This window comes from Paramormyrops kingsleyae, chromosome 17, assembly GCF_048594095.1.
Source record: "Paramormyrops kingsleyae isolate MSU_618 chromosome 17, PKINGS_0.4, whole genome shotgun sequence".
Taxonomy (NCBI): domain Eukaryota; kingdom Metazoa; phylum Chordata; class Actinopteri; order Osteoglossiformes; family Mormyridae; genus Paramormyrops; species Paramormyrops kingsleyae.
The window spans coordinates 15,967,410-16,105,555 of record NC_132813.1 but is presented as its reverse complement, the minus strand read 5'-3'; the positions used below and the strand labels follow the sequence as shown (position 1 = coordinate 16,105,555).

General features: G+C 49.8%; 10 protein-coding genes across 28 annotated transcripts in view; 8 read left to right on the top strand and 2 right to left on the bottom strand.

Moving 5' to 3' along the window:
• Window positions 1-151, top strand: part of nxn (nucleoredoxin) — a 41,840-nt gene extending 41,689 nt beyond the window's left edge. For all 5 annotated transcript variants that reach the window (XM_072701304.1, XM_072701306.1, XM_072701308.1 and 2 more), the window contains exon 8: window positions 1-151. This exon is cut by the window's left edge and continues 1,730 nt beyond it. The gene's annotated coding sequence lies outside the window, so the exon portion shown is untranslated.
• Window positions 152-1,139: 988 nt separating this feature from the next.
• Window positions 1,140-4,822, top strand: glod4 (glyoxalase domain containing 4). Of its 3 annotated transcripts, XM_023818020.2 has the most exons (10): window positions 1,140-1,398; window positions 1,794-1,903; window positions 2,010-2,059; window positions 2,321-2,441; window positions 2,806-2,950; window positions 3,235-3,371; window positions 3,448-3,534; window positions 3,772-3,885; window positions 3,983-4,069; window positions 4,556-4,822. In XM_023818020.2, exons 2-10 carry the CDS (start codon window positions 1,835-1,837, stop codon window positions 4,619-4,621), a joined length of 876 nt encoding a protein of 291 aa, XP_023673788.1. In that variant the 5' UTR covers window positions 1,140-1,398; window positions 1,794-1,834; the 3' UTR covers window positions 4,622-4,822. The 3 variants fall into 3 exon arrangements, with proteins under 3 accessions (XP_023673788.1, XP_023673789.1, XP_023673787.1); XM_023818021.2 differs by lacking the exon at window positions 1,794-1,903; XM_023818019.2 differs by lacking the exon at window positions 1,794-1,903 and having other exon boundaries at window positions 1,140-1,531.
• A 1,204-nt stretch (window positions 4,823-6,026) lies between these two features.
• LOC111847161 (bridge-like lipid transfer protein family member 2) lies at window positions 6,027-23,932 on the top strand. 2 transcript variants are annotated; one of them, XM_072701204.1, is made up of 39 exons: window positions 6,027-6,317; window positions 6,737-6,968; window positions 7,634-7,760; window positions 8,012-8,061; window positions 8,242-8,383; window positions 8,579-8,691; window positions 8,833-8,893; window positions 9,470-9,650; window positions 9,740-9,896; window positions 9,988-10,112; window positions 10,417-10,484; window positions 10,569-10,705; window positions 10,796-10,914; window positions 11,855-12,051; window positions 12,430-12,709; window positions 12,838-13,043; window positions 13,125-14,181; window positions 14,834-15,025; window positions 15,145-15,347; window positions 15,573-15,691; window positions 15,765-15,994; window positions 16,094-16,284; window positions 16,948-17,047; window positions 17,148-17,347; window positions 17,549-17,846; window positions 17,939-18,096; window positions 18,203-18,409; window positions 18,575-18,674; window positions 18,821-19,003; window positions 19,166-19,287; window positions 19,368-19,517; window positions 19,621-19,727; window positions 19,822-20,002; window positions 20,118-20,204; window positions 20,712-20,955; window positions 21,152-21,279; window positions 21,561-21,662; window positions 21,781-21,915; window positions 22,403-23,932. In XM_072701204.1, exons 2-39 carry the CDS (start codon window positions 6,901-6,903, stop codon window positions 22,586-22,588), a joined length of 6,711 nt encoding a protein of 2,236 aa, XP_072557305.1. In that variant the 5' UTR covers window positions 6,027-6,317; window positions 6,737-6,900; the 3' UTR covers window positions 22,589-23,932. The 2 variants fall into 2 exon arrangements, with proteins under 2 accessions (XP_072557305.1, XP_072557304.1); XM_072701203.1 differs by having other exon boundaries at window positions 9,467-9,650.
• A 5,242-nt stretch (window positions 23,933-29,174) lies between these two features.
• Window positions 29,175-37,206, top strand: aldoca (aldolase C, fructose-bisphosphate, a). Its single transcript, XM_023818172.2, has 9 exons — window positions 29,175-29,263; window positions 33,816-33,949; window positions 34,083-34,294; window positions 34,568-34,622; window positions 34,774-34,934; window positions 35,072-35,155; window positions 35,354-35,528; window positions 36,027-36,226; window positions 36,313-37,206. Exons 2-9 carry the CDS (start codon window positions 33,838-33,840, stop codon window positions 36,406-36,408), a joined length of 1,095 nt encoding a protein of 364 aa, XP_023673940.1. The 5' UTR covers window positions 29,175-29,263; window positions 33,816-33,837; the 3' UTR covers window positions 36,409-37,206.
• A 3,357-nt stretch (window positions 37,207-40,563) lies between these two features.
• On the top strand, window positions 40,564-42,797 carry srsf1a (serine and arginine rich splicing factor 1a). The gene is made up of 4 exons (XM_023818163.2): window positions 40,564-40,961; window positions 41,429-41,607; window positions 41,773-41,945; window positions 42,151-42,797. Exons 1-4 carry the CDS (start codon window positions 40,771-40,773, stop codon window positions 42,343-42,345), a joined length of 738 nt encoding a protein of 245 aa, XP_023673931.1. The 5' UTR covers window positions 40,564-40,770; the 3' UTR covers window positions 42,346-42,797.
• A 2,460-nt stretch (window positions 42,798-45,257) lies between these two features.
• dynll2a (dynein, light chain, LC8-type 2a) lies at window positions 45,258-50,846 on the top strand. Of its 3 annotated transcripts, none has more exons than XM_072701390.1 (3): window positions 45,258-45,479; window positions 47,459-47,598; window positions 48,056-50,846. In XM_072701390.1, exons 2-3 carry the CDS (start codon window positions 47,467-47,469, stop codon window positions 48,191-48,193), a joined length of 270 nt encoding a protein of 89 aa, XP_072557491.1. In that variant the 5' UTR covers window positions 45,258-45,479; window positions 47,459-47,466; the 3' UTR covers window positions 48,194-50,846. The 3 variants fall into 3 exon arrangements, with proteins under 3 accessions (XP_072557491.1, XP_072557492.1, XP_072557490.1); XM_072701391.1 differs by having other exon boundaries at window positions 45,259-45,393; XM_072701389.1 differs by having other exon boundaries at window positions 45,265-45,450.
• A 3,365-nt stretch (window positions 50,847-54,211) lies between these two features.
• On the top strand, window positions 54,212-81,241 carry hnf1ba (HNF1 homeobox Ba). Of its 4 annotated transcripts, XM_072701193.1 has the most exons (11): window positions 54,212-60,794; window positions 60,957-63,391; window positions 71,092-71,291; window positions 72,051-72,324; window positions 72,420-72,652; window positions 76,465-76,625; window positions 76,784-76,910; window positions 77,026-77,208; window positions 77,310-77,428; window positions 77,887-77,931; window positions 79,582-81,241. In XM_072701193.1, the coding sequence occupies exons 2-11, from the start codon at window positions 63,315-63,317 to the stop codon at window positions 79,600-79,602; spliced, it is 1,440 nt and encodes a 479-aa protein (XP_072557294.1). In that variant the 5' UTR covers window positions 54,212-60,794; window positions 60,957-63,314; the 3' UTR covers window positions 79,603-81,241. The 4 variants fall into 4 exon arrangements, with proteins under 4 accessions (XP_072557294.1, XP_072557293.1, XP_023673936.1 ...); XM_072701192.1 differs by having other exon boundaries at window positions 54,212-63,391; XM_023818166.2 differs by lacking the exons at window positions 54,212-60,794; window positions 60,957-63,391 and adding an exon at window positions 66,899-68,091.
• An 8,306-nt stretch (window positions 81,242-89,547) lies between these two features.
• Window positions 89,548-110,699, top strand: synrg (synergin, gamma). Of its 7 annotated transcripts, XM_072700990.1 has the most exons (24): window positions 89,548-89,634; window positions 92,972-93,012; window positions 93,965-94,086; window positions 94,181-94,308; window positions 94,404-94,509; window positions 94,667-94,778; window positions 95,200-95,406; window positions 95,646-95,894; window positions 96,842-96,919; window positions 97,015-97,211; window positions 97,349-97,678; window positions 97,823-97,956; window positions 98,139-98,254; window positions 98,369-98,431; window positions 98,897-99,853; window positions 104,644-105,177; window positions 106,164-106,327; window positions 106,419-106,472; window positions 106,580-106,676; window positions 107,031-107,179; window positions 107,319-107,429; window positions 107,550-107,588; window positions 108,395-108,427; window positions 109,377-110,699. In XM_072700990.1, exons 1-24 carry the CDS (start codon window positions 89,600-89,602, stop codon window positions 109,506-109,508), a joined length of 4,188 nt encoding a protein of 1,395 aa, XP_072557091.1. In that variant the 5' UTR covers window positions 89,548-89,599; the 3' UTR covers window positions 109,509-110,699. The 7 variants fall into 7 exon arrangements, with proteins under 7 accessions (XP_072557091.1, XP_072557095.1, XP_072557093.1 ...); XM_072700994.1 differs by lacking the exon at window positions 95,646-95,894; XM_072700992.1 differs by lacking the exon at window positions 107,550-107,588.
• Window positions 110,700-113,697: 2,998 nt separating this feature from the next.
• Window positions 113,698-122,172, bottom strand: dusp14 (dual specificity phosphatase 14). The gene is made up of 2 exons (XM_023818128.2): window positions 121,717-122,172; window positions 113,698-116,228 (listed from the first exon to the last, which is right to left on the bottom strand). The coding sequence occupies exon 2, from the start codon at window positions 116,092-116,094 to the stop codon at window positions 115,447-115,449; it is 648 nt and encodes a 215-aa protein (XP_023673896.2). The 5' UTR covers window positions 116,095-116,228; window positions 121,717-122,172; the 3' UTR covers window positions 113,698-115,446.
• A 4,789-nt stretch (window positions 122,173-126,961) lies between these two features.
• On the bottom strand, window positions 126,962-135,452 carry tada2a (transcriptional adaptor 2A). The gene is made up of 15 exons (XM_023818177.2): window positions 135,304-135,452; window positions 133,869-133,975; window positions 133,703-133,762; window positions 133,438-133,529; window positions 133,003-133,160; window positions 132,596-132,684; window positions 132,398-132,470; window positions 132,250-132,313; window positions 131,593-131,636; window positions 130,865-130,975; window positions 129,826-129,897; window positions 129,571-129,703; window positions 129,400-129,443; window positions 129,056-129,135; window positions 126,962-128,900 (listed from the first exon to the last, which is right to left on the bottom strand). Exons 1-15 carry the CDS (start codon window positions 135,326-135,328, stop codon window positions 128,715-128,717), a joined length of 1,338 nt encoding a protein of 445 aa, XP_023673945.1. The 5' UTR covers window positions 135,329-135,452; the 3' UTR covers window positions 126,962-128,714.
• Window positions 135,453-138,146: the final 2,694 nt, after the last annotated feature.

The following is a 138,146-nucleotide window of genomic DNA, read 5'->3' as shown; positions in this document are numbered from 1 at the left end:
CATATGCCGCCCTTTGGCGCATATTTGGGGGAAATACTTGTAATATCCTTTAGAATATTTAAATGGTTTTGATTTCATGCAAAACATTTAAGTTAATTTCATTGTTATGCATTGTTAACGGTATAAATTCAATAAATTTCCATTGGCCTGACAGTTGTTTACAGAACTTGTGTCGATATATCAGAAATATTTCATCTAATGCTTCAGGCACCCCCATTTGAGTAAATCGAGATTTTTCTTCCAATAAGGCTTCAGAATTATATTTGTGTGCAAACGGAAAATTAAATTTATGTGTAAATGTACGGAAGGGGTTCAAAACAGCCGAACAGCGTGACTGTGTTCTTTGGTTCTTTACATACACCCTGCAGTGTTTCCTGAATCAAATAGGAAGTGATATTAGCATGAATTCAAAGCACATCAAAGAGCTTATTTTTTAAAAAGGCAAAAATATTCAGTGTTTATCTTATGTTAGATAAAGAGCCACAGCATTCCAGAAGGGGTTACACACACTAGAATGCTGCGCGTCTAGGTCGGCTGGGCTGTCTGCTCCGTGACAGCTGTGATATTTCAGCGAGATGGGCAGCATCCAAGAGCAGCTCGCGTGTCTCCTAAATAACACGGGAGCAGTGATGTTAGGCACCAAGCCCGTGGTGCAGCTGGGAACTAAGAACGTTGGGAATCATGCTCGTAAACTGAGTCTCTATGTGCGGCGCTCGCAGCTGTAAACCACAGACGGTGTGATAGGACATGTGGTTATGTGTTTTATCTCAGCCAATTTTATGTTCACAATTAATGGGTGTATTTGTCATGGTGTCTTTTCTGACTCTTTGAGGGGAAAAACACAATATAATATATGAAACGGCCATGTAGTATTAATATATGCTACGAAATTTGTTGCAATATTTAATTTAACATTAAACTACTAAGTGTAGAATTCGTAACTTTGTCACAAATTTCTTTGCAGACGTGAATATTTAAAAACATATTTGGTTTGGAGTAATGGTTTTGGAATAGCAGGGGAATAGGTAATATTTAGGTGATTTATATTTTGGAATGAATCTGCAAGAATTTGTAGCATTATCCACAAAACAGCATACGCACCACAAAGCGGTTGTCACGCCAAGCGGACCCCTACGTCATCAACGAGGGACGATCGAATCAGATTGGGGAAATCAGCCATTAGTAATGGAACTGCCGCCGTAAAATCCATTCCTTTCATGAAATTCCTCCGGGTTATTTGGAGAACGAATATATGATAACGAGAGTGCGGAACATTGGATGGTCAAAAATTACTGAAGCGATATTAAACTGTTTTGAGTTAAAAGGTTTGGATTCAAACCAACGGATCGCCGAGTAATCGATCGCTAGTGCGACGCTATCCCAGGACCAGCTGTTAAGGTACAGACCAACGTCCTGGAAACTGGGATCAGTAGATGTAGTCATGTCGTTGAGGAGAGCCTTACATTTCGTGTTTAAAGTGGGCGATAGGAACAAGACAGCCACATTTTACCGCGATGTCCTTGGCATGAAAGTAAGATATGTTTTTGTTTGTCAGACGTGCATGACCAAATTAAGACCAGTCCTGATCAATAAACGACGTGATAGTCAGTGTCACCAACGTTGGTCAGCTGGCTGGCGTGAGATTTTCAATTCGAGATAAGTCTGCACACGCATTACATGCATGTAACAGTTCTATTACCTTGTAAACAGTCTGTAGGGTTTGCAAACTAACCCAACGCTTTGGATGCAGCTACTTTTAGTTTTATAGTGGAATAATTTAGATTTGCGGTAAGATTTCTAGCAAGAGAGTCTGGAAGCGTGTGTGTCAAGCCCGATGCGTGACAGTTGGCAACAGTGCACTTCGCACCCCACGCTCCAGGTGCTTTTTGAATTAATGCAGCAGGTCAGTGATTCTGTCAATGATGAACTAGTGTGGGTTTGCCAGGTATATGCTGAAATAACTGGAAAGCTGCATAGTCACGGATCCATGGTTTTTAATTTTGTTTCAGGTACTTCGACATGAGGAGTTTGAAGAAGGCTGTAAAGCAACTTGTAATGGGTGAGAATGTAACCATTGTATATGAAATCAAGCAAAAAATCCCACCTTAAGTGAAACCTGAAAGGCATGTCACAGTTTGCCTTTTGGTGAAAAGAGCACTGTGTATATTTATCTGTTTATTCATTTGATTGACCTGCACACATTCAATAACGAACTTGATTAATTATTCATGCAGATAGATAAATTAAAAGCAGAAACTAAATCAGGTGACAATGTTTTTACTTAGTACACAACATATTATTTTATATATCTTTTTGTAAGTCCGTATGATGGGAAGTGGAGTAAGACTATGGTGGGCTTTGGTCCAGAGGATAACCATTTTGTGTCAGAGCTGACGTACAACTACGGTGTCGGAGAGTACCACCTGGGTAATGATTTCCTGGTAAGCCACCCCACAGCCCAAGCTGTGCAGTTCTGCTCTGTGTATTGATGTGCTGCAGTTATGATGGAAGCTGTATCCATCCTGGCGGGACAGTCTGAGCTCAATGATATAGCAGATATCCTGTATTTTATGTGAACAACTTACAGCGAGGGCTTCGTAAGAAACAGAAATACAATAGAAATGCATTAAATATATTTCTGTGTTTGTTTAATCTTCAAAAATCACCATCTTATAGCCCATTGTCTATTTTGCTCTTTGATGGCATTTTGTTTGTTTGTTTTTCAATCTCCCTAAAAGATCATTTATGTTGAGCATCAACACAGATGTGGACCTTAGAAATGGACCTCGTTCTCTGTTTGTACAGGGCATCACTCTGCAGTCCAGCCAGGCCGTCAGCAATGCCCGCCGGCTCGGGTGGCCCCTCTTGGAGGCAGGGCAGGGGGTCTACCTGGCCGAGGCCCCAGGGGGGTACTCTTTTTACTTGGTGGATGAGGAGCAGCCCCAGACAGGTGTGTCACTGGTCCTGTGTCACAGCCTGAAAATCATTCTGGAAGGGCATTCATTGGGCAGTGGACTCATCACCAGAAATGCCTAGTGGCATACCATGGGTGTAGTCACAGAAAAACTAAATAACCTACATAATAATAATGAGAATAATAATAATATGGTACTATATATAAGCACCATAATCCTAATTACTTCAGAAACCATCACAACACTGTAAGAGACGCCGGATTTGTTACCATGTAGCTTGGACCTGATAGTGCTGTTTTGTATCTGCTCTTGGCCTTAGACCCCATCCAGAAGGTCTCCCTGGCCGTGTCTGACCTGCAGCGTTCCACACACTACTGGTCCGTCCTCCTGGGGATGCAGATACTGGAGAGAGATGCTGAGAGGAAATCGGTCCTACTGGGATTCGGAGATGGGCAGGTTTGGGAGGCCCGTCCGGGGTGTGATATGTCCTCATAGCTCCTAGCTGGTGTTTAGGTATTGTTTGTGTTTGCAGTGCAAGCTGGAGCTCCGTGACATTGGCGGCCCAGTGGACCACGGCACAGCCTTCGGGAGGATCGCTTTCTCCTGCCCTCGCACACAGGTGACAAGGCTTTGGTGACAGCAGAAGTGTGTTTACATTACTTTGTATTTAACCATCTTGTAAGATACCTAAACTCTTTTTAAACTGGGCAGCTTAGCTAATGTTTCTAAACTTCAATTTTTCTATGGTTTGACATAATTTTACCCGTATTATTTTCTCTTCTTGGGATATAGTTGGATTACTTAGTTGCCTAGCAGCAGACCTGATACTCCCAATTCCCAATATCCCCCCCCCCAGTTACCTGACATTGAGGCAATAATGAAGAAGGAGAACCAGACGATCATCACGCCCCTCGTCAGCCTGGACACGCCAGGGAAGGCCACCGTGGAAGTGGTCATACTCGCTGACCCGGTGAGTGTTGGTCCCAGGAAGTGACCCCTAACGAGGCCCGTCTGTTAAGCTGTTCCTCGATACACGTGCACCGCTGTGCTCTTTCTCCACCTTTAAGGACGGCCACGAGATCTGCTTTGTGGCCGACGAGGCATTCAGGCAGCTCTCTGCAGTGGACCCCGATGGAAATGCCCTACTGGATGCAGTGAGTCTGTAGACAGAGAGCAGGGTTTGCTGTAACTGACTGGTATTATGATGTGTAATGCATGTCCCAGTTTCTATATAATTTAGGGGTATGACACAAGAGTTTTGAATCAGAAATCCAGCACAAGCCTCTATGATGTGGTTGTATTTATTTACCACCCCCCCCTCCCCAAAAAAAAAGATTGAGTGTCACAAATCAATTTGCCCAATGCATCGCTGTTACTGCATATTACTGTAATGTTTTTTCATGCTAAGATCTGGCACTTCAGTATATTAAATGATTGAAATCATATCCCCTCAGAGCTGTATTGTATTTGAACTGAAGTGTATTGAATCTTTACACAGTTCATAGTTTTCAATTCTTTTTTAGTATCATATGGCAGACTATGCGTCAAGATGTGTTTTTTATTCTGTGAGAGAGAGACACTGAGAGTGTGCTTGTATGTATGCGTTTATGCATTGCTGTGCCGATCTCCCAATGTTACAGGCGATCGCAGCGGACAAAAGTGACGAATGGTTTGCCAGACGCAATAAACCGAAGGCTTCTGCCTGAGAGGATAGGGGAACGGCAGCATCGGGGCTTCGCTGGAACGTGTGCAGTTTCATTTGACATTACAGCAACATTTCAGACCATTCTGCATTCAACACAAACAGTCTTATCTGGACAGCTAGCTGAATGTGACTTAAACTGTTTGCCTTTTGTTATGTAAAACACAGCATGATTAAACAAAGCAATAATCTGCCTTTTCAGTAACTACGGATTTTGGTGTTTTCTTTTTAAACTGGCACACAAATTCCTACATCTATATCGCAGAACAACAAAAGTATTGTAGTGTTCCATTTATTATAGTTATCGATAAATCCTTAAACCTGCCTGCTTCCCTGTGGATTACTGATTTTGGTGTGGTGATGTAGATTTCAGGTTCGCAGACACTGGAACTGGACAATACAGTGGACTGTTATACATAACTGCAGAGTAAGCTTGGTCCAGTATCTGAAATTAAATAGGAGAGTATCTGAAAAATGCAGACTTTGACCTATGGTTATACAAACACTCACATGGGAGGGACGTGTAAGAAAATCATGAGTGTTATCGATGGGTGAGGTGGTGACTCTCATGTGACCTGCTAGCTTGTACAAATTGGGGAAATTGTTTGTTCTTTCCTCTCTCCTTCCTCTTTCACATTGAAACAGTTCTGTTGGTGACTGCAGCTAGTTGGGTGTATGTTAGCAGTGTTGTTTGCTATTGGGGTGTATACACGGCGACGAAATTTGGAATTACAGAATACCCCACCCTAGAAATATTTAGTACTAAAGTGTTCAACGTCATTAGTTGTTGTACCATCAAGATTTTTATTAACAAAAAACACTGCTGTATACTACTCTCAGTACTGAGTACTTTCAGTGGTACATGTGCTGTTAGATATTCCCGATCTGTAACATACGTTAATTTACCAAAAGGTGGAAGTATGTAGGTCAATAAGAATATTCAAACATTTCATTCATCATGGTTCCATGTAAAGTATTAAATGGTGCCCTAACAGGTGGCAACGCTGCGATTCTCCATTCGGCAATTTTCCCCACTAAATCGGAGTGAATTATGCTTATTAAAATCATTTTAGTCATTCTGATGTTGTTTATGTAACATTTCTACACAATCCGTATTTAATTTACCACACGATATAACACTCCCTTCTCTGTTTTTTGGTCTGATTGTGTCCATTTAATACTACAAATTCCATCGAGCATCACACATACAACTGGAAATACAATTTATACTTTAAACCGAGTGACTTAAGCAGTTATCATCTCAATCCCTGGATATATCTCAATATTACTTTCATGCGGATCTCCGAAAGCGACTAAGTGTTAAAAGCATATCTGAACCGCGTCAAAATAACGCTCACGTATAAGACGAGAGTTTCGCGGAGTTAAACTCTGGGATAAGTGTCGGTCGGCCTCCTAAATGGTCTGCCAGCTGCGTGGGCCGGAGCAGTTTGCTAAACTCCCAGTGTTTCGGGACGGGGCCCCGGGGACATACGAGTTAGGAGACCCGCTGGACGGGAGCCCCGAGAAAAACAACAACAGAAAACAAAAAGTGTAGGAGTGAAACATCGGTACGGTTAGAATACCTCGGGGGACATTTTTACACTCCCTCTTGCAGGTCGCTTGCTAGCCGGGTAAAGTAGTTTTATGCTGCAGACTGTACATCCTGCACGGAAAGACTGTCAGAACCGGGCGCATCGCAGGCAAGTAGTTTACCCATAAACCGGATCGCTGATTTTATATTGCAGTGCCAGCTCGCTGTGTATTCTGTATCGCTGCTAGCACTTTTTGGAGGGATGCTGGTGATATTATTATTAGTAGTAGTCATAAACGTAACAATCGGAGCAAATCGATTCTCACCGAGTAACAAACTCCGGCTCCTCGGGGAATGGGGTGGCCTGTTTCGGTCAGGGTTTGCAGCCGGCTTGGTGGCTAGTCGGTGTCGGCTCAGGGTTTATTTAGCCAACTAGCGGGGCGCTGGGGTCGAACCCGTCGGTAAACCTGACATGCAGACGGCGTTTTGGGGATAAGGACGGCTGTTGATAGTCACCAAGCTGCATAGACTGCCGCTGCTTGACTGTAACGTAACTGTGTGAACAGTGCGCTTCCTTTTTTCTTTTAGAGGTGTCCCTTTGCCACCTACAGAGCCTGCAGGGTTTGGTGTCGGGAGCGGCCGCGGCTGCATGACGGGGCGCCCGGCCGCCTGCCCGGCTGCCTCGCGCTGATCCGGAGTGACACCGCCGCGCGAGCGCGCCCGTGTGAAGCGGCTCCAATCTGGATCGGAAAATGTCTCCGCTTTTCATCGCCCTGCTGGCGCTATGTCTCCTTGCAGTTTTGGCTTCCTTGCTTTTCAGGTAGGACCCTTGGTTTAATCATCACACAAAATGCAATCTTCATATAATTACATGGTTCTCGGTCATTTCAGAGCTGGAAAAAACATATAAAGCTTGTTATCGAACCATAAATACCCGAGGTTTCTTTTATAGACTACGTACTCAAGTATTCGGGTGTTGGTTCAGTGCTAACAGTACACACACCCAGTACTGTAAATAGTGCTGAGTTGTCCACAGCATTGCTTGGAGTTTACACTAGTGGGCTAAGTGAAGTGTTGTGGAATGTCTCCCGTTTCTGTGATTTTAATCTACTCCAGATTCATTTTCTTCTTGGGTTGCTTTGTGCACACACACACTCACTCGCATGTGTACATGTGTGGTAAGAGCACAGGAACACTGACTGAAGGGATTTAGGGTACGTGGTGAGTTTATCCAAAATATTTTTTGGTTACGTAATGACTGATCTAAATTTTCCTCTGTTCTTTGCCAATATAGTGTGTATATGTGTGAACCTGTGGACTAGTTTGAGAAAACCATTGTTGTTATTTCTTGAGTGCCATTTGCAGAGGGGCAGCCTATTTTCCTTCCTTTAAACAGCAACCCCCATGTCATTTGGCAGGTCTCCCTTGCAGTCACATGGTTTGTCTTGACATCCAGACATGTCTGTGCCCACGCCCTCCATACAGGTGGTTTGTCCGTCGCCTGGCTGTGCGCTTCTTCAGCGACAAGCTGAATGCCAGCCTGAAGATCGGCTCTGTGGGCCTGTTCTCTGTCAGGGGCATCAGTGTCCAGTTCCAGCCTCAGCACACCCTGGTATGTTGCCGTGTCCTCCCAGCCTCCCTGCGTGGGTTTACCTCCCTCTCTCCATCTCGGTGCTCGATAGCCCTGAGGTGTGTAAATACTCAGCAAGATGGACATATTAAATTATCATTAAATGAGACTGTATGGCTCAAAGCCCATTTTAATTGTTAAATTTTGTAGTTAGGGTAATTGCAGTGCTGACCACCTTATTTATTAATGAAATTGGCCTTTTTAAAAACAAATGCATTGCTATTTTTATGCAGGAAATTGACAGCATATGGATTTCAAGCAAAGTGTTGAACCCAGCCCTGCCGTGAGTACTGTGTTTGTTACAGCGAACAAATCTCCTAACATAGTCCCCCCCCCCCCCCACCGCTGAATAACAGTGTCTGCTGGCTGAATGAAGCATATTAGCAATGTAAATATACACCGATTCCATCCTTAATGGACTGCCTGTTCAGTGGCTGAGTGTTGCACTTTCCATCTCTTCTAGGCGGTACCTGGCTTTATGCGTGGGTGAGACTCGGGTGCGAGTGGACCTCCAGGACCCCCTGAGGCGCCAAGGCCCTAAGGATGCTGGCGAAGATGTGGCCCAGCTGCGGGCCAGCTCTGCTGCCCTCCGTTACCTGTCTCAGGTATGGCCCAGGGGCTCTGGGGGATGCTGCTTCAGTCCGATGGGCCGCTAAGCTGAGCCGCTTCCAGGCAGGGCATTCTGGGAGTGCAGACGTCCCTGCTGCACTTTAACCGTTAAAGTGACCACTGTCTTGCTCTGTGTGATTTCCCCTCTCTCTGTGCTGAACACCCTCCTCATGTCCTGTCCCCCTCCCCAGCTTGTCTCCTTCCACGTTGAGTCCATCAACATCATGGTGTTGAACCTGGCGCTGCCCGAGTCCCTCTGGCACATGACAGCCACAGGCATCACCCTGGACTGCCACAGTAAGGGGTGAGCTCTGACCCTGGGCCCCGCCCACCGTGACCTCTGACCCTGGGCCCACTGTGTGTTCGGATATCTGCAGCAATGTTTTTGTGGTAGCAAGGCCGGTGGGCACACGACTCACTGAAAGCTGGCCTTTTGCCCCCCCAGGTTGGGCTGGGACTTTTCTGTGGGACAGCTGAGCAGCAAGGTGCTGAAGAGCAGTCATCTGGTGAGACCCCCCCCCCCCCCGCCCTGATTCCTATTGGCAATAGCTTATTTGTGGCGAGGCTGACATCAAGTGAGAATAACTTAACAATGTGATACCAACAGGAAGCCTCTGTCTCACTGATCTGCCTCTGACGGGTGTCAGTTGCTGATTGGCTGTCGCCCTCAACACATTGTGACTTCACAGTTCCTTCCCCTTTCCCAGAGTCTGTTGTTGCCATGACAACCACTTTGCCGTGATGTGAGAATGTATGCAACATTTTAATTCTGCAGTCATTTCCTTTCATTAGTTGCCCTTTCGTGAATCAGAAGCGAGGATATGAATTGAAATACTTATAAAATTTGAAATGTTAATGCTTCTGACGAATGTGTGACTGACCCAGTTTGATAAGCAGTGTTGTTCTGGCGCCCTCTGGCCTTTGATGATTGAGGCTTCCTACCCAAGCTGCCGATGATTTCATTTCCTTTTGTGAAAAGCTGCTTAACTATCCTAATTATTTTTGTTGAAAATAGCCGCCCTCTGTAAGCAGGTAACCAAGGCGTGGCTGACCCTAGCCTGTCCCCCTGTCCCTGTCAGCAGGACACATGTCTGGCGGAGGTGTCCCTCAGCCTGGACCTTTCAGGGGACGTGGTAGGGCCGGGTCTGCGTCCGGGCCGGCTGGAGCTGAGGGTCCGCACGCTATTGGCGGAGCTACACGAGGGTGCGTTCCTCAGTCCGCCGCTGCTCCCCCTGCAGGCGGAGGCTGTCACTGACGGAGCAGGTGAGACAGTGGAGACGGATCGGCGGCCTTCACGAGGTGCTACGGCAGGGGTCTTTCCGGCTGTGTCCGCTTAAGGCTGATCATTCCAGTTGGCGTTCCCGGCATTCCTGACGTGCCCTTGGAGTGCGAACAGCCGTCCTTCGTGCAGACGGCAGACGTGGAGCGCATCCACCAGCTGATCCCAGCGAGGGCGAGTGTGGAGCTGGAGAACACCAACATCACTGTGTCCATGCACAGCCAGAAGAGGTCAGTGGCTCGAGATCTTCCCGCTGGGGGGCTGGGGGGGTGGAGTCGCCGGTGATCGCACACGTCCTCACACACTCTCCCGGTCCCATAGGCACCTGAACTGGACACTGAAGGCTCTGAAGCTGAAATACGGCCGTGAAGATGAGCAGCTTCCCTTGAAGAGCTTCAGGCCCGAGCTGAGCTTCCCTCAGAGTAGCCTGGAGCTCCTGCTGGAGGGTGGGGGGGCCGAGCGGCACCGCCTTTATAATCATAACGATAAACCATCGCAGCCGTCGTGTGTGGCACAGTAATACCTCGCCTTTACCATGCTGCACAGCCATGGCAATTCTGTTTATTAATGCATGTTAAAATCATTAAGAAATATAAAAATTATAAAATTTTATATTAGCAATTTATTGGCATTACAAATATGTTTTGCAACACAGTTGTGTCCATGCCCAGTAGAGTGATTGAAAGCCTGATGTAGCTTTGGTCCTGTCTCTCTGTCTGTCTGTCTGTATCTGTCTGTCTGTGCTTGCAGATGGGCTGCTCCTCTCTCAGAGCCGTCAGCGAATCGCCTGCCTCAACTCACTCAGGACTGTTCTCCAAGTAAGTTCTCATACTATTGGCAGCACATTTTGGCATTTGTCTTTATTTCGCAGCTGATTGGCTGACTTATGCCCAACCCCCCAGGTAACATCTGTTGACGTCTCTGGCTCTCTCACCGTGAACACGTGCATCATACACTACCGCCACCAGGAGTTCTCCCATTGGCTAGACCTGTTTCCATGGAAGCGGCTCTTCCGCAGAAAAGCATTACACAGGAAGAGGTGAGGTCACACTCAATTGGGGAGCAAGGGGGAGCTGTTTTTTGGCCTGACAGTGCTGTTAGGAGTAAAATCCCCCCATTGTCCCCCTAGGCTGTACCCTCACCTAGACGCCCCCATGACGATCAGCTCCTCCATGTCCAACGTCAACGTGTCTGTGCAGCTGGGAGATACGCCCACCTTCGCCGTGGGCTTCCTGTCCGCCAGCTCGGGTGGGCAGTGTTCGCCTCGTGGCCAGCGAGCACTCTTTGCCAGTATAAGAGAAATAAGTGACAGTAAGATGGAGATGAGGGAAGATCACCCTGGCCAGGGATGGGGATGTCATGTCAGGCCTGCCCTGCGGACAGAGCCAGGGATGGGGATGTCATGTCAGGCCTGCCCTGCGGACAGAGCCAGGGATGGGGATGTCATGTCAGGCCTGCCCTGCGGACAGAGCCAGGGATGGGGATGTCATGTCAGGCCTGCCCTGCGGACAGAGCCAGGGATGGGGATGTCATGTCAGGCCTGCCCTGCGGACAGAGCCAGGGATGGGGGTGTCATGTCAGGCCTGCCCTGCGGACAGAGCCAGGGATGGGGGTGTCATGTCAGGCCTGCCCTGCGGACAGAGCCAGGGATGGGGATGTCATGTCAGGCCTGCCCTGCGGACAGAGCCAGGGATGGGGATGTCATGTCAGGCCTGCCCTGCGGACAGAGCCAGGGATGGGGGTGTCATGTCAGGCCTGCCCTGCGGACAGAGCCAGGGATGGGGGTGTCATGTCAGGCCTGCCCTGCGGACAGAGCCAGGGATGGGGGTGTCATGTCAGGCCTGCCCTGCGGACAGAGCCAGGGATGGGGGTGTCATGTCAGGCCTGCCCTGCGGACAGAGCCAGGGATGGGAAGGTCATGTCAGGCCTGCCCTGCGGAAAGAGCCAGGGATGGGGGTGTCATGTCAGGCCTGCCCTGCGGAAAGAGCCAGGGATGGGGGTGTCATGTCAGGCCTGCCCTGCGGAAAGAGCCAGGGATGGGAAGGTCATGTCAGGCCTGCCCTGCGGACAGAGCCAGGGATGGGGAGCAAAGAGCTGTTACTGATTTGTGTGTATGTGTGTGTGTGTGTGTGTGTGTGTGTGTGTGTGTGTTTGTGTCTGTGTGTCTGTCTGTGCCTGTACCTCACAGAGCTGAAGCACCTCATGGATGTCCCAGCCCCCGCCCCGGAGCCCCAGCCCCCGCAGGTCCTCCACCAGCACGTCTCCCTGTCGCTGGACCACTTCTGGTGGCGTGTGGGCCAGGGCTCGCATATCCAACAGGCCCCGCACCCCCCTGACAAGCACGTCTGGGGGGAGGCCCTCATCCTGGATTCCCTCACTCTCCAGGTAGCCGCTGGCGGATCTGGGACAGCCACGGTAGCCATGGTGACCATCTAAGAAGAAGAAGAAGCTTTGTTTGTCATTGCATAAAATACATGGTATCAAACACAACGAAATTTAGAGTTGCCACTCTTGGTCAGTGCTTCAAAACTAATATAACTAGAGGGCACCAAGCCACAGCTATCACGCGGGCCGCCATCTTGCCGCTACCTCGCTTTGTCACTATGCGCGTCAGTCAGTATAGCAGAGCAGAGTTGGCTCATACATCCTGTTTCAGAGTGGGGGGGGGGGGGGGGGGACCTTCCAGCTCGTTAATGGCCGTGAGAACAGTATTTCATGAATGGAAGCATTCTGGAACAATGTGTTGCCATCTGTGCGACGCAGGGCAGCTGTAACCGGCCCCAGGTGACGGTTGTTGGCGAAGGTCCCCATGGCGCCGTGTCCGTGGAGTCGTCCCTACGGGGCCTGCAGGTCGAGGTGTCAGAGACCTGTGTGCAGTGCCTGTCCCGGGTGTCGTCCCTGCTGCCGCGGTGGGCCGTCAGGGCTCCCAAGGGGCCGGCCAATGGGGTGAGCCCCCCCGCCGCCCCAGGCCACCCGCCGCTGCTCCTCAAGGTGAATCTCAGCTTGGAGGACACCAACATCTTCACACTGTCCAATGTGGCGGGTGAGTTCATGCCTTTTCTGTCCCTGGTTGGCTCGCTACACTTCGGGAGATTAACGGAATTGCCGTTACTAAGTGGTTCTGCTTAGCCTGTCTCCTGCCAATCCCCTGGGCCTCGCCCGCCCTCCCAGGTGCCATCTGCCTGCGGGTCGACATGGTAACGGCCCTGGGCACTACAGAGACGTCGCAGCTCTCGGTGCAGGGCATGTCCCTCTCGGTGGTGAAGTCGCTGACGGATACCATGGAGCCGTGTAGCCCCGCGGCGCAGATGCTTAGCCCCATTCTCAGCCTCGCCGCCCTGGTGGCTTCTTTCAGCACCAGCACCAGGGCTCTCAAGGTCGGTCCGGGTCTTTCTGCTCCTGTCTGGCGGTTGGCGTCCAAATCAGGATCGTACTCTCACCCCATGTCCCGTTCGCAGATCCAGTGCGAGGAGGAGGTGACCGCTCACTGGACGCCGGGCGACCACATGTTCCTCTACCATCATGTGACAGAGTGCAGAGGATGTTGGGAAACCCTGTCTCTCACCCTGGGGTGGCGGGAGGAGCTGGAGGCGGAGGGATCACCGGAGGCGGACGGGGGGAAGGAGCTGAGTGTGTACCTGGAGGTTGGCCGTGCGCAGCTCTCCGCCTACGTTACCAGCCAGAACTTCATCGTGGTGCGCACAGCAGCGCTCTCTCTGGCGCGGCACGGTGGCTCCACCCACCTGCGCTCCCCGCATCTCGTCTTCAACTTCGATGGCAACGACATCGTGACGCTGACGGACGCGGAGCTCCGGGCCCTGCCCGAGCTGGAGGAGGCCACTCTCCTGCGTCCCAGCTTCCCCTTCCTCGCTACCGGCCGTAACCGGGCTTGGGTGCTCTCCGTTGCCAGCCTAGCCCTCGAGTTCCCCTACCAGTACAACTTCTCTGCCACCTTCGATGAGGCCATCGGCGTGCAAAAGTGGCTGCGGTCCCTACATCGGGCTACCAGCACCGAGCTGGTCCCGCCCGAAGATCGGCCCCTCCCCCCAGACCTGGTGTTCCGCGTGGCCCAGTTCTGCTTCGTCTTCCTGGATGACGTCTTCGAGATCAAGCTGCGTGACAACTACGAGCTGATGAAGGATGAGGGCAAGGAGAGCGCCAAGCGGCTGCAGCTGCTGGACCGGCGAGTGGCGGAGCTGCGCAAACAGCACGGCGAACTGCTGCCTGCACGCAAGATCGAGGAGCTGTACGCCTCGCTGGAGCGCAAGCACATCGAGATCTACATCCAGCGCTCGCGCCGCCTCTACGCCAACACGCCCATGCGCAAGGCACTGCTCACTTGGACCGCGTCCGATGTGGAGGTCGTGGTGCTGGCCGACCGCACGCTGCACGGGCCTGAGCGCGTCCGCGAGCAGCTGCGTGACATCGACGCCGCCAGTCCCTTCCCACGGGACGGCCTGCCGCTGGTGGTGCAGTGGGGGCGCGCCATCAGGTTCAAGCTCGCCACCTTCCTGGGTGAGATGATCAGATAGTTTTGGGGGGGGATGTTCATTATAGGATTTAACGGATGCACCAATTAAGCCAATTAGCATGTGTTGTCTCAGAGGCCAGTTGTTCTCAAACTGATTGTTCAAAGGTCCACATCAGATTAAAGTCAGAGGTCTGGAACAGTTTTCAAAACCAAAACAGCATTTCATGAAATCTAATATAACAATAACCTTTGACATCAATATATAACTAAAATGAGAACTTTTTAATGCTCACTGATCGTTTAGATTCTCTGTCATTGGGGAGGAGGGATTATGGTGAGGAATTTGGTGGTTCTACACTGTATTTTTATTCTTCGGACCGCATTAAGCCTTTTTTACGTTAGCTATATTGATTCATAAGGTGCATTACCGACTAGATCCGGATTAACTTGAGGTTCAGTCTGCATCCGGGCCACTCCGCTATCTCTGGTAATTTGGGGAAATTATGCACATTTCTTATCCCGTCTATATAAACTAGTCAAAACAACTTGCTAACCACAGACCGAACCTTCCTAAGTGATGCTACTCCCATCCAAATGGGGCTTTATTAATTTCACCTGTGTTTATATGCCTGAATTTGCGGCTCAGAAGCACCAATTGTGGTGTCCATGATGTGTTTCTGATCTTCTGATACGCAGTGCGAATCCGAGACTATCCCCGCTACCTGTTTGAGATCCGGGACTGGAAGCTGGCGGGGCGCCTCATTGGCACCGAGCAAGACGGTCAGGCACGGGCCCGGCGCCGTCAGGTGGTCCATCTGGGGGCGCCCTGGGGTGACATCACTGTCCATCGGAACATACCCCCCCTGAAATTCTACTATGACTTCCACTGTGAGTCCTCTTTTCACAAGGGCTTTCATCACTGAGGTGAAGCACTATTAAGGAGACACTTCTTGTTTTGGTGTGAAAAGTCACATTAATTTTTGGTTCATTGTCCTGTTCTCCTCCAGCTGATATTGCCCGATACACCATCGTATGGGGGCCGTGCTGGGACCCGGCCTGGACTCTGATTGGCCAGGTGGTGGACCTGCTGACCAAACCTACAGCCGACCCCTCCCCACCCCTGGCCTGGTGGGATAAGAGCCGACTGCTTCTTCACGGCTGCTGGGTCATGGACATCGAGCAGGCGAACCTACACCAGCTTGCTACCGAGGTACAAACCACACTGTACTCGCATCAGCTCAATTAGTATGTACCACTTACATCTGAACTCTGTCTCTGTACTTAGATCAGCTCTGGACCAGGTTCTTAATGGTGTAGCAGAAGATGCCGTATTTTAACTCCCGTTTTGGTGACCCTTTCCCAGTACAGCTGTTCTGCTGTTTTGGTTTGTTTTCCTACATGTGAGTGACACTGGTTGGTCTCATTCCCCCCTCAGGATCCGTACAACACCACAGAAAACATGCACTGGGAGTGGAACAAGTTGACTTTTGAGTGGAACCCAGGACAGTTCGTGTTCAAGGGGGACATGGACGTCAACGTCAGGACAGCCTCCAAGTGAGTGCTGCAGTGGCCGGCCCCCCGGCATGGGCCGTCCCCCAACCCTGAGTCACACTCCCGCCGTCCCCAGGTACGACGACATCTGCTTCCTGAACCTCCCCAACCTACACATGACGCTGGACCTCCAGTGGCTGTGCCATGGCAACCCGCATGACCATCACGCCGTGATGCTCTGCTCGGCCGAGAGCGTGGCTGATGTCACCTCGGGCCAGTCGCACGACTCGTACCGCGCCTTCCGTTCCGAGAACCTCAACCTCGCCATCACCATGGATCTCAACCGGCTGCAGGAGGCCGACAAGGGTGCAGCCTTCGTCTGTCATATCTGTGCGCAAGTGAGCCATCCCAGCTGCCTGGGTCCGTCCCCTTGGCAACACTGTGTCTCATCTCCTTCCCACACAGAACCTTGCCTGCCCAGGATCCTGTTGTACAGCAGCACCCTGCGTTGGATGCAAAACTTCTGGGCCACCTGGACCAGCGTGTCGCGGCCCATCTGCCGGGGGAAGCTCTTCCACAGCCTACGGCCTGTACGCAAGAAGCTGGGCCAGCACTACAAGCAGATGTCCTACACCGCGTCCTTCCCGCAGCTTCAGGTGCAGGCTCCTTTAAGAGGCACTACTGAGCATGCTCATTCCAGTGACATGTTGCCCTTCCCCCCAGGCAGGTGCCCTACTGAGCATGCTCATTCCAGTGACATGTTGCCCTTCCCCCCCAGGCAGGTGCCCTACTGAGCATGCTCATTCCAGTGACATGTTGCCCTTCCCCCCAGGCAGGTGCCCTACTGAGCATGCTCATTCCAGTGACATGTTGCCCTTCCCCCCAGGCAGGTGCCCTACTGAGCATGCTCATTCCAGTGACATGTTGCCCTTCCCCCCAGGCAGGTGCCCTACTGAGCATGCTCATTCCAGTGACATGTTGCCCTTCCCCCCAGGCAGGTGCCCTACTGAGCATGCTCATTCCAGTGACATGTTGCCCTTCCCCCCAGGCAGGTGCCCTACTGAGCATGCTCATTCCAGTGACATGTTGCCCTTCCCCCCAGGCAGGTGCCCTACTGAGCATGCTCATTCCAGTGACATGTTGCCCTTCCCCCCAGGCAGGTGCCCTACTGAGCATGCTCATTCCAGTGACATGTTGCCCTTCCCCCAGGCAGGTGCCCTACTGAGCATGCTCATTCCAGTGACATGTTGCCCTTCCCCCAGGCAGGTGCCTTACTGAGCATGCTCATTCCAGTGACATGTTGCCCTTCTCCCGTGCAGGTGCTGTACTGGGCCTCCTTCGCCCAGCAGCGTGGCATCCAGGTAGAGTGCAGCCGCGGCCACGTTTTTACCCGAGGAGCCCAGAGACTTATCCCACAGGGTGAGAGCCTTGCACACCCACCTTGGGGGCCGGGATCGTGGGTGTCACTCTCCATCGGCGCCGTCTGAGGTCCATCTCCCTCTGTGTCCTGTCCCGTCAGCCGGCACCGTGATGCGGCGCCTCATCTCGGAGTGGAACGTGACCCAGATGGTGAGCGAGCTGTCCATGGTCACCGTCCACCTCATGGCCTCCACCTGGGACGAGACGGCTGACCACCAGATGGACGCCCAGGTGAAGAAGACTCACCTGCTCAGCCTGTCGTCGCTGAGCTACCAGCGGCAGAGCCACCACATGGATGAGGTGGGTCCGAGAGCTCGCTCCAAAAGTAGCTTTAGACTAGAGAACGTAAGGAATAATTTTTCCTTTTTACTGATTTTGTTACCACCTGGAGCACAAATGTCGCGTAAGGGATCATTAAGCTGCTAGAAAACATCTGTGCTCTGGAGCGTGGCTCGTCGTCATGGCGGCCAGTTGACTCGGCGGTGGTAACTGCCCTGGCAGGATGTGAGCGCCAAGGGGGAGGAGAACGCCTCCTACACCCATAGGCTGTGCCTGGTGGACCTGCGGGCGTCCTGGACCACGACCAACCGCAATATCGCCTTTGGCCTTTACGAGGGGTACAAGAAGGCGGCGGTGCTGAAGCGTAACCTGTCCACAGAGGCGCTGAAGGGGCTGCGTATCGACACTCAGGCCCCTGCCAAGAAGGTCAAGCGCTCTGCGTCCACCTACGCCCCCAACAGCACGCCTTCTGCCCCTGTCGCCCCTGCTGCCAGCCGCCCGGAGAAGAGCCAGAGCGAGGGTAAGCCCGCCCGCCCGCCACGCAGCCGCTGGCCCTCGCCTCTGCCGTCCACATGAACGAAACCGTGTGGTGCCCCCCCCACCCCTTTCCAGGCACATCTATGCTGCAGAAGTTGATCGAGGAGACGGACAAGTTCGTGGTCTTCTCAGAGGAGGAGTCCGGCATGAGCGACCAGCTGTGTGGCACCGCGGCTTGCCAGACGGATGACGTCTACAACCGCAACTGGTTCATCGAGCTGGTCAACTGCCAGGTGCGTGTGCCATGGACCGCGCCCTCGGCGTGGTGTTAATGCTGCGTGTGAGGTTCCTGATTGCCGTTCTGAGACCCGTGTGTGTGTGCCCCCCCACCCCCGGCAGATGATGCTGCGGGGCACGGAGACGGCCGGTTGTGTGCTGGTGTCTGCTGCCAAAGCCCAGCTGCTGCAGTGCGAGCACCACCCGGCCTGGTACAGCGACACCCTCAAGCAGAAGACCAGCTGGACGTGCCTGCTGGACAGCATGCAGTACTTTGCCACCATGGAGCCCAACCCCACCGAGCAGGAGGACTGGCAGCTCTGGCTCGAGGTGGGCGGAGCTACAGGGGACGGGGCATACTACTGATATGCTCATCGTCTAACATGAAGTCTTGGCTCGATCCTAATCCATTGGTTCATTCGAGAAGTGATGTCACTGGGGTGGGTGGAAATTAGAGGGTCGTTGACTGACAGGCTCTTGTGCTTGCCGCCATAGGTCAAGAATATCGAGGAGCACAGACAGCGTCACCTGGACTCGGTCCAGGAGCTGATGGAGAGCGGGCAGGCTGTAGGTGGCATGGTGAGCACCACCACAGGTACTGTCCTCGTCCCCCCCCAACCACACACACACAGGCTTCAGGGGCCTGAGCCTACAGATGTAATGGAGAAAGGATAATCTTCACAAAGTTTCTTCTGAGGTGCTGCCTTCTCATGTTGCCGTTTGCCCCCCCACCCCCCGCAGACTGGAACCAGCCCTCCCAGGTGCAGGAGACGCGGCAGGTCCAGCGCATCATCTCGCGCTGCAATTGCCGCATGTATTACATCGGCTACAGCCATGACATCGACCCTGAGCTGGCTACGCAGATCAAACCGCCAGAGACACGGGACAGCCATGAGAAGGAGGACCTCCTGAAAAAGCAGGCTGGTGAGGCTTCATGAACCACTTGCTGTATTTTCTGACCCCACTATATGGTGCTTAAAACATACCCCAAAGCACACCAAGAGTGCCATCTAGTGGGGTCAAAAAATACGACACATGGTTCATGAAGCTTCATCTCGTCATCACCACCCATCACCCTGTGCATAGGTGCCGTGGACACTTTCACCCTGATTCACCATGACCTCGAGATCTCCACCAACCCGGCCCAATACGCTATGATCCTGGACATCGTCAACAATCTCCTGCTTCACGTGGAGCCCAAGCGCAAGGTGAGGCTTGTGGGATCACCTGCGTCAGCCTCGTGTCCAGCCTTTTCTGAGGCTCACCCCTCAACCCCCCTGTCCCCCAGGAACACAGCGAGAAGAAGCAGAGGGTCCGCTTCCAGCTAGAGATCTCCAGCAACCCTGAGGAACAGAGGAGCAGCATCCTGCATCTACAGGAGGCCGTCAGGCAGCACATGGCACAGATCCGCCGATTGGAGAAGCAGATCTACTCCAATGTAAGGCTAGCCACGCCCCTTCCCATCACAAGGCACCGCCCAATTAAAGGCACCCCTGACGTTGGCAGTCTTCCAATACCGCCTGTCCCGTGTGTGTCCTCAGTGTCAGCAGGACGAGATGTCAGATGTCAACCTGAAACTGCAGAACCAGCTGAACCAGGAGAAGATGGACATGCAGATGAAGAGTGAGGAACTCAACATCCTCATCCGGTGAGGCGTGGCGATCGGGGCCCCCTGGTGGCCGTGTGGTGTCTAGCCTTGGGGTAGGGATGGGCTTATGTTAATGGTGGCTCCGTATCCCCAGCTGCTTTAAGGACTTCCAGCTGCAGCGGGCCAACAAGCTGGAGCTGAGGAAGCCCCCTGAGGACGTGAGCGTGGTGCGACGCACCGAGATCTATTTCGCCCAGGCGCGCTGGTGCCTCACCGAGGAGGACGGCCAGCTGGGCATCGCCGAGCTCGAGCTGCAGAGGTTCATGTACAGCAAGGTGTGAGGCTCGAACCCCCCTCCCCCCCGAGGCCTGTCCAGCTGGGGGCGCAGCGCAGCCCACAGACACCCAACACAGGCATCATCTAACCACCCCACCCACCTTTGTGCTGCAGCTCAACAAGTCAGATGACACGGCAGAGCATCTGCTGGAGCTGGGCTGGTTCACCATGAACAACCTGCTCCCCAATGCGGCCTACAAGGTACCCGGAACTGCACATACTTCCCAGAATTCCAAGCAACTCATGTCCAGAAAAACAGGCCTATTCTGCCTGGTTTGCTCATTCTCGCGGTTTCCAGTTCCTTAGGACACAAACGTCCCCTAGTCCCGGGGTGGCATGCCCTGGCCCCTCCCTCTGCAGGCTTTGTCTCCTTGACCTCCCTTCACCATCCCATTTAATTAAATTCAATGTTTAATTAATAACCCTGTGATGTGTGTGTCGTCAACCTGTTAGCGGTGTTCAGACTTCAGCTGCTGGGAATACTGCCATCCCAGACTGGAACCCCTGGGCCAGTCACTCTGAGCGCTGGTGTTTAATCTGCCACTCTGTTCTGTGCCCCCTGGGGGTGTATGTATGACGTCAGGGGCTAACCGGCAAGCCCAACACGAGACACAACGCTTGCAATAAAATCAGCTGGAGTTTTAGTTTGGATTAAGCCTGCATTGTGCTTTTTGACCTGAAGGGCGGCGCTGTCCATCTCTGCCCCAGGTAGTGCTGCGGCCCCAGAGCCCCTGTCAGTCAGGCCGGCAGCTCGCCCTGCGCATCTTCAGTAAGGTCCGCCCGCCCGTTGGTGGGATCTCCGTCAAGGAGCACTTTGAGGTGAACGTCGTGCCGCTCACCATCCAGCTCATGTACCACTTCTTCAAGAGGATGATGGGATTTTTCTTCCCTGGGAGGGAAGAGGAGGAGGAAGTGGGTGACGAAGAGGACAAGTTCAGGCTGGTGACCACAGGTACTGCCATGAAGTGTTCGCCTCCTGTTTCCAGATGCTGTATGCAGTGTTTTGCTATCTGCACTGACCCCCCCCACACGTTTCTTCATGCTGGATGTGTTTCCAGATTTATCCACAAAGGGGCGCTGCTGCGGGCTGTGCCTGTGGCATGATGGTGCTGAGGTGCTGTGTCACTCAGCTTCTCTGTCTGCTGCAGGTTTCCCTGTAGGTAAACCCCGGCAGCTGGCTGAGGACTCCATGGGGGCCCTGGGCCCCGGGAAGGGGGTCAGCCAGGGGCTCAACCGGACAGCCGGCGTCAGGAGATCCTTCCGCAAGCCCCCTGAGGTACCTGGGGAGCATCCGCTGCTCTGGATTTCAGTTTTACCCACCTCTTAGCTTGTAAGTGCTCTTTCAAAGGGCAGAGAGACGAGAGTTTGTGGAGTGTTTTAAGGGACAGACAGTGTCTGATAGTCATTCAGTCACATCAGGAGCACCGTTTTTACAGTGTATCAGGTTCACGATTTTTAATAATGCTCTAATTAAAATGTAAGCCCCCCCCCCCCCACCTCGTAAGAATAAGATGATGTGTTATGAAAATCCCTCTTGGTGGCGTCTGCCTGTCCCAGCATCCCGTGGACGACATAGATAAGATGAAAGAGAGAGCAGCCATGAACAACTCCTTCATCTACATCAAGATTCCCCAGGTGCCCCTGTGCGTCAGCTATAAGGTGGGTGTGAGACGTGCCTGCTAGTGGGGCAAGGTGGTCACATGACGCCAGGGCCTTCGGCTTACTGGACGGAAAGATGTCGCCGTGACGAGTCGCACATTTCCGGGTGTCTTTGCAGGGTGAGAAGAGCAGCGTGGACTGGAAGGACCTGAACCTGGTTCTGCCATGTTTGGAGTATCACAACAATACCTGGACTTGGCTGGACTTTGCCATGGCGGTGAAGAGGGACAGCCGGAAAGCTCTGCTAGCACAGGTATGGGCCGGGCAGAAGCGTGTGCTGGGGGCGGGGCCAAACACCAAACATGATGTGGGGGGCGGGGCCAAACACCAAACAGGGTATGTGGGGGGCGGGGCTAAACACCAAACAGGGTATGTGGGGGGCGGGGCTAAACACCAAACAGGGTATGTGGGGGGCGGGGCTAAACACCAAACAGGATGTGGGGGCGGGACCAAACACCAAACATGGTGTGGGGGCGGGACCAAACACCAAACAGGGTATGTGGCCTTCTCTCCTTATGTGGGGGTGGAGCCAAACACCAGCATGTGGCCTTTGGTCCTTACAGGATCAGAAACAAAATGTGTGTAGATTCAGCCTTTAGTCTATCAGTCCCTGCTGCTTAGAGATTAGACGGGTTCCCGCTCTGAACTGCATCCCATGTGGGTTCTCACACTGAACAGTCAGATCTGTTACCTTGATCTTGCGCCCCCCCACGCTAACCTGACCCTGTCCCCCTCATCAGGTAATCAAGGAGAAGCTGCGGCTGAAGCCGGCCTCGGGCTCAGAGCCGCGGGGGAAAGTGGCGGATGGCAGGGGCGACAGTGGGGTGCAGCAGCAGGAGGAGGACGAAAAGGCGCGTCTGCTGATCGGCCTCAGCACCGCCGACAAGAGCACCACCAAAAAGAGCATCTTCAGCCGTCGCAAGTGACCCCTGCCCCCAGGAGGCGGGAGCCTGGGGGGGTCATATGGATGGGTCTCTGCTTTTCTTTTTTCCTCAGGTTTGGAAGCTGAGGAAGTTACAGGCTCGACACCCCCGAACACCCCCGCTGACGTTTCCTGTAAGCCTGCCTGAGCCACTTTGCAGACACTGGACATTGCAAATCTGTCACTAGCCACTAGGGGGCGCTGTCTACTCCAGCCCTCCAGCAGCATCTACCCTTCAGACAGGGATAAACGGCAATGAAAGCGGGCTTTGTTCTCCCTGGGTCAGTGGGGTGTCTCAACCACGTGGGCCCCCGGTTTGTTTGGGTCCGAGGGGCAGGCATGACCAGCCAGAGCCCCAAGGGAATACATTTCCTAGAAGACCCAATGTTCCAGTTTGTCCGGGAAGACTCTTCAGCTTCCGTCTGTCAAGAACCAATGACTTTTTTTTTTTAAATCATATTTGATGGTAACTAAAGTCTGGAGGGTCGCTGTGTGATTCTTAGGCTGGATCCTTGTATGTGATCCAGTTTGTGTTTTAGATTCATTCCAGCGTCGGTGTGTTTGGTATCCTGCCGGATCAGGAGTCTCAGCCAGGTGATAATAGGACCCCCAGCCCCCGAACACTCCTCCGCACACATGGAAAGCGTGTTCACTGGAAACGGGGTGTCAGTCCAATCCTGTAACCCTTGACACTGTAGACCCACAGGCTAATGGTGCAGCCTTTTCATATATGGGGTCTCCTTCTTCGTGGATGTGGGTTAAGAGTATTCAGTTCTGCAGTGTGACTTCCCACCCCAGACCCACTTTCTGTTTTTGTTTGTAAATATTACAGACTCTCACTAAAGTGACCAATTGCGTTGCCCCACCACTACATTACCTGTGCAATATTCAGCAGGAAATGTCCCCGGAAAGTCCGGCAGCCTTGTGTTAAGGCATTTCGCTTTTATTTATAGCGCTATGGTCTGGAAAGTAGTGGTGAGCATAAGAGAATCTAATGTCTAAATGATGTTTTGTAATTTTAACACTAAGGCACTTTTTAAGCAAAGTATTTTCGTGATATTTTTGTAACCGCGGCTACTCCTTCCTTATGTCCATCCTTAGCTGCTGCTCAGTGTTGCTTTGTGTTCTTTCGTTTCTCACCTTTTGTCCAGAACAAGGTGTCGGTTGTTTCTGTGGATACTGTACAAAACACTGTAGATCCAAAGCTCTCCTTTTAAGTGAACAGTCCACCTCCATCCCTTTCCTACACATTGGACTACAGGTGTTTGTCATTATAATTGGCCGATAAAAGCCAGCCAGCATGTACCTGCAAACCTAACTGCCAATAAATAGTCCGATCACCACTGAAGGTGTTTCTGTGTCACATTATATTGCTCTTTGTATTCAGCCGCCCCTGTGGCCCCAGTCACCTTTTTAGTGTGTCCTAGATAAAACAGTAGCTTGTGGTGAGCAATGAGTGGGTAATAATTTCCAATTTATTACATAAGCAGACAGTTGATTTGAATTCACAGCAGTGGAGCAGAGCTTCTCGTGTTTGTGATGTTGCAGATAATGTATTTTGTTTTTAATACTTTTTTTTTTTTAAATTACATTATTTAACTGATTATCGTACACCTTTATCCAAAACCCTGTACCTTTTATTTGGTAGATGTTGGTTGTGTCTGTCTGTGACACTCCGGTTCAGTGTGAACGCAAAGTAAAACTCTGATCACATGACCACTTCCTCTGGCCCTCTGATTTACAGCCATACAGTGCAGCATGGGTCAGCTACTTTAAACCATTTTCCGAGTCACAGAACCCCCCGCCCCCCCCACAGGACCCTGCAGACTCACTGGCCACCTGTAGGGACATCTACCCTCTTAAAGTACCTTCCTACACACCAGTGGTCCAGCCCTGGAGTGCAGAGGGCCGATCCTGGGCACAGCGGGGCATCTGGAAATGGGTGGACAGGGCCGGAGTGTAAGTTGTAAGATATGAACCCCCCGCCAAACCTGCTCCACTCCTGAGTGCACCTCTAACAAGTCAATAATTGACTACTGCATCGTCACAGAAAGGGACATTGTCCAACAGCTGGAAGGGGCCTGTCATGTTCAGCACCTAGACAAGGCATTGTTAAAATTTAAACATGAACCATTTCACTGTAGATTTAGCTACAAAATATATCCCCAATTCATGAAATTTACTTATCACTGAAGTATCCTGCATTTGTGACACTGAAGTACTGACAGTGAACACTAGAGGGCCCATGAAGGCCAGGAATTGGAATATCAAGGCAGAAAGTTCCAGAACACTGTCATGCATTTGTATGTGCTGACTCACTTTATTGTGTACCAACATATAAACAATGGAATTTTCTTGGGAATTGCAGCTTTTGTTCTAGCACAGTCCCTTGCCAGACACCTCTGGCTGATTTTCAGTTGTCCCATCTGCCTTGAGTGTGGGTCAGCTTTTAGGAACCACTACACAATCCACAGGGAGCCATTCAGGTCCTTGGTGGAGTCTCCTTACAACCATAGCTGATGGATGGTCTCTTGGGATTCTGCTCTTCTCCTTGGCTTTATGAGGATGTGAGGCCGTGGGTTTATTCATTTGATTGCCTTGTTTCGCTGTACGCATTCACCACCCCTCAGGGTCCTGCTTGCCCCACAGCCAGGGAACTGCAGCATGCCCTGAAAGGTTTAATGTCCTCCATAAGTGCTTCAGCCCAGCACTGTCTCGCCCCCGCCCAGCTCTGACATGTTTGACCTATGTCCCACAACCCAGAGCCTGAATGCAGTATTATTTGGGGGGGGGGGGGGGGCGCTTATTTTTCTTCCTGTATTTTCTCTTATTTCATGACCGGTCCCCCTTGCCGTCTCCCCTCAGGTCCCGCTCTGGTGTGTGGCCCCTGCTTGTCCTGATGGGCCTACTCCTGGATCTGAGCAGCTAGCAGAGACTGGAGGGCTTTGCTCTGGACTCTCTCGGGCCCCTCAGCCACCCACTGATCCATTCCCCACCCTGACCGACCCTGCACCTGATTACAAGGTACACTGCTCTGCCACACCAGCCACTGCTAGTGATATTATGACAGCAGGGGACTGGAGGTCTGCATGGTGTTTCGAAAAAGATCCGTGACAGCAGCCTGCAGGTTCAGCTAGTGAACTTAAACTGGTATTCCGTTTCTAAAGAAGGAAAAGAAAAGTGAAGATCAATCTGTAAATGAACCCGATATGGACGGTGCACCTATACAAATCAGGAGCTTACAAAATAGCTACCGGTTCTGAAACTTCAGCTTTGCTCAGATAAACCCAACAGGTTACGTTCTTCTTTTGTTTTCTGTTGTCCGTCTTGCGTGACTGAGTGACAAAATGTATGTGAGAACATTTCAAAATCGCTTCAGGAACAACTGCCAGAAAGAAAACAGTATCGCTGAGTGTATTTGCTCTTTGTGCGTTTCCTCACTGAATGCCTTTTTGCTACACGCACTTTCAGATGATAAGCATATTCTCACCGGCTGGAAGAACGCAGGGGTGAAGTTCGTGCCTTTCTGCCAGTTTCTGTCATAAAAGAAAAAACGGGGTCGAGTGACGTTCTGTGGGAGGGGCTAAAATATTTTCAGACCATGCAGCCCTATAAATGAAAAACATTGTCAAACGAAATCTGTGTTATCCTACATTAATAACCAGCGATCAGTCTCTGTGCGAAATCATATTGTTTCATATTATATTAATTCATATTATATAGGCAGATGCAGCCTATCATTATTATCCACCGTCTTTTCATTATTTTTTCCATAATCTTTTGGTGTAATATCGGCCCAGTTTTTCTGTTTAGTAAATTTCAGTACACATTCAATCAAATGCAGACAATGTGAGCAGTTACGTGTTTATTCTAAATCGTATTCAATATAATCCGTTATGCTCGATTTTATTGAGCCATGTCTACAAAGCGAGGGTATTCAGCACTGGCCCTCAGCATGGCCTAGTTTTCGCTCGATATAATATAATTACTTAATTATTTAAATACTATCTTAATTGCTTAATTTGAGTGATTATTTTGATAGTACCTCACCTCACCTGTTTTTTCGGACGCTAATGAAAACGTTCCCAAAAATACCCCGAAGGGTCCGGCCTTTGAAGAACTCCAGTATATAAATGGATAATCTTTTGGAAATTGGGGATATTTCCCTCGTAATAATAGCCTACAACTCTTAGTAATAGAGGAACAGTATATGGGTAATTGTGTCACCCAGCTACGAATAAATCAGTTGTTGTTGCCTAAAATTACTAACAATATCAATACATATAATACTACAAATAATCACACTTTCTCAAGTAAGTTGAAGGAAACATCTACGGTAATCTCCCCATTTGTCCGTTAAAGACCGACTTCCAAATACAAAACACTACACTGCGCGGTGACTAAGCTATAAAAGCAAAAGCAATGACAGAATTTGACAAATTTCGAAGCACTTGGTCGCGCCTTAATGATGCACGTACATATGCCTTAATGGTTTTAACCCACTCCTATTATCCTAAATCACATTTACTCAAAATCGGAACTTTGTGCGACCTACTTATTTTAATACCGATAGTCCCTAAGGGGAGCAACCTTAATAGATCTGAAAATGGAGACCACATAAAGCATCTTCGTTATTAAATGTTTTTAATTAGGTAACGGGGGAAAGTGCTCCCAAATGTAAGTAGCTAAATATAATTGCACCCCCTTGGTAGTTCTAAGACCCAAATCCATGAAAACATCTAGTTTTAGTTTTTCCTAAATGGTAACCCACCGTATATGTTTTTTTAAATTTAGTGACTTGACACTTAATTCCCCTTTTATATTCGCCAGATCCCCCGAGAATCGGCACGCGCCACGCGCCAGGCAGCAGAAAATGGAACCTGTCCCTCTGTAGCACGCGGCTGATTAGCTCTAGCTTCGGGAGCGGCACTAATCAGCATACCTCTGTTTTTTAAATGTGTACGTTACCAATTAAAGTAAATTACTTTTCTTATAACATGAATAATCATCTGAGACATTTAAGTGTTTTTTAGCTGGGCGAGAACAAAAAAAAACTGTTCAGTCTTCACTCTTCCGTACAGCCTCCTGACACAGATGGCGTAATTGCACCGGGAATACTACAAGTTTAATTACCTGTTACCTCTACATAGTTGTTTCGTTTGACCAGACCAGCAACGCAACACAAAGCACCGGAGTTCATCAGTTATCCACGAATGACAGATTCCGTTTATGCCAGAATGACAGTATGCATTTCTATATATATATTAAATATATATACATACACCCAAAGGTCTTGGTACAAACAATAAGCATAATAATAAGTTTGGCGAAGAAATTAATTCTGAGCACAGAGAAAATATGCTGTTTTTAATATAGGCCTATTTTTATTCCGCTAATTTGGCTAGTTCTGTTCAGCTGTAGTGGTTTTCATTCTGCATGCGTTGTCGCTGACTTTGAAACTTAAATTCTCTACACACTGTGCTAGTTTCTTTGTAATGACATTCTGTCCTTGGAAAATGGATCATTTAGTTGCTTCCACGTTTTTTCCTCCCACCCTTTTCTCTCAACCAGGAGGTCTTGTTACTGAATCGTTTAATGCCCCATCTTTGTGACTGGTCGCGCGCCGAGTAGAGGGTTCTTTCAATTGCTCTGAGACGTGAGACTCCACTGGGTACGGAATGGGATATCAGTAACTTTTACACTGGGGAATTTGCCTGGGGCGTCTTTCAGATAATTTCAAAAATAGTAACACAGCTTCAAGCGGAATATACGAATGAAAGACTAGGTTTAGGTGTAACTGTTAAACGAGTTGAGATTTGTTTTATTTTAGGTTATAAAATAAATTAGAATTTAGCTATTCAAATGTTCTAATTTAATTCTTAATTAAGATGAAATCTGAACAGGCGAAAGTATGAAAGTGCCAATTTTAAATGGATTGGCTAAATATTTTCAGCGAAAGGACTTGCTAGCCTATATATATTTCCTGGTATCTATACAACCCCTCGTTGTACAAGAAATCCAATCCAATTAACGTACGATTCAAAGACAACAGCATTTGCCTTCTAGGGATTTGATTTTTTACTTAAACCAGTCAGTGCTTTCTAATGTAATTTGGCGACAGTGGCACTTTGGTGAAATTAACTCCGACGGGTAACGCGGCAGGAGATATCCCGCTACATTTTATTACACGGCTACTCCACACACGCTGAAATATTGCCGTAAACTTTCGGTTTGTGAGCATTTTATTGTGTCACCATGATTTAATAAGCTGTGCTAAAATATTGGATTACATCCATCCATCCATCCATCCATCCACTTCCACTACTTATTCATTATATAGGGTCGGGTGTATTGGTCTATTATACGTAATTTTATTACTATAGGTGTGTGAAATCTCAGTTGTCAAGACGGCGCGAGTTCACTACTTGCTATGATACACTAAAATGCAAACTTTTGATTTTGCTGTACTTTATGAAAGTGTGACACCTCCAAGAATCGACGAGCTGAAGAGCTACATTCTCATGAATATTAATGAGCAACCTAATGAGGCCGTGACGCGGGGCCCCACCCCGGAGGAGATGGCTTTTTCACGGAGTTGTCACGTCGTTCTGCTCCATTCAGGGAGCTTTAAGAAAGAAGAGAATCATCTACTATAGCAGCACACCGGACTACTTTCCAGGTAGGCAGTTCTGCCTCATTGCCGCTGTATTTGCTGGGTTCTCAGGTATTTAGTGACCGTGTCGTCTTTTCAGCTCCAGGGGAAAACAAATCTGACTTAGGCTAGATGAGTTGTCTAATTAATTCTGCTAGTCGCTAGCGGTATATCTTAGTTGATGAAATATATCGCTAATCTTACATAAATATGTAAGTTGTGGCCAATTGTGTCTACAACGTGCTCCATGTTTTGAGACCGTTGTTATCGAACTTTGTTAGGCTGTCAGTATAATAAATTATTTGGATCGTATCAGAACATTTTAACTAGCATTAAACAATGATTCAATTAATATAGCTTAACCCCAATATGCAAGAAGTTTGGTATTAGTTTAAATAAATCATGAAGTTAAGCTCGCCTTGCGAACGGGAAGTTTAATAGGTATGACAGTTTATATTTAGTGGAATAACTCTCTTCAGTCAGAAGTTAAGTCTGTCGGTATATTTAACCAGTCATTCGTCTGGCTGATAGTGTTGCCCTTTTTGACTGTTTTGGCTATAGATCATAGCTCCCTTCATTACTCACATTCGAGGGGGTTCCCATGTAGCGGTACCCGGCGGTACCCGGTAGAGTGGAAGATGGCCAGTTACCAAGTAATTGGAAATTAAATTTATGGAGAGGTTATGGATTAAATACTTTCCAGACGCATTTAACTGAATGCTGCTGCTGCTGTACATTTAGAAAATGTAACATGCTTTATGTTTGTTAGTGAATTTATTTGTGTAATGTTATTAATTAATTTACTGATAGATGTTATAAGGAATTGAGAATAATATTAAGGAAGCCTATACGTGGCAATGCTATCGCTGAAGAATGATGCTTGACTTTCCAGGGAAATGCGCATCTTAAATATGGGTTATTATTAGCGTCGGTGGCTCTTGCGCTGGTTGCGCGTGACGTGGATACGGTACCCAGGCAAGAATCGCACGTGCTCGGCATCACGTGCCACGCTGATTTTTAATAGTTTTTAATCATGACTCAATGGGCGGGTGTGTATTCCCCTATCAACAGTATTTTTGAACATCAATTTTATACAATTTCTAAATAAGTCGGTGTCGAAGTGATGCCCCGCAAAGTGGAAAATATTATAGTCTATATAAACGTGGCATTGCGCAATAGAGTTGAAGAAAACTTTGGGTGTCTCATTCTGTATTCATTGTCAGAGTAAAGCAAAGTTACATAGATTCTATCTATTCATCTGAATGACCCTAAAATGAATTTCACTCAGACCCTCTTGAAGTAGCACAACCCAGACCGGTCAAGAAAGATAAGTTTCTTTGCGTTTTAACTTATGTTGTTCCTATAGTTCAGATAAGAAGAAGGCTTAATTAAGTTACAATTTTTAACTAAAACTGTAAAAGTAAAATGAAAATCTTCGATACGGTGGTAATTTGGCTTGTGTTACCCGTTGAGCTGCGGATTCATCGCAGTGCCTCATCTATCCTGCACAGCCTGCAGTGTTCGCGCGGACGGATGCGCCGTGTAGCGCCACTTGCTGCATGTTCAAAAGAGAATTTTGGTAATTTCTGCTTACCTGTTAATCGTTATTGGACATTATAACTGCTCACAGCCAGCAGACCGCGACTTCTGCGCTAGAGTTGTGACGTTCGCGAACGAACCGATTCTTTTGAACGGCTCATAAACATGAACGATGGGAGCCGAGTCGCGGCTGGAGGGGAGCCGTTCTTTCTGTCGTTCTTTTTTTCCTATGCGTGTTTCACACAGATGCACACAAATTAGCTCCTCCGCGAGACAGAACAGTTATAGGGGGAGGGGCGCACCCAGCGCAGGGGTGCTACTGCCTAACAGCATGATGATAGTTGTGCACGCATCCTTCACTTCCACATTGTGTGGAAGTGTTTGTAGTAAAAGATGTTTTGCACAGAAATTCATTGCAGCCGGCTTTGTTTTTGATGTTTATTTGTGAGTAGGTATTGTATGAATAACATAAGTCAACGTAGCTTTACACATACACACACTTTGTACTAAAGGTAAATCCAAAATAGTGATGTCACTGTCTAAGCAGAGGGATGTTGTGCAACCATATGGAATATAGTACACACATGACAAATGAGGTAATAATCAATATTTCAGAATAATTCAAACTCAGATATTGGTGTGTGATATCTGAGTTTTAATTATTTGACTACAAATCTCACCTCATCATTCCTCCCAGTGATTATTTCCAGGATAAACTGAGATGCCCCCAAGCTGGCTTCTTAAAACTGACTAAATATTTAAAAAGAGCCAAAAGAGCCGTTCTTTCTTTTGAACGGCTCTTTGAAAGGAACGGATCGCCAAGATCCGGATCCCCTCAAAGAGCCATAAATCCCATCACTATTCTGCGCCCTAAATAGCGCGCCTGCACTTTGCCTGGCATTACGGTCCGCTGGCACGGCAGCCCCGCCGGCGAGCTCCGTGCCAGTTAGCAGCGGGACGTGTGGCATTCTCCGATGGCGTAGAGACGTCACTCTAGGAATGCTTAACCGCCCCCCCCTCCAGACAAAGTGAAACTGACATACTAGGTCGACATCCTGCCAGATGATGTCACCTAATTGGCTGACTGGCACTAGGTGCAGGACCCAGAATGGTGCCGTTAGTCCATACCATACAGGAGCTTCTTAAAAGTGACTGTTTTGTTCATTCAAAAACGGGAGTCTCCGGGACCTTACACTGGCATATATGTACAGTAATAATATATGTCTTAATTTATTATTGGAACCCCTGTAAATGATACACATCGAGAATGCCTGAGAGAAACAGGGGGAATATCTGCAGGGCGCCCTGCCTTCTGACTGTGCTGGCGTTTTAGCTTGGTGTACACGTTGGTTTCCATGTCGGTGACCAGACTGGGCCTGTACCCGGAGGACACAGCGGACAGACTCTTTAAACTTGCTTTGTTTGTCCAGCAGGGGGAGCAGTTTCGATGACAATGGAGCAGGCAGAAGGCGCACTTAAAGTGTTCCAAAATACACACAATATAGTTTGTGTTGTCCCGGTGCTTTTCTTCCCACCAAACTTAACTGCAATACAGTGGATTTTGCCCAAGAACCAGGGCAATGTGTGTGTACTGTGACTCTATTAATTGGCAACTTGGGCAAACAATGACCGCTCCACCTTAAGAGCCAGCCTTTCCTGTGCGGAATACTGGGGATGCATTGTCCCATGTGCAGGGGCAGTGACGCACGTGTCCATTCAGATCTTCGGCTGTTCTGCCCGCCAGTCTGGACGGCTGTTTTTCAATGGAAAATTCCAGCCTGGCCTCAGGCAGTGATGCGGGAAAAGCCAGGCTCCATTCAGCCTGCACGTGTGTGTGGGAAACAGCTGCCCGAGTTCACGCTATCAGCCAGACACTAATCACTGGGTATTCAAACATGAAGGGTCTTTTGTATCCCCCTGCAGTTTTCTGTTTGCTTGTCATGTGATTCCATGTTTGTAAACGTCAAATCAAGCCTGGAAACCTGAATGTGAGATGAATACGGTCAGAGACACTGGACTTTTCTGAAATTTAGTGCAGTGTTAAATCCCTGATAATGCATAGGTCGGCAGTTTTCCCCGAATGCCCCATCATCATATTGGTTAGTGCCCCTGTCCATCATGTTCTGCCCTGAGTGATTGGCCCTGCCCCTACAACCTCTGAGGCCCTGAGTCCCCTGTTTCCGGGCCAACCACCACCTATCCTGAAGCAAAGGGCTCTTTATTGAGCCCTTGCAGTGTGGGAAAGCAGGACGTGAGAGCTGCATGGAATGAGCTGCTGAGGAGAGAATTAGCATGCGGGACTAACGCAAAATCAGGAGTGTGGAGCGAGGTGGAACCAGAGCCAAAGACGTGCAATGAAGTTACTCTGGCACACTGGGACGCGTCATCACCCGTCGTCCGTCGTTGCACGTGTGTGCATGCATGTGTGCAGCGTGTGTGCATGCATGTGTGCAGCGTGTGTGCATGCATATGAACTCACATCCCTTGCTTTGCAGTAGTTATACTCGCTCCAGCAAGAGCCTGGGAGGTGTTTGGCAAGGTCAGCACATTTATCCACTTCCCCTTTAATCCCACCTGACAGTGTTCAGACAGGGGTGCTTACATAAGATCCTTTATTCCTGATCCTTGTGGAAATGGGGGTCATCAGTCGTGTCCCAATCGCTGTCTTAGCCATTACTCAACACTGTTTTTGCAGCTCTTTGCTCAAGAATGACACATATGTGCACACCAAGTTAGGCATTCAAAAAAATTACATTTATTTATTCAACAGACGCTTTCGTCCAAAGTAGCATAGAAGTGAGGAAAACTACCAGGCTGGAGAGTCAAACTCACAACCTTCTGGACAGCAGCACCTACTGAGCTAAACACTGCACTGCATAGAGCTCTGAGGCATGGAGGGGTGCTTACAGAGCCCTCATCTCACCCCCTCAGTGGAACACCTTTTGTGGAAGTCCTAGAAATGGGTAGTCTTCCTAATCAGTGCACTCCCCACCTATCTCGCCAGCAGGCCTTGTCACTTACTGTACATGTTCTGTCACAGGTCCCATCAGACAGCTGACAAGATGCCACACCAGTACCCCACACTCTCCATCGAGCAAAAGAAGGAGCTGCAGGACATCGCCCACCGCATCGTGTCGCCTGGCAAGGGCATCCTGGCTGCTGATGAGTCTGTGGGTCAGTAGCGAGCACTGGGGACACAGAGCTTACTGGCTACAGCTTAAGATCTAAGCAGCATCTTAGCTGTAAGGAATAGCCCAGGCGGAGCAGCTCCTCAGTTCTGGGTGCTCGTGCACACGTTCTCTTACAGGCAGCATGGCAAAGCGGCTCACTCAGATTGGTGTGGAGAACACGGAGGAGAACCGGCGGCAGTACCGGCAGGTCCTGTTCAGCGCCGACTCGCGGATCAATAGCTGCATCGGTGGCGTGATCTTTTTCCATGAAACGCTGTACCAACACGCCGATGATGGGACGCCCTTCGTCCAGATGATCAAGGACAAAGGCATCCTGGTGGGGATCAAGGTATGTCCAGGCTTCTCCAGCCTCTGCAAGGGCTGTAGCTGTGGCTTAGGCTGAGATGGGATCATGTGACCATAGGGTCACAGGATTGAGTCCCAGAAAGAGAATCCTGCACTGTTGCTGAGTGACCGGTCTGGGTTGTGCTACTTCAAGAGGGTCTGAGTGAAATTCATTTTAGGGTCATTCAGATGAATAGATAGAATCTATGTAACTTTGCTTTACTCTGACAATGAATACAGAATGAGACACCCAAAGCTTTATTTCTGATTTCTTCAGGTGGACAAAGGTGTTGTGCCACTGGCTGGGACAAACGGAGAGACCACAACTCAGGGTGAGCGTTTCAGTCCCAGTGTTGGGTTACACTGCTGTATGTTCACCTCACATTCCCATAATCCTTTGTGGCTGTTTACTGCTCTGATTGGACCTGCTTTTAGGGTGAGATGACACCTTCTGTCTTTCTGTTGGCCGTGTTTACTTCTAAGGCTTGGATGGGTTGTCTGAGCGCTGTGCCCAGTACAAGAAGGACGGGGCCGACTTCGCTAAGTGGCGCTGCGTGCTGAAGATCAGCACGACCACGCCCTCCCAGCTGGCCATGACAGAGAATGCCAACGTCCTGGCCCGCTATGCCAGTATCTGCCAGCAGGTGCCGCTCCACCTCACCATTCCTGCACTCTGAAGGGTTTCCCCTTCAGATGTGCTCTGTCATCACCTCCGGCATTCGGTCCACTGCACACCCCAGGTGTGAAATCTGACAGCTTGTCGGTGTGTCCTGGCTTGCAGCACGGCATCGTACCCATTGTTGAGCCCGAGATTCTGCCTGATGGAGACCATGACTTGAAACGCAGCCAGTATGTCACTGAAAAGGTGAGTGCAGGTCCTTTGCGTGATGTTTGGGTCTGGGAAATATTGTACCTCAGAGGTGACTTTCCTAAGTCCCTGAAAGCCATAGAGTGTCACCTGACGCTTTGAAGTGGTTCTAAAGCATGCAGGACACACAGGTGTGCATGTCCACCACTCCTGCAGCTCCTGCAGCTCTGTGTTTGTCCGTCCTACCGAACCCAGGTCCTCACCGCTATGTACAAGGCCCTCTCGGACCACCATGTCTACCTGGAAGGCACCCTGCTAAAGCCCAACATGGTGACCCCAGGCCACGGCTGCTCCGCCAAGTACAGTGCTGTGGAGATTGCCATGGCAACTGTCACTGCACTGCGCCGCACTGTGCCCCCTGCTGTCGCAGGTATGCCACCGCACCTCCACCACTCCTGCACTGATAGGTTGGAGCCATTAACGCAGAAGCATCTTTACTTTTAAAAGTGATGTGGAGCCATTTCGTCGGTCTCATTTGGATATTTAATGCCTGGCAGTAAAATAAACATTTTGAGGTTACTAGTGTAGAACTAAGAACTGTGAGGATTCTTACAAACACCAGCAAGCCTTTGTAGGGATCTACTGGTCCCAAGCCGCTTACCATTTACATTCTTTAAAGACATGTCATGGTTTGTTAGTTGTGAGTGAGGTTTTGATGATTGTAAAGTTTTTTTCCTAGTAAATGTCCTATGTTCTCTTTTAACAGGAAAGTGTTATACAGCTGGAAAAGAGATCTTGAGAGGATATTTTTGTTTTGCTCTGTGCACACCAGTATAGATATGCTCATTTTATATAGTTATGTACGTACCTGGGACTTGCATTTTGAGGCCGTTAAGGCGGAGTTCATCTGTTTGTCTTACTGCCTCAGGAATCACCTTCCTCTCTGGGGGTCAGAGTGAAGAGGAGGCCTCCATCAACCTCAACGCCATCAACAACTGCCCACTGCCCAAGCCCTGGGCTCTCACCTTCTCCTACGGCCGCGCCTTGCAGGCTTCTGCCCTCAGCACCTGGCGCGGGCAGAAGGAGAACGCCAGCGCCGCCACCGAGGAGTTTATCAAGCGGGCGGAGGTGGGTGTGTGCCCCCCCCCGCGCGCCATGTGTCACTCGATATGAATCGGGAATTGATGTGACCAGACTGCCTTGTGTCCCTGCAGGTCAATGGACTCGCGGCACAGGGGAAGTACAGCGGCAGCGGCGACAGCGGGGGGGCTGCTTGCAGGTCCCTCTATGTGGCCAATCATGCGTACTGAGCTCCCAGCCACGCCCAGATTCCAGCTTTCTCCGACCAATAGGATCTTTCACTGCTGAAACCATAGCAACACCCAATCACAGGCTTATGCTGGCTTCAGTTTGGACTTATAATATAATATAATATAATATAATATAATATAACTGGATGGTGATGTTCAAAGAAGATTCACTAAAAAGGTTTTGATTGGAGGAGGTACGTGATATTTATCCCCGGCTGTGAGTCATCGATGTCGCTTACCCAATAAGCTTGTCTTGTCGATGGATTTTAAATGGTTGGCCTAAGTCTAGGTTTGTGAAGTCCCATGACTGTCCTACACCCGGTGAGAGCTGGAAGGCATGCCTCTCCTATGCCAGTATTTCAATAGCTGGAGGACGCAAAGTTCTGTAGACGTGTGTCAGCGTGTGGGATCCATGACTGCAGATCGGGTGGGCTTATGTGATTCCGACATGGGAACCGCCATCTTTAATTATCAAAAAGTAACACATATGAGAAGTTCTGTAAGTCGTGACTCCATTACACATGAATTGCATTATACATACGTACTGTGAATTGGTGGTAAACGCCCGTGCGGTGTTTTCGTGCCGCCCCCCCCGCCCCCATTTCTCACAGCTTCCTGGCGTGGGGACGGTAAACTCCTCTCTGGTTCCGGTGAAGCTGATACCAGAGCTGGGCTGGGCAGAGATAGTGACTCCTGTGAGGAGAAACCTCTTCATTTCGTGGCTGTAGTGTTGTTCTCTATGCACATTATGTACCTAATATTGCAGAGAAGCGTATTAAAAAAGCACATAGAATGAAACTATTGTGGGCCATCTTTTGTGATTGAACTGCAATGGATTCGTTTTTTACTGTTTCATAGTCCAGCTTGTGACCAGCACTCAGTATGAAAACATTTTGTTTCACATTTTAAGAGCAGCTGAATTTTCCAATAGCGATGAAAATAGAAAATGAGCAGAGAGGGTCAAAAACATGGAGATGGCGAAGCTCTCAAACCTGTCACCACTGACCTCTTTGAGGAAACCCGTGTCACTGACTAGTGGGTGGAAAAAAATCCACTGACTCTCAAGAGTTTGGCCCAGCTAACCAATCTGTATCCATGGGAACAGGAATGAAGAATTTGAGAGCGACATTTTGGACGCGTTAGGAAGATGGATTGAATCTGGTTAAAACTGACAGCATATTACATAAGGACGTGTTACACCCATGCTCTGCGGGAAAAAAATTGTAAGAAAACATGAGAAAAGACAGACTACCCAAATTTGTGTCGGGCCCTTGTTTTCAATGCCTGCCTTGCACCTGTTGTTTCCAAGCACCCATGACCCTGTGCAGGAAGGGCGGTGTAGAGGAGGAGTGATTGAATGCCGGAGTTGGGTTCTGTTCAGGCACCCAAGCAGCCCACGGGAGCTGTGAATGAATTAGGCTGGCTGAGGCATTCAAACGTGACATTCCATTTTTATTTTGAATTAGCATTGTGCTCACATTACTGTGCTCTCTCCAGCTTGTTGAAACAAACTAATGAAATGATCCTTTATTTGCCATTAGCACAACGTTTTGCATTTTCCATCTTGCTCTCCTTTGAGACATACACACTCACACACATATATATACACACCGTCAGTCCTGATACAATGCGTAATAACACACCGCGAATCTGTTCTAATGACACTGATATATTAGTACCCAAGTCGAATACAAAGCGGAATCGCATTTACAGTCACAGAGATAAACACTATGCAAACAGCAACATGGTCTTAGCGAGAAACACTGCTTGCACTATGCAACTTATATAGTTGTGAGAGAAGTTTGGGGTTTTGCTATTTATCCCGGGCCCCTTAAACACTCCTGGGGGGTGGGTTAAGGACCTTGCAACAGCTGATTTAGGATCAGGCCAGCACTTTAACGTTCATTAATTCTGTATCTATGATGTCTCCTTGCTTTTCCCAACATAGTGGATGCCACATTTAGTGCATGCCAGAAGACAACAGTCAACATACAAGAGATGCATGTGATAAAGTTTTCAAAATGATTATTCTGTACTCGTTTTTGGTTGCAAAGCTGGTGAATGTGTTGACCTTTTCTCATGGATGCCCTCTTACGTACCATGATTTGGACATCGCCAAGCCCAGTGCAGATGTTGAAACATATCAGTGCAGTGCTGAGAAACCAACTATAGGGCATAACATTATTAAACTGGGTAGAATAATAGTTTGAAAGACTAATTCTATTTGTGTTTGCTGAGGAGCATGGTGTAGATTCCATTCCATTAAAAAATTATCTATGGGTCCAAAAAAGTGACTTGGTGACTATCACATTCCAAATTGAATTCAATTGAATCGATACAATTTCTGAGATACTTTGAAAAGGCTTGGAGACCCCGCACCCATTAATACTATTCCAAATCAGGAATATGTCGTCGATGTATCTTTTCCAAAGCACAATTAATTATGCAAATGGGTTATTATTGTACACAAATTAGTGTTCAAACCAACCCATGAAAAGATTTGTATAGTCAAATGGTGAAGCATACACCCATAGCAATGTCATGTATCTGGAGGAAAAAATCTGTACCATAAAATAAATGTATTTAATTCATTTTCAGACATATAAACCAAACAGTGAGTTGGAGGAATGTTCTCTGACCTAGTATTAACGAAAAACTTTAAAGCACCAAACCCGGATGGGTGCTGCTTTGGCACTGAAGGAAGTCCAACATGCAGCGCTGTCCCTCCCTACACGCAGAACAAGCGCTGTGCGTAGGGCTCCACGATCCATGGGGAGCCCCATTTTCCGCAAGGGGAATGCGCATCGCTGCTGTGAGGCGCGCGTAGAGCACCAAGTCAGCCCAAGGCAGGAGAGAAAAAAAAAGATGAGTAATCGTTGCTGCAATGATTGACAGCACGCAGCATCTGACCAATCAGCGGTCAAATGCGCAGACAGGCAGTTGGATCCATGCAGGTGAAATAAAAATAAAATAAAATTCTGCTTAGGGACCCAATTTGGCCAGGGGTGGCCTTGCCAACATGGACTGAAATGTTTGCATTTTCAGGATTGGTCAGCTGGCTAAGTCTGCGCACACATTTACATGCATGTATCAGTTTAATCACCTTGTAAATAGTCTGCAAACTACCCTGATGCTTTTGATGTAGGTTTATAGTGGAGTAACATGGATTTGCCGTAAGATCTCTTGCGTGAGCGTGAGAGTCACAAAGCATGAGTGTCACGGCAGATGCGTGACAGTTGGCAATGCTGCACTATTCACTTTCTTTCATTGTCTGTACAGCTCTGCAATGTAACAGATAATAATATTTAAAATCCAGACTCTAGTCTGAATTCTTTTTTTGTTCTGTGTGGGAGTCCTTCATTGATGCTAACACCCACTAAGCCACACACTCACTTAGCTTTCTGTTTTTTACTTTCTCGTATTACAGTCCTCCATCTTGTTTCAGGAACACCACTCTTTTCCACTGATATGTTAAACTGTTCAATTTAATCCATGCACCTTTCAGTTGCTTTTCCTGGACAGGGTGCTGGAGGGGAGGGTGTCTATCCAGGACAGGACAGGACAGGCTGTCGGAGGAAAACAAGGATGTTTTATTTTTAATAAAATGTTTTATATTTTGCATTCACCTAACGTGGTCAACAATTTTTAATTCAGTATTCGATTAATACATTTTCAGTTTTCTAGTGTTTCTTAGATGAAAGGGTCGTTTATTTTCTGTTATATTAACATCACAAAAATAAGAATGTTAATAATACTATGCATAATTATTTTTACTTGGTGCATCTCCATAGACTACAACTGTTCCATAATAAATCGAATAACAGAAATTGAACAAGCGAAACGATGCATGAAATGAGTGCGGTTAGCTGGAAGGCATCTCGAGCCCAAGTTTATCTACGCGGGAACACGCTGGGCCAATCACAGAACAATGCGCTCGCCGATCGCGGAATAAAACAGGTCAATGAGGTGTTGCTGTACTTCTGAATTTTATAGGTTGCATTATTTAAACAAAGGTTTGTGTTTGATTCTTATTTATCCGTATTGTGTGTATATATGCGTATAGATATAAAACTAAGTGTTTGGGTTGTAGCTGTATTTCGCGGATATGGGAGGACTATTTCTTTTGTCGGACGCGTTCCTTTTCTAAGGTGTCCCTCCGCCCCACGCACAGTACGGTTCAAAAACAGGACATCGGCGCCATTTTGTTGTAGCTACAGATAACGCGGTAGAATCGGTAGTTGAAAGGATTTGCAATTTAGTTGGTTGTAACTTTATGGTCGACGTGTTGGTTGGTCTTGGGGATTGTTGGAAAACGTTCACAGTTTCGCATCTGGCGCTTTTCCGAAAATCAATACGTAAAAAATGTCCGCCGGTGTGATTCGAGGCCCTGCTGGGAACAACGACTGCCGAATATACGTGGGGAACCTGCCGCCGGACATCCGCACCAAGGACGTCGAGGACGTGTTTTACAAGTACGGCGCCATTCGGGACATCGACTTGAAAAATCGCCGAGGAGGGCCCCCGTTCGCCTTCGTGGAGTTTGAAGACCCCAGGTAGCCGGCCACCTGCGCAGAACTCCGTAACCAGCCAGCCAGGCCTAGTCGTTCAAGATGGAAGAACAAGTGAAAGTTTCGCTCAGATGTATCTGGATGCACGACGCAGCCGCCGCACCTCTGCACCTTGTAGCTATTTAAAATACCTATTTGCTGCATTATTGCGCTAATAGACGTATTCGCCGCTTGTTTTAAAGTTACTTTGCTCTTCGTATTGGCTTTATTTAGCGATGGCATTCATCGCCATGGTTACAAGTAGTATTCGGGACGGCAGTGTGATTCATTCTGATGGTTATAAAGTCATATGTTTATAGATTAATGTCCGTGTTTTCTTGTGGTAGTCCAAACGCCAATATTAAAGACTTTGAGTAGCATTGGTCTGTAGTGCGGCTGACTGAGTAGGTGGTCCCCGCTGGTTGTTATTGCCCGGGTTTCCCTTAGTGTAATTCGCTCCCTCACGCTTTCAGAGACGCTGAAGATGCCGTGTACGGGAGGGATGGCTATGATTATGACGGCTATCGCTTGCGCGTCGAGTTCCCAAGGAGTGGGAGGGGTACCGGCAGAGGGGGCATCGGAGGCATAGGTGCCCCCCGGGGACGCTACGGACCCCCCTCCAGACGATCCGAGTACAGAGTAATAGTTTCAGGTAAGGAGCTGCATGTTTGTCTAAGTGCTGTCGGCTGTAATTTCCCCGTTGGATGCAGTCTGCACAATTCTGGAAGATCTGCATCAGGGTAGAATGCCGAAGAATGAGGTCTAACGTGCCTTCGCTTGAGGCGGCCACAGTGACTCCTGGCTTCTCTGCCCGCAGGCCTCCCACCGAGTGGTAGCTGGCAGGATCTAAAGGATCACATGCGTGAAGCAGGTGATGTATGTTATGCAGACGTTTTCCGCGACGGCACTGGTGTTGTGGAGTTTGTTCGCAAAGAAGACATGACCTACGCCGTCCGAAAGTTGGATAACACTAAGTTCCGGTCACATGAGGTAGGTGTGACGCTGGGCTCGTTGGATATGCGTGCCGTGAGTTTGTGTGTCTGTTTTGAGGTAAGCAGAGAGTTATTGTGGGCAATATGGGCAGTGTACGTGTGTGATCATTTGGGGGAGTGGGGTGCTGAGACAAGGGTTCATGTGTGATGGCAGGTTGATTCACCGGAAGCTTGATTTCTCTCCCCACCTCACCCCACCCCAGGGTGAGACAGCATACGTCCGTGTGAAAGTGGATGGCCCTCGGAGCCCAAGCTACGGGCGGTCACGCTCACGCAGCCGCAGCCGGAGCGGAAGTCGCAGTCGAAGCAACAGCCGCAGCCGGAGCTTCTCGCCGCGCCGTAGCAGAGGCTCTCCCCGCTACTCACCCCGGCACAGCCGCTCGCGCTCACGCACTTAGAGTCCGCCCGCTGCCGGCCATTTTCCATGCGTTGCTGTGTTCGGTGGATCCACATGTTGTAAACAATCTCTTCCCTTTTTTGTTTTAACCCTTCCGTGTTTTATTAAAGTTTGTTACGTGTTCTCCCTGTCCCTGCTCCCATTTGATAGAATAGGGTTTATGGTGCTTATCCCAGCCTTTCCTCCCACCCCAACCCCCCTTCCTGTTTTGTCCTATTTGGTACATTTTTAATTCAGTCCTCCACCCATCCAATTTTTTTCGAAGTGAAAGTTGGTCTTATTACAATTCATGGTGAACTTTGAAGCTGTGATTTCTGTAACTTTGTGGATGGCTACCATGCTTGTTCTGTTTGGGGTGGTGGGAGTTGGATTGCAAAAATGTATTTTATTTTACCCTTTGATGTGTCTTCCTATAGACATCTGACGAAGGATTAAAGAATGCTTTGGAATAAAGGATTGTGAAGCACAGTTCATTCATATTAGGAAAAGCGTAATTGGAGGACGAGGAACAGTCAGATCAATAAAGGAGCCAATGGTATGGCAAGTGCTTCAGTGACCTATTAAATACTTGGCAGTTAATTTTTAAAACAAATTCCTGTATTCGTGTGATTAAGTATATAACTCATGCTTTGCTGTACTTGTACGTTGCCCCAACACCATGTCATTTGTCCCATTGATCAGTACTGCTAAGTATGCATGTTTTTATGTTTTGTTATGATGCTTTGCACCATCAGGCAGGGTTTTAGTTTTAAAAAAACGGGAGCATTTTATTCTAGTGCCTGTAGCATTGATGTAGTGAAACCTGAAAAGGCATCAGTCTTCTTAGAAGCTGAATGTCGTTCATGATTTCCTTAAGCTTGTATGAAAGCTGTGACTGCAGCCTTTCTATTAAGCCTGTATGTTTACTTGATGACTTTGGTCCATTGTGTTTTCAAGTTGCTTGTGTGGTTTGTCACTGCGTTGCCTGGGAGCTGATCATTGTCTGGCGTTTTCAGATAAAACCTATAACCAGCCGTATGATCTCCTCCTGGACGCACGGTGAGAGATGAGTGGCTGTTTTTGGTTTAGTCCTGACTCTAACTCACCTCCTTTCTTTGATTTTGCTGGAATTTTAAAGGTTTGGATTGGAGGAGTGGCTCACTGGATCCCAATCCTTGGAGCCGGATCCTTGGATCAGTTCATAATCAGGATAGGATAGGGATGGATGGAAGCGTGGAGCGGGATCATTTTACCGGGAACCGTAGGAGTGGATTCCCCCCCTCGACAAACCACAAATACGGAGTTGTAAAACAACTTGAAATTGGCCAACTTTAAATTTTATTTTTTATTTTCAAGGAGCTGCAAATGTGACAGGATTTGGCTTTTACTTTTTTGTGTGAGGAGCAAATCGAGGACCAGGAGGCTGGATGAATCTCCTTGGATGGAATACACAATGAGGATCTTGGTAAATCGTGGGGAATCAGGATGGGAGGGATGGGGCTTCATTGCTGATTTAGCCTATAGTTTAATTCTTGGGTTGTTGCTTTTAGTCATGGATAAAATGTGATTTGCCTTTCTGCAGGTTTTTTTTTTTTAATACCCCTCAATAAAATTTTGAAAGTATATACAGTGATTGCTTCGGAGTGATTTGTTTACTTACACAATTTGTCAGTTAAGTGTTTGTTTTGTGGCTGGTGTTTTAGTCAATCCTTATTTATATACCACCGTTTTAACCACAGGGTTTACAAAGTGCTTTACAGACACTTAAAGGAACTATAAAAAGCATACACATAGAATGTTTTATTAGCTTTGGCGTCTCAACAACTTTGAGCTTTTAATATACGTAAGTTGGGCGGTTGTTTCAAAATGTATGGACGCCACAGTCCAGCTGCACTTTGCATGAAAGATTAACGAACTGTTGATTAATCGACTCAAGTTGTAGCCGGTCGGTATTTCCTCATTAAACGCTTGCCAGGCTTCCTTTGGTAGAAGATCAAGCATCTGACCTTTTGTAGGTAATTAATTTCTTTGCTGGCTGTGAAAGCGATAAAGTTGTATGCTAATTGATCGCGGTACAAAGCTGCACTAGTGGATTTGCCAGTTTCACCGTTGTTTTCCCACCTAAGTACAAATGACAAGTAATTGTGAACGGAGCGTGGGACTTGACCAGGCACTATGGTTTCTTGTAGAAAGAATCATTTGACTTTTCAAGGCAAGTGCCAACTTATGATCAGAAAACGTGCCAAAGAAAACATGAAGGTATTTATACCTGAGAAAATCCAGGTGATCAAATAAAAACAAGATGAGGAATACATGGCATTTTATTACTGCAAGCCTGTATCACTGTGTGACAGAAACTACAAATATGTTTCTTGTGAAAGGAAAAGCCATTTCAATATAACGGTATGAAACGACATATAGTAATAATGTTGCGATATTATTCAGTGTTGTCTGATGCAGGCATTACAGTATGCTTGCCCTCTGCCTGTCCAATACTGAAGTAATATTTTCTGGTTGTCACAAAAGAACCGAAGACTTGATTTTGGGGGCTCCTGCGTAAACATCGGGGAATAATGTGATTTCTAGAGACCCCGCCTTTACTCATCCACGGTAATGATGAGTCGCTGACTCGCTAAAGGGTGAATCGGTCAACCGCTTTACAGTGCATTTCCTCGTAGCTTGGGCTACTTACGGAAGATGAGACGGGAGAACGAGCACTGCCCGCCGTCCCGTCCCTGGGAGGTCAGCAAGGTGATCGCCCCTCCCCCTCCAGTTTTGAGGGCGTGGCCCACATCTACACCGACCCGCCCCCTTATCCCGGTGCATTGTGGGACGAAATAAGACGCGGCCAGATGGAAGCTAGTGGAAAACGCTCGGGGCATGCGGGGAGAGTCGGTGCTTCAGCCAATGGAAGGCGCCGCGCCGTGCGGCAGTGCGGTGGGGGGAGGCATGCTGGGGGGCGGGGGGAGTGCTTTAACTGGGCAGACTCCCGCAGATCAGTGACGGTCAGATCAGTGCATTTAACGGGAGTCCGGTAGTCACTTTGTACGAAGGCGGTAAGCAGACGAAGGTGAGCTAGGTGCGGGACTGAGCTGCTGTGGAGCAGGTCGTTAAATATCAGCCGGAGGTGAGCTGGATTGCATTGTGCAGTTACGCGTGCGTAAGGTTTTACTAGTGTATTTTGTTGATCGAAAAGTTGTTTTTCCCCCATCGTTTTGGAGTGACAAAATAACTGGCGTCGCTCTAATAAATGTATTAGTGAGCTGCTGAGAGTACGTGCCCACGTTAAACGCCCCCTTATGCAATGGCGTTTGCCGTTTGTCTTTCTTTTACAAAGACGCCGTTTTGTGAAGTTGCAGTTAAGATCCATAACGTGACACTTTTTACTGACGTTTCAACGGCCGGCTCGTTTGTATGCCACTGGCATGCGCCGTTTTACTCGGATACCTGTTTTATTTGTCTGTAAGTGAATTTAGCCCGTAGAGAGAATGTAATAATCTTGTATTAGGGGGTGGGAGTAATTAAATGTGCGTCTACTCCAGTTGATGGCTGTGATGCAGATAACCTCGGATGTGCCGGTCCCATTATCGCTGACACATGTTTAGTGCGATGCTCGCTTGCAAACGCCAAGGACGCTCTAGGAATAAACACGCTCAGGCTTGCTTACAGGTGGAACTGTGCGTACTAATCGCTGATATGCCTTTGGTTGCATTTGTTTTTTTTAATTTTTATAATAAACGCTATTAGATGGCTAATTGTAAGCACATTGATATTTATTTGAAAGGGAATGCACACCTCCCACCCACCCGAAGCATATGGCAGCTGTGTTAACTTCAGTGACGTGGTAAGGTAGTTAACGCGAAAGTACTTAGGGCACACACCGGAAGTTCAGTTTACTTGCCCGGGTCATGCGTTTAAGCACATGCTTAAATACTAGTAAGACTCATGGTCGGGTGTTCTAAGCGGTCTTATTGGTTAGGCGGTGTAAAAGCCAGGATAGTGGTGCTGTTCTTTAACCCCCCCCCCCCATGGCTTAAATTAAGTCTCTCAAAAAAGCCCTGGACTCTATCCATGCAGTGGTCCTGCGGAGATTTACTAGTGCTGCGGCCCTCGGTGATGTCCAGAGGGCGGTGCTCGGATTTTAAGAAGGAGCAGCCGGTGCAGCATATCCACAGGACAGTGGTGTGCTTTTTTAAGGGGCTCCATAACGATCTCTAATTACTCACTCTTCTATGGGATAGACTGCTGTAAGTAATCATTCAGCACTAGAGTTGCTGGGTGGATCTTTTGAAGCAGATCATGGAGACACAGAATGTCAGGTTTGGGGGCGGGGGGTGTGAGATTTCCCTCCAGCGCCATAGTTACAAACCATCATCATATTAATGGTTTGGCCCAGCTCCGCCATTCTCTGTGACCAAAGACCGCGGTGTTACCTGGTAGCCTGTGTGTGATGGTGATGGTATGCTTCAATACCTGAACAAAACCATTTCAGATGTAATCAAAATGAGGGCCAGTTTGCATGCAACTGCAAAACAAAGGCACTGAATGGTTTTTTAATTTATGGGAAAGGTCGTCATTGGGACTGTCGGTGATGTTACTCAACAGTTACCGTTCACATCTTGGGTTTTTAAATAGGAAGAACCATATGTTGTGTATTTGCGAGTAAAATGGCTGCCAGTGTTAAGCAAACCCGGTTTCTGAATCCCAGTAGAGCAGAATGGCCAAGTCTTCATGCCTAAATGGTGTTTGGGTTGCTATGAGTCTTAGCCCAGTGTTTTCTTAGTAGCTATGAATACATATTGTCATGATTTGGAGAGGTGCTGAAGGAAATATGACTTGGTCTTGGCAACGGTCTTCCAGCCATTTGCACTGAATGCTTATGAAAGATTTTATAAAGGGACCTCAACAGACTGTCAGGTATATTTGCTCCTGCTATATTTGTTTGGAGCTGCTGGGTCTGTGATATGATCGCATGCTTCAGTTAGACAGACTGAGAAATGGAAGGAATTTCAGGCTATTCAAGGAGCTGCGTTTTGTTGGCTCAAGATGGACTCTGGGTACCGGGGGGCATGATTTGATTTGTCTGTCTGAGCGTAACTTGACTGAGGCGTCTGCGCGGATTCTCTCTGGTACAGCAGACAAGATGACTGACAGGAAGGCAGTGATCAAGAACGCTGACATGTCTGAGGACATGCAGCAGGATGCTGTGGACTGTGCCACCCAGGCCATGGAGAAGTACAACATTGAGAAGGACATCGCTGCTTACATCAAGAAGGTGAGGCTGAGGCTGGCGCCTCAGAGGCTGATGGACCTAATCCTAGGCCCCCTAGTGGCGGTTAGAGGTGACAGCAAAGATGGATCTGGATGTTTGTCTTCTAGTTGCTGTGGTTTTGGTGTTTCTGAATTCTTATTTGAGGTCTGTGTACTGGTAGATGAAGCTGTCAGATGAGGACTTAATTGTATACAATAGAACTGTAATTACACCCCCCCTCCCCCCCAGAAATGGAGTGAACACGTCTTAGGGATTTTAACTTTCATCAAATGACATTGGCACCTACGAGTTAAATTTATTTATTGGAGTTCAGGCTTGCGTGGTACACTAAACCTGCACAAAGCTGTTGTCCACTCTGTCGTAATGGGCGATTGTCTAAAACATCGTGGGGGTGCTTGTGGTTTGTAAACGTTTAAGTTGATCATACCTCTTGTTGCTGTCTCTTGTTTATATACATCAGGAGTTCGACAAAAAGTACAACCCCACGTGGCACTGCATTGTGGGTAGGAACTTCGGAAGCTACGTCACCCACGAGACCAAGCACTTCATCTACTTCTACCTGGGGCAGGTGGCCATCCTGCTCTTCAAGTCTGGCTGAGTGCCCCCCCCCCCCCCGGACTGTAACGCACCAATGGCTGATGGCTTACTCCCCCCCCCCCCCGCGCACAAAAGACTAACTGTGGGCAGTTGCATGGACTGTATATAAAACTAAATGTGAATGTTGAAGTAAACATCTTATAGTTGGCTGGGAAACACTTTTGTTCATGCTGTAGTATTAACTTTATTGCACTCTTGCTTTCAAGTGGCCTTTTTGAGTAATAAAGAGTCATTCTGTGGTAAATATGGCAGGATTGTAGTACTGTGTCCACTTGCAGTTCAGGGTGGACCGCTGGATCTTTTTAGGGTCACTGTTTAAATGTTCACATGCATTCAAAATGGCTACCTGTGGGGTCCCGTAATCTCATACCCCGAATCCTAACATGATGCTGGACAAACGTCTGGGATGGGAGAGCGACCTGCGATGCTGGGTCTCTGTTTAAATTCCCCATTAGCCCCTAGGGTTACCTTTAGGTAAGGGATGTTAGTATAGTAGCGTGTCAGTCATGTGCAGCTGGGTTCTTATTGTGGGACAAGCTATTAAAATAGATATTAATGGTCTAAAAGTAGTTGAGTTCCATGTGCTGTGCCATGCTTTACTGTTTTGCACATTGAGTGACGGGCAACAACTTAATGTCTGCCTGTTGTGGAATCTAGTTTTTGGGAAATTACATATTAAGGGTAGAATACACTCATTTTAACGTGATGGGTGCTAAACATGAAGATTGCTGTTGCGGTTGGTTCCGCCATTTCTTTTCTGTCCTTATTTGTGCACATCTTTGGGTCCAAGTGATGGCCTTTGTATCCCACTAGGGTTGGTAATGTTTGTCTGTACACTTTGTCTCATTTCTGTTCCAGGATCAGTTGCATTTCACTCATGCTTTTTTTTTTTTTGTGTGTGTATGTGTGACACGGAAGCGTGTAAGAACATGTCATGAGTCTCGTTCATTAAAGATGTCTGGTCACGGTGAAAGATACTGGGTGTTTTTTGGGTAAGATTGATGGGGGGGCCCGCTCGCTAAGCCTAGATGACCTGTCAGACACAGATTTGTGCCAGTACACCTGCACAGGGATCTAACCCGCTGATTTCCCCCCAGGCGTTTATGCAGCCTGTTAGAACATTTTAGGAATGAGTGCCCGATGTTACTCTGTGACACCTGATCCTCCGCTCACGGAGCATTTGATATCCGGTATCAGGTGCGTTAAGTGTCTAATCTGGTCCCAGTACTAAACCACCATGGCATTGAAAGCAAGCCAAAAGCTAATGGTGCATTCAACTATGGTCCCGACGACAGCTGGGTACAACGAGAATAGATGTCGGGCAGACTTGGTGGTTTTGAGACAGCCGGGTGCGGGATTTTCTGTGGAGGTTCAGAATTTTTATGGTATAGAAGATTGTGGAAAAACCGCTAGCAGGATGCCATCCTGGGGCAAGCGTGTGTTTGTTAGGCGGGTGCCAGTCTTCGAGATGGTTTGGGGTTGTCCGACCTTGACGTGAAAGTGCTAGAAGTTTGCATAAAGGTAGGACCTATATTTGGCGGGGGGTTGGTGACAGTTAACGTTTCCGAAGGGGGACGGTGGCCAAACAATCATTTTTTTTTTTGGGAATCCATTACCTCTACTGGGGTTGGTCCTAGGATGATTATATCAAATCATTAATGATTGGTTACATTTGGTGTTTCTGTTACTTGGGCAGATCCATTTGATGAGCACTGCCCACAGGTTGCCACTCCCCCGTGATACTATGATGTGCGTAAGTTTCTCATAAGCGCAAAAAAATCACGCTTTGGTTTGCCAAACTGAAGTGTGTTTTCTGTCATGGAAATATTCCACAAAATTACGCAACTGCCGAGAGGGCTTTATGTGAGCAGCGGTGTTGAATCCTGAATTAACTATTTGCACAATTACAGAGGGTTAGATCATTCAGGTGAGTCTCGCACTATAGGTGATTTTGGAAGGCTGGGTGTTTATTTGTAGTGACAATCAACCATAATGACCATCATTTAAATTAAAATTAACATGTATGCCGTCTCTAATCGGCGTCTCTGAAGACGTGTGGATGGACGTGTGCATGCTATCTATTAATTTCGCGCGCCACATTTTGCGGCTTGTAGATGTTCCGCGGTGGACTGTGCACCGAAACCTCCCGGTCGTAGATCTAGTTGCGTTCCCACTGCGACACCTGGTGGCCATGGATAGCACATAATCCGTGCCTTTAGTTGCAATTTAAATACGGCCACAAGATGCCGCTATAGTCATTTCTAAGGATATTTCTCTTTTTCTGCAGCGAACAAACTTGTGAATCGGTCAATCGGGAAAAAACTAGCTTCTTTGATTTTAATTTGAATTGAATATTCTTTAACGAACAAGAAATCCAATGTGTGTGCAAGACTATCCGCAACAATAATTGTATTATGTTTTGTGTATGCAGTAAGTGTTAACATTCCGTTTCTGTGTTACGGCAAGGTGTCCTTATTTTTCTGTTCGCCACACCAGGTAGAATTTCGCATACATGTGATCACATTTACGACGTGATTTTTTTCTAAAGTTTGAAGTCTATAAATTGCTTAGTGTTCTAACGCCATTTCATTCTGAAAATCTGAGTCTTATCTCTGCATTTTCAAAGTGGAATTAATAAAATATCTCTGCTGACATTCATGTATTTTATTCTTCACGAAACTGGAGGTGCAGTAATACTTGCATTCTTATATAATATCATAAACACACAGAAGGTGTGAGCTAAATCTGGTTGTAAACACAGCAGTTATATGTTGTTCTGTACCAATAAAAGTGTTGTGCAAGCGAATGTTTAGCGAGACAAGCATTTCTAGCTTTCTGTGTGCTGAACACCTGTGGGAGGTGTCAACCGGGGGTTGGTAGTGAACTATGTACACAGTGGGCCACCTGGGTTTGATGCTGTGGTGCCCTTCCCACCTTAGTCTCCCCAACGTTAGGTCCTGGAGCTCCAGTTCCCAGAGTGTGGGGCGATGTGGCGCCAAGTCAGGGTCCTGAACTCACCCCCCACAACTTAACACTCCAAGGTGTGAGGGAGCCGACTGATGCTGAATTCTCTGTCCTGTTATATTGCCTCTTTTTAATTGTTTCATCAAACAAATTGCAAACCAAACGTTTACACCTACGTGTCTAAATGTATAACGTTCACAAGTATCCATTCAACTGTGTTTTTAAGGTGGTGATACAGTTTATGAACAATTTTGCTGGGCAATTGCCAACCAGATGAGACAAAAGGAAACTTCTTTGGATCTGGATAATTGCGAAAAGTTGCCCATTGCCAATCAAAGTGTTTCACATAGAAATTTGTTGCTCAATATGAATGGGGAAGTGTCCAAGCAGCATTGGTCAGTGACTTTGCTCAAAAAGTTGCCCTGTGTATCGTCTCCTAATCACTACGCCCCCTGTTGTTTTGCTCGGTTCGTCTCATCTCTGTCCCTCTTGCTGTCAGCTTGCCTTATGGGGCTGCCCATGTTTCTACTTCCTTTTGGCTGTGGCCTCAAGCTGGGTTTAGGCACCATGGACAATGTCGTCAAGGGCCGAGAGTTCATGGGGCATTGTTGAAGGTCGTATCCATGACGATGGCTCAGTTTGAATTTGCGCAAAGGTGAGCTGGAGTGGCTGCTTTCGGGGGCCTTATCAAGATCTCGGAAGGGAAATCAAACATGGCAGCAGTTAATACTGGAAACAAGGAAATGAGGAGGTGCATCATCTGCAGCTGGGCAGGGATTCCTCAAAACCAGCATGAAGTTAAAGATTATCCCAAGGTTTCTATTAATACCGTGTTATCGGGGGTGCGAGAGGCCTCTGAGTCAGGCTAGATGCTCTCACCTGTGATTGGCCAGACACCTATTTCTTTTAGATTTTGTAACTGAAGCAGAGTGTTGTTACTGGGGATTGGAGCCTGGGGTCCGAGTGAGCGGCTCGCAGACATACGGCCAAGTGGGCAGCTTGTAGACGGACGGCCAAATGGGTGGTCCGCAGATGGGTGGGCTGTCCGTAGATGGGCGGTCTGCAGATGGGTGGTTGGGCGGGTGGCTCGCAGATGGGCAGCCAGGTGGGCGGACTGCAGATGGGCGGTCCACAGACAGGCAGCCCACAGACGGGAAGCTGGGTGAGGAGCCTGCAAATGGGCGGCCGGGCGGGCTGTCCGCAGATGGGCGGTCTGCAAACAGGCGGCTGGGTGGGCAGCTCTCAGACGAGTGGCCGGGTGGGCAGTCTGCAGATGGGTGGAACCACAGATGGTCACCCTGCAGATGGCTGGCTGGGTGGGCAGCCTGCAGACGGGTGTTTGGACAGGCGGCTCGTAGACGGGCGGCCGGGTGGCCGGTCTGCAGATGGGCGGTCCACAGACGGGCAGCCTGCAGGCAGGTGGCTGGGTGGGCAGCCTGCGGGTTGGTGGCTGGGTGGGCGGTCTGCAGTTGAGCAGTCCACAGATGGGCAACCTGCAGATGGGTGGCTGGGTGCGCGGCTCGCAGATGGGCAGCCAGGTTGGCAGTCTGTAGATGGGCAGCCTGCAGGCGGGTGGCTGGGTGAGCGGCTCGCAGATGGGCAGTCAGGTTGGCGGTCTGCAGATGGGCAGCCTGCAGGCGGGTGGCTGGGTGGGCGGCTCGCAGATGGGCAGTCAGGTTGGCGGTCTGCAGATGGGCAGCCTGCAGGCGGGTGGCTGGGTGGGCGGTCTGCAGATGGGCAGCCAGGTTGGCGGTCTGCAGGTGGGCAGCCTGCAGGCGGCTGGCTGGCTCACAGCGGCTTGCAGATCGGCAGTCAGGTTGGCGGTCTGCAGATGGGCAGCCTGCAGGCGGGTGGCTGGGTGCGCGGCTCGCAGATGGGCAGTCAGGTTGGCGGTCTGCAGATGGGCAGCCTGCAGGCGGGTGGCTGGGTGGGCGGTCTACAGATGGGCAGCCAGGTTGGCGGTCTGCAGATGGGCAGCCTGCAGGCGTTGCTTGGGGCCCTTACAGCCCTGACCTGTCTGGGGCACCTACTGAGGGTTTCACTTTCAGGTCAGGCTGTCCTTGTACCTGGGACAGCAGTGGGCATTGGAGGGGGGGTGGTGTTTAGCCCTCTGTGGGTCATGGCTGAGCTATTATACCCACACTAATAGTTTTCCTTAAACAAGGTGGGGCAGTTCTGCAGCTCCTCTCGTGTTCAGAACACGGAAATGGGCAGATGCCCTGAACGCTTGTGAACCGGCCCGCTTCAGGGGCCCTGTTTCGTGAAGCAACAGAACCCCCCCCCCCCCCCCCGATCCAGTTGTCCTCGAAGCAGATAATGTTAAAATGTTCTTGAATGGAAGGTTATCCTGGGAAACTAACTGGTTAACAGAAGCAGGATGATCCCCCCTATGGCCCATAAGGTAGCTGTTTCATTATCATGATTTTTCCTCCAGAGACAGTAGGAACAGTAGGAACATGGTCTTTAATGAGGCTGGATGTCTGGGTGCATAGAGCTGTCGCTGTGTAAGTGTGACCTTGCCGGTATGTGGCGTGTTGGACAGCCTCAGCATTAGAAAGCACTGTTTGTGTGCATAAGTGTGTTACATATGCACACCTCAGCCAGGGTTAATTGCCCTCAATTCCCCATCCCCACCCCCACATACACATACACTGACACTATCTCAGCCAAGCTTTATTGTTCATGGTCTTGTGAGCCAAACCAGTTTTTTTGCTTCCCAGTAAGTGAATGTCAAGGTTAAGGCAGTAACCCTGTCATTAGGCTTTGGTTTATGGGATTTCCGCGATTATGGGAGTTTCTTGTGGTCCTCCTTTGATTCAGGACGGCTTCTGGGTAGCCGTGGCCCCCCTGGTACGGCCGACGTCCCTCGAGCCGTGATGGCTAGCAGGGTGCCAGTGCACCTCACCACGTAATGCACGTCGATGCTTGAGCGGGCGTGGAATGCAAGCTCCTTGCACAACCTGGCGTTTGGCGTCTCGGGTGAGTGGCTGCCCCCCCCCCCCCCCCCCCAGCCCCCGCAGGCCGGCCTTATCTGAGGCAGCATCCAGACTGTGTAGGCATGTGATGTTGAGCAACAAATCCATAAAGTGGCACCGTGCTGTATGGGTCTTAAGGAGTCAGAGCTGAGGTCCGTCGGCGGTGCTTGTGAAGGGCGTGCAAGTTAGGACTCGGGTGTGTCTGCGTTGGTTTTAGGAAGCTTGGCCAATCTGAGGGTTCCCCTTACTCTGCAAAAATCTACACGTCGTACATTTAGGAGGATAAAGTTAGTACAATTTGAAATTGGACCGCCCCTCCTCTTGGTACATGGGACTCACGGTAATAAAGGAAGGGTAGGGGTCATGGCGGGTCTCCGTGGAGATGAGAGACACCTGCAGATCTTAGACAGTGCTTAGGGCTTTCGTAAATGGCATCATTTATTTGCCTGAAGATCACCTAGGACCTCCTCCAAGGTCATCCGTGAGGACAGGAATGGAGCCGGACCAGCTGCAGCGCCGGGCAGCAGACGGGCACAGGGACACCCCCGCTGTGACCATTCACATCCCCACCCCCCCAGAACAGGATGCCCCCCACTGCTAAAGGTAACGTGATTTTAGGGATGGTCAGAGGAGTGTAGAGAGTGCGAGGAGGCGCTGACCTGCTCTCTGGAACAGGGAGCTCGGGGTCAATGACCTGCCCACTTCCCCAGCTCACTGTCACCTACTGCTGGATCGGCCTGTCCAGGAGCATGGCCCACCCCCCCGAACTGTGGGGCATAGCCCTAGTCAGCTACTCAATGTCAGCTCTCCAGTGTTATCAGCTGCTCTATGTTGGCTCTCCAGTGTGATTGGCAGCTCCACACTGGCCCTCAAGTGTGATTGGCTACTACATGTCGGCTCTCCAGTGTGATTGGCAGCTCCACACTGGCCCTCAAGTGTGATTGGCTACTACATGTCGGCTCTCCAGTGTGGTTGGCCGCTCCATGTCGGCTCTCCAGTGTGATTGCAGCCTTGTCCAGCCCCCCCCCCCCAACCCTCCTTCACCCCAGCCCTCCACAGAGGCTGCAAAACACAATGTAACGGGAAGTACAGAACAGAGCTTTACCTGTACTGAATTTGCATAGCGTAATTTTAAGCTTATATTTAACAGGTGGTGTATTTAAATAGGTACAGCCGACGAATACAATCCAGACTGAGCACATCACATAGAGGAAAAGGCTTTTTAGTGTCTCAGTCAATCTGCTCCATCCTCCATTAATCTGAGAGGCCCATTTCTTTCTGTTTGCAGCTGATAGAACTTTCCAGAACTGGTTAAGTCACAGATAATAGCTAAAACAAATTAAACAGCACCCCGGCAAGGTCCAGAAACTGGAATCTTCTAGCATTTGATCTGTCAGGATGTGTTGTGGTTGATGAGGGCTCATGTCGTTAACCGCTGAGCGCGGGTTAATTTTGGGGAGGGCGCTGGCATGCCATGAGGGTGACAATGCCTTTGGCTGGGCCCACCTTCGCCCAGAGCGGGCTGCAGCTAACGGGGAAATGTGCTGATTCCTCACTCAGGCTGTAATTCATTAACACATCTCAAAAAAATATATATCTGAAGATAACCAGCTACTGTCACTGAATAAATTGCTGACAGATGAATAATCTTGCCACTAAAGGACAGCATTCCTACTGTCACTTTTTACACTTGCTGGTTTTTACAGCCAAAATAAAAAGGTCTCAAAAGTTGGTGTAGGAACGGAATCACTAGCGCAGGTCTGTAGGCCTGAGGGGCTCTTCTGGGCCACCCAGACGGCAGCCCCTAGAGTTACCACCCGTCCTCTATTTTACAGGATTGTCCCGTATTGAAAACAAAATGCTGTGTCCCATTTTAAACTAATATGGCACGTGATATGCCCCATTTTTGTGTTTCTGGACCCAAATACAGACCACATGACTGTTATGGTCGTTAGCGGTGACAGGTGGCCCAAGTGATGTGTGTATGGGCACTCTGCAGCCGCTGTATGGGCGCTGTGTGTATGGGCACGGCGTGGGCACTGTGTGGGCGCTGTATTGGTTCTGTGCGGCCGCTGTATGGGCGCTGTGTGTGTGGGCACGGCGTGGGCACTGTGTGGGCGCTGTATTGGTTCTGTGCGGCCGCTGTATGGGCGCTGTGTGTGTGGGCACGGCGTGGGCACTGTGTGGGCGCTGTATTGGTTCTGTGCGGCCGCTGTATGGGCGCTGTGTGTGTGGGCACGGCGTGGGCACGGCGTGGGCACTGTGTGGGCGCTGTATTGGTTCTGTGTGGTTGCTGTATGGGCGCTGTGCGTGTGGCGTGTGGGCACGGCATAGGCACTGTGTGGGCGCTATATTGGTGCTATGCATCCACTGTATGAGCACTGTACGTGTGGCATGTGGGCACTGTGTGAGCGTTGTATTGGTGCTATGCGGCTGCTGTATGGGCGCTGTGTGTGTGGGCACGGCGTGGGCACGGCATAGGCACTGTGTGGGCGCTATATTGGTGCTATGCATCCACTGTATGAGCACTGTACGTGTGGCATGTGGGCACTGTGTGAGCGTTGTATTGGTGCTATGCGGCTGCTGTATGGGCGCTGTGTGTGTGGGCACGGCGTGGGCACTGTGTAGGCGCTGTATTGGTTCTCTGCGGCTGCTGTATGGGCGCTGTGCTTGTGGCGTGTGGGCATGGCGTGGGCACTGTGTAGGTGCTGTGTGTGTGGTGTGTCGGCACGGCATAGGCACTGTGTGGGCACTATATTGGTGCCATGCGGCCGCTGTATGGGCACTGTGCGTGTGGGCACGGCGTGGGCACTGTGTGGGTGCTGTATTGGTGCTATGCGGCTGCTGTATGAGTTCTGTGCGTGTGGACACAGCGTGGGCACTGTATGGGCGCTGTGCATGTGGCGTGTGGGCACTGTGTAGGTGCTGTGCGTGTGGCGTGTGGGCACTGTGTAGGTGCTGTGCAGGCACTATATTAGCACTGTACAGGTGGCCCCCGATAATCTCCAACTTGCCGTTTTCCCAGTCACTCCCAGCATATTCATCATTTCATTAAATGTAGGCTGCTTAACATTTTCTGGTAAATAATATGTTTTTGTTCACTTTCATACCAAGAGGAAGTATTTTCTATCTCTCTACCCACTTCCCATTTTCAGTTTCTCTGTTTCATGGTACCATGACCAGCTGATTTACACACGTCATCCAGGGTCATATTAGTTAAAAAAAACTAAGTTAACTGGATTTTCGTTAGCACTGAGTGCTAATGTTGCCATTATTAATTTGATTGCTGCATGAGACCCTTTCATCATAAGCATCTTATTAAATCGAACCTGAAACCCTTCTACTGTGTCTACCACTGGTGATGGCAAGTGGTAGAAGTGCTAAGTGGGTAATTATTAGGGGTGTGCAAAGCAGCCGGTATTTGTATCTGTATTTGTATTTGTTGAGGGGGGAAAAGTATTTGTATTTGTATTCGTATTCGAGTAAAATTCAAAATAGGCATAAAAATCCAGTTTTTTTGCGTTGCACTTCTAATTTACGTTATAGTGTAAGTATTCTTTAATTATAATTATGGATATGCAGTAGACAGAGTAACTTAAACGTACCATATAACTCCTACAAGTGCATACAATTCGACACAACTACACAAGCATTGTTTTAACCTTTTTAACCAAACGTTAACGTTACTCTTTCAACAGCCTATTGTCTAAATTACCGAGCTAACAGAGCTACGTAAACAGAGCGAACATGAGAACACCTGACTGCAGACGTCAATAATGCAGCGTAATGGAATAATCTCCCGATCAAACTCCGCTTCCCAAAAGTTATAAACTGCCTCCGGAACCCAGTCAAGGTACAAAAATCTATTCAACAAAAATAGTGATACAGTTAAGTCTTTTTTTCGCTCAGCCGAGTCTTCTCTGTTGCTGTGTGGAGCAGCCTGTGTCAGTCACCTCTTTTACTCCACCCCCGACTCCTGAACTCACTCACTCACTCACTCATCCGGGCATGCACTGCGGTCTCAAGAGGAAACGCAGCTTTTTAATATAAAGTTTTTCTTGTTCCCGAATACAATTTTTTTTTAAGTATTTGTTCGAAATAAGTATTCGTAAAAAACACATTATTTGTGCCTTTCCGAATACCGTATTCGGGTTCGGCTCCACCCCTAGTAATTATGTTATCTCTGTACCATGCAGCCAAATCCTCAGAAGAAGGATTGCGATGCGAAAATACCGTGATACGTAATGCACCATGAATCTGTCACTTTTGTTATGTCCAAAATGCTCAGTGGGGTCCCCTCACTGCAGAGGGCTATCACTGTAGGATCTTCCAGTGTTAAAACCTGGAACCTCACAGGTAAGGTTGCCTCACCCCCCTTGGTACAGTTTGGGACCTGAATTGTGAGCCCAGAAGGAGGGGCCTCTCAGCCAGTGCAGATGGGAGGGGGGGTGAACACGTTTGATCCTGGTTCATTACCTGCCAAAATGCATCAGTATTTGTAGCCCCCAGAAGATTTTTCAGCTGCATAATTTGAACCTAATAATGGGCCCAGTGATATCAACATGACTGTCTGTCCGGGGGGGTGGGAGGGGGTGGTCCTGGGCACATTCAGCTCCGGATGATGTTTTCTGAGTTTGTCCTGGTTTGTTTCAGAGAAATCTTATCTAAGTTAACTAAGCTTTTTCTCCGGAACTCTTTCCTAACCAGGCGTAAACGTGGGTCGTGTGTTTTTCTTTTTCTGTTTTCTTTTCCGCGGTGTGTTCCAGTGCCTGGGCTCTTGGTCCCGCTGCGTGGCCGTGCATTAATGAGGCCTCCCTGGTCCTGGGGCCGAATCCCCCACCAAGTCAAGCAGATAATTGCCTTTGCATTTTTAATGGAGAAGGAGACAAGGGCAGAAGTGGTGGGGGGGGTTGGACTTAAAACTCAGAGTCACATGCCGCTGACCCCTCCCCTCAGAATACACCTTGACCTCTCCCAAATGGAAAGGCTCCGCTGATCCCCAGTTCATTGGCTGTATACCTGTGTTCTGACTGCTGGGAGGGGGGGGTTGATTGTTGGGGGGGGGGGTTATTTTCTAGTCAGGACACCTGTGCTGGGCGCAGTTCTGGGAGAATGAGCTCCTAGCAAGCCCAGGGCCTCCCCCGCGTGCCCCCTCCCACGTCCCTTTTCCCTGGCGATGTGGCCTCCTGTCCTCCAGGAAATGAGATGTTAACGACGAGGGTCTCTCCTGCTTATTGGGCTTTGGAGGAACCCTGGGCGGCGGGCGTTGCAGGAGTCCGGCTCTCGGCGGGGCTCCGCGCTCCCACACGCTCCACGTGTTCCCTACTCGCACTCTACAGGCCCATCCCAGTTTCGGTATTTTGCCATATTGTGGTAGGAACTCAAATAACAGCGACCATTGTTTTGTAGGTAATAAACCAGGCTTTGTTTCCTGGTGTGTGGATCGTGTCTAATGCTTGGCAGTTCCACATGATTGCCAGTGTGGATCTTTGCCTTTATCTAAATGCCATATTGTCAAACTGAGGGTCAGAAGCCATAAGAATGACTGTCAGAAACTGAGAAGCAGATATTTACACTAAGAGCAGAAAAATACTGGCAGTTCGGGGGCCACCTAAATTCTGCCACAGGATTCCAAAACAAGACCGAAGAGATGTTTCCTGGTGACCTGGAGGTTCCTGGGGTGTCTCAGACGCAGAGGGTCGACTCCCTGAGAGGGGAAGTGTGCAGTCGTATGACTTCATACAAAAGCAACAGACACACGGGCAGCTGTTGCATGTGACCCCGCATCAGAAAAGATGGAGTAGCTTTGGTGTACGAAAAAAATGAAACAAAAGCTCATTCAGCTGAAGCTCATTAAATGCGGAGAGCCTTTGGTCTGCTTTATGTTTACTGGCTTCCCACAGCAGGACTGTCAGGCATGTTTGCTGAGGTATCAGGCTCAGAGGGTAATGGATGGGCTGCAATCTCAGCTTTCTTACATATTTGAGGAGTTTTCGCATGAGGAAGATTTATTTCTCAAAGTGCCACACCTTATATTGCCTTCCAAGTAGACGAGTGCGTGTACGCGCGGCAGCGGTTACGTTTTGCGGCTTTATGAATGTTCTAGATCCATTCCTTAGGCTGCCTTTTGGAGTCTCCGGTCGGCTGCCTTTTTGGCCGGACGTCAGCTGACTGAGTGCAAAACAGGCTGAGAAATAACCGAAAAAGGATTTTCCTCACGTTTTAAAAACGCTTTATAGTTCCGTGAATGATTCTACAGTCCACCATAAAAACCTCACTTTTATTACCATACACTCGTTGCAACACACCTGCACACTAATCAGGAATCTCTCTCGGGTCCCCGAACGACAGCCTATTGTATTACAATGCAATTAGCGTACAGCAGGCGCTGAAATGCACGCTATACCCTCACTGTCCAGGCAGTGCTAGTTACACTTACTTCATCCTTCACTAGGTGGTGCCAGTGAGCAGGTGTGATGATGCTGATCAGCAGTTATCCCTGCCAGGTCGTGTGTAATCATTAATACCCGAACAAAAGCATCAGTGTGGACCTACTTGTGATGATGAGACCTACATCATGTTCCAGGAAGCTGCAGGACAGTCTGAACACCCATGGTTCCATGCAAATGTGCTGATCCGGATCGATGGACGGCGGATTCACAGGTAGTGCTGCTGTCATTGAGGCAGTAGCCTAGCATTTTATCATTCGATGAGGAGCCCCAGAGCACCTGTGGAAAAGGAGAAGTATTTGGTGACAAAGCTCTCATTCTCCAGTGTCTGTGGTGGGCACTGTCGACTCACTGTCGGTTCCTCTGGTTTTTACAGAGCGCTGTTCCCATCTTGGCTGGCCCAGAGCATGGGGGTTGCTCGTAGGGAAGTTCAGGTGTTGACCGGCATCCACAGGAGATGAGAGGAGAGACCTCTAGGTCTTTCTTTCATTCCCTGGGGAGCTCTTCAGCCCAGACAGCTGACACAGGAGGACATCAACTATTACCCTGCGTGATCAGATCAGTGGTCACCAACTGTCAGACCAGGACCACATCTGGACCGAAACACAACTTGAATCTGCTTCGTGCGATTGAACCCCCAAGGCAAAATTTATTGCCAAAATCCTGCAAGGGAACGCCTGCTGTACTCTGAGCTGGTACAGACAGAATCATCAAACAAGAGAGTGAAACCTCATGGAGGGGGGAGGATGGCTGTTGCCCCCACATTGAGGACGCCTGATGGATCAGATACCACGGTGATGCCTTAAGAGGCACTAACACAGAGATGCGGTGCTGATATTCCCTGTGGCTTTCCTGAACGTGCCGGTAAGGGGGAGTAGCCGAACCTCAGATGGGGTCGCGCCGCCCTGCTGGGCCAGGTGGAGGTACTGCAGCCTGCCTCCCCCCCCGAGGGCAGTCTGACACCAGCTGGGGCAGACAGCTCACTCCCCACCCTGCTGCTGTCACCATGCAAACGCGGCCCAGGATCGCCACTTTGGAACAGCACTAAATTACTCTTGACAGTTAGAAATAAATTGTTCCCTGATGTGAAGGCAGAACTTCGCAGCATGCAGGGGCTCAGATGTGTCAGAGTAACCTACAGGTATCTGAAACATATGCTAACAGCTAAGAGACAGAGAGGGAGACAGAGGGAGAAGGAGAGAGAGACTGGCTCGAACCCCAGGCCACACGCACTCCTCATGCACTCAGAAAAGCAAACATGATAGACTGAAAGAAGCAGGCGCACCCTCCCTGGCCCGTGGCTATTGACAGACCCCGTTACCCTGCACCTCCCTGTTACAGTCTGCTTTTTCTTCAAAAAGGGTCCCAGATCATCGGCAGGCTGTGTCTCAGGGCCGGGGGCTGTACTGTTCCTGAGGTGAGCGCTTCTGCGATGGCAGTCCAGCAGAACCTGCACCTCCAGCAGGAGATCAGAGCCTCGAATCTCCTAGGCCTGGTGGAGATCAGAGCCTCGAATCTCTCTGCCCCAGTGGAGATCAGAGCCTCGAATCTCTCTGCCCCGGTGGAGATCAGAGCCTCGAATCTCCTAGGCCTGGTGGAGATCAGAGCCTCAAATCTTTATGCCCCAGTGGAGATCAGAGCCTGGAATCTCTCTGCCCCGGTGGAGATCAGAGCCTGGAATCTCTCTGCCCCGGTGGAGATCAGAGCCTGGAATCTCTCTGCCCCAGTGGAGATCAGAGCCTCGAATCTCTCTGCCCCGGTGGAGATCAGAGCCTCGAATCTCTCTGCCCCGGTGGAGATCAGAGCCTCGAATCTCCTAGGCCTGGTGGAGATCAGAGCCTCGAATCTCCTAGGCCTGGTGGAGAATGCCATTTGTGGCCCTGGTGGCACTGAATCCGCTGACAGCCTTGAGTTTTCTGGCATGTTGAAAAGTGCAGCTGAGATGCAGACACACATAATGCCGCATCAAATCCACAGCTGCTGTGACTTCTGCTCCTTTTTAATGATCTAATCACTTAAGGAAAAGGATGTCATGTCTGAGCAGGTCATGGCATACTCTTACGTTATGAATTAGCTTTTTTCTGCAGATTATGACATTTGGCTGTAGGTGGTTTGCCACCCCGGTGCATGCCGAGACAAGATACCTGGCAGTGAAGTATGCATTGAACACGAGATTGAAGAATTGCATTGTGGGAAGCAACAAAGGTGGACGGCTGTAGTTGGCGTGGACAGAAGGAGCAAAAATTGGCAAACTGAGAGATTGGCTTGCGGGGCAGGCAGAGCCAGTGTGGAGGGGGGGACAGGCGGGCAGAGGGTAAGGTCCGGCTCACTGTGTGGAACGTGACATCCTCCCCAGGGGCTGAACCTCACGGCCTCGCCGTGAATCTGCTGCTTCTGTCCCCTAAAGACACCTGGAATAAGTTTCCAAATGTTCCGCTCTGTGCGTCAAGCCTCAGTGGGGATGGGGGGGGTGGGGGGTTATGAGGAGAGGTCACAGGGGAATCGTACCGTATCCAGGCTCCGTTTGGGTCACTAGCCATGCTTCCAGTTAACCTCTAGTCCCTGGACTCATTATATTCCCATTAAAGAAACAAACAGACATAGACTAGATCGATCCAGTCACTCTTTGCCACCTTCTTCCTCTTTCCTGAGCCTCCAGCAGCGAGTCCAAGATGGCCGCCCTCCCATCATCCCGGCATGCTGAAAGTCTCTGAACGCAGAGGCGTCTGGCCGGATGACGCTGACCTGTCAGGAGTCAGACGGACCACATTTCTTCAGGGAGACGTGGGTGCGGCCTGTGTGCTCACAGAGGTGCTGTGATCCCGGCGTTTATCTCGGGTATTTTGCCCTTATCAGAGCACGCTGAGTGGCTCATTCTTATCCTGGTCCCTCGACAATCCCAACACAATGGGGAACCATCAATGCACTCTCTCATGGGTCAGCCCCAGAAAGCGCGGGATGGGACAGAGATAGCCCATCTGAACCCCGGGCCTACTCTGGAGACAGCCTGTGTCGCTGACATATTCAGTTAAAGGCCTTTTATTGAGATAACATGAGAAATAATCTAATGTCCTTGTAGCTCTGTCCAACACAAATCGGACCTCAGAGGTGCGCCACGTTACAGCCCTCTGCAGTAATGTTGGAACAATGGTTCTCTCAGCGCCAAAACAAACCTTACATTTTCTGGAACAAGTTCCTCCATCGATCCAGCAGCCATGTTCCTGCATGCTGGTCTGACACCTTCATGAAGCATTCCCTGTAGAAGAATGACTGGGACTGTTAGCCGTAGAGGCGTCAGGTGAGAAGCAGCAGGTCTTACATTTCAGAGGAACTGGAAAAGTGTAGTAGCTAGAAACCAAAACCTAACGCAAGGAGATGAACTGTTCTAATCACTGATGCTTACTATATTTCTGCATAAACTGTGTAAACTGGGATACAGGGAAAAGGGAAGCATGTGGATACTGGGAACCACTTTTTCAGTACTTCATCGTGGTGGGAGCAAGGGATATAATAGCGTTTCGCCGACTTATGTTATTCCAAGACCAGCAGGTGTCCAACGTGTTAACGGCCTCGGTCCGTCACTGTCCAGGTTACCCAACTGTCCCGTCTCGCTAATCTCTGTGAGAGTCTTCGGGCCGTCCGTGCTTCGCTGGCACTTCGCTCCGCTCCACCGAAGCCGAAGCTCGGCCTTCTGGATAAATGGTTTTTGCCGCTTGTTATTATTTGTCGTTAATTTTTGACAGCGCAGCCACTCTTCAGTTATTTCGGAGCAGAAAACGGAATCGGTGTCTTCGGACATACTTGAAGCGACTTTTACGTGACATACATAAAATAGTCACACATATAATATAATATAATATAATATAATATAATATATGTATTTGTCGTTTAAGAATTAATTGACGTTCGTTGCCCCACTGTATCTCTTTTTTATTTTTTATTCAAGATGGGTTTGCAAAATCCAGTTAAATATCGTCTAATAGCGTCTTTCAAGCAGTCCCTTTTTCACTTGGAATATCTCCGCGACAGAACACAATCAGAACACAATACAGTATTTATTTAAAGTCAGGGATCTGAAGATAGTAGATAGGGCGATGCGTTCAATGCACGCTTGACGAAATTAATTTATTGCCCTTTTCTCTCTGACAACAAACTTCCCCAATCAAAATGCCGCTCCGAGGAAGTGTTAAGGGCATATTTTAATTGTTTTGCCACAATACGGTTTTAATGCTGGCAAACTGCTGGTCGGTCTAGGCGTTTCGAGAATAATTTGGAGTGGAGATGAACGATTTTTTCCAAGTACACTAAATGTCTTCAAAGAACAAAGACCTCGATAAGACCAATCAATTGGCTTTTGTTATCCCGAGATCCTACTGTGCCATCTTTTGGCAAATATGTACGTCCTCTTTTTATTGATTGTCCGTGAAACGCCGCTTGTCATCTTTGTGTATGATTGATCCTATTTTACCAAAACGAATGAAAACTAGGCCTAATAGAACTGCGAATTATATTTGGGCATCTGTTGTTCTTATAAAGTTGCATGCGCCAGTACAGTTGCCTGATCAGTAGCAACATTCGCGAGGCATGATGAATTAAAAAAAAACCGCTGTAAATAAAATATTCATTTCAGCCTATGATACACAGTATACGCCACGCTAAAACGCTAAAACTTTGTGTGGTTTAGTCACTGCCTGGACTTTTCCTCTTCATTTCCCACCGTATATATTTCGATTTGATAATGATAAAACAGCCGGATATATTTGCAGTTTTACCTAGTTGACGTTTTCGCCCGTTTAATGTGTGATTGCGGGAGGATTACCTGTGAGCAGCCACGACGTTGCTTTACCCAAGATAAAGACAGCAGCCAAACGACATGTAGCCTTATTATATTCTGCATTTTTTTATTCGTTGAGTTCATGCTATCCCAGTTTTACAGTTGTCGACATTAAAATGTGAATTACATCTGGAGATGTATTCATCTTAATTCATATTTTATAATTATAAATCCTTTGTTTTCTTTAATTGCCAGATTTAACACACAATTCGTAAAAATTAAAGAGCGTTTAAAAGACGCAATAATAGCAATGACAATAATAATACAATACAATGAAATACAATCTATTATTTTTTTTATTTGGACTATTGCAGTGGTAGTATACATTCTTCTGTGTTTAAAATAACAGTAGGCCTCTCATTCATATTAGGCCTACATAAAGGTGTGAATTATAATTTTATCATAACACAGCCACCATACAGTTGCCTACTAAGCGGTAGTAATCAGAGCAATATTACGGTCTCCCACGGTGATTTTCAGAGTACCTGCTTTATAGAGCCGGTACAGGTGCATCGCCGTTTCCCATTTTCATCTGTTTATTTCCGGTCTCGTGGTTTAAGTCATCGAGTATTCCTTAACATGTGTGAGTAAAATGTACACAAATTACTTGTATCGTTGGTAAATGATAACCTCTGCAACATGGTTTTATTTTAAATTTTATCTTTGCTTGATGCCTGAAAATTATGTCAAACTGATATATCCATCCACCCATTTTATGTACCCACACATTTTCTCCCTTTGTATGAATGGGCTTGCCCATGTATTTGTGGTAATTTGGTTTTTTCATTCGATATATTACATTAAATTATATTTTCTTAGAGACGCCACGTGCACGACATAGGCCTAATTGTCACACAAAGTGCTTTGTAATTATTATATAGGTTATTGTTTTATGGGCGCCTCGTACATCGTTCACTATTCAGCGCCACATATTGAAACGCGGTCTATGTAGCTCGCCAATCAGAGAGATCTCCCGACTTATTCTGTGCACCTTGCGGGCCATTTTGCGGCGCTTTTCTCGCGCAGGAGGGACTTGTGCCACCTCCCGCGCGCCATTGTGCGTCCTGAGCTTTTGAACTGGCCGGGATCACAGCCTGATCTGTTCTGGGAGAGTGTGCCTGCACAAATGTTTATTCAGATAAAAGGGGGTATTTTACTAATCACGGCTTTAACATCACGCTGGTATTTGTCACCGAGCGCGAGCATAGCTTGCAATTTAATGTGCACAAGTGTAAAACTGTACTTTCATTAAAACATAGCTACGATCTCATTTTCCGTAATATTAAATTATATCTTATTCCGTATGACTGTCGTATATATATATATATATATATATATATATATATATATATATATATATATATATATATATGGATTATTTATGGCGATGTGATTAATTTGTTAGAAAATTAATTAAATAAAGAAAGATTAGCAACCTGTTATTTGCGCCAATATAAGTTTTTATGTATGCATGTATATATGTATATGTCGATGTATACATATGATACTAATAAAATCTAAAATATAGGCTTACTATAGAATTTTATTAGAATTTTATATAATAATCACCAGTAGAATATATTTCTTATTTTTCACTTATAGATTAGTTTCGCGCATTTAAATGGGTCATACAAAAATGAACTTTCCCATTAAGTCAATTAATTAAATGGCAATAAAACCATGATTGATTCTTTCTAGAGGGTTGTTGACTAATTGGTGCGATTAAATTGGGGTCTCTGAGCTTATGGCATGAAACCTGATTTACATACGTATATATTTTCAACGGCAGCGTGCGTTTAACCTATAACAGCAATAATAACAACAACAATCATGAAATAATAACGGCGATAATGGTCATAATAAACCATGGATACGATACCACCCCTTTTAAGAAAGCGTTTGCCCAACAAGTCCAAAGTTCACGTAAAGTTTGACAGATAACCGAAGCCAATAAAAGCGCCGGAGGTACTGTGTAAACACTCCGTCTACCTGCCACTCAGTCAATACGCTTACTTTCCCAGCATTTGCATGCAGGACAAGCCAGCCCACTTATTGCTGTTTTATATCGCCGGCCCTCCTTCAGGCATCATGGCAAATTAAATCATTCTAGCCGACAGGAAAGCTCGCGACGACCTCCAAGCAGGTGCCCTTTGGAGACTCCCAATTTCAGGCTCTGAGGCTGGAGACGAGGGAGTGAGGCAGAGAGAGAGAAAGGGAAAGGGGGGAAAGAGCATCTCGTATCTTTCTCTTTTTTATATATTTTTTCTCCTCTGTTCTTTTTTGTCGGGTAACATTGAGTTTTAATGCTCTCCAAAATGGTGTCGAAGTTGACACCTCTTCAGCAGGAGCTCCTAAGCGCCTTGCTGGACTCCGGAGTTACCAAAGATCTTCTCATCCAGGCTCTGGATGACATGGACCCATCACCAGCCGGCTTCGGAGTTAAAATGGAAAACTTACAGATGTCCCCGCCGGGGTCGAAAATGAATGGGAGCGATTCGGACTCCAAACCCGTGTTCCATACACTGACCAACGGCCATAGCAAAGGGAGCAAGCTTTCGGGCGACGAGGGCTCTGAGGACGGGGACGATTTCGATACGCCCCCGATCCTGAAGGAGCTCCAGGCCCTTAACACGCAGGAGGCGGTGGAGCAAAAGGCTGAAGTGGAAAGAATGTTATCGTGAGTAGTCTGTTTCACAATGAAATTTTCGAATGCATAGTGCATGCAGTTTAAGAATTAATTAAACCAGATAAAAAGTTGAACGTTATAGTTTATATTTTACAGTTGTAGGCCGCGAGACAATACGACACAATCCGTCCTAGGACAGGACGAGTGTCACTGTATTATTCTCAGACCTAAGATGGTAAGAAAGTCAACGGCAGCCAAAAATGTGATTCCCAGTGAAAAGGCGCGCCAAGGACACTTTCTAAAGGGGATTTAAATGTTCCAGTGAGACGTGCTGGTAATGACGTTTTTCATACCGCTTTATGCACATCTGTTTACAAACCTAGCTGACATTTTTTGTGTGACATCCTGGGCCTGAGAGATATTTTTAAATTAAATATTATACACTAAAACATAAGGGTGTGATTTAATATCCAGAAAGATAAGGCTTAGGAAGACCATAAAAAAGAATTTCTGACAATGTGTACCCCCCCCCGCCCCCACACACACAAAATCATAGAATATTAAATTATATAAATAATTAAAGACCGCAAGAGCGTTTGTACCGACTGTATCCATGTCATGTCCGTATCGAGATTCCAGATAATTTCAGCCCTCTGTCCGCTCACTTCTGCCGGGTTTTCGTGTCCGCACCCCGCCGCGGCGATTCTTTGGTTGTGCGGGCTTCGCATGAACATTATTACGTTCTAATATTTTCTGCAATGCGCGCCAGTCCATTCACTTAAGCCTAAGGGATGTTACCGAATTTTAATTAATTTAATATATTGTCCTGGCCCGTTTCAATGGTCACGGTAGGCCACAATTCAGAAGTTTCATTATTTTTTTTAACAGACTTGAATCAGGCAAATTTACAGCATCATTTATTCGTCAATCGGATAAATACTTACAACTGGAACTGGAAAATTCAAATGATGTTCTGGTGTTTACAAATTTAAACAACGCGCCAGCGCTGTTCTTTTCGCATTTTGGTTACTAATTATCCACATCGCGTATTATTTTTTTTTACTATTCCGATTATCAACAGAAAGCGACTATTTATTATTAACCAGTATCGTTAGCGTGAAACATAGGAAACTACAATTGATCTGGAAACATGTAATGTGCTTCAATTTTCTTGCATATTCGATTGTAATTAAAAGTTTTTTTTTCTCGCCACCGCATTAATAATTATAGGAGTAGTGATAATACCAAGAAACCAAAGATATTGTTAAATTGTAACTTGTCATGTAGATTATTTCTATTAAGCGGGAGCGCTTGTTTCAGGTGCCGTTATTGATCACTCGTGTTCTTAATTATATTATTACTATTATTAGTTTAATTTAACATTACATATATATATAAATATATATATATATCTTTTAATTTAAAGTGAATGTAATTTAATAATGATACTCAATTATTGTTGCTGTTACAATTATTATTATTGGTGTTGATGGTAGTTTTACTTCTTCACTGAATGTATGCATTCAAAATATACAATTCAAACATTTTTCTTCTTATTGGACTTTTGAAAAATAGTTTTTTAATTTTTCAGAAATTGCGTTATTGTAGCTGCCGCTCGCAATACGATAAACAAATACAGGACATCGGTGAAATTAAAACGCAAGCACGTGTGGTTAAGTTATTATTAATTTTATTCTATAAATCATCTACTGAAAGATACACAGTAGCGTACGATTACAGTGAGCAGAGATCGGGTTATTCATTGTCGAACGTTATAAACCAACATATCCAGACTCACAGTGTTAAATGTCGGCATTCTCCAAAACAAACAGCACAGTGTTGATTTGTGATCGCCTGCGACAATTCGCCACTTAGTCTAAATCTGACGTGAGGGGTAAGTGTTAATTTTTTTGCTGTTCAGGCCTGAATGCAGTTTGTCAGGGTCGTGAATTTTCATTTAGTATAGCACAGCGTTGTTTGGTGAGATCTCCAATATGATGTATCGATTTTAAAGAAAAGATGTAGTATTAAATTTGTTAAATGTGTATGTAGTGTCGTCTCCCGATTTAAAACGTAAATTTCCAAAACATTCCCTTTTAAACATATTATGTGAAAGGATCATAATTCATTTTCTTGCCTTGGATGTTAGGCCTACATTTACATTTAGATATTTACAATGTAAAGACATGTTAAATGTATTTTACAGTTATAAAGTCTAAAATAAAAAATATGAATAATACTTTGCCTAATTAAATCGACTCAAATAATTCCAGCAAGACTAGGGGAATATCTTAATAACCAAAACAGACTGTCTGTGCATGTCGTATAGTTTGAATAATTCATCCAACTCACACGAAAAAATGATGTTAAGTTGTCATCGGTAAAATTACCCCGTTTTAACAGAAATAGGCCTATCATTTGCCACGACTAGGGAAAATCAGCCTGGTGTGCTTTTGATGATCCAATTTTCATGCAGAAACCCAGTTCTTAATTCTAAATCCACGCCTTGTCTAGTTGAAACTGCTAAATAAGATTTCCGACTTAAATGCGTGTTACTAAACTTTAAGTTTTCAACACCATGAATTAACAGCTGTCTGCGCTTGCGGCTCAATAGTTTTCATTTGATGTGAACAAGAGACACTATCTGCGACTGTTATGAAACTCACTCCAGCGGATTTTTAGCAGCGAAATGCAATCAGTAACCTTTGGAAGTATTTACGGCCCGTGGAATACAATGATTAACGATCGTTTATTAGTGTACTTCGCAATTGTTCTTGCGGGTCTGTCTTTAAATCATGGTTACTCAAAGAAAGTCAGAGACTTAATAAAGTCTTTTTCTCTAGTGTGCGGTACTAAACTTTTATGAACACTTTGACCATGGAACGGAATCGATCATAAACAAGCGGATGTCTATAATTAATGCAATACTTTATCATAAGTGCTACTGCTCCAAAATAAAGTATTATCTGTGCGGTTTTTGATGTGCATCTCTTCATCATGTGTCACTTTAACTAAGTTGTTTCTGTCTGGGCTCCCTACGCCACACTGCAGCGAGGACCCGTGGCGCGCCGCGCGTATGATCAAAGGCTACATGCAGCAGCACAACATCCCTCAGCGCGAGGTTGTCGACGTCACCGGCCTCAACCAATCGCACCTCTCGCAGCACCTGAACAAGGGCACGCCTATGAAGACGCAGAAGCGAGCGGCGCTCTACACCTGGTACGTCAGGAAGCAGCGGGAGATCCTCCGACGTAAGTGCAATTATTTTATAATAAGAACATTTTATCAGACATAATTAAGCGACTGGTATAAAATGAAGAATTGGTTGTTTTGAAGAAGTATACAAATATGAAATATTTTCCCGTAGTACTGTTTACGAGCATATCACAGACTGCTTGTTGTATAATGACGTCAAAAATCGTTTGGCTTTTTGTCCTGTCGTGACTTCAGTGTTTTTGGAAAAAATGTCCTGAGCTTTCCCATATTTAGTTTGGACTTGAGTCCATGAGTGGATTCAGCTTTCAAAAAAGGGTCCCAAGGTTTTTGTTTTCTGTCGTTTGTCATTGTATTTCTTTTAAAAATTGTTTCTTTATTTGTGTTGTCTCATAAGTTGGATTCTTGAAACACATTGTACTCTCATGAATAAACAAAGTAGAGTCAAGCCATTAATCCCAAGTCAGGGTGACTCACTGAAAAAAAAAAATGGTTTATTAAAATTCAAGTTCATATTATAGTTCATAATATAATGAAATGAAGAAAGTGACCAAGGTCAGGAAGGGGGAGTTATCCTGAATGCCTTATGGAATTTAAAGCCAGTCGCTGCACCGCCCCACCACCAATTCCACATTTTGTGATGTCACAGTAACAGAGGGAACGTTTGTTCAGTTAGAAGTTGCCAATGTGGTTTGTTTTGGCGTGCATTCCGTGTCGTCCTCGTTCCTGTTTCTCTGCTGTGTGCTTTGCTCGATGCCCTGTGACCCAGATTGAATCTGCCCTTTCTTATTTTTCAGAGTTCAACCAGGCAGTGCAAGGTTCTGGCAGCGATATGACAGGCAAGGGCAGTCAGGATCAGGTCCTGTTTTTTTTCTCAGAGTTCAGTCAGTCCGGGCAGGGCCTGGGGCAGCCCGGGGACGAGGCGGCGGGCGTCGAGCCCGCCTGCAAGAAAATGCGGCGCAACCGTTTCAAGTGGGGGCCGGCGTCCCAGCAAATCCTCTACCAGGCCTACGAGCGGCAGAAGAACCCCAGCAAGGAGGAGAGGGAGGCGCTGGTGGAGGAGTGTAACAGGTGAGCGTCTCTGGATCCGAGCACCAGCGAGGTCTGTTGAATCTGCGCCTGGGTCACTGACACGACCCCCCCCTCCTTTCTACTCCCCCCACAAGGGCAGAGTGCCTGCAGAGGGGTGTGTCTCCCTCCAAAGCCCATGGTCTGGGCTCCAACTTGGTCACGGAGGTGCGTGTCTACAACTGGTTCGCCAACCGTCGCAAGGAGGAGGCATTCCGGCAGAAGCTGGCCCTGGATGCCTACAGCGGCACCCCCCACAGCCTGAACTCCCTCCTGTCCCACAGCTCCCCCCACCAGCAGTCCAGTGCCTCCCCACCAGACAAGATGCAAGGTAGTGCTGCCCTGGGCGCGGCCCATCACTGTTGATTTCATGCTCTTTGTTGACGGCCCTGATACTTTCACATATGTTAAACCCTGATTTCTGCTGGCTCAGGTTTTCCTCATGGTGGAGAGACAACATTGTTTTTTTGCTTTTTGTTGTGAGGAACGGTTGGAGCAGGTCGGCGAAAGAATAGGGAGAGAGGGAAAGAAAGGGCGAGTGAGTGCTTGTAGTGAGTGCCTTTGTTATTCGGATCTCCGCAGCAGTCCGAATTGTACCTGCAATCTCCACTCCACAGTGGGCAGGCTGAGCATGTGGAGGTCGGGATGAGGTCGGGGAGAGCCCCCTAAAATCGGGCCGGCCAAGGCAGTAAGGAGTCCTGGAATATGAGGGCGAGGGGTCCACTTGGGGTCCGTCGGGGCCGCTCACGGTGCTGTGGCGCGTGTCGGCTCTCGAAGGGCAGAGCCTGCAGCAGCGCGGGCAAAACGGGCCATATCAGGCACATGAAAGAGCTTGTGAGCTGGAGTCACTGGACGCAGGGCCGCAGGTGGGGAGTTTGTTTGCAAACGGACTGTTTTCCAGCACACCTGACCAGTCAGTGACCTCAGGTTCCTTATGTGTGCGCTGGGGGAGGGGGGGGGGGCCCTTACAAGGCTCCTCTCGCTCTCCTTCCTACCGCATCAGCTGTTTTTCAGTGTCCAACCTGCTCCGGACAATAGCGCCCCCCCGGGGATCCCGCTTGCGTTGTCATGGTGCTGCCTGCATTATGCGTGCTTAATTGACAATTAAATCCTTGGCTACTACATCTCCCGGTCCTTTGATAAAGGGCCCCCCCCCCACTCAGTACCCTCCCCCTACAGGGGGTCCTATTGTCTGTGGTGTATTAGAAGACTGCAGTGACTGTAAACCAGGTTCATTTATCTCTCTTGGGCCTGGGGGGGGGATGGAGGGCTTTTTAAAGACCCCCCCACACACACACTCACACTCACACAGAGCAGAGTGGCTTGGGCATAGCACAGAGGACACCAGCAGGAGCTGTCTGTAGAACTATTGGTTCCATTCTGGTCTGACAGGACTGATGGCCTGGTCCAGCCTCCACCTTATGCTGGCCCTCAGAGCCGGTAGAGGGAACAGGGTCGCTATGGGGTCGGCTCGCCGCACACTTTGCGACAGAAGAGTTTCATTGATCCGGCCCAGACCCACAGATAAGGGCGGCACACGAGGATGGTGGTTCTAGGTCGGTTTCTTAGCAACGTGGGTTGCCAAGGGGTTTTCCATCCCAATCTTGAGATCAGGTGGGTTTCCCTGCCTACCTTTTCGGGGGCGGGGGGGGGGGGGTCTTCTGCCTGGGGTTCAGCAGGGCTTCTGTTAAGGCCCTTGTTCTTTTCCAGTTTCAGCTCATGGGCCGGTCAGCTGCTGGGGCCAGTAGCACTCTGGGAATGGTACAGAGTGGGTCCTAGTAAGTCCGGGTGGAGGTGGAGGTCTGGCCCGCAAGAGTCTGACACGTCCCCGAAATGCCATGTCCTGTGCGGGGTGGACACTTAAGCCTTTTGATGAGCTCCACGGCAGAGTTAGCTTTGGGTGAAAGTCTTTACTTCTTTAAAGTATGGATATGCTCCAAAGTTAAGCCATTTGGTTCCTTTGCTGTCCGTGTTTCTCCACGTTTGACCCGCCTCCCTCGGTCCCCTGCATCCTCCCTCAGCTGAGCCGGGGTATCCTGCATCATCATCTGCGTTTTTCGGATGAATTTAACCGTCTTATTAAGTGCTGAATAAGCGGTTGCCATGTTTACGAGGTGAATACGACCCAGAAGTCCCAGTCTTCTGCTGCTTTGAGGCGAGTTAATTACATTGACATGGAAGTCGATGGGACCAACACAGACCCAGTGTCCTGTGTATGTTTATGTGTGTGCTGACCCCCCCGGGTCACAGAGGCCTCACTGTGTCCTGCCAGTACCTCTGATATGCAGTGGCTCCACAAAGGCCCCCGCTGAGGAGAGGGGGGAGTCGGTGTTTATACTACATGTGTCCTGCAGAGAGCAAGGGGGGCCTTCAACCCCTATGGCAGCTGCTCAAGCCCCCAGCAGCAGTCCCCTGCCTCTCCCATCTCTCATGAGCCCCCCTCCCCGCCACCCGCCGCTTGAAGGTCGAGAAATCGATGTGTGTGTTGATGGACAGCCTGACTGAGCGGGCCTGCAGTGACAGAGGGCCTGACTGAGCAGGCCTGCAGTGACAGAGGGCTCACCTGCGTGTGCCCGCAGTAACTGAGGGCCCAACTGAGCAAGCTTGGAGTGATGCAGGGCGTAACTGAGCATGCCTGCAGTGACGGAGGGCCCAACTGTGCGCGCCTGCAGTGACATGGGGTCTGACTGAGCACGCCTGCAGTGACTTAGGGCCTGACTGAATGCGCCTGCAGTAACCGAAGGCTTAACTGAGTGCAGCTGCAGTGACACAGGGTCTGACTGACTCCTGCAGTGACAGAAGGCCCGACTGAGTGCGGCTTTAGTGACACGGGGTCCAACTGAACATGTCTGCGGTGATACAAGGTCCGACTAAGTGCGCCTGCAGTAACATGGGGCCTGATTGCATCTTCCTGTCTATGGTTGACCGCCACAAACTGCACGTACGTCCAAAGTCCGTGTAGAATTCCAGAAATGTCGCAGTGGCGGAGGCTGGCCGGTAAACTGCGGCTTGGCTCCTGACCTCTGTACCTGGTCCACATTGGTCCCGGGAATAAAATACCACAGCAAGTGAAGCTGATCCGAGCAAACTGACCTAGGGTCAGTGTCTGTTTATGGTCTGAATTCCTGCTGCGGTTGTGGCAGGCGAGCCTGTCGGCAGGCCAGGCTGCGGGGGGGCATAGGGAGGGCTAGGCTCAGGGCCAGCAGACATCCCAACCAACCCTCTCCAGTGTCTTGTTTTGGGGGGGGGGGGTGATTGGGATGTTGCGGCTGAACAGAGTGAGGTTTTTTTGGGGAGATGGGCGTGACGATGCTGTAAAACCGCATCTTTACGAGCCATTGTGCGTCCATGTGGGGGTGAGAGGTTTACAGCCTCTCGTCGCCATTGACCAGGCATGACTGACTGCCAGGGTGGGGGGGGGGGGGGCTGTGGCGATGTTGCTCGCACTCATACCGTGTGGAATCAAGGTGAAATGAAGTGTGTCCTTAGCTGTGACGCATTTACTGGCTTCAGTAATGTTCAGGACGGGGTAATTACATACGTGAGCACTGGCGTGTTTTAGGTGAGCTGTGTGCTATGAGCGGGTCAGGGATGGTCTGAGTGTGTAAACACGCCTGACTCTGGTCAGACGAGGCTGCGATGGGCCGCCGGCCGCCTCGGGACAGGAATGCACCTATCGCGGCCAGTGTCTCTGGAGCCCGGCTGTTTGTTCTGCTGCTATCTGGCCTGGCCTGTGGCTCAGCAAACAGCCGCTCAGCGGGGCTGGTGCGGTCATGGCTGTGTGGCCCCGGGGCCCGGGGCCCGTATGCGGCTGAGTGATATGACAGCTTAGCTGTATGTGAAGCGCACGGCTCCTTTTGTTTTCCGTTCATCGATCAGGTAAAGATCTGAGCGTTGTGTGTGTGTGTGTGGTGTGTCTGCCTGTATGTGTGTGTGTGTGTGTGTGTGTGCGTGCACAGGGTGTGACGTGGCCTTGGTGTGCCGTACCTGATAGCTCTGGCTGAAAAGCCGTTTCTGTTTGCTCTGCTGTCTGAGTCACAGAGTGACAGCGAGGCCGGCCGACGCCTCTGTTACATCATCACTGTCCATCCGTCCGTCTGTCCGGAAGGCCTCCCAACTCAAATTTCCCCTCTTTCCATATAGGGGTCCGGTACAGCCAGCAGGGAGCCAGTGAGGTCACTTCCTCCACGACCATCAGTCACCATGGCAACAATGCCATGGCTACCAGCCAGTCCGTGTTACAGCAGGTGTCGCCGGGAGGACTGGACCCCGGCCATGGCCTGCTGTCACCTGATGCCAAGATGGTGAGCACGGGGGGCCTCCCTCAGCCCTGATAAGATAAGCGGGGCCCCTGTGTGACCCCGCCGGGCCCCACTGACACTGGCTCACAATGGGACCACTGTGCAGAACCCGCACTGTGGGCTGGCTGCCTTACCTTGGTTCTGTGTGTCTCCCCCCGCAGATCCCCGTGTCAGGCGGAAGCCTTCCCCCTGTCAGCACGCTGACCAACATCCACAGCTCCCACCACCCCCACCAGCAGGCCCAGAACCTGATCATGCCGCTCTCCGGGGTCATGGCCATCGCACAGAGTGAGCAGGCGGCCTTTTCTGCCTTTACCTTCATTTACTGGAATTGTCTGTGGCAGGCTTGGCTGCCCATCCCCGTGGGGAGAGCTGATGACAGCTGATGTTCATGCCCCCTCAGGTCTTAACACCTCGCAGGCGCAGACGGTGCCCGTCATCAACAGTGTGACGGGCAGCCTGACAGCCCTGCAGCCAGTGCAGTTCCCGCAGCAGCTGCACAGCCCGCACCAGCAGGGTCTCATGCAGCAGGCGCCCAGTCACATGACCCAGCAGCCCTTCATGGCTGCTGTCACGCACTCACACAGTGAGTAAGCCGCTGAGCGCCTGCATATGGCCTGATGTGCTCTGCGATGGTCATGTGACCTACCAGCTGTTTCTCTGTTCCCCCTCCCTTCCCTTTCCTAGTGTACCCCCACAAACAGGAACCCCCCCAGTACTCCCATCCCTCACGCTTCCCCTCCGCCATGGTGGTGACGGACGCCAACAGCATCGCTTCCCTCGGCTCCATGTCTTCCAGCAAGCAGGTCAGTCCCCGGTGCCACGTCACACTCAGGGGCTCAAGTCGGTCTCCCTGGCCAGACCGTGTGGCCAAGTGCCGGTCCCCATAAGGTCCATACAGTCCCTCTTTTCTTGGTGTCCATCTCTTCACTGTGGGCTTCTACACTGAACGTGATGTGTTGTACAAGCTTGGGTACCTGGGAGGTTGGCACAAATCGACAAAATCCCCCATAGCTCTTAACCTTCTGTGTTAATCCTGGCTCAAAGATGCATTAACCAGTTTGGCTCCGCATTGTATTAGGTGCGGTGGTGCCCCCTAAAGGTGCACTTGTGCTAACCCCCCAGGCCAACCTGCCCAGTCTTAATTTCTCATTGCTGATCTTTTCCTAAACAAACGTGGAACGTAAAGAGCATGGATTGCATGTCTTTGGGCTGGGGGTGTGTTGACCTTGTATGACAGCCTCTCTAATCCCTGTCACATCAGGAAACAGCTGTAAACAAGATGGTGCCACTGGGGGGTCTCTCCTGGGTAAATACGCCGTCCGAGCGGCCCGGTTTGGCTTTGCACTGGGGCGGGGGCATGCTTGGGGAGAAAATCAGCACCACCTTCTCGATTTCACCCAGTGACTGAATCTCTCACTGTCACGGCTGAAGGCCACCACAATCAGAGAATGTCACCTGGACTACCTCCAGCACCTGACCAAATGTCATGCCTTGTGGGTTAAATTTGAAGCCAGCTCAGTGACCGTGAGGATTGGGTGCGGCATGGCTCAGTGGCCAGGTCCTCAGTGTGGGGAACAGTGCACCTTTTCATGTGAAACACATAATTTAATTTCCCTTAATTCCATGCGGCGTCATTGTGCAGATAAGTTAAACCCCAGATTGCTTTGATGCCAGCCTGTTCTCGTCCCTCAGATAACCCTGATTTGAGGTGCAGCTCTCCGCAGGTGCAGCGTTCAGTCTGTAATAGATCACTGAAAGTGTTGCTGGTGGTTACCGTACATTTCGATGCAATGCATTATGGGTAATAACGCATGTAAGGGCGCTCTGTTATCAGGCTGCCTCGGCCAATCGGTGGTCGGTTCTCCTAGGCAGTGCAATGGCTCAGAGTGTCCCTACTCGTTTGCTCCCTCTCTCAGGTTCAGGTGCCCCCCCCCCTCTACAGTTCCCCTGCCTTTGCTTGCCTGCTAGGAACTGGGGGGGGGCAGTCTGCAGGCAGTGGTAATGTAGGCCTTTCCCTCATTCCACCACCTCTTCTCGAGGCACTGTTCCCTGCGACTTTCACGCCCGCGGTTTCCCACACTGCACCTATGCTCTTACGGGGACGCCCGCGATCGCCACCCTTAGCCAGACCCCCCCCCCAGCCGCCCTCCTGTCGAGCCTTGTCCTCTGAGACTCCTTGTCCTCTGAGACTCCTTGTCCTCTGAGACTCCTTGTCCTCTGAGACTCCTTGTCCTCTGGGACTCCTGGCACTGAGAGGATGATGGGTAGTCAAATTGGGCTGTAAAAGCAGGTGTCGGCCAAGCCTCATCTCCTGAATCGCTGGCCGAACGCAGCAAGTAGAGCTGAGGGAGACACTGAAGCGTGCCGGGTGGCTGCCAGTCCCCGCGGGAGCCCGGTGAGTGTCAGGCGTGCCCCCAACCCCCCGCTGAGTGGGCATATTTGCCCGTGGGTCCTCCTGCTCTTATCAGGCTGTGTATTTGGCCTGGGCGGTGCGGGCGCAGGGGGAGGCCGCGCTTGCAGGCGGCTCCTCCTTTATTACCCGCTTGTTTGCTGAGACCACCTGCTCACTGACGCCCCCCCCCCACCGCCAGTCAGAGACTTACCTAATGACAGCTGGTCGCCAACCTTTATCAGGTGGGGCTGTTTGCTGGCCTATAGGTCAGCACAGGGTCAGCTGCCCTACACCCACCCCGTGAGCCGAAAAAAAGCAGGCGAAGATCAGAAAGAATTTCAGTGGAAACACGGGCCTTTCATTACGAGGAAGGGAGTGTATTTGGTCAGGTGTGGCATGTGGTTTATGGCTAATAGATCCGCCGTGGCCTCCTCGCCCGATCCGTCACGCACCGAACTGCAGTGAGGCCTTTCCCCGCAGTGATTTGCCGGCACCGCGGCGTCTCGTTTGCCGTTGGTGGCCCGTTTCCTTTCTCTGACTCCCTCCTGTCCTCTCTTCTCACAGTGCCCTCTGCAAGCTTGGTGACCGCACATACCTGACTTCCTCGGCGCCTGGCAACAGAAATGCGCCCCTCCTCAACCCCCCCCCTCGCCACAGTGACCATGCCAGCTTCTTATGACCGGCTTTCTGGACATTGGGGAGCGGTGGTCTGGAGCTAAAGACCATTAAGGGCCTAGCGGGCGTCGCCACATGGGATGAAGAACAAGACGGCTGAACGAGCCAAAGGAATGAGGCACAGCAGGGCTTCCTGCGGAGCGCGGGCCCAGGATGCAGCCGCTGCTCTCAGAGGCCTTTCCAGAGGAAAACAGTATTTTTATTTTCTATCCTGCAAACAGAAGAATGAGAATGACCCTTCTTATGCTATCTGTGTTAGAGATATTTAGAACAAGGTGAATAGTCAGATTTGGCAGGAGAACGTGTGTGGGTGTGTGTGTGTCCATCCCAAGGCGTGCGGGGCGGACAGGCAGGGGGACACACCCCAGATTGGCGGCGGGGCTCCCATCCAAGCTGCCTGTCTCAGAGCCATTGCCATCAGTGAGACTCCAGGAGGAGGGAACCTTGTGAGCGTATGACAATCAGTAACCTGCCCCCATCACCGTGGGTCACATGACTGGAGGATGACCTCAGCACCTTTCCCTTTCCTGTTCAGTTGTACCGAGTCTTCCATGTGACTTTTTATATGTGTCCATACCTTTGAAAGCGACCTTGGCAGGAAATGCCCACCGGCCCCAAATCTGGATGTTTCCGGCACTTTGTGTGATGGAAAAAGATCCATCTGAAGAGCGTGTGTGACCAGCCAGTGAAGGTGTCGTCTTGGTGTGACAGATCTGAACCTGAATGTCACTCGTCACGCTAAGATGTCCCTCCCCCCTTCATCCCTTTAGGGTTTTTTATCAGTTTAAGTTTTTTTCTGCTATGTAAAGAGTTGAAAATTCATAAGTGAAGGTGAAGAGGTGATACTTGGCAGATGAACGCATCAGCTGTTCACTAAAGAGACCCGGCTGAGATCGGAGAGCGCGGCCCCACACCAGCGTCCTCAAAGCCGATCCTGCGATTAGGGGGTGCAGCCCACAGCCAGGGGCGGCGGCGGCCGGATCAAACCCGCACCTCGGGGCCGCGAGCAGCCCGCGGGCCGTTTTGTAGATGGCCCTTTTAATTTCCTCCTGCGCAAGTCGTCGTCTCGCTCCGTAGCAACAAAAACATTCGGCTATTTCCAAGCAAAACAGTAATTATCAGGACGTAATATGCTGGGGGGGGCGAGAGATGAAAGGGCAGCGATGGGTCCCGATGAGTCTGAGAAATGCCCCCCCCCCCCCAGCACCCCCGCATTAACAAACAGTCTTGTATTCAACCTCTAAATACCAGGAACCCTTAGGTGGAAAAAGGAGGCAGAGGAGGTCGGTTTAAGGGGCTTTCTGAAGGTGTATTTGTTCACCTGTTATGGGGGGGGGGGGGGGGGGGGCATGTCATGCTGCACAAATTCCTGCGGGTTGTAAATAAAGGGCTAGTTATAGGTTCAGGCGTAAATTGTCCCTCGCGTCTGACTCCAGCATCCTCACGTCGTCCTCTCTGCGGCCAGACGTCGCTCTTACAAAAAGGTCACGGAGCTTTTCCTGTCATCCTCATTTATCTGTGAAGACGTACCCACTGCCAGCTGATTGGGGCGGGGGGGGGGGGCTACTGGGTTATACCGTAGATGGGAAAAAAAACACCACAAGTGATTATGTCTTTGATGTATTATTTTTGTATAAAAATGGAAATCAATCTTTTAAAATCATTATTTATACTTTGTTGTAAAGTCATTATTTCAAGTAAAACTTTTTTTTTCCAAATGATTGAATGATGGTTGTTTTCATTTCTGGGGTGTGGTCATGTGATCGCTCCATTGTTCCCATTGGGCGGCGTGCGGCCCGTGTTGAAGCCTGGTGCAGTCGGGGCACTGAGCTGAGCTGCATGGCCCTGGGGCAGGTATTTCTTCATTCTTTTTTTTCTACCATTGACCTTTTTTTCGGTAGGTCGTTTCCTCGTGACGACTTTGTCAGGAATGCTCGTAATTGACCAGGTGAGCATCCAGGCTCCAGCAGATTCTGTTTGCTTAAGCTCTCTGATCTAAGAGCACTGTGTGTGAGAGATGTGTGGGAAGCAGGGAGAGCGTGACAGAAGAGGACGTCGTCTTAGTGGAAGCCAAAGCTTATGGTTTGGAATATGTGGATTTCGTAAGGATTTCGTGAACGGGCCGGCATTTCCCAGTATGGACTCTGACTGACATGGGAAATTCTGTGCAAACTAGTGTTTCCATTGTTTACAGTTGAAGCAAGCAGGCAGTTTGATTTAAGGTGTCAATGGAAAGGTGAATAGTAGCTCTGAGGCCCGTAACGGAGAAACAAAGGCTTCCTCCGATGTTTTCTGAGGTCAAACAGTAGACGGCCCCGTGTCTGGGAAAACCTAGTACCATGCTGGAAACCAGTCTACTGCCTTTACTGTGCTGGTCCATTTCCTTCCCATCCTCTCGCCTTCTGAAGACAGTGACCCCCCCCCCCACCTTCTGAAGGCAGCCTTCCTGTGCCAGTGCCCCCCCCCTTGTTATCATTGCCTCCTTGGTGTGTGGGGGGGGGGGGGGTAGAAATCGCCCTCCCCCGATTCGGCGAACATCTTACTGAATCACATGGACCCCCTTGGCCGAGCGGAACCTGATTAATATGAGATACTAGCCTGTGACTCACAGATGTCCGCCTGAAAGCTCATGTGTGACTCTCCTGTTTTTTTTGCGCTTTTTTTGAGGGTGGGGGCTGCTGCCCATAGCTAGACCACCGCTGTGCCTTGACGGTTTCTGATTCCATGTCCAGCCATGCGTGCTTCCATGATATTCCCCCACCTTCCCAGTGGGGGGCAGATGCACTGAACAAACCCGTGTCGGCATGCTTCATCTTCATGCTCCTCCTCAGGTCTGAGAGTGCGACGTGCGAGCTTGCGAAAATACCTGTGTCCCTTTCCTTATGCGCTATTAATAGGCCATAGCCGTCCCACAATAACAATTTAAGCTTCGTGGATTTAGTTACGTATAGCTTATTATAAATTATATATTTCTCATGCGTCGGAAAACACACAAAAGGTCTGATCCTAGGGCCCAGACCAGGACAAACATTTGGAAGATGGATGGACAAAAATATGAACAAATATTTTGGGGCCAGATTTGGCGCCCCCTAGTGTTGTGCTCCCCAAATGGCTCGATTAGATTACTGTGAGAAACTCATAGCCTTCAGCTTCCGCTACCATCACAGCGGACAGAGGTTGGGAGTGGCCTCAACCCACCACGGCACAAGCAGACATTGTGCACCAGGTCTGGCTGCCTGATGAGAATATCCAAATCACCCCGCTTGACGGGGGCCTGCTGCCGGCGGGTGGGCACCTTTGCCATGTTAGCAGCTACCCCGGGGCTGGTTTGCATGTTATTTGTCTATCACTGTGTGAACAGAGTCAGTCACTGCTTTGTGTTTGCCCACCCCGCCTTGGTGAACGGTTAACTGCATATTCCAGGGGAAACTGATTCAGTGTTTTGCTGTGTGGCCACCTGGCATGTCCATGCCCCCTGCGGATTACCAGTGACGGCAGACCAGTGACGGAGGCCAGAGGGGCACATGGTCAAAGAATCGTCCCAGTATGGCGTGGCTAGACAGGAATTTCGCTCTCTTCGGAATGAACGCAATTTGGTTATGCTTGTGGGATTGGCACTGGGGCACTGGAACGAACTATCGGTGTGTGGGTTCCTGCCAGAGGCTCATCCTGGGTGAACTGGGTTAGGGGGGTGTCTGACCCACAGGCTACCATAGCGTGATAACTATGGGCACAAACCAGGGAAGCCCTGTCTGAGGACCGGACCTGGGGTCTGGCCGTGAGGTTGGGGGACTTTTTCTTTGCTGTCACTGTCTCCACATTCACACCATTTTTTGCCTCCTCCCTCAGCTTCCAGATTTATTTACCTTCAAGAAAATAAAGGACCCTTGGATGTAGATACCATAATTAATCTGCCAGCAGTGGTCCCGCATTGCTGTATGGTAACAGAAAACTACGCGGTTCGAGGCAGCTTTTAGAGGCAGCTTTCAGAGGTGCCTTTGGGGCAGTGTGCTGGGAACAGGGAGGCCGTTTCCTCCTGGGCCGTTAGTGATGGTGCCCCATAGCTGGGGAAGCAGGAGCCCCACTGGGCAAGCTGCTGTAATCCTCTGATGTTTCTGTGTCAGGCTGTCAATGGAGCCTTTGATTTTGCTCCTGGGGAGCCACTAAAGGTCCCAGAGCTTTTCTCAGTTTAAAAGACGTGCAGGGCAGGAGGGAAATGGGCCAGCAGTTATTTAACATTGATTTGCTACAAAAGAATGTCTGTATAATCATGCAGAAGTCAGCCAGCCTAATCATTTCCATTGAACTGAAGCACTAATCATTTGCTACATGGAAACATTTTTAATTCAGATTCTAGATATTGACACATTATGGTCAAAATGTTAATCGAGCACATTTGTATTTTAGGAAATCCCTGTTTTGTCTTTATAAAAGACTAAAATACGAAAATAAAAGCTGGACTTGGGCCTTTCCGCTTCCTAGCACGTTAGTTGGGTGATAGCCCCGTCATCCACAGACACCCTTTAATTTGCAGCCGTTGTCACATGGCCACCCGCTGTTGACTGAGTTCCTCCCAACATAGTCGGGGTTTGAAATCAAACTTCTTTAGATCGTCACAAGCTCTCAGCAGAAAAAAGAGTAATGGATTCTTTTTTAAAAATGCGTTCTTCTTTTGCAACCAAGCTTTTGTTTCCCAGGTTTTTTTTTAACAGGGTTGGGAGGTGTGGTGGGAGGGAGGGAGGGGCCATTGTTAACCAAATTCACCTGCACCCCCCATTGTCCCTCTATTCCCTACCCATTTGTCACCGTGTCGCCATTGCTGGACCCGGAGCCAGGGACGCCCAGGTTAATGACTGCCCAAGCATTGTCCGCCCCCCCCACCCCGCCAACTCCAAAGATCCCAGAGAGGGAGAGACAGACTAAGGGAGAAAAGAAGGGAAAACATACAGCAGCAGAGTGTGTCAGCCAAGGAAATTTAGGCTGACAAAGAAAGGGTCCGGGGATATGAGTTTGACCTGCACTTCCCTCCACACCGGGTTCTTTCCACAGTATGATCACTCGTGAAACAGGACAGGTCACGACAGAGGCACGAAAAGCCATCAACAAGACATCCTCGGCAGCGTTTCCAAAGGGAAACCAAATTCTTGTGTGGAAATCGGTCGATTGGTGCATAACCAGGACACCGGCTATATAGAGAGGCTGTTTTTAGTGCGAGGCCCTGCCCGAGGCCTTGCTGATGTGTGCCGCAGAGCTTGAGAGCATAATGACTGCTAGACTAGGGGCGTCGCTCAGATTGAAAGACACCAGAGGCTCTGCACAGAGACCTCATCTGTTTGAGCGTCATCTTACTGAATTCTTCTTCTCTGAATTTACGATGATTCTCAAGCTGATAGCATGGTACCTCAAACATTAGAGCCTAAACAAATCGTTCAGATTCATTTGGGGCTTCAGCTGAACGCTTCACGATGCATCTGACTGCAACATCTCTGTCCTACAGAAGCACATGCAGCATGCTTGATGGTGAGTGACATGAGGGAGACATTATGTGCCCTATTTAAAGAGGCTTATGGAACTTTGAAGGCGTGAATCCTCAGGGAGATTCCCGTAAACAGGGCCGAGTGTCCCTGTGAAATGACTGTACGAGTTCAGACTGAGGATTCTGACAGTAAGCAGTTTCCCAGGCACAGCTGTGGGCAGGGCAGGATATAGGCAGCCGCCTAGGCCCCAGTCTGCACAACCCCCCCCCCCCCCCCCCCCAAAATGTATTCTTGGCTATGGGCCCACCCAGGGCCTCTGAGACGGTAGATCCGGCCCTGGCTGTGGGGATGGGGTGGGGCATAGATGGGGGTTGGGGGGGGTCAGCCAGAGCAGTGAATGGAACACACGGGGAGCAGAGGGACTGCACAAAGAGCCTGAAGGGGGTGTGTTTTAGCGCGACTACTGAGAATGGGCACTACGTCACTTCCAGCTGGGTGTGGAGGGGTCAACGGACGAGGCCGCACGGCCGGAGCCGGGGGTCAGGGGGCCGCTCTCGGCCACGGCTAATTGGCGGCCGTGAGCCGGCCCACCAGTGGGGGGGGGGGCGAGGTGTCACGCTTCAGCATCGTGAGCCATCATGTGACAGAGCTGAAGATGCATCTGTCTTAGCCCCCATACAAGCACCCCCCCCCCTAATTCTTACAGACATTGCCCCCCGAAACCTCCCTAACAAAAAGAACCATCTTGGTTAGCTGCCAGCATTGGCAGATTGCGTCTGCTTGTCTTCTTAAATTATTAGAATCAGAATCTTCATCGCCTCTCAACCAAGGCTGGTGGAAACTTGAATTGGCACAGCTTGGTACTGTAGGAGACACTATGACAATAGATCAGTTAGGGCATAATACTGAAAGAGAATAAATACACAATAGAGAGCAGTAAATGCAAGGGATGTAATAAACATAGTCATTTGAAGAATGGAGATGCTGGGGATCAAACCCAAGACATCGTGTATGGAAGGCAAGTGTATACTGATGAGGTAAAGCCCAGCTGCCCACATGTACTGATGAGGTAAAGCCCAGCTGCCCACATGTACCGATGAGGTAAAGCCCAGCTGCCCACATGTACCGATGAAGTAATGCCCAGCTGCCCACATGTACAGATGAGGTAATGCCCAGCTGCCCACATGAACCGATGAAGTAATGCCCAGCTGCCCACATGTACCAATGAGGTAATGCCCAGCTGCCTACATGTACTGATGAGGTAATACCCAGCTACCCACATGTACAGTACCAATGAGGTAATGCCCAGCTGCCCACATGTATGGATGAGGAAATGCCCAGCTGCCCACATGTATGGATGAGGTAAAGCCCAGCTGCCCACATGTACCAATGAGGAAATGCCCAGCTGCCCATATGTATCAATGTATCAATTTTAAATACATCTGAGGAGTCATCAAAAGTGATTGTTATTCAGTAAAGTGGACCCTGGTGAGGAATCCATCTTTCCTCAGGCCCTCTGAGTTAAAAGGCAGAGTTCTTCTCCTGATGACTGATTATATGTCACACAAGAATCCTGACAGAGAGCTTTTGCCAGGCGGCCATCATCACAACGGTCCAGCGCTGAAGGGGTTAATGATTTATCTGCCCCTGGTGGTCTGGGGTTAATGTTCACCTGACTCATAGGGGAATCTGCCAGTGGGCTCTGCATCCATCACCGTGGATCTGGCTGGATGGCATCGGCCTGCTCGTCGATCGCACGCATGCACACGCCATACACACACGTATGTTCTGGTTCACACTAAAACACCCCCACGTGCTGTATGAGCGACTGCCACAGCCGACGTTTCAGCACAGACATTCACAGCAGAGTGCTCAGCTTTCCAGTAAAACACCCTTAACAAAAAGAGCTATAATTCTGCTTTTATTTACATTTACTTTTGAAAAAATATTTGCCAAATCTTTTACAGGTGTACGTCCACCATAGAGATAGTCTGCAGTATTGGGCATTTCAGGTCCAGAAAGTGAAATTCCAGACCAAGATTTTGCTTCTGCCAGCCAGTCACAACTGGAGTACTCAACTGATTTGTAGAAACAAAATCTTGGTCTGGATTTTTACTTTCTGGACCAGAAATGCCGAACACTACATATCCAGTGCCACTGTTCCTTAGTTGGGTTACAAACAAGAAGTCATCAAAAATTATAGTGTTGAGAGGCTGTCTAATGGTCCTGTGAATTCCTCATGCGTCTGCCGGGCCAACCCTGCATCTCTTTTTCACCTGAGTTGTTTCTGCATCCCTGAAAAAGCCCCGGCCATGTGAATATCAAGGAAAGGAAAGAAGTTGCATGTGTAGGCAGAGCCCATTAATGCAAAAGCGCATGGAAAAAGAAGGGGGCGAGGTGACGGATAGAAAAGGGGCGGTGCCCCGTGTCCCAGGCCACGTTCATTAAGCTGTAAATCTCCTGTGACGGGACACCGCTGGAACAAAGGGTGCAGCAGAGGGGCCCGTCCCAGTAACCCCACCTTAGCACAGGCCTCACAATGCGGGCCCACATGAAACAGTTGGGGCAGCAGTCCAAACAATGGCCTCAATGCCCCAGTCAGCCTGTAAAAGTGTAGGACAAATTCAAAGGGGAAAAGGCAGTGGTGATTTCACACAACTGGGCTTGACCCCTTGAAACGGGGACCGTCCCCAGGGATGTTAGAAGAAAAAAAATCTCTATCTCTATGCATTTCTCCCTCCTCTCAGAACCTGAGCGCGTGCAGACTGATCGATTACAAACTCTGACCCAGAGCTGAAGTATGTTAATTATCTTTTTTGTCATTCCTCAGGGACATTTCAGCCAAGAACAAGTGCTTCACCCAAAAAACAAATTACAGACCAATACGTGTTTCACAACTCGTCTACACTTCAGAAATGTTCAGACGGCCACTTAGCTTCCTAGGTCACGCCGGTCGTAATTCATGCAATGATTTCAGCTGACATGAGTAACTTTTATAATGTTGATTTTGACTCTGCTGCAGAGATTATTTTTCTTTGTGTTTGCTAAGACAGAGGGAGGAAGACGGCTACCAAGGTCTGACCACTTATTTGTCAAATATGCCAAATAGCTCCATAATCAATAGGCTTAATTTTAATCAAACAAAACGCACCAGGCAAGGAAAGTAAAAGACATGAAAGTTCAACGACCCAGAACAAACCTTTTTTGTTTTTGTGACTTTCCTGGAGTGTTTTATGTTACTGCTACATTTGTGAAAATTATTAGAGAAAATATTACTATTATTAATATATATACATAGTAATATTTACAGTTACCAAGTTATCATCATACTTAAGATTAAACATCATTAATTAGCGACATGCAAGTAATTTCACTAGCACTGTATCGTTGTTTCTCTTAACTTGAGAAATCGGTCTGAATTTCCAGGACGAGCACAAGGGCGACATCTTGTGGAATTACGTGGCCAATGCAAAGATTGTTACTTCGAGTAGAACAGGTGTCTCTAACTTCGCTCCTGAAGAGATACTATCCAGTAGGTTTTTCTATTCTTCCTGGCTTCTGATGATCCATGTCTGTTCCTGGTATTTACCTGAGACCTGGTGTGGCTCATTAGAAGCCCGGTAGGAACTGAAAACGTACTGGACAGTAGCTCTCCAGGACCGGAGTTGGGGACCCCTGGAGTAGAATATCTGTAATGTCATTGCGCAAGTACAACGGAATTATCCATGCTTTCTCCAGCAATGCTACATAAATATGAAGAAAATAAATTTACATTTATTTACTTGGTGGACGCTTTTTGCCCGACGTAGTAACCAGGGAACCAAGTAAAGTATCTTTTTCCCCTTTTTTAAACCTAGTATCGTTATTGTCGTCTGAACTATGTGACAGCCGCATGCACTGAGCTGAAATTTCCTTTCTCATTGGTCAGAGTGCAATGACGTAACCACCTGAACAGGTGGCAGAAGTGCACAAATGAGCAGTGTAATTGAATTAATATATAAAATATCGTTTACTTTCAGGTATGAGATGAGTCCAGTCCAGAGAGGGTGCGTTAGTTTTGCAGACCTAGCAAATAAAATGCGAGAAAATAATCAGTGTGGGCATCTGTAACGAGTAATCTTTAGCAGAACACCTGCACAGACAGTATGAAATACAGAAGTCACATTAAATATGGATTATAGAAAAAGGGAGTTTTACCTAAGAATATTAGGAATTACAATCAGCTGTTTAATCACTGGTAAAATAAGTTAGCTGTCTAGAAAGTCTAGGTAATTCATCTAATTTTAGGTTGCATGCACGGATGACAAATTGCCTAAATCTATGACGCAAAACGATCGACGTCGATGCTTGCCGTCACCAGAGATCAGGTGACCCGGAAGCGTCAGTGATGACGTTGGTGATGACGCCTCTGTCAGACGCTTGTTTTTAAGATGGCGCTACGGCCAGGAGCTGGGGGAGGTGGCAGGTACTGGATTTTTTGACAGCTTTTCCCTTGTGACTGAACGGTTACGGTGTTGCTTGCGCGTTTTGGCTTGTTGTGGGTTAAAAGAGTGATCTTGTAATTGCCGAAAAAGCGTAGCTTTAGTGTGAAGGCAGATAGTTAGCCTAGCCTAACGTAAGCTCGAGCAGCCTAGCTATCCTGCCAGGTACGCGAAAGGCCTGTCATTTAAAAGAAAGAAGCACATATTTTTGTAATTAAGTTATTTAAACCATGTTTATACAACCAGTATAAAATGACATCTGCCGCCGTCTGCTAATTCTGCGCCCACCCGGTTGACCCCTAGTAATTAAGCTCAGGTATGTAGCCGGCGTTGCGTACGTTAGCTAGCCATCTCTCGGCACAGACCGCCAAGCTGACTTTTAATGCTATGGTTAGAGCGCACCAGAATGTGTGTGTTAAACATTTAAGCAGTCGTCCAGAGCGCGATTTCCCATTGCTGACTGAAGCTAAACAGTTTAAAAGAGTGCTGGTAAGAAGGGCTACGCTGCCCATTCATAGCAGCTGACGTCATTGTCGCTCCAACCCTCCCCCCGCGCTTCTCCGTCGTTTTCTTGCAAACTGATGTTGGGGTGTCATGGACGGGGGAGGGTGCGATCCCTCGGCCCTGCTACTAAGATGGGCAGCTGGCCCACAGTGGCTTTATTCGCATCATGCTTTATGGAAGGGAAACATTCAAGCTGAAGTTAAGAGTATAGTACCAAATGTCACTTTAATCTCAAGTAATTACGAGTTATTTTTGTATTTAAGTTACTTGTGCCATCTCTTAAATGACATTTAAATAATGGTCGGTTCTGTAGTTCATTTACTGCTGATACTGATTGCACTGCAGTATAAATATAGGGGCATTTTAACATTAGCGTTAAAAGCAAGCTTGAGAATTCCCTTGGAAACGGTGATCCTTTCCTGTGCCCCTCTGCCAGCAGACTTTTGTATGTTAAAAGACGTTTTCTGTGGCCTTGTGCTATAGAATCGTGATTTTTTTTTAGCTACCGGAGCTCTGGCACGTTCGGAGCTCCTTCAATAATATATGTGTGGTGCCGGTCCCCATAGTAACAATCATGGGAGTGAAGGTCTATAACCTTTTAATACAATTCATTTCAGTGCAGTAGTTTTCTTTCATCTTAACATCCAGTGGAACAAGTCATTTGTGAAGATGATAGGCCAGTTGTTTCTTCAGGGTTTAGGCTCAGTAATATCTTTCACAACCTCTTGTCATGTCATTGAAAAAAGAATCTATTGACAGTTTTGGTTCTTTGCAGCGTTTTTTCTTATAAGGATTTGAGGTTTGCTAGAAAGACATCAGTGTTGTTGTGTCAATGCCACAGATAAATTGACATTCTTGGCTGTTGTCATTCTAGCTCAATAGCGATCAATTGAGATCTTTGATCTGCTGCCTGTCAGTGTGAGTTTGCCACTCAGATGTGATAAGCTTGTGCAGAGTGAAGTTCGTTTCTCTGCCTTTTTCCTTTGTGCTTGTGTGTCATGTTGCATCATGTTTTTTCTTGTCTGTGCAGATACTTTTGTACTGACCCAAACTTGTATCTGATATCAAGTTCCTTACATCTTTTGTCTGGGTGTTTTATTCAAGCAGCGTCTGCCTTAGGTGTTGCAGCAGCCCAGCACCCCTCTTCAGGGATGTGGACTTACAACCTTTCCCTCACCTTCTCTGTCCCCTGTGAAATCGGTCCTGCTGAGGGAGCCCCTTCCCTTTCAGTGGATATCGGGGCCAACCAATGAGAGTGTGATGGGAGCCCCTTCCCTTTCAGTGGATATCGGGGCCAACCAATGAGAGTGTGATTTCCAGCCACATGCTCAGCGTGGGCGCTACTGCCGGAATATGCCGAATGGCACATCGGCATATGCCTGGTGGCATGGTCCCTGAACTCATGATGCGTGCTCCCTTGGCTGCCCTGGGATCCAGCTGTCGGCTGGTTGTGTTGCCCGGTCGGTGGCTTGGAGACGATTCTTGATTAAGGCCTGTTTTTAAGGAGCAGTATCAGCCCCCCCCGATGACATTACACCGGAAGGTGACTCATTCACCTACCTGTTGAATAATTTAGACTCCTTTCGATTGAGGCAACTGCAGTTGATGAATGTTTCATGAAGATTGAGGCGCTGTAGTTCAGAATGTTACTCTTCTGCCATGGGGTTTCAAAAAAAATACAGACTTTAGGCATAGTTATCAGGATGCTGAAGATAGACATAAACCAAACATGATCCTGGTTGCTGGTAGTAATAGGATGTCTTGACCATTGTGGATGTGCAAGACATGCTCCTGTATGGCTGAAACCTGATAGCACAATGAAAGAAGGGCCTGGCTGCAGATGTGTACAGGTGAAGCTGACCACATGATCCCCAACCCAGTGTATTACTTGAAGTCGTTAGAATGGAAGTAGGTCCACTACTGTAGTGGAGGGTTTTCCACAAAGTATGTGGATAACTATCTCATATATATTGTGTGTCAGTACTGAGTAACATGACTGCCTTGGTATTAGCAGCACTACCCTGTCATAGATTCCCTTCAGGGATATATTGGCTTTGTGAACAGGTTACGTCAGTGATGCATTTCATGTGGTTCCTCTGAGGCCTTCCTGTCGGTTGACAGAGCTGCCTTGACACGCGACTCAGTGCCGCAGAATTGACATTTCTTTCAGTGTCCTGGCTTGATTGTCCACATCTGATTCAGTATTTATTTATGCCATTCCTGTCTGTGGCAGGACACTGACAGCAACAATAAGAGTTGTTTTGGACAAGTGGAAAGAGCCTTATGTGTTTGTGACTGTTAAATGTTAATCATTGCTTAGAAGTCCCCCATATGGACTCTCACCTTGCGCTACAGTTCTGTTTTGTCCTCTCTCATCTCATATGGACGAATATGTAAAGTCGTAGGGTCACGCTTTCAGCTGGGAATGTGTGAAAGTCAGCAGTGAAACTGTCCAAGAAGATGCACTGGGTGAGAACTTAATTACAACATGTGAGTGCTGGCTTCAGCGGGTCCGTTTCCGATGCTTGACCTTTTTCCGGAGAGAGGAGAGAGTTGGAACCGGCGTCCTGTTTGTGCTGCTTGTAATCCATAACGCTGACATGTCAGCTCTCAGGGTAAAATGTAATTGATTCAGAAATACAGGTACTATTAGTTTGATGGGTGCAGTCATCCACTTTTCTTTGTTGATGGCCCAGTTTAATCGGTCTAGCACTGAACATTGCTAATGTAAAAAGCTTGCTTTGTGTGATTAAATAAAATTGTATTATGTCTGCTTATTTGTTTCACTGGAGTGACCTTCTCCCTCCTCCCTCCCAGCTTCATGTACCCAGTTGGAGGTGGCCTGGGGCCTCCACAAGGTAAGTCCTCTTTCCTTTAAGCACATTTCTGAACAATTTCAGTTTCCTGAGCCCTTACAAGGCCTGGCATCTTTGTGTGTTTGGCTGACACTCTCCAGGAGATGCTCATGTGAGTTCCATGGCAACGTGGGGCTTTGGTAGTGGGGGGGGGGGGGATGGAGCTCTACCGATGTGCGGGGGCAATGTGTGCCTAGCAGGATGCAGTCTGACGCATGCACCGTGTTGTACAAATAAGGACGTCAGTTCTTGCAACATGTTTTCAAAGTAGGGAGGAGGTTATTTCTCACACCATGGGTGAAAATAAAGCTGCGTCCTGAATCTTGAAGGAGATGAAACAGCCAGGTTCTCTCACACCTCGGTCCACATTTTTGTCTCTGAATCCCCCCCAATACATACACTAAAAAATATTGAAACAACCCTACTGTTGGGGGTTGGGTGCCAACACAGCTTTCCATCCTGCTGGGAAGATAAGTGGCGAATAATTAGCATCCCATAATATTTATAGAGGTGCGCCGAGTCTCCCCGCAGCTGATGTTTTCAAATACGGCCGATTTAAAGCCAGCGTAACGTGTCTGATTAGCATAGAAATAATTAGACAGGAATAAATGCGCTGGTGTGTCGCTGGCAGCTTTTACATATGTGCACAGTTGCCGTCGGCGAGCTTCAGATCAGGCCGCGCTTCCTTAATTTGGGAGAAACACAGACAGACCTCGTACTCATCCATTCTTCCAACCATCTTGTTGCTTCCTGTCCTGGTCTGGGCATCGAGTCATAATAATCATCATTCTCCTTACTGTTCATAGCCAGTAGGGAAGCTTCATGTGGGGAAAAGTGACAGGTTCTCAGACTTGGTATGTAGATTACCTGTTTGTTTGGTGTGTGTGTTGAGATGTGAAGTGGATAACCTGATGTGTGTGTGTGTGTGTGTGTGTGTGTGTCTATCTCTCTGCAGGCTTGATTCCCTTGCAGCAGCAGCAGGGATTCCCCATGGTCCAGGTTATGCAGCCCAACATGCAAGGGATGATGGGAATGAACTTTGGTGCTCAGATGCCCCCTGGTGCCATGCCCATTCAGGTCAGTATGTCCCACCCAGACTGGCCCTGATGTGGGGCTCCTGGGCTCCCCAGGGGGTGACTCTCGCCCTTTACATTTGTGGACCCCCGCACAGGGTACAATGCCCATGGCGATGCAGGCCCAGGGGATGCCGTTCATGGGGCAGCCCCCCTTCATGGGCATGCGGGCACCGGGCCCCCAGTTCTCTGCGGACGTGCAGAAGCAGATGGCCGAGGAGCACCAGTAAGAGCCCCCCCCCACACACCCCTTTTTTGTGCCACGTAACCCCCAAAATATCAGTGTTGTAACACCCCCCCCCCACACACACACACACGCAGGAAGCGGCTCGAGCAGCAGGCCCGCCTGCTTGAGGAGGACCGCAAGAGGAGGCAGTTTGAGGAGCAGAAGCAAAAGCTACGGCTGCTCAGCAGCGTCAAGCCCAAGGTCCGCCTCTGATCGCTGGCCACGCCCCTTACTCCATCTGGCCCTTTGTTACACCATTATTATTATCCCATTGTTCTGGCCTCCACCCGGTCCTGATCCTGAACTCCTGTTTCCATTGGCCCTCATCTCCTGAGCTCGGGTGTCGCTGTGTGTGCAGACAGGAGAGAGGAGCAGGGACGATGCCCTCGAGGCTATCAAGGGGAACCTGGACGGGTTCAGCCGGGACGCCAAGATGCACCCCACGCCCTCTACGCACCCCAATAAGCCAGGTATCCCCCCCTAAAGCGTCGCCGGCCACATAAGCAGCCACGACTGCCCTATCGCTGCTGTTTGTCCCTAAGGATCCCTGTGGCCTTTAGAGGCGATTCATCCAGAGCTGGAAGGTGCTGGAAAATGCTGGTAGCTTCCATCTCCCTCCGTGGGCACCTGTAGTCTCATTTCCGTGCTCAGACGTCTTTCCCATATTCATCCTCTGTTCCGTTAATCTGTTTCTAACTCCAGTCTTTATTTTACTAGCCTTCCTGTGTTAGGCATTGTTGAATATTTAATGCACTTCGGAAGTAATATTTATATGTTGCCATAAATCAGTCATCAAATCATTAACATTATGCGAAAGCGAGTGTTCCTTCATCAGGCTGTCCATCTCCATGTCTGTGTGCTGTCATTACGTTAATCTCTCCATTTTTACAGACGCATCACCATGCCACTCCTCTGTCACCTCTCACTCTCTCACCCCCACTTTCCCTGAGGAGGATGACGATTTTAGTGACTTCATTCAGGGTCCTGTCGAAGCCCCTCCCCTTCCCCCACCCACCACCTCCTCTGGCCCCTCCCCCTTGCCCCAGTCTCTTCTTCACTCTCTGCCAATCACCTCCAGCTCCAGTTCTGCGTTCAAAGGTAACAGCCTTTCCCCCTCCCCTTTAGACCCATTCTAGCTTCTGTTTTGCAATTGTACCAAATCAGAAACTGCGAGCAGACCATTCCTGAAGGCTAAATGCTAATGGCTACATGCTAAAGGCCACAAGTGCACATTGAATTGTGGAATGCCGTGGTGCCTCTGGAAAAGTTAGGTTTGTGCAGATAAGATCAGCCAAACCACAACTGGGCATCTGTGTTCCTCATCCATGCCCCCCTAGGCCCCTCCCTGGAAGAGAAACTGCTGTCCTCCTGCGACTTCCATGCCAGCGGACAGGCTCAGGTTAACTTTAAAGCCCGCCGCCTTCTGGCCCAGATGGGCCCCCGGGAACAGGTGGCAGCCCAGTTTCAGCCCAGCTCCAGGGCCCGAAACTGGGCCGGCGCATCTGATGAGCTGAGCAAGGTGTTCGCTGTGGAGTCGCCAGCCACCCAGGCTCCCCCGGCCCCCCCAGCGGCCGCTAAGGACAGCGGTGAGAGAGGGAGATGCCCTCCTTGGCCCCTTAACCCGCCTGCTTCGTAGGGGCCAGCTTCTCTGTCGCTTCCTGACCCCCATGCCATCGATCAGGCTTCAACCAAATCTTTTAAGCCAGGCTGCTCTCAGACGGAGCATCTAGAGTATGATTCAGCCGTCACCGGCCGCTGCGACCGGCTGCCGTCCGGTCCTCTGCTCTGTGGTGCTCTTTCCTTTTCTCAACCCAAGGCATGTGAGCGTCGGTGATTTCAAGGCATGCTGAAACCAAGCTTGCAATCAGCATTTATTTCTGATGATGATGATGATGATGATGGGTGAGGAAAGGGGTCTTTTGCCTCGAGTCTGATTAGTCTCTCGTGCCGCCCTGTCCTCTCTTCCTGCTTCTGCGAATCGTTCGCTGCCTTGGACGGGGTGCGTCTGTACCTGTGGTATCTGCCACTTCACTTCCTCACACGTCGGAATACCTCGGAGTTAGATGAGATGAGATGACATGTTTGAGTAGTAGGTGACTGGGAAGGTAAGCTGTATGCAGCCCCTGTCTCTAAGGAGACCAAGGGACCAAGTCAATCAGAGCCAGTGAGGGTCATAAGCAAGCTCTGCTCTGATAGCTGTACAGGCTAGATTGGCTCTAGCTGATATTGCTGTGAATATTCCAAATACAGAGCTGATACTAGTAGTTAGAATTGCGCACTTTAGCTAATACTGTGTTGCTTTCTAAATAGGAACAACGGAGCAGTACCGCTACTGGCCCTGCCAGGGAGTACTTGTGCTGTTGCTTCAGGGCAGCCAGTCTGATGTTCAAAGCTCCTGGCTTTGAGCTCATGGGCAAAGCACTGACCCCGCCCCCTCGTGGCCCCGCCCCCCTCGTGGCCCCGCCCCCCTCGTGGCCCCGCCCCCTCGTGGCCCCGCCGGAGGCAGTAACCCTGCCTTCTGCTACCTTCGCAGGTGTGGCTGTGTTTCCGCAACAGGAACACATGCAGCCGATGTTGCCGGCCTGGCTGTACAACGACAGCCTCGTCCCAGGTACCGTCAGCCCTCTCTACCTAAATACATCGTCCATAATGTTTAGCGAATGCACCGCTTCACTTTGACGAGCTACTGGTATGTGGCCCCCGCAGAGCTGTTCAAGAAGGTGCTGGAGTTCAGCATGACCCCGTCCGGCGTCGACACGGCCAAGCTGTACCCCATCCTGATGTCCTCCGGGCTGCCCCGGGAGGCCCTGGGCCAGATCTGGGCCACGGCAAACCGAACCACGCCCGGCAAGCTGACCAAGGAGGAGCTGTACAGCGTGCTGGCCATGATCGGGGTGGCGCAGGTGAGCGGGGAGCATTGGAACAGCAGCATGCTATCGTTAACCCTCAGAGGTACCCGTGTGGGTGTGTGTGCCCAGGCTGCCTGGCCGATCCAGGAGGGGTGACTGTGCCAATCAGGCTGCTTCTCTTTCCAACCCAGAGCGGACTCCCGGTGATGGGTCTGGATGTCCTGAGCCAGTTCCCCAGCCCACCGGTGCCCTCTCTGCCCGCCCTGGCTATGGGCGTGCCTCCCGTCCTGCCCCAGCACCCGGCGCCCATGATAGCCCAGCCGCCCGTCGCCATGGCCGTGCCCACAGCAGCGCCCGCCCCCATGGGTGTGGCCTCCATGGGTGTGGCCTCCATGGGTGTGGCCTCCATGGGCGTGGCCTCCATGGGCGTGGCCTCCATGGGCGTGGCCTCCATGGGCGTGGCCTCCAGCACCGCTGCCCAGCCTCCCGCTAGCTTCGTGGCCAGCTTCCCGCCAGCACAGGTACCCGAGTGCCGCACAGCCGCCGCCCCTCTGTTAATCCACCGTTTCTCACACCTGTCATTCCAGGATGCTGTCTCGCGTAAGGTACCGTTTCGTTAGGGTGCCACTTTACACCCCCGTCCGTTTTGCCGTGTGATCCGGCAGGGGGGCAAACCAGATGACGACGACTTCCAGGAATTCCAGGAAGCCCCCAAGGCGGGGGCAGCCGAGGACTCATTCACTGATTTCCAGGGGGAGTCTGGGGCCCCCGCCACCAGCGTGACCCCCTCACAGAGCAGGTTTGAGTCTGATCTGCAGCCACACACTGCCCCCCCCCCCCCCCCCGCATGAATCCCCCTCCCCAGCCGTGCTGTCAGTATAATATCAGAGCTTTCAAGATCAGTATGCTCTAGAGGAAAAGGCTCCCTTTCCTGTTTTATTAATTCTGTTTTGTCTGTGCCCCCCCCCCCCCCCCCCCCAGTGGCCCTGTTCTGCTCACCCCAGTGTCCGGGTCCTCGTCTGCCTCGTCTGATAAGTACGCCGTGTTCAAACAGCTCTCGGTGGAGCAGACCGTGGATACAGCCCCCCCTGCCTCAGGTACCAGCCCCGGCTGGCATGGAGATGTCCCGCCCACAGCCGCTGAAGCCCCGCCCACAGCTGCTGAAGCCCCGCCCACAATCCCACATTCTCTTTTTTTTCTTTGTAATTCAGACTCTGCTGACAAGTACAGTGTCTTCCGAGAGCTGGAGCCACCATCAGACCGGAAGCCAGTAGGTAAGTGAGAGATACCCCCCCCCCCCCCCCCACCAGAATATTTTAATTCCAACCCTACCTTATTCAGGCTTATAGGGTCCCTATAGGCTAATAACGAATGTGGAGTCGATTCGCCGTCCATGTGAAGGTTGACGCGGGTCCGTCTTCCTGTCCTGTTTCACTAGAGCAGCAGCTGGAGAGGGCAGCTGCCCAGTGCCCAGTAAGTGGCGTGTGGTGTGGCTTCTCAGCGTGGGCTGTCTCTTCCAGCCGCTCTCTCCCTCTGATGCATGCACTTTCTCTCCTGTCTCCAGAGCCCCGGCGGCTACAAAACGCACTCACCTTACCGATGGCACCTTTAGTGTTTAAACCTAAGCAGCTTGGGGCTCATGGACCGTTTCAAATGCCTTTGAATCTGGGGGGAGCCGATAGGCTCTTACCGTGTTAAAGTCGTTTAATGCCACGTCGTCCTCTCTCCCTGTTGTCCAGGTGAAGGTTTTGCCGACTTTAAGTCAGCCAGTGCCGATGATGGCTTCACAGACTTTAAAACAGCCGACAGCATTTCTCCACTAGACCCCTCCGACTCAGCCAAGATGGTCCAGCCCACATTTTCTCCTGCTTTCCCTAAATCTCACCCCCTCCAGCCTCAGCTTCCCGCCCCCCTTTCTCAGCCCAGAAACCCTTTAAACATGGCCGACCTTGACCTCTTCTCCTCCCTGGCCCCACCTGGGCCCCCGGCAGACGGCAAGCTGCCGTCTTTCCCATCACCTGGCGCCGCTCCTTCTGTGGCGGTGGCGCCCCCCCCCAGCACAGGTTCCAAGCCCTCCGGGGGAGGCGTCGACGATTTTGGCGACTTTGCTCTCTTCGGCTCCTCCTCTGGCTCCCCCTCGGCCGCCGCCGGCGCAGTGACGGCAGGGGCCGGATCTGTGGCCCAGGATGACTTTGCGGACTTCATGGCATTCGGGAGCGCCGGCGAGGCCTGGGGAGACACCCGGCCGGGGGCCAGCAGCCTGGGGGAGAGACAGTCTCAGCGCCAGCAGCCTCCGCAGCACCGCGGCGCCCCTGACAAGTACGACGTGTTCAAGCAGCTCTCGCTCGAGGGAGGCCTGGCCTACGATGACGCGAAGGAAGGCAGCGGCTCTCTCGCCTCGCTCAGGGGCGACGCTGACGACTTCGCCGACTTCCAGTCCTCCAAGTTCTGCACGGCGCTCGGCGCCTCGGAAAAGAGCCTGACTGACAAGCTGGCCAAGGAGGACTCGTCTTCCGTCAAGTCGCTGGACCTCCCATCCATCGGGGGCAGCAGTGCAGGCAAAGATGACTCTGAGGACGCACTCTCCGTGCAGCTGGATATGAAGCTGTCAGATGTGGGCGGGGACCTGAAGCATGTGATGTCAGACAGCTCCCTGGACCTGCCGGGCCTCTCTGCCCATCAGCCCCCCTCCGCAGGTGAGGAACTAGTACGCTTGCTCTGGTGAAGCGCGGGTCCCGCCAGCCCGCCTTCACGCCGGCTCCGCTCCTGGGCCTTAAAGCTGGTCTCTGCTTCACCCGCCCCCTCCCCAAAGCACCAATAGCCAAGCCCAGAGTCTGTGGGTCAAAGGTCAAAGAGAGAATTCCTGTGGTGAGCTCAGTGTTTTTTTAAACTGCAGGATTTTGCCCCCCCCCCCCTGTCATTCCATGAAACACCCACCCATGCATTCCCATCACTCTGTGTACACATGCACATATTTGTCATTTATAAACACAGCTGTTTTATCTATTGATTAATTTATTTGTTTGCTCATCTGTTTAGATGATGTCACTAATTTCTCACTGACTTTAGCTTCACAGCTCAGAGGCCACCAGTGTTTACATAGCTGTGGTGTTACCAGGTTGACCCGTGACACACGTTACACGCTGATACCGTGAAGTATTGATTTTTCTGCTGACTGAGCAGACGCTACCAAGCTGGTAGTGTTAAGCATTACCATCGCTGAAACGGTCCCAGGGGCTGCTTTCCTGTGGTTTGAAAAGGCTGCGGCCATGTCTGTGCATCGCTGGGCATCGTTTGCCTGCTCCCAGCTGACCGTGATGCTGGTTTGGCATGGCGTGGGTCCTACAGAGAACCGGCCACCCTGCCAGACCCTGCGCTTTCTGCCTCTATTTCTACCAAATGTCGCTACGCCCCCGTTAGGACTGTAAGTGTGCTTCTCGGCTGTCTCTGCCAAGCCCTGCCAGATGGGAGTAAATTCTGAAGGCTGGGTGTCGAGCTTGCCACTGTCTGTCCGCAGGGCCTTTTCAAGCACGGTGTTCCTGCATAGGCGCTCCTTCTGTTTTTGATGAATTTCTGCTGATCTCTGATGAATAAGCCAACCGTTATCTATTTATAGCCCATCAGTTTCACCTTTGCACTTCTTTTCCCCTCCTGCGAGAATTTACACGGCAGCGGCTCAGACTTTTATACCCGTATGTGGAATCTCTCTCGCAGCCGCGCTGCTAATTAATTTCCTTTGCTGTGAACTGCTGATTGTATTTGAGCCGTTTTTCAAATAGATTCAAATTGTTTGGCCTTATATATATTTAAAGTGCAAAACATTTAATGTGTTTTGCAGTTTGTTTGCCTTATAACCAAATATTTAACACAAATTAAGTTATTTAATTGGGTAAACAGTCAAAGCACAGGTTTAATCCACGATTGAGTCATTTTTCACTGCTGTGAACACAACCTCTACCAAACGGTGTTGGCTTACCTCCCGTCACTAACGAGAAGCGTTTGCCTACAGTCCACGGTACAGATGGGGCCTGCTCTGGCCTGGCACGCACCGCTTCCTTTAAAGTTGGGTGACCAGGGTCAGGGGTCAGAGGTCACAGGTCCTGACTGTGTCACTCAGGCTTAGGCCTTGAAATTCCATTTTTCTTGTCCCCGTTACATATGCGTTGAGAGACTGCTGCTGAACGTAGCCCAGCTCTGAAGGGGGGACAAAAACATTTACATTTCATTTCATCATCATGTCTTGGTGTGTGTGTGTGTGTGTGTGTGTGTGTGTGTGTGTGTGTGTGTGTGTGTGTGTGTGTGTGTGTTCGTACGCTCCTCATCTCCTTTTCTGCTGGCTTGTCGACAGCAGGCAGTAACGCCCAGCGGGGAAATGGGAGGCACAGGGGCCCGAAATCTGAGATTAAAACCTCAGGCAAACCAGTGTGGTGTCCTAGTCTTTTCTGGTCAGTCTTCTGATAAACTGTGTGGCACGGCGGAACGAAATGCCCCCGTCGCTGCCTCAGCGGATTGGTGTTCCAGAAAACCACCGGGGTCCTTAGCGGCCCTCCAGTGGCTCAGCTGGTCTCCTCTTTTCCTGGCTCCATTCTCTAACCCGTAAGCCCTGAAAAGGGTCTTGTCTGCACTGCACTCCTGTCTTTGTACTCTTAAAGAGACAGTGTCTGTTTTCCGAGTCTTTCTTTTGGGTCTGAATCCCCAGACTAAGTCTCACTCCTTTCCTTGTCCCGCTCACCCTAAATTCCCCTCTTTTACTTTCTTTTTTTTTACGTTGCACTGTCCGTGGTATTCAATTTGTGAAATTGACAGGAATGTGTTATGGACATTTTGTCTGTATATCTAACCACGTTTAAGGTTGTGTTTGCTGTATGCATAGCTGTCACCGTATATGAAATTATAATATTTTATGACAGAATATACAGTATATTCTGATTTATTTTGAATGTGTATTAAGTTCCATTTTCCTTCATGCACCTGGAAATTAAGTATGATTATATATGTTAAGATCTTTTTCAGAGAGATGAGCTTGTAGTATAGGGTAATTTTCATCAATGTTAATTCTTCTGTGTTTTGTTTGATTTAAAAAAGGGTTCAAGTTATTGCTCAGTGGAGATACCGAGAAGTTCCAACAGGTGGCAGGAGACTAAGTACTAAAGGGGTACTGTCTCTTTAAAGATACTGCACACCAGTGACCACACCTTGCTCAGGGTGCCATGGTGAGACCTCTATGGTCTCTGACTTCTGTAACCCTTTGAGTGCTCAAGCCTAATGGCCGGTGGGCGGATCCACACTGTCCCTCCAAGTGGTGAGGTCATTTTGCTGGAGAAACGCATGTATTTAATGTATGCAAGCTGGATAGGGATTAAGGCAGTATTTTACAGTGGAAACTGGACCGGTGTCTTCCAAACACGGCGATTTCAGTGCCCCGGAGAGGCTGTTCCGTTCTGTCGCTGCCACGCTCCTTTTAATGGAAAATTACCAAGAGAAGACATGCTGAACATCACGAGAAACCAAGGCAGGCTTTCTGTGGTGCTCAAAGGGTTAACAGCGCCTGGCTTTGCACCTGTACTTAGAGCTACTTCAGTCTTGGCCTCGTAATTGTTCTGTATGATTTCATCCCCTCACTCTCGGTCTCTTTTTTTTTTTGCCGTTAGTATGGTTACCGTGTTCGTCTCTCCCAGTAGTGACGCATTTCAGCCTGTGAATGTGCCTTTCGACACTGCCTCCGCCTCCGCCTCCTCCTCCGCCTCCTCCTCCGCCTCCTCCTCCTGGTTTTATTCTCCTCGCTACTAGCTGTTTGGGTTTTCCTTTTTTCCTGCATGCTCTTGTATACTTTACTAAAAATAAAGGGGTTCTTTTACACGTGTTAGCTTGGCAAACCTTTCTTGTAACTGAAGCCACCTCAGTAATTTGTGACCCTTCTGTCTGTCTGTTTCTCTTTCTCTCTACACTCTTGTTGTCGTAATAAATATTAATCTTGACATAGCTGAAATGCGTAGTCTTGGTTCTTTCCCTCCTTGCCGGCCTCCTGGAGTCCAAATTACGAAACGGTCATGCGATGCATCAGCCTGGCTCCTGGTTCATTCCTTGTCAATTTCACAAATTGCCCGCGTGTGTGCTCACTCGCGTGTGTGCTTGCCCGTGTGTGTGCCCGCCCGTGTGTGTGCCCGCTCACTGTGATGAGCGCCAGTGTCCCCTCTGTGCACCATATCTGGTCATGGGCAGATTTAATTACAGTGAACCTTTCTGAGACTGCCAGACCCACCGTGGCTGAAAGAACAGGATCAGTGAGAGATTCCTCTCTCATCGGTGTTGCCATGACAACCTGTTAGTCGTTAGTCCTCTTTGGGTTTGTTTATTAAATGTGGGCTTTTTTTTTTTGGAGTGATTATTGGACTGAAAGGGGGTGTGATTATTGACTGTGGATGGGAGGGTAAAGGGCAGGCCAGGTCCGAGCCCTGCTTTTGGGGGGCCTCATTCCTGGGGGGCCTCATTCCTGGCTCGCCCACCCCACCTTCCCTGCATCCTCTCACCTCTTCGACATGGCTTTGCAGTACTTTGCACGGCAGAGTATATCAGCGTTTTGGTTCACTTTGTCTCACTCTAAAAGTGTAAGGGCGAGGCACAAAATGTGACCACGGTGGGTAGAGCTGTCGTGACCTAAGTGCCTGGGGCGGTGGGGTCCCCCCCCGGCAAGCTCCACAGATTTCCTCCCCATCTCCAGTAAAATCAACACTCCAAGACTTAATCATCAACAGAAACCCACGTGTGACTAGCAAGACCCATTGTATCTCCAGTTATGTTTCCAATTCATTGAATTGAATTGCAGAAAAAGACATTTCTGTTGTATAAGCTTGTCTAGTTTCTTCATGGTAACATGAAATGCGGCAAGGCTGAATGTGAACTGGTGAATGGGATAAGACATTCGATCACACACGCACAAGACGCCCCATCATTTGTATGGTGCTGGATAGTCATTTAGGGCATTACTGCAGTTTGTTGCTGCAGATTAAATGGTACTTGACAGGGCATGTGAATGCCTTCCCTGGATTAACAGTTGTGCATTCCAGGTCCTTCTGTCTCAAACTCATACACCTACTTTTGAGCACATGGTTTGACAGTAGTCACTGGTCGCTGTTTGTGGGCATCACAAGGTCCTCCCATTACATGCTGACTGGGTTCTGGTTTGCCCTCTCCCGTAGTGGGCTGCTTGGCATTGAGTTGGTGGTGTGGTTGGGTGGGGACAGATTAAGGGCTCTGGGATGTCACCTAAAGCCTGCCATGCTTTGAAGGGGATTCGGCTGAGATATTTTAGTCAGTAATTAGCGTGTTACGTATCACATTCGGAAGACCGTAAGGAGCTTGCCGCCAGCTCACTGGGAGCGACCCAGGAGAGCTGGGTCTGGACTGGGACTGGAGAGACCCTGGCTGTGCGGGGTCTGGTCCTCCTCCCGGTCGCACCCTCCCGTCACATGTGTTGTTCTTGCAGAGACCGATGACTCGAGGTTTGACCCCTTCGGTACGCTCACAGCTGGAAGCTCAGGCTCTTCCGATTGGCCGGACAGGGAGGACTCTTCAGCCAGTCAGGCCAAGGCGGCACTGGCCGGGATGTCCGGTCCCGATGGGTTTGGAGCGCCGTCTTCTGCTGTCATGCGACGGAAGGAGACGTCCTTCGGAAGCACGGAAAATGTGACTCGCACCACGGAGGCCAAGGTCACCACCTTCCCCACCGCCGACGACGCCAGCAAGCTCGAGGCCTTCACCAGCTTCGGCCCCCACTGCGTGGCACCGGCCGGCGAGGACGACGACTTTGGGGACTTTGCTAGCACCGTATCAGAGAAGTTGGGCCCCTGTGCTGAGCCGGGTCCAGATCGCACCTCAAGCGAGGCTGCCAGCGCCTTCCAGGGTGACAAGCCCAAATTTGGCAAGTCGGACTTCCTGAAGGTCAGTGCCCAGGCCAAGGTGAAATCCAGTGAAGAGATGATCCAGAATGAGCTGGCCACCTTTGATCTCTCTGTGCAAGGTGAGTGCCCTGTATTGCCGCTTCAGCTTTCAGGTACACTTGCTCTTGGGTGTGTGCTCTGGTGTTATAAACTTTGCCATTGGAGTTACATGCGGTAACATGCAGAAAAATAATTATGCTTTGCTTATGAAACAAAATAAAAATTAGCATTTCATTAGCACGTTTGGTCCAAGCCCAATGTAAGGTAGACTGTGGAGCTGCCCACTTGAACATCACCCCTATCGGAAAATCATCTCACGTGCTGGGGACTTGTGCCTCCTTCCGGCCAGTGTGAGACAGCTGCCTGTAGTTCCGCTAGCAGACAACAGATGGCAGCGTTCCAGCCACGCGGGGGCAGTCTGACGTGAGAGAGATTGTCGTCAGCTTGTAAACCCAAGAACGGAAATGGGCTACATTTGCCTCTGAAGTAGTCAGTCTCTGTTGCTGGTGTGATTTTTCACACATAATTTATTCACAGTTTTACAACATGATTAAGTCCCTTTACTTGCTAAATTTGTAATTTTGTTTTTTTTTTTTATTGGTGAAATCTCATTTGCCTGAATGAAAGTTTTTTTGCCCCCAACCCCCCCACACAAAGCCCATTTAAATGTTAATAGGAGAGTGTGTTGCATTTAACCTGGGGGACGGTGGCTGGTGTCACCTGTCCAGGGTGAGTGCTGGGTGAAGTTTGTTGTGATCGCAGTGTTAATCCGTACCTTGGCAGCGCCGTGTTTCTCTCCGGTCCCTGGCGCTGTAGCACGCCCCTGTGTTATGCTTCATTACAGCGCTTAAGGCGGGGGGCCCACGAGGCAGAACATGACGGCTCCCGAAGCCGGCGGAGAGGAAGTGACCTCGTATTCCTGCTAGTTCCATAGCCCCGTGCCTTCGCTGCTCGAGTGTGTTGGCTGGAGAATGTATGTGAAACCTTTCTCTCTTTTTCTGTGTCTGTGGCCCATCCCCCCCCCCCCCCCCCCGCCACACACACACACACACACACACACACACAGGCTCTCACAAGCGCAGCCACAGCCTCGGCGATAAGGAGATTAGCCGCTCGACTCCATCCCCAGCTCCAGAGACGCCGTTCCGCGACCGCTCCAACACCCTGAGCGAGAAGCCCGCCCTGCCCGTCATCCGGGACAAGTACAAGGATCTGACGGGGGAGGTGGAGGTGAGGCCTTCGATCGCGCTCCTGCGTGCTGTGTGCGCATTTGCGGACCCTGGCAGCTTGTTGCAGCCTGTAACCTTGGTTTCCCCTGCAGGAGAGCGAGCGCTATGCGTATGAGTGGCAGCGGTGCCTGGAGAGCGCCCTGCAGGTAAGGAGGCCTGGGGCTGCCGCAGTGCACAGTCTATGTCCCTGCCAAGTCGTCTGCCTTCTGTTAATGCTGAACAGCACAGCCTGACGCACCCCCTCCTCTGGCAGGTGATCAGCAAAGCCAATGACACGCTGAATAACATCAGCAGCTCCGCTGTCTGCACAGAGGTCATCCAGTCGGAGCAGGGCATGGATTACCTGCTGGGTAGGTGGATGGGGACAGCGGCCCGGTGGCCTGTGATTGGTCCAGACCGAGCATCCCCGGCGGTGTGCATGTTTTTAAAGGGGTCACTGTGAAACGCGCATCGTCAAAGCATCACTTCCTGAAGGTGTGATTGGGGCAGGTTAGTGGGCAGGTGCTGTTTCTGAGTTAAGGGTTTGATGGGGCTTTGCTGGCTTCGACCAGGCCGGTCTAACGACTGAAATAGCTGCAGCACATCCTTAGGAATTTGAAGCTGCAGACTGGTTTGCCCCTTCTCTTTATCTTTGCAAGGTTATGGATATGGGGCATGTGATAGGTTTGCAGATCTATGACCGTGTTCCCTCGCTCCTCCCCCAGGTGTGGTGGAGGTGTACCGGGTGACCAAGCGGGTGGAGCTGGGCATCAAGGCGACGGCCGTGTGTTCGGAGAAGCTCCAGAATCTTCTGAAGGACATCAGCCGCGTGTGGAACAACCTGATGGGCTTCATGTCCCTGGCCAGCCTGACGGTAGGCGGGGGCAATGGGTCACGGAGGGCGGGGGCGGGGGCAGGCGGGAGCTCATCGGGGGGGCAGATGGGAGATCGCGGGGGTCGGGCTTGTATTCTGCCTTGTGCTTTGATTGCATGTGCGCTTTATGTGTGTCCAGCCCGACGAGAGCTCCCTGGACTTCTCCTCCTGCATCCTGAGGCACGGCATCCGGAACGCCAAGGAGCTGGCCTGCGGAGTGTGTCTACTCAACGTGGACTCGCGCAGCAAGGTAGGCGGTGCCCGGCCACGCCCCCGTGACCTCGGCGCTGCTGGGGGGGGCGGGGTCAGCTGACTCCTGGAGGCCGTCCCTCACCCACTAACCTCTCCGGTGGCTCTGAACATTTTGCAGGGCGTGAAAGGCAGGATGGTGGGACGGCTGTTCGGATGGGTAGGCGAGCCGAAGGCTCCACATCTTGGGGGCGCGTCTAAACAGCCAGGCTGCTCGGCCCCCGTGGTGCTGCTGCTTCTCCCAGGCCCCGAGCGCAGAGCGTAGCGCGGGAGGGACCTGCAGCAGGAAGCAGGCCGTCCAAATGCGGCTCATGGCTCAGATTCTCTCATTCAAGGCCTTTGATGCTCCGTAGAGCCTGTGTTGTTCAGGCAGCACCTCCTGGGGCTTATGGAGGGGGAGGGGTCAGTTTGGGTCTGTGAAAGAGGCCAGGGCCTCTCATCCACACGCTGACCCTGTTTAAGGAGCGTTAGACGGCCGCCATCTTGCCATTTAAGTAAGTGGGAGGCTTCCCCTGCGAACTCCAGGCCTTTAAATTAGCGTGTGGACGAGACGCTCGGCAACTCGGGAAGATCAGTCGCATCCCTGACTCTTTGGGTAGGTGGTGTTTCCTCTTCCTCGGTCTGGGTTCCTGGGTTCCTGTCCTATCCAATCACAAGCTCCGGTGCAGACACACACCCCCTTCATCCTCATGTGGGATTGGCAGTTGGCTGCAGGCAGGCTGGATCCACTTCTAGGGAAGGGGTGAAACCCAGCCCCACACCTGCACACAAGCTGCCCATCTCTGCATCGAGTCTCCATGTGGGAGTGGAGGGGGGGGTAGGATGGTGCCCCCGCCTGGTCACGCTGTCAGCTGCTGCTTCATCGGGTCTTGCTGGGAGCTGATTCCGAATTGCACGCATGACTGAAATTAAAGATGGTGCCGCTGCTAACCCTGCTAACGCTAATGCGTGTTGTGCTGCTTGCAGGCACTGACCAAAGACAGTGACCGAAGATTCAGGGTAAATATCCCGCATCTGTCACTTTCGGCCCACTTCTCCTGTTAGTGGGCGGAGTCCCACCTTGGGCCGAAGCCGTCAGCACTTAAATTCAGTGGAAGGTCACCCTGAGCTGGTCTGGCTGGCCCCGTCTTGCTGCTCGTGGAGCTGGGGCATATGTGGACTACTGAGCCGCTATAAGCACCATGCAGGCTCCTCCAGCCCCGCCCTGCTGGCACCTGGAGGGGGGGGGGTGTGAGAGAGTGGTGGGCCGGGTCCTTGGATGCAGAGCTTTGGACCTGCGTGAATTGTTTTGGGGGATTGCAATTGACTACTGGACCCTGATATTGTTACACGTCTGTGTATGTATATGTGTGAGCTCTCTGAGTATGTCTATCTCTATGTGTATACGCCCGTGTGTATGTGTGTATGTCTGTGAGTGTGTGTACCTGTGTGTGTTTGTATGTGTCTGTGAGTATGTATACATTCCTCTGTGTGCACAGGCTGCCTTGCTGTCCACGTGGGAGGACGATTCACCAGCAATGACTCATTCTCTGCCTGCTCTGCTCTTTCAGAGTAACACGCTCACAGAGACATGCTCACACACTCAGACAGGCCTCTCCGTTTGCTGAATGTCGCTCGGCCATTCTTGTCTCGTAATGGTCAAAGTGCTTTACTCATTCATAGTTATTCTAGGTCGGATGGACAGACATAAGCACAGTGACAGATGACTCCTTGTGTTATTGTCACATGTCCCTGCATCTGTGTACCACGGTGACAGTACAGCTCATTTTAGACCATCTGCTTTTTTTACTGTTGCTAGATTAATGATTTAGCCTCTGCAAGCCCATGAATTTTCATGTCGTCTTGTAAGTGTTGTGTGCGTCTGGCCACCTGGTTGAATTATTTGCTAATTTCGTGATGCCCCCCCCCCCCCACCCGGTCTGTCTCCATGCTCTCTTCTGCTGCAAAGGCCTTCAACTCGGAGACGGACAACTTCAAGCTGCTTTACGGCGGCCACCAGTATCATGCCAGCTGTGCCAACTTCTGGATCAACTGCGTGGAGCCCAAACCCCCAGGCCTTGTTCTGCCTGACCTGCTCTGAAAGATGACCCAGGCCTTCCCCTGCTACCATGGCAACGCTGGATGCTGGTTCCCTCGTGCACAGAGGCTTGCCCCAGCTTGTCAGAGAGTGCCAGGACTTTGGTGGCGTAGCTGCTGCCAGTTTGTTTAATGGTGTTTTTCTTCTTGTCCCCCTCCCGGCGCTCTGAGGCCACGCTTCAGCGTGATTTTCATAACCTGCTGGCATGCGGCGTGATGTCGTTAAAATGCCCGCCCTTCCCCCTCCCCGCGGGCTGAAGGTCAGACCATTATTATCCGGTGTTTCTTTCCCCTTGCTGCTACCAGCCGTGCGTCTTGGCCGCAGCGGAGGCAGAACAGCGCCCCCTTGAGGGTGGGCTGAAAACGGTGACGCAGGGTTTTGAGTTTGTCTGAGGGTTGGGGAAGATGATTCCTTCCAGCTATGTAGAGTAATTTTGACTGTCCCTGGACCCTCTGTCCGTCTGTCCGCCTTCAAACAGAACAGACACTCTGTCCTTGCCATCTGGGTCTCCGCCTCCTTCCTGCTGTAAGCCGCCCCCCCCAGCTGAAATTTTTCTGATATGTGGGTATGTAATGCGGCAGTTTTCGGTCGTTAGCTTTTTAATTGTTACTGAACACTGTTACTGGGCATCCAAGTGTGATGCTGGCGTCACAATAAATGCGACCGATTCTGCGTCGCACATTCGCATTACGGCAATGCAAAGCCAGACCTGGATGTATAGTCCTGCTGAGTATGTTGATGATGGCTATCAGGGTTATTAATGAAACTCAATGCCACCGTTATCATCGGTCCGCGCTACACCAGAGTTTGCAGAGTGGGCGATGGTTGAGTTTAACATTCCGCCACGCCGCCCATGAATGATTACTTACTTGTACAGTTAACGCTGGCATTAGATTTGTGTGTGAGAGGAGTGGGTTCTGAATCGTCTTGGTATCCTGGGGACGAGGGTGCAGTGAGTGCTGTGATCACGTTTGTGGAGTTCATCTCTTACCCTGATGTGTAACTTGTGCTTTGAAAAACTTGGTGTGGTGATTTCGTCTGTCCCGGCTTGTGAAAAGCCAGTGCAGTTATGTACTACTGTGTGAGGTCAGGTTACTCACGCTGTCTGCTGTGTTTGCTTCCTTTAGAACCATAATATATAGCAATGGACGTGTCTTTTAACAATAAAAAAAAAAATTTAAAAAAATTATCGGATGAATGTGATTTGTTTTTCATGTTATCCTGCACTGGTTTTTTTCACCTCCTGCCGTTTACTGTGTAAACATTGTTTAACACTGACAATTCGCCACCTGTGTCCTTATGGCGCTGAACCTGACCCAAGTGGGTCAGCATGTTTCGTGCTGGTAAAGGCAGCGTTCGTTTCTCAGCCCGGACGCCTGTTTTTCATCCGAGTCCCCAGGGACCCCGAGATGGGCCAGGTTTTTGCTCCCTCCCAGCTCCCGGAGCAAAAACATGGACAGTCGGGGGTCCCTGAGGACCGGAATGAGACGCAAGGCCTTAGGGGCGACCTTGTGTCCTGAGGACTGTGGACCCCTAAAGGCTGCTGCTGTCTGCATGGTCAGCTTTTTCTACCTCTGCCATGTGTGTTTGAACAATGAGAAGCTTTGAAGGAAAACGCGCTGTATTATAATGGATAGAACTGGGTCAGTGTTGTTGCTTTCCGTTCAGTCGATGGGGCTGCCTTTCATGTCCCAGAAGCCCTTGTCTGTACCCCATTAAGATCACACGCACCCGGTATAATATGGTACTGTGCTGTCAGGAGAGCCACTCCGTCGTGACGAGCTGAATGAAGACTTTCAGAAGCCTGTTAGACCAGAACTGTCACGGGAAGCTAATCAGAGGATCCTTCAGTGATGGTCTCCCTGGACACGCCATCGTTTCCCTGGCATCACTGCCTTCGTCTTTGTTCCACCTGCCACATTCTTTTTTCAGTTTTAATATCCTACTTAAATGTCTTCCCCCCCCCCCATTTGCAGTCGTTTCCCAGAATTCACCTGGCTAGCTTAGAGTAGTGACCCATCTTAGGAAATGCATTATTTCGGATATCGATGCCTGCGGTGTTCGTAATTCTCCTTTGAAATCCTTTGATTTAACATTGAATTCGGAGCCGGAACGGGAAGATTGCCAGCGTAGCTCCCCGGAGCCTCTTCTGTTCTTCCCTTGAGCAGGGCAGTAAAATACCCTAGAGTATAAAAGGAATGTGAAAGCTTCCTCCAAGCAGCCACAGCATAAGAATTCATGGTGTTTGCAATTGGTGCCCCCCCCCCCCCCCCCAGCTAGTAATTGGAGCTGCCCCGTAGGTCAGCAGCGAGTGATACAAGCGCGGCATGAATCACTCGGTGACTCAGTGTAGCGTCGCATGGCGGCCTGAGCGTGCCGGATCGCACCGGGACCTACTCCTGCTTCACACTGTTGCTGCTTTGGGGGCAGCACTACTCAGGGGAACCAGCCCCCAAGCCCCCCAGCTCTGACATTCAGACCTGCCTGCTGCCCTGCTCCTGATCTTCCCAGTTCACACGAGCTGCTTGAGAATGCTGTGGCTGTTCTGTTTTTTTTTTGTTTTAGTTGCTTAGCAACACTTCTACTCAAACGAAGCTGCAGAGGATGCTTTTCTTGGAGTCCATTTGTCCAGCAGGGTATTTTCTTGTGAAACGGCCTACTGATGATGAAAATGGCAGGTTTGATTTGCTGGATCTAGGGCTTAGCAGTCATCTCCTGGCCTCCTCTAAGGCCCCACCCATCTATCCGCACCTCCGCTGCCTTCTCCACGTCCCCACCTACCTCCCATCCGCCATCCCAATGCTGTCATTATGTCTTTTGAGTGTAAGCGGTTTTCCAAAAGAAGTCTTACCGTAATCCACAGGTAATGGCTTCTTTCCCCAGCTCCTTGGCTTCTGGGAGCCCTTATTGTGTTTCTATCCTGCCGAGTGGAGCAGACACTTCATTCAGTAGGACTGTGTATTCTGGGATTGTACTGGGGTGCTGTCTGTCGTCACAGGCAGTGGTTGTGGGTTCTCGTTATTTGAAGTGTGCCTGTATTACAGATGGGATGCCCGTGGGTCCCCCGGCTCCCTGGTACTCCTGGTAGGGCCCCTGCAGTTTGTCTCCGTCAGATTCCCCCCTTCTGTCACTGGCAGTTGATCTCCGAGCCTGGGCACCGATTCAGTGTTAATATTCATCACTGGCGGCACCACTGCCCTTGGCGACTGTTACCAAGGTTACTGTACCTTTCATTTGCTGTCGCGCAGTGCGAATCTTTTCTCGTTTCCTGCACTATCGACTGATCGCTTTTGAAAGCCGCGTCTGTCTGTCTGATATTCTTATTTTGTCTCGTTTAACGCGTCACCATTACTGTTCCTGCCTGGCACCCGTCACCCAGAGGAAGGCTTAGTATAGGCGCTGATGAGGTTGCCGTGACGATATCACGTTTCCTGCATGACGGCCTGCTTGCTGAGCCTCCTTATCCCACAGGTTTTTGGTGGAGGATCTCCAGGCCCTGTCTTACTCTATTATAGCTTCCTATCTTCCTGAGGCAGGCAGTCCGCCATCAACATACTCTACACAAATAAAACTGAGTATAGTCGTCAGTCACCCTTCACTGCGGCTTAAATAAAATCCTTTGATCTTGAAAACTACAATTCTAGTTCCACAGAGTTAAATTTCTCCGCTCTGAATTGTTTTCCTTAGCGAACGTGCTGTGAAAAATGCCCACGCCATCTGTGGTGACGCTAGTGCCCGCTGGCTTGTGACGGATTGGCCCCCGCCCAGCCTGACCATCCCTTGCTTGCACGTGGCACAGCTGTGACCACAATCACTTAAAACTTTACACTTCACATCATAGTCTATTATACATTTTCTTCTCCCTCCTGCCTGTCCACACCCTGCCCTAACCGTCTCTTCGTGCTCTGACCTCCTCTCCCCCTCCTCTCATGCCTGCCGATGCCACACCCAGCCCCATGCTCCCCCCTGTGCCTCTCCTTGTTCTCTCCACCTCTGGCCTCCCTCCCTCTCTGCATCTGCCTATAGTTACACAGTGACAAAGGTGCTGTGGTCTTTGTGTTGAAATGATCCTTTTTTAATAAAAGAGTGTATAGATGGGTACAGGGTACCCAACGCGGGCTTCCTCCTGACCAGCATGACAGGCCGCCTGTACATCGGGGGATTCAGACTGGAAACAGAGGCGCACAGCTGATGGTGATAAAATAAACGGTAAAGTCTTTATTTTGCTATGAATTCTGAACACAGAGATCTCCTTGAGTGCAGGTGCAGTACCAGTCCGCCGTGGCCCATGTCACTCAGAACTGTCCATGTGCTGAGCTCTCGCTACAGTAACATTTAGTCTAAAAAATAGATTTGCTTTTTATTTTTTGTTTTATATTTGAACCTTAGGGGGGGGTGTCCTATAAGGGTTAGGGGGTCCTGCTCGGCTCCACCACGGCACAATCTGGGCTCCTCGGGATAATTGCCATCTGGAACGTGCCCCAGAGGTATGTCTGCCTCAAGAACAACAAGCCTGAAGAAGCAGTTTGTTACAGCTGATTTTTGACAAACACATTGTTCAGTTCTGAGAGGCACAAACAAGCCAAAAAGAGCAGATTTCCTTCCTCACGACGGCTTGACTCACTTGTGCTTTAAATATTGAGTATTTAATGACAGCTCACTTAATTAGGGGCCCCCCAGCCAGCTCAGACAGTGGGTCCCCTCAGGGCCACAGCCCCCCACTCCATCCAGCCAGCACGGCTGCCCCACCTTTACCTTCATAGCAGTGAAACACTGCACCCAAGCAGCTACAGGTGCACCACCCCTTACTGGAGAGACCAGTAAGCAGACGCTTCACCATGTGACTACGAGCACTTACAGCAGTACACGGTTTGGTTTAAGGTCTGCCGTATTCAACCATACGTATTGTTTGACAGTTCTAAGTGGGATTTCCTGCAGCTCTCTGCTGGATTCTGCATGCAGCACTTTACATACTGCTGTCTGACTGTAGGCATATCATGTTGAAGAGAGGAGTTCTGCTTGTTAGCAGCCATAGCTCCTGCAGTTCAGGTTGGCTGATCCATCTGAAGCTAAGCAGGTTTGGGCCTGGCCACTACTTGGATGGGAGACCTATGGAGCCCAGTGCAGTGATGGGGATGCTGTGCTGCAGGGGTTTGGTTGGGCTGTGAAGTGGCAGGTCTTTGATGGGTGTCTTTTGATAAGGCCAAAATTATTATGCTTCACAGATTGCCAAAATTACCCTTTGTGCCCTCCCCCTCTACTCATTTGTTATGTCCATCTTCTTCAACTGTCTTATTGGGGGGGGCTGGGGCCTAGCTGGAGCAGAGCTGCATCCAGTCATGGCAGGGACTTGAACCCTGGTCCCAGAGGTGTGAGGCAACAGTGCTAACCACTACACCACCAGGCCACCCCCCAACCCTTCTCTCTTGTACTGGCACACAATGGCTGCTGTTGCATCATCCAGTTGGGTGCAACTCGGTGGTGGTGGTGGTGGCTCCCCATTGGTTCTGTAAAGCACTATATAAATGTAACATGTGAATCATTCATCGTTGTAACTTTCATTCATTCAACTTTAATTAACGTATGTTTGTCCCAAACACTAAAACACCATAGCAAGACTGTCACAAAACCATCACATGATGCTGGGTTGAGTCCCACCACCCAGTCAGGAAAGGCGGGCCTTACTGAGTGAGGCCCCTGAGGGCAGTTTGAGGTGAGGTGGGTCGTTGCCACCCGCCTGCACAAACGGAGGGGGGGGGGGCGTTGTTCAGAAGGACCAAAAGTAGCCTCCCTCACACTCAACGCTGCTGGATGCCTTTCTGAAAGGTGCACATGTTCTATTGGAGAGGTGGGCAACACAGAAGGGGTGGAGTTTGAGACAGAGGAGGGCGGAGACAGTTCGGAAGACCACCCACCAAGCAGCGAGTTAGGCCGTCATTCCCTACATGCCCCAGTAGGGGGCCAGACTCCTGTGGTCCCGTTCGTAGACGTCCGGCACGACCCCGTAGGGCGTCTGCACCATCTTGACTGAGTTCCTGCCGAAAAGCTTGCGCTCGTACTCGATGAGCTGGCGCCAGAAGCCGCCGTTAGGCCGGATGACGGGCCGGCGGGCCTTGACCCAGGCGTGGGCCTCGGCCAGGGACACGCGGTGGTACTTCATGAGGTATGCCAGGCAGAGCGAGGCCGAGCGGCTGACGCCGGCGGCACAGTGCACCAGCACGGCGCCCCGCTTGCGGCCCACGCTGTGGATCTTGTCGGCGACGCTGTCGAAGTAAAGCGAGATGGGAGAGTGCGGCATGTCGGCCAGCGGCACCTTGACGTACTCCACGTGCGGCCAATTAAAGTTGGGCAGCTCAATGGTGGCATTGACCACGCAGGTGATGCCCTTGGACAGCAGCAGGCTGCGGTTAGACGCCACATTGCCGCGGCTCAGGAAGAGGGAGGGCGTGATCTGGGCCATGCCCCCCAGCAGGGTGCCGCCCGTCTCGGGCACCAGCCGAGGCACGGCCGCTGGCACCATGGAGCCGCGGGCATGATGGTGATGGTGGCTGTGGTGGTGGTGGAAGAAGCTCTGACTACGGGAGCCCATTTGGGGGGGGGGGGGTGAGGAGAGGCCAAGCGGAGAACAGTGGAGAAGATGGCAAACGGAGAGAGAGTGAGTAGCTGTGCCCCCCCCCTCAGCACAGAGCCACCATGTCGGAGAGACGAGACCAGCAGAGCTACCTGGAACAGAATGGAGAGCAGAGAACACGTGTCTGTTTCTGAAAAAAAAACCTAAGATAATCAAAAACAACAGGACAAACATCATTTGCCCTTTTAATGGGCTAAACAATTAATTTCCCTTCAAGGATTTATAATTATTCTTTTCCCCAAGATAAAGGACAAACTACTTGAGAAGATTTTACCCACTGGCACTGTCACTAATAAAGGCATAATGCAGGAATCCTGGACTAAAGATTCTCAATGACAAGCAAAAGAATTCAGCGGGACTTGGGAGGCGGGGCCAGCCAGAGATGGCGGGCGGAGGCGGGGCCAGCCAGAGATGGTGGGCGGAGGCGGGGCCAGCCAGAGATGGCGGGCGGAGGCGGGGCCAGCCAGAGATGGTACCTGGGGGGCGGCCACTATTCTGTAACCCCAGTCAGCAGGAAACGAAAGGCATGGATATGGTTTGAGCATGGATACGGCGCACAGAAATGCTACTCCGATAAATGCAGCAACGGTGGACCCAGCCAGCTACCAGTGTTACTGGGAAATATCAGCACAGATAACCAAGCATTTTTTCCAGCAGTCATCCCGGGTTAAGAGGGGACGGCCGTGACTCTCCTGCAGCCAAAAGCGCTGACCCGGCCCGACATGTACTCCATCACGCCGAATTCCCCATTAGCCTGAATCCACGCCCCTGTGCCTGAGCCAAGCCACACCTCCCCAGAGTCCAGGACTGCCCCCCCCAGAGAGGCATCCCCAGGCCTGTTACCCAGCTAAAAACACCAAATATAAACAAGGGGTCCACAGCTGTGGTCTTTGTCCCTTCCAAGAAACACTAGCAAAACAAAACAAGTATAATCTCTTGTCACCACCCCCCCCCCACCCGGCAGACGCCCTGTGAGGGCCACAGAGGAGCAGCCCTGCCTCTTTGTGGAGACACCTACTCAGTGCCCCAGTAACCTCCCTCCTGAGGACTCTCCTGACTCAGAACCAGCATGTTCCCCAGAGCCTCTTAATTCACCCTTACAAGCTGCAGAATCCAAAAGGGTCTCACAGAATCATGTGGACCCAGCAGAACCTGTCCCGCTCCTTAAAGCCCAAGCAGACCCTCATGTGCTCTCCATAAACTGCTGCTCAGGAAGCAAGGGGCTGATATGGAACACAGACACACACACACACACACAACACACACGGAGACGCACACACATACAGACACACACAGACGCACAGACACACGGAGACGCACACACACACACACACACACAACACACACACACACACACACTGACGCAGAGACGCACACCGCTCACATTTCCTTTTCCCATTTTAACACATTTTTGCATAACACGATAACGTGAAGGACATTTGATTGCCTGTTCCTGCCTGGAGCAGCAGCACGTGTCAGGGGTCCCACACAAGCAGCCAGCGTGAGCAGAATCAGCTCCTCCGCCATTCAGGAGGGGCCGGGGGCTTTAAACACAACCAAGCTGTGGGGGCTTTCGCATTTTTCTGAAGGTGGTACCAGTGAATCACAGATTATTAATTGGTGAGCTTTTATACTATATAATTTCCAAAAAAAAAAAAAAAGCTTTTTTACCATATTTTACCAACAGCTGGACCCAGGCACAGCCCTGGTCGCAGCACAGATCACAGGGGGCACCTCACCATGCCCCACTCCCGCCGTGCCCCACCGTGCCCCACCCACCAGGCTCCACCCCACCCTCGCCCCGCCCACCAGGTCCCATCCCTACCCTCAAGGAACAGGAGTTCCCCCCGAAACCAGACGGCAAAGCCTGCATTACACGCCATGCGCCTGTCAGAGAGGTGATGCAAACACATCAAGGCAGGAGATGTGGCAGCTGTCAGCAAAGGCCTGTCATGCTTCCTGCCCCCGACAGCGATGTCTGTCCCGAGCCGACACCTGCTGGCAGACTGTAGCTGTAAGATACCCCTGCATTTAAATACACGCACATACATGTTGGTATTCCTATATTGTGAGGTCCGTCCATTCATATCTATGGGCATAACCCTAATCACTATCGTGTCCTTTGGTCCTCACAATTATAGCAAAACCAGTACACACACACACACACTACAAAGTGATCAAAGTGACAGGAGAAATGAGCCTATCTATTTACTGGCTTTGCTGGCTGTGATTGGGTGAAGCCAGAGAGTGATTGACAGCTCATAGTAGCTCCACCCACCATTTCTCAAACTGCATTTCATGCTCCTATCACTGGCAGAGGTTCAATTGTCCTGGGAAGTAATCTTACTGCCCTTGGTGTGATGACCTACTGGCCAGAGAAAATGATAGGATGGAGGCAGGGCAGCGAATATCCCAGTGAACCACACACCTGCTCCCCCCCCCCACCCCCCACCCCCCCACCACCTCTCTGTCTGAGTGAAGTGTTAACGTATCTCATGGCGGCTGAGGCTCTGCAATGCCCATGCAGCTAAAAATACCAGCCCGAGTCGCGGAGTGCAGGGTGCCTTAGTGCCTCCCAGCTCCCCTCCAGTGTGGTCGCGAGTTTCAAGGAGAAGCCTCTACACTGAAGCATGCTGCCACCGGCGCTCTCACAGGCAACAGCTGCCACCACTGGCACACTCACAGGCACTCTGCCACTGGTGCTCTCACAGGCACGCGCTGCCACCACTGGCACACTCACAGGCACTCTGCCACTGGTGCTCTCACAGGCACGCGCTGCCACCACTGGCACACTCACAGGCACTCTGCCACTGGTGCTCTCACAGGCACGCGCTGCCACCACTGGCACACTCACAGGCACTCTGCCACTGGTGCTCTCACAGGCACGCGCTGCCACCACTGGCACACTCACAGGCACTCTGCCACTGGTGCTCTCACAGGCACGCTCACAGGCAAGCGCTGCCACCACTGGCACACTCACAAGCACTCTGCCACTGGTGCTCTCACAGGCACGCGCTGCCACCACTGGCACACTCACAAGCACTCCGGCATCAGCACTCTCACAAGCACGCTCACAGACAGTCCATCACTGCAGCAGGCACTCTCACAGGCAGTCGGCTGCCACTACAGGCACGCTCACAGATGCTCTTCCGCCACCATCGGCACACTCACAAGGTACTCTGCCGCCAGTGCTACCACAGGCACGCTCACAGACAGTCCATCACTGCAGCAGGCACTCTCACAGGCACAGGCACGCTCACAGATGCTCTTCCGCCACCATCGGCACGCTCACAAGGTACTCTGCCGCCAGTGCTACCACAGGCACGCTCACAGGCGCTCCACTGCTGACATACTGGTATACAAATAACCGCTGGTTAAATCTGCAGAATCCTCAACAAGCACACATGAGCACCCTGAGAAGCATCAGTCTCACATTAATACAAAGCTGTCTCTCTCAAGGTAAACCTGGGACTCGTTCCTCCTTCAGGTGAAGGGCCCAGACTGGGGAAGAGCTTTGAACCTACACCCAGCCACCATTCTGCCATGAAGACAATGTCCCAATGAGGACTCGCTTCTGTACTGTAAGCATAGACAGTGACGTCATACAGCTGGGACAGGCAACCGGAGCCCCCGCAGCCATGCTCTCTGTTCCGTCTCCTTGGGATCCGGGATTTTGAAACACAATCTCCGAGCTGCAGGTCATGTTCTAGAAGCACAATCTGCCATATGATGACATAAAAACATTCTGGTGGAACTGGGGCTTAGCAGTGAGTCACGTGCTCTGTGCTGGCTCACAGCCAGACGTCATCAGGCTGGGTCCCCAGACCTGAAGGTACAGCGGAGATTCCCAGTCAAACGCACCACATTCCCTGTCAGGATCATGCCAGGAAGAATGGGTATAGGGACAGCCAGTGGGCATGGGAGCAGCCAGCAGGTACAGGGCACCAGGACAGACAAAGGAATGGGGGGGGAGGGGGGGGGGTGCTCTTCATTTGATCCAACAGTTACATCTACAGTACTCTGTACTTATGGTTCAGGTCCCAAACCCAACTGCACCCCCAGCCACTTCTGTCCGGGAAGGAAGTCGATTGCATTTACTACACTCATCAACACCTTAACAATACTGCAGCAGCAGCTGATCAAACAGGAACACATTCCTTGGGGAGGGGGCACAGGCAGGTGCCAGTCCAGACTCTGCAGATTCGTCAGCCTGCCTGGCACTGAGAATTGGACAAATACCAACACTGTTTCTCATAAAAAAATATACCTCCAAACCATGCCCATCAGAAACCTATAGCATTATCTTTTCTAGAGTTCTGGTGTGTTTTTCCTGCATGTGGAAATTGATTTTCTTTAGCATACTCTGATGCACTCATCCACATCACCCCAAAACGCCACTCACTCCCCGAAGACCGCCGACTCATTTCCTCAGAAGCAAGCTGTTAATTTGAAACCTCGGGGAGTTTAATGAGACAATTACAGTCTTCCGATAAGACGGAGCGGAGAGAGAGGACGGTCCTTCGGACGACGTTTTCAGCCACGCCCCCCAGCACCGTCACCATCACCCCCCAGGGACTCGCACCCTCGTCGCATGACGGAGGACTGGCACCGCCCTCGGGAGGCGAAGCCGGGAAGGCAGTATCGCACACGGGCCACATTTACAGGATCCGCGAACCGGCGAGAGAAACAGCAGCTTGTTTGCCAGCGCGTGGGAGGAGAAGCATGCGACGCTCCTTTCAACAAGTGAGAGGGAGATGGGTTTTAATAGAAGCCACCCCCTCGAAATCCACCTTAAAAACGAATAAAGTTAATATTTCAAGCCAAAGACACTTCAGAATTTTAAACACAATAAAATCATGAAATATCAATGCTACCCGATAATCCACGGCAGTCTCCGTTTCATCTGCAATTAAAATGTATTTATTTCATAGACGCCTAAGAATTACAGACCCCCACCATGCCTAAGCGTTTCACACATCCCGTATATTTTAATGTCTTCTAAACTTCTGATCGCTCAGCATAACTTAAATCACCTAGTAAAAGGACTGCGATACAGACGGACGTAGTAAACACATGTTGAATGCTGCAGCCAGACCACTAGCGAGCCGTGGCTCATTTTTATTGTACACACTTAAATAGGATACACACACAAAACGGCGTACATTAAACACATACGGCCACTCCAACAGTCCACAGCGATTGTTTCTATTTATGGCGCTGATAAGGAGCAGCGCTATAATCGCTCATAGCGGTCGGTACAGGCAGATCGGTAAACTAACAAAGAAGTGCATAGCGACCGCTGAAGCCACAGCGGGTAATTAACAGCCGTGCGGCATAACGCGGCTTCCAAAGCGGGCAGCGATGCGTCCGGCGTCTCATATACAAACGGCAACTAACGAATAAGAGGCTCAAACCCCGCATTAACACGCAGCCCGGTCCGGATTAATTACAATTACACCTTACACGCAGTCATCCCGACTCCCAGCAAATGCGCACTTGGAAACTAAGGTCCCCCACCTGCACTGGGTTAAGGTTTTAATTAAAACACGAAATAAAGTGATAAAAGGCACGTCAACTTACCTTCCGACTTGACTTTTTTTTCCGTCCCCGGCACAGCAGGCTGACCGAGGCTGTGTACTGCGGATGCGGGAGGCTGCAGACGCGTCTCCGCTGCCGGCTGCTGTGTGACGGACTGGGAGCTGCGCCGTGGAGTATGTGCGCCAGCAAACGGAGGCGCCTCCCCTCCGCTCCACTCCGCGCAGAGCAGCCGGGACCGAGCGCAAGGCGGCCAGCTACAGTATATACACGCGCTGTTTATATATGCTGACACCGATTTGAACAAGGAGCCTTACTGCGACTTCATCGCCAGCTGGAGGACGAGAAACGGATGACAAAATACTACTTGGCTGTCATGGATGCGCTCATATGACATCGATGACAACTAAAAGTGCATCAGGCGTTTAAATACGAGTTTAAACAATGTGTCAGTGTGTTAACGTGTAGTAACTGGTTTTGAATATAATGTAGTACAATATACTAAGCCTATATTACTACTGTATTTTAAAATGATGGACACACACACACACACACACACATATATATATATATATATATATATATATATATATATATATATATATATATATATATATATATATATATATATATATATATATATATATATATATATATATATATATATATATATATATATATATATATATATATAGCCTACTCGTTTAATTACTACACGATTGTTAATCACCACAGCTGCATATTTTAAAAACTAATTGTACACTAAAAATGCGTATAGTATTAACGCAATCGCAAATTCGCAGTTTTTAAAAACATTTTGAACACGCATTTAAAGATGACGCTGTAAACCATTTACAGCTTTGTAGAGGTGTATGAGAGAAAAGGCGTGAACAGAGAGAAACACATTGCCTCGTTTTACGTCATATTGTTTGACCCCATGACGATTCTTTGCTGAGGACGTGTTGGTAATCAAAGGAAAAATGGCTTCGACAAATGCTAGTACAATTATAAAGAACGTAGAAGAGAGATAAAAATAGCGGTCCAGGTTTTAAAGGATGAAACGTACAGCACAAATAGTTACAGAACGACATCACTGTGAAAAACAGCGCTGCTTTTTTCAGCTCTATATAATAAAATAATAATAATATATTGTATTATAGATAATTATAGCAGAAAAACATTTAATATCCGACAGACAGCTTCTGTAGTTAGCTGTTCATTTTACTCATTCGCCTGATCGGACCCGCGGGGCCTCGGGTGCGCGCACCGGGTGCGAGGCGCGAGCATGCAGTCTTTCCAGAGCGATAACGCGCGGTAAGGCAGGACAGGACGCCGATCTCCGCCGACACACCAAAGATTTAGGCTGTTTTCACTCAACGGCGTGTGTCTATAAACAGCTAGCTAATGGCCAGACATTTCAGCTGCTCAGTTAAGGCTATACTCATTGAGATGACCGAACTTTATGCAGCTAACGATCACTATTGGAAACATTTCTTTCAGTTAGAATCATGGCTGGACTGGGATTAAACATTGGTCCTGGACTTCGTAGTCCCCTTGCTGAATTTTTCCTATGAGGGAATGTTGTCATGATAAATTCTGCTGGTCCACATACCCACCAGGAAAATGCCCAGCATTCCAGATGGCCAGTCCCCCCCTACTTAAAATGAATGGCAAAGTGCTGAGATAGGAGGTGGTGCTTGGTTAAAAACTGTCACGCAGCAAACCTGAAACATCTGATGAAGCGTTTCTGGCCAGACACCGATCATGCTGTTCCACCGACTATCGGGATGCTCTGGGAAGTAGCCTTGGTGTGTCCCCAGCTCAGAGCCTTCAGCGACAAGGTCACTGCAGAGGACTGCATCTGCCACACGACTTCCCACTGCCTTCCAGAGCCAAACTCGTGCTGTGTCACTGAAACTGCTCCCCAGAAGGCTGGCAAATGCAAACACACAGACGCACCGACAAGGTCGGGGGAGGGGGGCGGTTGTGACCCCTCCCTGGAGGTGATCTGCCTTGGCTCTGGTTATGCCTGTCCCTCCTACAGATACAGAGAGGCAGAGAGCCCCAATGGTGGGAGGCCAGGCATGATACCACCATCCACAGGTGGGGGAGGGGCAGGAAATGATTGTACTTATGATTATCTGTGAGGCTGGACCTGCCAATTTGAAACAATGAAAAGGGAACAGCAAAGATGAGAGGAAGCTACTCAGGAATTTGATGATAAGAAGGCCTATGATGTCATCTACTTAGATTTCCAAAAGGCTTTTGATGTTGTCCCCCACAAGAGGCTCTGACTTAAACTCAAAGCGACAGGTATTTTAGGAACTGTAGCGACCTGGATTGATAAATGGTTAACGGATAGGAAGCAGTGAGTAGTTATAAGAGGCACAATGTCACAGTGGGCCTGCGTTCATAGTGGGGTACCGCAGGGTTCAATTTTAGGACCACTTTTGTTCCTAATTTACATAAATGATATAGACACCAATATATACAGTAAACTGGTGAAATTTGCAGATGACACCAAGGTGGGCGGTGTAGCAGATACTGAACTAGCGGCTCAGCAGCTACAGCGGGATCTTGATTTAATTAGTGACTGGGCCGATACCTGGCAGATGAAATTTAACATAGACAAATGTAAGGTACTCCATGTAGGGAGCAGAAATATAAAGTACAGGTATTTTATGGGACCTACTGAAATAAAGGTAGCTGATTATGAGAAAGACCTTGGTGTGTATGTTGATGCTTCCATGTCTCATTCTCGCCAGTGCGGGGAAGCAATAAAAAAGGCCAATAGGATGTTGGGGTATATCTCCAGGTGTGTGGAGTTTAAGTCAAGGGAGGTAATGCTAAGATTATACAATTCCTTGGTGAGACCTGGTCACCATATCTTAAAAAAGACATTGCGGCCTTAGAAAAGGTGCAGCGTAGGGCCACAAGAATGATTCCTGGTCTTAGAGGAATGTCATACGAGGAAAGGTTAGTTGAACTAAATCTGTTCAGCCTCAAGCAAAGGAGACTGAGGGGGACATGATCCAGGTCTATAAGATTCTAACAGGTTTGGATGCTGTTCAACCAAATACTTACTTCAGCATTAGTTCAAATACAAGAACTCGTGGCCATAGGTGGAAATTAGCGGGATTTTAACAACTCTGAGCTATTAGTTAAGTTCTCCCCAAGCGAGCTCGATGGGCCGAATGGCCTCCTCTCATTTGTATAGTTCTTATGTTCTTATGAGAGTGTCACCACCGTTTAATTAGGCGCCTTGGTTGGGGCAAGGGCAGTCACTAAGGCTGTAAAGGGTCCTTCATCTGACCTGAGATGACTACCTACTAAATGCAAGGGGGTGGGGGGGGGGGGGGTTGCTGGGCACGTGTCAGCCAAGGATGGTGCGCCCCCAGAGGGGGGCAGGGGGGAGACAGAGCCCAGCAGCACTGCTGAAATGTCACTAGTCACAGTATGGCAGGACAGCAAGGCGTCGGGGCTGGGAACCCGAGTCTCACCCCTCCTCCTGCCCGGCCCCCTGCTTCAGCGGCCTCTGGGGGGCGCCCTCCTGTCACCAAACGCTCAGCTCCAGGGTAAGGAAGCGGGTTTGTTACAGAAGGGTCGTCGGCTTGAGTCCTGCAAGGGGCTTCGATGAGGAGCATCAAAGGAGGACACTACACACAAAATCTCCTGCCTTGCACCCCCCTGCCCCCACCCCAGGTCCCGCCCAGCCGATGCCACTGAGGTGAGAATTCCAACAACGGTCGTCACCGACTATTTCTGCAGATAGGCTGGCTGTGGCTGCACCCAGCCCTTCCTTCAGCCTTCTGGGAAGGGGGGCACCTAATGTAGGAGTCAGCTAATCCATACAGGGATGGTACCAGTAAACAGACCTGGGGGGGTTAGGGGTAAATGGTTTTGTTTTGTGGCTTAATTGGAGGCACCTTAAAACAACACAGCAGACAGATGTACAACAATTAAAAATAAAAATAATAAAAATGCCTGGGAGGGGGGCTGGTCACAATATTGACAATACCGAGCTGATAGCAAGCATGTGAGTGTGGTTAGTCACGATTCTGGGGGGGGGGGGGGCAGCAGAGTGAGAGAATGCATGTACAACACGGTCAGCACCCCCCACTGGCAAATCCTCAGCAGCCTGCTGGAATCCTGGTTGCTATGGGAGTACGGCGTGTTGACAATAAAACGGGGAGTTCACCTCTGCGGGGGGAGGGGGGCATCTCAGAGTGACACGGGAAACGCTGAGACTGGCCGATGGGGGGTGGGGCTCGTGCTTCCTTAAAGACCTTAGCTGCTTACATTACATCCATGGCTGGTGGCTCAGAAACAGAATGTAAACGCTGCGGTTTGTTCTGAGGGACATAATGATGGGGGGCGATGCTCAGCAGGTTTGGACACTGTCTGTGATTGGAAGGGCACTGGTTCAAATCCCTGGATTTGGCTGTGATTTCACTTAGAGCAAAGGCCCCCAACCCACACATGCTCTGGGGCTGTCTGGCCCTGCTTACTCAAAAATGTGTGCAGTGACTGAACAGTATGGAATGCAGGTTAAAAGTAGATGACAGCACACACATAAATACCCACCTGAGGGTTTCCCCAGATGGCAGTGACCATGCCCTTGCCCCCTAGCCACCCACGGCCCAGGTCCCACTCGTGCCCTGTCTCGGTCCGGCCCAACGCAGGTTCCGCTTAGGGGTCATTTCGGCAGGATTCCCATCGGATCTGGGTCAGCGCTGTTTGCAAGCCGATCAGCTGCTCTTACGTTTCCCGGCTCTCGGGCCTGACAGACGAGCTGGTTCTTACACCTCCCTCCCTCTCTGTCTGTCTGTCTCCCTCCCTCCCTCTCTGTCTCCCTCCCTCCCTCTCTGTCTGTCTGTCTCCCTCTCTGTCTGTCTGTCTCCCTCTCTGTCTGTCTGTCTGTCTGTCTCCCTCTCTGTCTGTCTGTCTCCCTCTCTGTCTGTCTGTCTGTCTCCCTCTCTGTCTGTCTGTCTGTCTCCCTCTCTGTCTGTCTGTCTGTCTCCCTCTCTGTCTGTCTGTCTGTCTGTCTGTCTCCCTCCCTCTCTGGGCTCACCGTCCCACCGGGGCTGAGTGGCGGTTTCTGGTGAGCCTCTCTGCTGGCCAGCGTGGGTAACGAGGTAACCAGGAACGCATGGAGACGGCACAACTGGTCATGCTTTTAAACTGTACTCAGATCAGTCAGGCGTCCAAAACACTGCGGGCAGACAGGAGTGTGTGTGTTTGCCATAAAACCGCCCCCCCATGAACAGCAAACAGCCATGAAACGTAGAAGTTTAACATCCCGGTTATTTACTTGCTTTGTTTACCTTACTTTACTCATGATGAGAAGCATATTTCTCCACACATACACCAACCACATAGAGCACAGGGTCACACTTGCAAACAATTACATTTGTTAATTACAATTACATTTATTAAGTAGGCGCTTTTGTACAGAGCAATGTACAAGTGAGGAAAGCTGGGGGTCAGTGTGGGCTGAGCCAGAGTCCCTGGAGCAGCTGAGGGTAAGGGCCTTGCTCAAGCATCTAAGAGGGGCATGATTACTCTGCTGGTCACAGGATTTGAACCCATGACCTTCTGGATGCTGACACAGTGCCTCATGGTAATTTAAAAGTGGACACAAATGAGAGGATGGAGCAGCCTGGGGCAGGTGACAGGTGAAGGGATTCTCCATGACTGACTTCCAAACAACACAAAGTCACCTGAGTGTAAACAGACGTCAGCATGCTCAAGTTCAGCAAACACAGAAGCACAAAATGCCAGGAAAAGTAAATAGTGATAAAAGCAGGAGTCGCCCCCTAAAATGCCTGATTAAACACCTCTGAGACCTCGAAAATGTTGGACTCTGATGTCAGGTCTTTCCAAGGGCAGCCAGGGTACAGAGATCCATAAATAGATCATCCTGCGTTACCGGGGTGTGCACTCTGCAGTGCTGCAGTTTATAAAAACAGAAACGTACATCTGAGGAACAATATTTGGGTCGCAGAGCCGACAGGAGAGTTTTCAGACGTCCCACACTGTGCAGCAGCCGAGTGCACAGGCTGCCTGAGAGAGCAGGTTTAATTTACAAAGCAGTGACCCCCGTTACGCACCTCTGTCGGGCATGGGGGGGTTGGTGACAGAGGAATGAACAGATCAAAACTAAATATATAATCTGACAGTTTACTAAAACATCATACCTCAAACATGAAGTAGCATCAACACAACTAATGCCATTTTGGTGAAGTCATGCCCGGGAATGTCGGTTTACCCAAGGAGTAACCCTGTATGGTGGATGTGGCCAGCTGTCATGTGACAGACAAATTCCTCATTGGATACATCATGCCCCCCCCCCCCACCTCTCCCGGGATTACTATGCATTTAGGGAGGTTATTCAGAACACATGGGGAAAACACAGACATGTAATAATGATGATAATCGGCTCGAATTTCAGGGTGGAGGGGCATTTGTGATGAAAACGGCACTTGCATAACATCCAATCTATGATTATAAATGGGACAGGGAGACGGGACAGGGAGACGGGACAGGGAGACGGGACAGGGAGACGGGACAGGGAGACGGGACAGGGAGACGGGACAGGGAGACGGGACAGGGACCACAGTGACAGAAACACTGACATCTTCAGTCCTACCCCAGCACAGCACTCCCTCTAAATGGAGCAGTTTCCTCACACAGTGTTATTAACCTGCACAGACAGACAGGCAGCCGGTCAGAGCCGCAGAAGCTGACATCTGCTCACACTTTATATCCGCTGATCTTGAATGAGACTGTCCCTTCATCGATGGAGTCGCAGTGATCAGACGCAGGGTGAGGCTGGAGCAGTCTATGCCTCATTGTGTGTGTGTGTGTGTGTGTGTGTGTGTGTGGGGGGGGGGGGGCAATAAACAAGGTGATGGCCCGCCCCACCCCCCAAAAAGGTGGACTATTCCAGACCTGGATATCGTTGGCTGAGGGTTTCCTCCTGATGCGAGTTCTTTCCTCCAGAGAGCACAGAGCGCCCCCTGCAGGTGTGTGTGCTGTAGTGCCTAGGTCTTGTTGATGCAGCCCTCCTTGATGAGGAAGTCGTAGATCTTGCGCGTCTTGTTGACGTCGATCTTGATGAGGGCTCGTGCCTGGGCCAGCCGTAGGCCGCCTTGCCGTCGGCACTCGTTCAGCAGGGCCTGCTTGTACTCCAGGTAGGCGCCCGGGACCAGCCGTACCACCTGGCACAACTGCGGCCCCCGGAAACGGAGGGAAGCCACGTTATGACACGGGGGGGGGGGGGCGCTGGCCGATCAGCGAGCAGCTCCAAACAGACCAAGATGGCAGCAGTTTCCATGAGACACTCCACTAAACATACCCTCCCCTCCCCCCAACCCCGCCGTACCTCCTTCTCTCTGTCGTTGAGCTTGTCAGTGCCAGGCAGCCCGGTCAGGTTGAGTGGGGGGGCGCTCCTGCGGCCCGACGCTGTGGGTGAACAATGATAGTGGTGGCAGGTAACGATACCTACACACACTGCTTGTTAGTCATTCTGCACCGAGTGTAAATCGATCCGGCTCGGGGGATCTTTTGGGACACGCTTCACATTTACCGCCATACTAGCAATCTGTACCTGTGCCCTGGGGGCTGAGGACGGCTCCATGGAAGAAAAGGGGCAAAAGAATAAGTAAGGGAAGCCCAGCAAACAACTAAGCATGTCAGTGACTCTGGGCATTACCCAGAATGCCTCACCTGAGGTGGTGATGGTGGTGACCACTGGGCTGATCCCGGCATCTCTGTACAAGAGAAACATCAGCTGGACCGTCAGCCATACCAGACCAGCTAGCTTAAGCTAGGTTAGCTTTAGTTTAGGCCTAAGGACAAGAGCGGTGCATTGTGGGAGGGCAGCGGGGGGGCACTGACATGGCCGCCTGCTTATGTAGCCACTGCTGGCAGGCGCGGCTGTCCTGGATGTACTGCAGCACGTCCGTCAGCATAGTCCGCTTCCGGCGCTCGTCCTCCCGCACCCGCTTCACACGCTCGTACACCTTAGCACCTGCAGGTGGGTGGGGCATGTAGTCAGACCACACCCACCCCATGGAGGCCCAATTACAATCAACTATTCACAGTGGCTACTGGCTAGGAACCAGTCAGGGGGGATGTGAAGGCTGGACTCACTGCAGAAGGACTGGATGCCGGCCTTCCGGTATTCCTGCAGCTTCTTGATCTCCCGCCGCAGCTCAAACTCCACTGGGAAAGAAAAGAACAAGATCTGTCAGATGCCTGGTTTCCACCAACACGGAGCTGGTGCTGGGCTGGATTTTGCTTGGTGCCTTTTGAGAACCGGGCCGTGTTTACACCAGCTTCAAAAAAGAACAGAGAGGAATTGTTATGTAGACAGAATTGAAAGTAAAGTAAAGGTTAATCTGCATTTCTTGTTTGGGATTTATTTTGATCTGGTTTGGATTTTAAGTTTTTATAAGGTGCCGAACCAAAAAATTTTCAGAATATGACTCGTTGCTACTGCCTGTATCCACTTTTGGCTCTATACACATGTGTGTGTGTGCAAGTGAGTTTATTCTCGCTTGCTGTGTTACTGCTGTCCTTTGAAGGATCGTGCAATAAAACAGTCCGCTAATAACTGAACTTTGCTGTCCGCCTCATAATCTCTTAGCCACTGAAACGCCACAATATTTTATTTATTCGACCTGAAACATATTTATACTATAGTATTAAATCTGGCCAGCAGACAGGTTTAATTTTTCACAAAATAAAAATCATGTAACATTATTCCACTAAACTGGAAAGTTGTTTCCCTGCTGGCACAGTCGATTTGAGGCTAAACTATATCAGTTATGGATTGAATTATCCGGGTATGCAGAAGGTTTGGACCACAGCCACAGCCCACTTACACGGACATTACGGTGCCAAATTCTGAGCCCAGCTTTTCTGTGGTGCCGTGCTGGAGCTGTTTTTTCTGGCCCAGGGTTAGTTTTTTGCAGTGGAATCTAGTTGAAAAACTAGTTCTGGATTGGGAAAAGGTCAAGCACCGGCACCGCATTGGTGGAAACGAGGCAAGAGGGAACGGGGCCCGGCTGCTCCAGCTGAAACTCGAAAGCGAAGCAGGATGGACCAGAGGATCGGCGTTACTCTGATCCCGGGGGGCTGGGGATGACTCTCAGGGAGAGGCGGCGAGCCGCATGTGAAGGATACTCACGGGCGTGGCTCTCGATGAGCTTGTCATGTTCCGTGGGCCCCACCACTCTGGCAAAACGCCTCATGGCCTCATGCAGGTCCTGCACCTCCCTGGGGTACCGGCGCTCCAGGACTAAGACGGGGGGGGGCGGGAGAGAGAGACAGAGAGAGAATGAGAGGGGGGGGTCACACTCGCTCCTGCCATCCCTCCTCTCGGACTGAATCTCCATTATCGCAGGATGCACTGTGTGCACAGACCGGCCGTCTCCATGGCGATGTGGCCACAGCACCATGAAGATACAGCGGTTGCACTGAGGGGCCATTGTCAGATAAGTGGGATCGACATTAAACTGCCCCCCCCCCCCCACACACACACACACACACACACACACATCTAAAAAAAAAACACAGATTGTTGCTGGACTGTACATGGACAAGCAGTCAGAAGGGAGTCAATCTGATAACCTCCCCCCATCTCAGTCTCAGCCCGGCGTGGGGGGGGCCTGGAACGAGCTTACATTACCGTGCCTGATAGCCCCCCATGGGGCAGATAGATAACTGGCCACAAAAGCGCCGCCGCTGCCGTGCTGTGAACCGGCAGTGTCAGATTCAAGGTCATCTATTCATGGAAGGGCGGGCGGGCGGATGCGTCCGCAGGCGGCTGCGTGTAGCTGGGGCAGCCATCGCGGGGGAGGGGGCGTGGCCTCAGAGCGACAGTGACCAGCTGACGTGCTTCTCACGCACACTTACTCTGGAACTTCCTCAGGTTGATCAGGCCGTGATCCCGGATGATCCTAGAAAACATACAGCAGCCATGGATCTCCTTAATACTCTTACGTAAAACTGCCATACAGTAACTCAGAACACTAAGTGAACGCTTCAGCCTACAAAGCAGGAGCTCTCCAGAAATGAGCTCCTAAAGCCTTCGCCTAGCTCCTTGACCACTACGCCCCCTATCTTCTCCTTGAAGGAACCACAGGGCCACAAGCCCACTATACGGTCCACACCAGCCCTTGCCCCCAGGCTGGGAGTGCGCTGCTCCTCCCGCTCACTAACAAGGGTCCTCCCACCATGTACGCCCTGTGGGGCTCACCGGTGGACAGACCCCCAAACCTCCCCAAGGAGGGTTTAAACAGTGGCACCTCGTCATTTACATCTGAAGCGATGATCGCCTAATGTGCAACAAAAGGCGGACAGCATCCGGCAACGGCTGTCAGCACTGATTTCACAGAGCAATTTCCAGCAATTATAATTACCATACTCATTTGTATGCCCAACCCGCTGCCTCAACGCATTTTATGTGCAATACAAGCAACACGTAAACCAAAACGGCCCTCCAGCACCTCCTAGTGGACAAGCACCATTAATGCAGATCTCCGACCAAACCAAATAAAAATCCAAACTCACTTCTTTCTGCGTTGCCGTTCCTTTAATCGGGAATGGTAAATGTCAACAACGGCGATCTTCAAAGCTAGAGGGAGCAGGAGAGCGACAGTCAGTGCATGCAGGTCTCACCAAATCGGAGTCACAAAGGTACCTTTACGAACAGGCTCACATTGCAGAATGTCAGAGTCGTCATCGACAAAATCGACGTCCTTCAAGTCCCATTCAGCGTAGTTGTCAAACTCCTAGGAGACCAGGGAGAGTGTGAAATAAAAGAAAGCCAGACACAGATGGCCAGCAGATGGCGTAGCAGTTGAGGGGCTGACATCTCCTAACACCCCCCCCCCCCCCGGACCCCAGCGGAACCTACCTCCATGAAGTCTGCCCGTGCTGGCATGTAGCCAGCCATGTCCCGGGACAGCAGGGAGTCAAATGTTGGTCTGGGGGGGTCGTCAGTGGCTGAGAAAGCCATCAGACACCCATGTGTCATTAAAGACTAAACTGAGGAATCCACCACAACTTAAACGACCTGACAATAATACACGTCACAGATGCTCAGCGTAATTCGTCCGTCATGTGATGGAGTCACAGGTGACAATCACCTTTCAGGATACAACATCCTTCTGTAGTAAAGCTATTAACACAAACTCATTATGCAAAACGCGAACTTGCACTTCCCTAAATCACTGACATCACAATTGTAACAAACTGAAGTGTGTGTATATCAGGTGAGTGCGCTGGGGTGGGTGGGTGGGGGTGGGGTGGGCGTGTCCTCACGGCGGAATGGGATGGCAGTGTCCGCGGTGCGATTGGCCTCCATCTGCCGCAGGCTCAGCAGGGTGGAGGAGAACAGCGGATTGTTGATGAAGTTCTTCATATAGTGAGTCTCACATTCTTCCTTGGTCCTCGAGCGCATCTGGTACGCCACGTCCTGCCTGGGGGGGGGCAGGGCATGGGGCAGGGCAGCGCAGCCCCAGAGAGAAGCTTACAGCACCATGAACACTCCAACCAAGTAATTATTGACTATAGTTATAAAATATATTATAACATATTATAATTGGGCTGCAAAGCATATATGAAGCTTATAATTGGGTTATACTGTGTTATACCAAAATGTAAATTTCATCCACAATTACTATGCTTATATCTGCTCCATCCCACAACATACAGGTCCCTAAAACATGTTATGTGGGGGTACGGAGAGCCACTGACCAGTTCCCAAAGCCGCAGTCCATCACAGCCTCCAACAGAGCCATTTCCTCCTGGGCTGTCCAGCCAGGCTCCAGCACAGGGAAGTCTGATGTCTGCGGAGGCAAACTGGCTCATGTGTGGAAGCGGGGATTTTATATTTAAATTGTGGCCCCTAAGGCAAGCGGACAGCCCACTGGGGCCGCAGGGCCACCAAGCGTTTAATCACACTACATCACTACTATGACTTTCTAATAGAAAACACATTTACGACGATTGCCGTACGTACCATAATTTCATATTTGTGGTCGCTCTGGTGCTTCCTATACTCAAAGCCCCGCGTGAAACACTAAATGATTAAAACAGGGGTCCAGTTAGTTCACTTGGTCCATGGACAAGCAAAGATACAGATCCAGTGTTACGATGGGTTACAGTACTTTTTAATACTTTCTTACCTGAAGGCACAAGAAGAACGCTGATGGCCCGCATTCGGCGCACTTGATGTACGGCTCTACCAGGTAAGTCGAGCAGCCCCGGCACGGGGGTTTATCAAACGGGTCATCTACAATTACAATTACTATTAAAGCACAAAGCCAAATCTTATGGAAAAGCAACACGTGAAGACAAAGGAGGGTATCAGATGTTGCACCATACAGGTTGTTTTTAACACCAACTTCCCCGATTAAACTAGGACCTCAATGGGGGCGCAGAAATTTCATTAATTGTAATTCAGAGATCAGTGGTCAATGCTGACACACCACAGCACACAAACACGAAATGTGTCCTCTGCATTTAACCCATATGTGACATCGTAACATAGCAATGGTCAGCTAATTCAGCGCCTGGGGAGCAGTGCTTGGGGGCGGTACCTTGCTCAGGGTACCTAAGTGGTGCCTTGCTGGTGTGGCGGGGTTATGCCGAATTCTGCATGCACCTCGCAAAGCATTGTTTTTCGTCGGATAAACTACTGATTATAGCGGTCAAGTAATACATCACGTGATTCAAGCAAAAATACCAAGACAGCATTAGAAATCGAATGTCTCTTAAAAGAAACGTTAATGGGGACGTCTTCAGTTGCAGAGCTGATGATAGCTAAGCCAAAAGACCCCCAAATATGTGCTGGTGGCAGTGGTGGCACCACTTCATCCTAAGGTCAATGAAAAACAATAATGACAATCATTCTGGGGGATGCACTACTCGCTAATCCCGATTTCACAGCTGCCTTTTCTGCCAGGATGACTGTAGCATATCTGTAATTTACACTGTTTAGCCAAAACTGCCGAAAACACATGCTGGTAATTCAATTTCATTCTAAACTACTTAAAAAGGAAATTAACTCGGAGTGCACTATTCGGCAAGTGAGGTTTTATAGCTGCTAAGTTTTCTTCGCCAGGTGCGGTCAGTTCTCGGTAGGTATGCAAAACTCGTCATAACACCGGCCAGCGACGCAGGTAAATGAGACAGGTGTTATGCCGAAAAAGGCATCCCTGCCGTAGAATGCATGCCTGTCTCTAAATGACCGATTGGTCGCTGATCTGAAACGAGTTGAGCTACTTTGTCGAGTAAGGCTACCGTAGTGCTAATCAATAGCCCCCAAAAACCCGTAAAACTCTAACCCTAACCCCCAAAAAACCTCTAAAACCCTAACCCCTAAAACACCCCTAAAACCCTAACCCCTAAAAAACCCCTGACCCCAAAAAAACCCTTAAAAGCTCAACTCGTCGGAACACCGACATGCATTCTAAGGCAGGGGTGCGTTTTTCGGCATAACACCGGCACCATCGTGCTCCAGAACACGGGCCAGGTAATCACGAGGCACCGCAGCCCACCGAGGGTGACTTCGCGTACACGTTAAAAATGGATCAAAGGGGAGTTTAAAATTGGACACACTTCCAAACGACGATAGACGGTCCATTGCGGCTCCCCGTCCACAGCTGCGGCGTCCCGAGCCAAAAGCGCACAGCTTCACTTCCGGGAAAAGGCACTTGACAAGAGGCGACCAAAGCGCGGACCTGCCGTACAAAGCCAGGGATTTTCCGATGGCGCCCCCGTGCGGACTGGGAGAGTGGCGCTCTAGTGTCCTGCCGTTCCTTTAATCTGAAATGGTGAATGGCAGCAGCAGAAATCTTAAAGGCTGGAGGGAGCATTGCCTCGTTGTGAAAGAATATTGGCCAGCTTCAGCAATGCTAACCTAAATCATAAGATTAGATAGTTCCTTTACTGTCACTGTATAACAGTGATATTAGGTTTTCGGCAGATGAAGACGCATAAAAACAACAATAAATACACGACGTTAGAACAAGACAGTAAACAGGAGAGAGAGAAGTGAGGGGTCTTTTATTCCGCTATCGGCCACCCCAGAACTCCTGGACTGTTTACACGCAAAAACACAATCCATTAAAAGAGAACATTATGTATAATTTAAAAGAATACAGTCATGTCTCACATGTACCGTTGAAAATGACTGAAAGAGTAAAGGACTTAAAGGGTCCTGTATAATCCTACGTTAATGAACAACACAAGTGCTGACGTCACAGTTACGAAGTTCTACCTGTAGGAATTCGTATTTACAAAATAATACTTTTTGATCCAGGGACTTTTATTTTAGTAATTACAGTAAGCCCATTTTAACAATAAAACACAAATAAATATGTAACTCGAAAACAAAACAGTGCTTGCTGACAAGGCGTTACTGTTGCTGACACGGGTTAAATTAGGGTTAGGACTAGGATTAGTACGAGTATGAAGACTCAACTCCTCGAGTATGGATTACGGTTGCTCAGTTGTACAAATAGCAGCACAGGACACAGGTCCGTATGAATGCAATTTAGGGTGTCCAGATAATGCATGTCAGGTAGGACACCTCGAGCTACTTCGGATTTTACAAACTACTTTAAAACTGAACGGCTCCTGTCCTTGGCTAAATAGTTCAGATCTTCTTCTGCTTTTACTGGTTTGTTTCCCTGATTGAAAGAGCCATCCAGTTGTTTCACATTAACATTAGTGACACGTGGGACTGGACACTGACCAATCAGCACACAGCAAGAACTCGGTGCATAAGTGAAATCCAGGTCCTCCTTTTTGAAATGGTAGTTTACAAATCCTGCCTGGTTAATCTAGTGTAACTGCCATCTAGTCTCAGCGTAGGGGAAAAAACGCGGCGGAGGTGAACTGAATTCTCCCCACAGCCACTAGATGGGGATGTTGTGCCACAGAGACGGGTCAGGACTGCAAGGCTGCTGATGGTCAGGGTTTCTAAGCCAATCATAGGACAGATCCCCTCACAGCCACCGCCAGCATCGGAGTCAGTCTGAGTTTTCGGACTGAGATTCAGTTCACCGGACTGATGGCACACAAGACATCTTAGCTTTTGATTGGCAGACCAGTGATCTCCTTTCAGATGGCCATAAGGGTGGTCAAGTCAAGTCAAGTGGAATTTTATTGTCATTTCACCCATGTGTAGTTAGTTCAGGACAGTGAAATGAAACAATCATAGTGCTACATAAAACACAGGACTACAAAAGCTGACAAAGTGCATGTGTGCAAACATGCAGACACTGCAGGACAGTGCAATAGGACAGTGGCGAAACGAGGACAGTGCAGTGATGACCAGTGCTCAATGGTCTTCTCCTCCAGCAGAAAAACAATTCCCATGAGCAGATCATGTGCTTACATGGCTTAGGGTTGGGGTCACGATGCTGCTCACAACCTCGACGTCAGAGGTGCTCCTGAAAACAAAGAGTGAACGACTTCACTCCACATCCATGACGACTGCGCAGGGGATCGAGCAGTCAGCTGTCCCTGCTGGCTGCATGTTTTCTTACATGTCATGCATGAATGTTATTTGTAAATTAATAATTTGATAAATACAAAACTGTGAGACAACCACAGGGCCAAAACTAACCCAACAATACGTTACTGGATCTGAACCCTAAGAAGTTCTACAGACAAACTTCTCTGTTCTCCTCCAGACTGCCCCCCCACTCCGACCCCCTCGGGCCATGGTCTGTTTGCTGGGCTGGCTGAGCTGAAACGTGCTGCTGTTGCTCCGCTTTGTTTGACCTGACAGCTTACATCTGCTTTTGGGGACGGCTGTCAGATTAAAAGTGCCTGTTGAAAGAATGGGGGGGGGGGGGGGAGAGAACTGGGGGGGGGGGATGATTAATGGGCTTCATCCTAGCTTTAATCTTCCGATCTTCCGGAAGCTGCAGATTTTTAGTCTCATTTCAGAGTTCCCCAGATCACTGTCTCTATCTACAGGAAAGATGAGATGATTCAGACGTGTTAGGGATGAAGGACAGGTACCTATAGAAAAGGCCTCTCTTCCCACTGTTGTGTCTCACTGATAACGAGACACCCATTAATGAGCACCTGGGGGCATGTGCAGTGGTGTGTGCAGTGACATGTGCAGTGGTGTGAGGGACACATGGTTGCTGTCTTGCTGCCCTTTATCTTGGTTTTATCATGAAAGAATTTTGTGATACGGTACAACAACAAACCCCCCAATTGGGATTAGAACCTGTAACCATTGAGATGACAAGGCTAATTCCTTAGCTGCTGTGCCTATGTGACCCAGAGACTAATTAACGCTCCAACAATTGATCACCGTGAAGACTAACGCAGGCTGTTACTGTCCGGGAAAACAGATCAATATTTCATTATGAAAGGTGATGAGGATCACAGAACAGCAGTGAGAATATGATCCTAACAGTGACACTTTAATCCAGCCATTA

Bases quoted from the DNA above. Each gene is read 5' to 3' on its own strand.
- hnf1ba (XM_023818166.2), top strand. From the start codon at position 67,718: ATGCTCTCCAAAATGGTGTCGAAGTTGACACCTCTTCAGCAGGAGCTC. The intron at 71,292-72,050 runs GTAAGTGCAATT...CTTATTTTTCAG, and splicing joins GCAGCGGGAGATCCTCCGAC to AGTTCAACCAGGCAGTGCAA. The intron at 72,653-76,464 runs GTAGTGCTGCCC...CTTTCCATATAG, and splicing joins CCCACCAGACAAGATGCAAG to GGGTCCGGTACAGCCAGCAG.
- tada2a (XM_023818177.2), bottom strand. From the start codon at position 135,328: ATGGACCGTCTATCGTCGTTTGGAA. The intron at 133,976-135,303 runs GTGTGTCCAATT...TTGTAATTGTAG, and splicing joins CCGTCTATCGTCGTTTGGAA to ATGACCCGTTTGATAAACCC. The intron at 133,530-133,702 runs GTACGTACGGCA...TTGCCTCCGCAG, and splicing joins ACCACAAATATGAAATTATG to ACATCAGACTTCCCTGTGCT.
- synrg (XM_072700990.1), top strand. From the start codon at position 89,600: ATGGCGCTACGGCCAGGAGCTGGGGGAGGTGGCAG. The intron at 94,779-95,199 runs GTATCCCCCCCT...CCATTTTTACAG, and splicing joins TACGCACCCCAATAAGCCAG to ACGCATCACCATGCCACTCC. The intron at 97,957-98,138 runs GTTTGAGTCTGA...CCCCCCCCCCAG, and splicing joins GTGACCCCCTCACAGAGCAG to TGGCCCTGTTCTGCTCACCC.
- glod4 (XM_023818019.2), top strand. From the start codon at position 1,442: ATGTCGTTGAGGAGAGCCTTACATTTCGTGTTTAAAGTGGGCGATAGG. The intron at 2,442-2,805 runs GTAAGCCACCCC...CTGTTTGTACAG, and splicing joins ACCTGGGTAATGATTTCCTG to GGCATCACTCTGCAGTCCAG. The intron at 3,535-3,771 runs GTGACAAGGCTT...CCCCCCCCCCAG, and splicing joins TCTCCTGCCCTCGCACACAG to TTACCTGACATTGAGGCAAT.
- aldoca (XM_023818172.2), top strand. From the start codon at position 33,838: ATGCCACACCAGTACCCCACACTCTCCATCGAGCAAAAGAAGGAGCTG. The intron at 33,950-34,082 runs GTCAGTAGCGAG...GTTCTCTTACAG, and splicing joins GGCTGCTGATGAGTCTGTGG to GCAGCATGGCAAAGCGGCTC. The intron at 35,156-35,353 runs GTGAGTGCAGGT...TACCGAACCCAG, and splicing joins GCCAGTATGTCACTGAAAAG to GTCCTCACCGCTATGTACAA.
- srsf1a (XM_023818163.2), top strand. From the start codon at position 40,771: ATGTCCGCCGGTGTGATTCGAGGCCCTGCTGGGAACAACGACTGCCGA. The intron at 41,608-41,772 runs GTAAGGAGCTGC...CTCTGCCCGCAG, and splicing joins GTACAGAGTAATAGTTTCAG to GCCTCCCACCGAGTGGTAGC. The intron at 41,946-42,150 runs GTAGGTGTGACG...ACCCCACCCCAG, and splicing joins CTAAGTTCCGGTCACATGAG to GGTGAGACAGCATACGTCCG.
- dynll2a (XM_072701390.1), top strand. From the start codon at position 47,467: ATGACTGACAGGAAGGCAGTGATCAAGAACGCTGACATGTCTGAGGAC. The intron at 47,599-48,055 runs GTGAGGCTGAGG...TATATACATCAG, and splicing joins TCGCTGCTTACATCAAGAAG to GAGTTCGACAAAAAGTACAA.
- dusp14 (XM_023818128.2), bottom strand. From the start codon at position 116,094: ATGGGCTCCCGTAGTCAGAGCTTCTTCCACCACCACCACAGCCACCAT.
- LOC111847161 (XM_072701203.1), top strand. From the start codon at position 6,901: ATGTCTCCGCTTTTCATCGCCCTGCTGGCGCTATGTCTCCTTGCAGTT. The intron at 8,384-8,578 runs GTATGGCCCAGG...CCCCCTCCCCAG, and splicing joins CCCTCCGTTACCTGTCTCAG to CTTGTCTCCTTCCACGTTGA. The intron at 19,728-19,821 runs GTGAGGCGTGGC...CCGTATCCCCAG, and splicing joins GAACTCAACATCCTCATCCG to CTGCTTTAAGGACTTCCAGC.